General features: G+C 38.1%; 1 protein-coding gene across 1 annotated transcript; it reads left to right on the top strand.

Moving 5' to 3' along the window:
- The first annotated feature begins 38,380 nt into the window (after nucleotides 1–38,380).
- Nucleotides 38,381–136,766, top strand: LOC144252566 (dedicator of cytokinesis protein 8-like). Its single transcript, XM_077794808.1, is given in 27 exon segments — nucleotides 38,381–38,523; nucleotides 41,906–41,977; nucleotides 54,811–54,934; nucleotides 59,242–59,454; nucleotides 68,236–68,385; nucleotides 72,160–72,240; nucleotides 73,307–73,466; nucleotides 75,292–75,428; nucleotides 76,950–77,043; nucleotides 77,921–78,083; nucleotides 104,218–104,335; nucleotides 105,165–105,235; nucleotides 106,281–106,419; nucleotides 107,022–107,123; nucleotides 107,528–107,630; nucleotides 108,506–108,670; nucleotides 109,882–110,051; nucleotides 112,101–112,196; nucleotides 115,384–115,479; nucleotides 120,799–120,948; nucleotides 123,293–123,406; nucleotides 127,621–127,776; nucleotides 129,385–129,524; nucleotides 135,167–135,336; nucleotides 136,526–136,617; nucleotides 136,620–136,661; nucleotides 136,719–136,766. Coding segments are annotated over 27 exon segments (3,294 nt in total). The 5' UTR covers nucleotides 38,381–38,395.
- The last annotated feature ends 7,413 nt before the right edge of the window (nucleotides 136,767–144,179 follow it).

Below are 144,179 nucleotides of genomic sequence, written 5' to 3'. Positions count from 1 at the left end.
CTTTCTTGATCATTTTATACATTCCACATGGTTGACATAAGAGTCAATTAGCTTCTTCTCAGTTATCTGTTTGAAACATCTTTATGATAAATATAATGAAACACTATGTTCATCCTTCAGCTAAAACTGAGATAAGAGACATTCACTCTTAACTTTGAGTTAGATAAGGTAAAATAGTTTCTTTTGTTATGAGGTATTAAATACAAAATCACTTTCAGAAGCCCTATTTTACTTACACTTGCAAACCTGTATTAAGCTCAGTTGAATGTTTAAAGTGTTTAGCCACATCAAAAGTTTATACTCCAAGTACAAATATGTAATCCAGAATTCACTTGTGATTGACAACTTACAAATGTTTGTGAGGATTCAGATTTACAGACTGACCTGGATGGGAGGCAGTTTGTCTCTTCCTCTGTAGCAGTGCTTCTTGGATGCCACAGCACTAATTCATTCTTCAATTTGCACCAGTTAAGATATGTCGATATTTACTTAGTAGATTTTTTTTACAATAATCTAATTATTGAATATATATTTTCCCAAAACAACACGTCCTCTGGAGATTATGATAAATGTCTGGTAGATTTTATTTTTTAATGAAATTTTCTTTGGTACATCCTTTCAACTTACTAAAAAAGATACTGTAAGAATTGCCTGTAGGAAACTCATGAATTACACATATATTTGTTCTTACTATTGTTTATTCTGTACTAATTCTTTTATGAGCAATTACTGAACTATTTCTCTGGGATTTAAAAAGTAACCATGGCACTTTAAATGAGTGATATTATTATTATTATCATCATCATCATCATCATCTAATGAAAATTACAGGGAATGTATTTTGCCAGTTTTATTGTTTGCACTGTCTTCTCAAAAGCTCATAATCTGCTTTTTAGAATTTTGGTGATATGCATAGTATATATACAAGATATCAATATAATTGTTTTCTACATTAATCTCACCTTGGGGCTTATCTTATTTTCACAATTTGCTATCATTTTATCACATGAATATTTTATTACTAGATACAAATCCTTTTGGAATATAATAGGGTATAGTTTAAAATAAGCATTATACTTATTGTGGCACATCAAATTGTAATGCTAGAAATTATTAAGCTCATTTTATTTTGTATAAATCCAAATGCTCTACCATCCAGAGCATATTTTTTTCTTACAAAATAATCATAGATAAATGTATGTATAAGTTTACTTGACTCCTTTGAATCTGTTACTTTTATCATTGATAATTCTTCCAAACAACAGTACCTAACTAACAAAAAAAAAAAAAAACAGATTTTATGGAATCCAGGGACATTGAAAGTTATCTGACACCAAAAGTCTCCCCAGTATGAGTCTGCAATATGTAAAATTGTAGTGGATGCTATAGTAGATTTTTATCTTCTGATTCTATTTGAAAAATCTTTCTATGCTTAGGGAATTCCATTATCAAGAATGTGTGGCAGACACTCCGTTCTATCGAGATTTGCTTATGAAGGTGGCTGTGTAAGAGCATCCTCAATCATCCAGATGGTGCAGTGATCCATAAGGCACTGGTATCTTATGCTAAGTAGTTCTTTTTTAGAAAAAAAAATGAGTATTGTTTGTCCATCAAAATACACCCAATTCTCTGCTCTCTCGTGAATAACCTGAGAGTAACCTAATAATTTTTAAAACTAAATTTATTAAAGTAGATAAAGTTGATCATTAAAAAGAATCTTGATTGATACAGATAGAATATAACTAACCCAGACTTATCTTTTATAGATGTGAAAATATGACATAGAGATGGAACTCTGGTATCAGAAGAAAAATTGGAGAATTAGTGAGAATAGAAACGGAGCTAAGTGGAGGTAGTGGAGGTAGAACATTAGTAGAGAAAAGAGGATACAAATTTCTAGTACATAACCAAGAAGATTGGACCACAGGAGCTCCTATAACTACCACAGCTGTTTTAATTTTATCCTCTTGCTAAGGATCCATCTTTGTGTTGCCACCAAAACAGATACTCTTGCTTCCTCACATCCACGTATACTCTCAAAGTCCTCATAAGAAGAGTATAAGCTGTTACTATGTTTCATCTGGACAGAGACAAAAGCTCTATCTGGCTGTATCCCAAGTTTATAGCACAGAACTTGGCTCACAGCAGGCTGAAATACATGAATAAATGAATAACTTTAAATACATAACTGACACAGCAAATTACATTAACTCTAAGGAGTATTTTGATGAATTATCAATTAATCCAGTCTTATTTTGTACTACACATGCGCGCACACACACACACTCACCCTCTCTTTTTTTTTCAAACACACATTTAAAAAATATGAAAGGATAAAATGCTAGAGGTGTTTATGATGGTTAACTGAGGAACAAAAGACACATCTATTCTCAAATTTCTCTAGTTAAGGAAGTGGATATTTTTTCATCTTTCTTTACAAAAATAAAAGTCTTCTAAAAATGTGAAATTTAATGCCACCTAGTATCATTTATTATTCCATCTCTTGCTGCATTACCTCTAGGTTCTAGTGTAATATTTTTGAATATCTGTCTGTAGAGCTTAGGCTGCTTCAATAATTTTTTCCTTTCTCTGTAAGATTTTCTTTGGTTAATATACCTTGCAAGCACTTAATGTGGCATTTTGATTTGTTTTGAAGGTAGCTTGAGCAGTGCTTGACCTCGCAGACTTCTGTAGATCACTACTGATTTAAAGTGGCAGACTAAATACTCCACATTGGCCTGCATCAGATGTTTAATATACCAATAAAACAGAATTATTCCATAGGAAACAATTTTGTCAGTAGTTCTACAGCAGTAAACAGAATACAAATATCAGGGTATTTTTCTAAGTTACAGAGCAAATATATCAAAGAACCAAATTGTGGATCACTGAGAATTGCAATTTTATACAATATTTTGTGAGGAAAACAAAAAGCATTAGCTCTCAAACTCTTCAAAGTTGTCAAATATATCACCAACTATAAGGAATAACATTTGCTTAGAAAAATTTGCATATATTTTCAATCCCCTTTGACCACACTGCATGCCCTTTTCAGTATAATGCAGTCTATTTAAACCAAACAAAAATATCTCTCCATTGCGTCAAATCAGGAAACTACCAAGAAAGGTATATGACAAACAACCGGGTATCTTAATTTATTGCTCACATTGAAATTAAATTCTCTGGGGCTGGGGATTAGCTTAGTAGTAGAATGTGTATCTAGCCTGTGTGAGGCCCTGAGTTCTGTCCTTAGCACTGGGAGAAAACAAAGAATTATGTAAAGATGGTAGATGGGGACATTTCTCCTTCCAAACTTGTAATATTATTCCTTCTTCTGCTTAATGTCTTTTCTTCAAAGTTAATTCATATAATTTAACACAAAAAATGAATTCAGGTGAACAAAACATTTTAACTATATCATGAAGAAATTATGAAATGTAACTGACTATATTATAGCTTTGCGGCAGTCTGGCTGGGCACAAAAACACGAGCCACTCACAGCCTTGTAGAGTCAAACAGCAATTCTTTATTCTCGAACTGTCACCGGCACTCTACACGCATGTTCTGGGGAAAATCCACCAGCACTCTATACGCACGTTCTGGGAGAATCCACACTTCCACTGGGCTCTGCATCCCAAAATACTCTCTGAATCCCGCGAGAACTCATTGAGAACTCAAGGAGAGGCTGGGCGCCTGAGGAAGCAGGATACGCCCTATTCCCAGCAGGGTCCACCTTAAACCTGGAACCGCCCTAAACCCAAGGAGCGCCCTAAACCCTGATCCTGATCTGCCCTGGTCCTTGAGCAAGGTCAACTTTTATGCAATGTCACTGCAAATGACCTGGGTGCAAGGCAAGCCCATTTCCACAATGGAGAGTCCTCCCTCTAAGCAACATGGGGTAGGCTGACAAGGAAATTGCCATGTGTCATTCTTACTTAGCTATGGCTCTCAACATAGCTTATTCACATTAATACTTTACATTCAAAAATATTGAAATATTATTTAGCTCTTGATTATCATTCCCTTTGGTTATGCTCCTTTTTCTATCTTCTGTATCTTTTTTTCAAGTAATTCCATTTCTTGTTTTTTTTGTGATTCTAAGTTTGATAATATGTCCATTCTTACATATTTTCTTAAATTTCATTAAGTCCACTTAATTTCAGGTCAGTGTTTACCATTATAATTTTTCCTTTGTAATTATTTTATTTTATAACTTCCTTGAGATACAAAAAGCACTCTTGTTAGAAGCATAGCTCCTTTCTATTGAAATAGTTGGTAGAAACGGTACTTCTCCAGATGGGGGACCCTCTATATGTGCTCTCACTGCAGTAGCTATACAGAGTCTATGAATTTTCTCTTAGTGATACCCCTCCATCTACACCACATCCATTAATTCTACAAACATGCACTGCATTCCTGTTGACCAAATAATCTTAATTGAGATGAATACACATGCCTGGCTTTATTACTATTACTTGATTTCTTAACTGTTTTTCCTATGACTCTTAGCTCCTTGAGTCTATGGGCCATGCTTTTTTTTTCCTCTTTTCATTACCAAGGCTATAATCTAAAAAGCCATCTGAAAGAAAGTCTTTGTGCATTATAGATTTTCATGGGAGAAGTATATCACATTAGGAATTATCTGATTTCTATAATATTTATCACAATACCATAGTATACCAAGAGTTTTCTATTCAAATTTATTCCTGTAAAAATATGTGAAGGAAGGAGTCAACATATGTGGGCCTGAGGAACAGATGCAGTGATATAATGGAGATCAAATGATCACGTTTAATGTTTTTCCAAATTCTATCTTCCATCAGTATACACTTCATTTTTTTCTGTTCTTAGATTCTAATTACCTTGCCATTATTTGTGATATGCCTTTCAGTCTGTGTTCAGGTATGCATAAGTCTGTATTTGTCCTTAAATACAAACCTCATAACAGATAATTTGTGAAGCATAATTTTGTTAAATAACTTGAGCAAGCTCAAGCAGCATACTACAGAACAAAAATGACCACCATCCTCCCATCCTTGAATGCACAACTCTTTAATATCACTTTGCCATTCATCACTTCAACAAAAAAGCCTATTTCTCAACTCCTTGCATCTGGACAATTTGTGGTGCTTCATTCAATGAGACTTTAGTAATTGTGACATAAACAGTCTTGAAAAGCACTTGTGCATTGGTACTTACTTTCTTTCTGCTACTTGGAATTCTGGCATTGTTCTTATAAGGAAAAAAGTATTTTAGTTTATTAGAGCTTAGAAGACTACATATATAATCATAAAAATCACATTAATACTATAGATATACTGATCTGAGTATATAGATATATAGAGATACAAATATACAGACCTGAGTCATCCCACCTAGAGCCCTGAATGGCATGCAGTCTGTTTACAGCTGGACATGTGAGTGAGGTCATTCTCAATCCTCAAAACATATTCAAGATTAGGAAGCACTGCTTAGTAAAGTCACAAATTTCTAAGAAATTAAATGTTATTTGCCTTACACAAGTAAGAGTTGCTGTTTTAAGACATTTTCCTCATAAAAGTAAATGAATTTAGGTACTAAAGTACAAATACAAGAATTTAGCAAAAACAATCACCATTTACATTAATCAGTCTTATGCTACTGGCTCATTTACTGTATTAGAATTTTTGTGAGCATTTTCCAACACCATTTAGCTCTGAGTTGAAAGTTAAGATTTATTATGAAGTTTAGTCCAAAAAAGAAATAGATGTTATAAAAAAATGCTTTTAGTAATGTATAACCTTTGAAAGCTTTCTCTGTCTTTTAGATAAATTTTGAAATATCTTTGAAAAAGAATGGAGATAAAGGATGGTAGGTGACTTTTTTTTCCTCAGACACCAAGGATATTGCTTATTGATATTTCAATATTATTTTAACTATATAGAAACTTAAAATAAAAATTATGATTTCAAAAACACTTATTTAGTCCTTTCCACACAATAACCAAGCTCTGTACTGATATATATTCTATCTATTTAATGTTTACAGGACTTATCACATATAATGTACCCATAAAAATGCAGATTAAGTAATTTATTGAAAGCCATGCTGTCATTAGGTAGCACAGCTAGAGTTTCTATTGTTTCTACTTATTTCAAAACCTATGGTTTAACTATAATGTATCATGGCTCCTTATAACCCCAGATTCAAAACATGATTATTTATGGTATATTTGCTATTAAGTACATTCTAAGAAAAACCATGAATGCCTTTCCATCTTTTAAGACTATAATGGAAAAATTACATTTTTTAGGACAAGTTATTTTAATTATTGAGGCTCAGAAAACTAGCATAACATTTAGTATAAAATAAATTAGGCATCAAAAACACTAGAGTGAAAAGGAAAATGGATGACGAATGGAAAGTCCCCAAACCAGAGGTTGACATTTACAGTCTCTGTATCCATTCTTCCTTGCTTTGTAGACATCCTTTTTTGGCTTATTTGGGTTTCATCCAATAAGCTTTACATTAACAAATTAGCATGTCTATAGCAATGAACATGTATTAAATGTGTTAGTGTTACATTATTTTCACAACTATAGGGAAATGAGCTGGAAAAGAAGAAAAACAATACACAGATTAAAAGTTTGTCTGAGATTACTTATAAGTAAATATTAGTTCTTAAACTTAAGTAACTCCTTGGGAACAAATAAACGTTTCTCTTATTCTTTTCAGAAGGAACATTTTGGGAAGAGTTCTCAGGGTGTGTTGACTTTGAAATACCTTATATAGCCAGCAAAACATGTTTCACAACTGTTCTGTTTTCTTTATTATTAGTATGTTTTTAGTTTTATTCTGAATCTCTGAATTATACTCTCCTATGTAGTAAGAATATCAGACAATGACCTTGTAGACTTAAAATTATACATGGAATGTTTCTGATAAGATACAGCCTTTCAAAATGTAGTTATCATGATCAATAACCCACCTTTGGAAAAAAGAAAACTGTTTGTACTTAAACTTTTTTAGAATAAATGTGAGTTAACCAGCACTCCTTAGCATAGAGAAGAAACAGAGCAAGACTTTGCTTAGACAAATGTATACTTCTAGCATCTTCAGAACATATCCATTTTTATTTGCTTTATAAAATTTTCATGGACTTTATCTTTTAAAAGGAAGGTTATGATTCTGCATGTTCAAAATCACTATGGGATTTACTTGGGATGTGGGAGTGGTTATGCTCCTATAATCATAGGTTAAAATTCATTTTACAATTAGTACAAATATAGCATGACTAAATCTAATTTTTAGCTGAGGTTTTAAAGTAAATTAAGTGATTAGAATCATATTTGAAATAAATTATCCAATTTTATTAATCTAAAAAGTATTTATAAATTTGATAATTCATCTATTGTTCAAAAAATCATCTCTAAACTTTTAAGTGTTTAATTTTACTGAAAGTTTCACTGTTTTCATTAGTGTCATTTTACCCAATTTACTGACTGACTTATGCAGTCCCATGCTGATGAAATATAAAAAAACTCTTTCAATTCAATGCCATCCCATTTATTGATTCTTGGTTTTATTTCTTGTCCTTTAAGAGTCTTATGAATGTCTATGCCTGGCACCAATATGTTGGAGTGTAGACACTATTTTCTTCTAGCAATCGCACTGTTTCTGGTCTAATTCCTAGGTTTTTAATGCAGGGTGAAATATAGGTATCAAGTTTCATTTTTCTGTATATGAATATCCAGCTTTCCAAGCTCCACTTGGTTTAAAGGGCATCTTTTCTCTAATGTATGTTTTTTGGCTCCTTTGTTGAGTATATGATAGCTTCATCTATGTGGATTTGTCTCTGTATCTTCCATTGTATTCAATTAGTCTTTCATGTCTGTTTCACTGCAATTACCATGATTTGTTTGTTACTAACGTTCTGTAGTATAATTTGACGTCTCATATCGTGAACCCCCTGCATTACTCTTCTTGCTTAGGATTGCTTTGACTATTCTGGGTCTCTTCTTTGAATTAATTTTAAAACTGTTTTTTTCCAGTTCTTTGAAGAATGTCATTGATATTTTCATATGTGTTTCATTGAATCTGCATAATACTTTTGATAGTTTGACCATTTTGACAATATTAATTCTATTATCCAAGAACATGGGAGGAGGTCTTTCCATCTTCTCAAGATTTTGTCAATTTCTTTCTTGTAGTGTTCTATAATTATCATTATACTGGTCTTTTACCTCTTATGTATATTTATTCCCAGGTATTTAATCTTATTTTTTAGGCTATTGTGAATGAGATAGTTTTTCTGATTTATTTCTCAGTGATTCATTACTGCAGTATAGGAAATGAAATGATTGATGTATGTTGATCTTGTATTCAGTTACTGTGCTAAATTTGTTTATTAGCTCTAGAAGTCTTTTGATTGCATCAAATTAGAAATCTTCTGCATAGCAAAGTAAATAAAAGCATGAAGAGAGAGTCTACAGAATGGGAGAAGATCTTTGCCAGCAGCTCCTCATATATAAAAACTATAGATATAATCACATACACATGCCAAAAAACCAAGTAATACACTTAATAAATGGGCAAAAGAAATAGACACTTCTCCAAATAAGAAATATACATGGTCAAAAAATATATTAAAAGAATTTAAAACATCCCAAGTAATCAGGGAAATTCAAATTAAAACTATATTTTAAGTGCATACTTTGTTTCTCTGTGTCAGTTCTCTTGTAGTTTTCAAACACATCTCCATACTATACTTATCTTTATTTGAGTGGATTCTAGTCCTTGCAATAAAATATTTGCTGAAAAACGCTTGGGAAGACAAGAGTTTATTTAGTTAGAGTTCAATTTTGGAAATCATGTATTCACTATGCCCAATAGGAAAAGCCTTTTCTGAAATTTTTACCTGGATTCTGTTCTTCCTTATTTCTCAAAAAACTTGTGGTACTGCAAGTATGAGAGAGAAATGAAGGGTAGCTGCCAGGGTCCTCAGGAATTGCAGTCTGAGGGATAGAGATTGCTTTGATTTTTTTTCTACTTTTACCTTTTATTATAAACTGAATTTCTTTCATGCTTCATAATTTTTCTGGAAGATTTATCTTTCAGAGAATTTATTTGAATCCAAATAATATTTTTTCATCATTACTGACTTTTAAAATTTCTATGATTTTGCTCATCTAGGATTCAGTGTTGACCTAGGTGTTTCTTATAAAAGCATAGTACTCTTTGCCATCTGTGCCTGTTTTTTCAGATACATACACTCTTGAAACCATGGGTTTATTATTTGAATACTCTCCCTGTTACCAGGAATTTGTACATTTTTTCCAAAAATCTATATAGTTTAGTCCAACAACTATTCATATTCATATCCTATCTATTTTAGAAGGTTTGATATAAAAAAATCATTAGATAACTGCATGTGAAATCATATTAACAACTATGTCCGCAAAACAAAGGCAAAATATCTCTGAAAAGAGTTTTGCATGAATAAAGTTGGGTCTATCTTTTTACAAATAAAAGTTGTTATTAACTATTTGTCATTAAGAATTAGAAATCAAACTATAAAAAAATTTGCAAATGCTAGAAGTATGTTAAAGAAAAATAGTTCCGATACATAATCCAAAGTCAAGTGATGATTTTTTCCCCAAATACTCTGGTATTTCTTATTATTTTACTGTTTTGCTTTCAGTAGAAAAGTATATCATGGCAACTGGATTTTAATGGTCATAAAGGATCCTTAACTGTTTTACGTTACATTTTTTTGGTGGGGGGGGGCTTAAGATTAAATATTTCCCTTTAACCTACTTTTAATTATCTTCTGATACCCTGTAACTAATCATATAGAATATTTTCATGGTCAGAGTAAAAGGAAATGCTATATGTCTTTAAGGTATTTACCATAGTAAACCTCCTGTGGGAAGAATGTGTGTGCATACCTTCACCTGTTCATGGGTTTTAACCCATCTGGGCCCATGGGTTCAGTGATCTTCTCTATCTCTACTCTCTTTGGTACTATTTTGTTATAGTAATAATATTCAATATTAGACAACATTAGACAAAATGAATATCTCCAAAACAGTCAATAGTAGAGATTTAATGATGAAATAATTTTTGTTTTAATAAATACTAGATGCTTGAGATAAATGTAGAATACTAAAAACCCAGGTATTGAGTATTTTTTGTCTTTTTTTTGTCAAATCATCAGAAGAAAGAAATACATTTGTTCTCATACTAGTTTTAGACAAGTTGGATTTCTCTAAATAATCCAAGTGAAAGGATTTGAAGTACAAGGAATATAAAAAATATATAAAGGTGAACAAGGGAGAAATTTTGCATAAATCTTGACAAGAAGGGGATATTGCTTCAATGATGTACACAGAATTTTTGAGAAACAAACATGTTATAAGTCTGTTTTAAAAATCATTTGGCAATATTCTTTACTGGGTTAAATGACAACTAGTCTCTGTTTTTTTTTAGTGAAAACATTTATGATAGTTAAGTATTCATATAACTACTTTCTTTTGTGTCAGCAATGCTATAGTTATGAGAAATAAGGAAAAGTTAAAGTTTGTTAATGAGTCACATTTAGAAGTCATACATTAAAAAAATAAAAAAGAAAAAAAAAACAAGAAACAAAATTATGGGTAGATGAGCTTCCCCGTGCCCTATAGGCATGCCAGATTTGAAAGACTTTTACTTGGAATTAGTAAAATTATTTTTTTACTTAATTGGAATTAGTAAAATTAATTTTACTTGAAAGACTTTTACTTGGTTTCTCCCAGTCCCACCATCCCTTGAAAATAAATGAATGCTATTATTATTCACCTCTTTACTTTATGTGAATAACAGATCAAAATTCATAGAGTCATGGCTGAGTAGAGCTCTTGGTTTGGATATTTAAGGTATTTATACCCTAAGAATAAAGCACACACAGGCATGTCTAGAGGGCTCCTGGAATGTCACCATCAAGTATCACTTCACATTAGGGGACTGTGGAACATATTAATATCAAATTAAACTTTAAGATAGACAAATATTGGCTTAGGAAAATGCTTTAGAGTGTGGAAGATATGATTACTCCAAATACAGTTTACAACCCATTTCAGATTGTCCTCTGGTCTATAGTCACACAAAGAAAAGGAAGAGATGTTTACATTGACATGAATATAAAAAATTTAGTGTCAACTTATAAATTAGATTTTATGTGAGGAAGCATAGTATAACATCTGAAATATGGTAAGTGATAATGCCTAAAAAGAAAACAAAAACAAAAACAAAAATGCTGTCTAGAAAAGCCTATGAGACTGAAAACCCAAGGCAGAATCAGTTTATGTGCATCAGCACTGAATTAATAATGTCTCTGGATATGGCAGAAATAGTTCAAGGAAACTACTTTTACAAGTTTCACATTGGTTTCTGAGAGGAACTGAAACTTTGATGCAGGTCTCAGTGGCGGTAGAAATCATACTTCAGCCTGACAGTTGACACTGTGTTGGGACCCAGATCAAGGTGCAGACATTATAATAACATGTAATAGCAGAAAAAAAAATAAAGAACTTTAGTGCAAATAAGAAGGTGCTTAAGGTCTTCTAGATCTTCTGTTTTGGAAGAGCTAGAATCAATCTCTTCCCACTACTGAGTGAATATGGGATTACCTTATCAGGATGTTAACTTTACTCCTGCTTTTGCTTCAAGCAGCAAAAGTTACTTTATGTGTTTAAAGCAAAGGATTCTAAACAATATTTCTATATTGGAAGTACTATTGTGTGATTCCACCAAAGGTTTTTGGTCCATGTGTTGTTACAACACATTATGTATGTTGTGCTGACAGGTAACAGACAAGCCTACACACATCAATATGTACCTATGTTTTTTTTTTTAAAGAGAGGAGGGAGAGAGAGAGAGAGAGAGAGAGAGAGAGAGAGAGAGAGAATTTTTAATATATTTATTTATTTATTTATTTATTTTAGTTCTCCGCAGACACAACATCTTTGTTGGTATGTGGTGCTGAGGATCGAACCCGGGCCGCATGCATGCCAGGCGAGCACGCTACCGCTTGAGCCACATCCCCAGCCCTGTACCTATGTTCTATAGCCAGAATATGAAAGGATTGAAGACACTAAAATGAAACTACCTTCAAGTCCTATCAGAATACTAGAATCCTGTTTCATTTTTATTATTTTTTTTCCTTCTTTTCTTTTTTTTCTTTCTTTTTTTTTTTTCTCTTTCTGACCTGGTCTATAATTGCAAATTGGATTAAAGATTCCCAATACATTCAGAGTATTGGTGAATTATAGTAGGTTTTTTTTGTTTTTGTTAAACATGAGGGTTATCATTTAATTAGTACTTTTTAACCACTATATAAAAGAACTAACAACTCTCAAACTAATTATTAGAGTTAATAAAGAACGGGAGATTCTATATAGTAAGTTAAAAGTATATCCTTTGAAGAAAGGAAGTATACATTTCATTCTGAATGATATTTAGAGATAGATGATTTTGAGGATCATACATTTAGTGGATGAGGGCTGCTCTGGGCTTGCTAGCAATTGTGCCCTGAGGTCATAGCATTGCAGATACATCTTGGAGATCATAGCTACTAATTGAATTGTGCCGCCTTGTCAGTTACCTGTCAGCACAACATACATAATGTGTTATATAACAATACATGGACCAAAAGCCTTTGGTGGAATAGAATAATAGTACTTCAAATATAGAACAAATAGTTCAGCATTTTTTTTTTTTTTTGCTACAAACATTTAAAGAAACTTTTGTTGTTAGGAGAAAAAGTGGGGAGAAACATTAGCATCCTAAGGGCTTAATTCTGTATGAACAAAAAGATGACATAAAAAGCAGTCTTAAAATTTTATTAAAAGGGATCATACTGAGCATGGGGGAGCAAAAGGATATTCAGAGTAGGTAATAAATAATTGGGTTATCTAGGAAAGTTGAGAGCTGGTTTAAAAGGCAAAGAACTAAAATGCTAATATCTTCAGGACCCTTTCCCCACCCCCTCAACTTGTTGCCAAGGTTACCTGGTCTACAGAGAACTGTTCCTCCCAACAAGAAGTTGTTAATGAATGAATGCCTCCTGGTCTGCTCCCTTCCTGCCTGTATCCCTGGGTGGCTTCATTCTCACAGTTGGATCACTCCACCTTTTGGTCACTAGTCACATTGGCAAAATAAGGGGAAAAGGGGTAATGAGAACAAAGGAAATCTAAAACCTGTAAAAGGGGCAGGACACCCCCACTTCCTCAGACACCCAGCTCTGGGGCCCTTTCTCTTTAAAGCAGTCTATCTCCATTTTATCCTGCAAATAAAATTTGCTTTCTACTCTTGCCTTGGCATTTCTTGGATGTTCACTTTTCAAATGGGGAAATGGGACTCAGCCTGATACTCATCACTGGTAACAATAGTTCTCTGAAGGAAAAAAACATACTGATATTTTTTCTTTTTAATAAAATTGACCAGGGGAGTGTTATATTTATTATGTGGGTTGTAATTTCCTTTATTAAAATGAATAGGAAATTTTTTGCCACATTTATTATTTAACTATAGTTTTATTTCCAGTATAAACAAGAAGACATTGCATGATAGACACGTATTCTGTTTTTTTAACTTTATAGGAGACATCTAGTCTTTTTTGCCCCATGTCATGAATTACATTGCCCAAACTTATATGAGTATCGCACAGGCAAGAGAACATCCCCAGACTCCATCATTCCTTTTCTCCAGAGATCTGTCTCCTCTCATAGGGATAGATGAAAACTATAATTAAGAAGGGGCTTCTATAAACTGTCCCTGCCGTCATCAAGGCCAATACTGAGTTAGTGCTGCTACTACTGAATCTGTGGCCATTTGATTATCATTTGAACTGTGATCAGTCTCATTTGCCTACTATCTTCTTGGTAGTGTACTATATTCATCACACAGACATAATTTCTCCTATAATTTACTCAATTGGTGTGTAATTCCCTTTTCCTATATTTCAGCTACATATCTATCTTAATCTACAGACTGACTTTCCACATTAGAATACAGCAATCACTTATGCTTCAATCTAAAACTAACATCTTGCCATTGTTTTAGAACAAATTTACCCTTTTCTAATTATTCTAGCACTTTCATCCTTCTCTCTTACATCATCGTTATTCTCTCTAATGTATGATCTCCATCAATGTACAGCAATGCTATTTTGTCTACTCTCTTTAAAAAAAAATACTTTTGGAAGGTAAGGGTCAAGAGGGATGTGTAGAGAAGGTTACTTTCCAAGCTGCTCCATGATATGAGACTAGGAAAGCCTACTAACAGCTTATTTTTGGAGTCAGTGAAAAAATAAATTCTGGGCTCTCAGGGAAACCTAAGGACCAAGAAGCTTGGATAGACTAAAATTTAAAAAAAAACAAATAAAGAAAATAAAGAAAAAACTCACCTCAGCACCAGCAACCAATGCAGATCCATTGAGGGAAGATCAAAAAGAGAGACTAAGAGAGCCTGTATTTCACGTGGCATCGAAGTGTGTTTTGAAGTGAAAAGGACAGTGATCAGGGACATTGTCCAGCTGATCTGGTGGGTGAGCTGCACTTTGTTTTTGTGTGAAAAGAACTCCACACATCTTCTGGTAGGGCATAGAGAGCCTGGACAGCCACCATCTTTTCTCCCCACTGCACTACATTGGCCTACAGGTGTGGGTCCAAATCGGGCTCTTAGACCTGTGTAATTAAAGCTGCATCCAAAAATCTGACCTGGCAGAGATCCACCTTGAGACCCTGAGTGTGATTAGAAAAACAGGTGAAATTTAGGAGTGGAAAGTGTTACACCCATAGGAATTTGAGATTCTCAGACCCAAATGATCCTGGGTGTCTCTCACTCTTTGAGCCTTACAGTTCATAGGACCAGCTGGGGACAATTGGGAACTTGATGGGGCAGGGAATGGGGAGGAGTGAATGTGTGCTTTGGGATTGTGCTCAGGTGACTGAGATACAGGATCTGGGGAAGGTGGAGAGTGGCCAAGGACTGGCTCCTCTGTCACTTGAGTGGAATCTAGAGGAGATTCCAGCAGTATAGACACCCAAAGTGAACTGGATGCAGCTGGGTTCAGGAGCTATGCTGATTTAAAAGCTTCACCAAACATAATTCCACAAAGCAGTAGGGGGTCTAGCTAGACCCAAACCCTCCTATGGGAGCTTCACCTCTGGGAACACCTTTCACAGAACTCTAGAGCAACCTCTCTCTATTGGTGGAGTGTCTACACTGTAACCTGCCCCACATCATACTGCTGAGAAAGGAAGCTGAGAACTGGTAACCTGACTAGCTCCACAAAAAGAAGAAGAAGAAGAAGAAGAAGAAGAAGAAGAAGAAGAAGAAGAAGAAGAAGAAGAAGAAGAAGAAGAAGAATTGACAGCCCACAACTACTACTCTTGCATGCAATACATACCTCAAGAAAAAATGGAAAGAAAGACAATTGGGAACTGACAAACTATATATAATATGGATACCGCTGGTTACCAGTTATCTTCATGAGTCCTGCTTCCCAAATACGGAAGTACGACCAGAGAAGCATGTCAAGGCTAGAGTAGACCAGAAAGCAAGAAGCTTTATTTAAAGGATAGTAGAACAGACTTCTCCTGGGTAGAAGAAGGGGACCCAAAAGGCAGAATTCATGGGATGAGGAAGTCCCATTCCTTTTTGTAAGGTTGGCCTTAGACCTTAGCGTAAGTAACTCCATTTAGAAACTTCAGTTGGAAACCTGCGGTCTCACCAGACACACTTACAGAGCCCTTCATTATGGCCCTCAGGCACAAACAACTCATTTCTTACTCTGAAAAACTCGAGAGTGAAGCCTTTGGCATGTTGCCCTTGCCCTGATAAGAGCGAGAAGAAAAAAAAAGTGAAAAGCAAGAGAATGGGTGGGGGGGAACAGGACCACCAGACCAGATGCTTTAACTCCAAGATGAATGACATCACTGAGAAATCTGGTGGCAACTGTTCAGGATTGAAAGAGTGGTCAGAAGTCCCAAAATTTAGTATAAATGATGGAGCACATAAACAGACATTCAGCCAGCCAGCACTGATGCAAACAAGCCTGAGAGCTTGATGAGGACCTGGACTAATGTCCCAACTTTTCTCATCTGCCTGATCCTCTGCGTTGTTCTCAATGCTCTCAAACTATAGCAGCCTCTTGACTCTGGCGAGAAAAGTACTTCTCCCTATGCCCACCTCCTCAGCCAGTCATCAGCTCCACTCCAGGAGAAGCCTGCCTTGGTTCCTTATCTGATCACCATGGTCTGAATGAATATGCATCTGCTGGACTTAGAGTCTAAGCCTTGAGACTTTTGATCTGACACTTCTGGAAGACTCGTTAAAATAGATTGCTAGAACAGGCACAGTGATGCACACCTATAATTCCAGTAACCTCAGAGGACAAGGCAAGAGGATTGCAAGTTCAAGTTCAGCCTCAGTAACTTAGTGAAGCATTAGCAACTTAGCGAGAATCTGTCTTAAAAGAAAATAAAAATAAAAAGTCTTGGGGATGTAGCTTTGATAAAATGCTCCTTTGTTCAATCAACAATACCAAAAAAAATAGATAGATGGGCCCCATCTCCTTCTGGAGTAAAGTCTGATAATTTGCAGATGTTGCTGGTCCAGGTACCATGTTTTGAGAACCATTACAATTGAGAGTGTGTATGAGGATATGACAAAAATTACCTTATTGTCTTCAACTTACTGTCTTTGTCTGTCACAGGTTGGGCCTATGTTCAAGAATTTGTTTTTTCTAAAAAAAAATTCTCTTGTGGAATGTGATGGACATCATTATCCAAAGTACATGTATGAAGACACGAATTGGGTGTCAACATACTTTATATGCAACCAGAGATATGAAAAATTGTGGAATATATGTGTAATAAAAGAATTGTAATGCAAAAAAAAAACAGAGTACAGGAATGAAGATATGAATTGGCGTGAGCATACTTTATATACAAAGATATGAAAAATTGTGCTCTGTATGTGTAATGCATTATAATGCACTCTGCTGTTGTGTATTTAAAAAATAAAATCAATTAAAAAAATTCTCTCTCAGCTACCTCAGTAAGTTCCACAGTTTAACAAAGCAAACTCACAGGAAAGGAAGGACTAATTGTTCCACTTCCTCTTGAGGTAAAAAGTGTGTGTACATTACAGCTCAGTCATTTTAAATAGCAGAGTTCAGAGGGCTCTCAGGTCTTTATGAAGCCACCCAAGTCACACAGAGATGCTGCTATGTCCCTACTCTGAAAACAGTCCCATTGTAGAGTGTTTCATAAATGCAGAAGCTGAGACCTCTAAATTGGCTGGGAAGCTGGTCATGCTGAGACAAATAACTTGGGTAAAACCCAGATTAGAGTGAGAAAGAAAAAAAAAAGATGTCTTTAACCAATATCATCGAACAACATATGTTAAGTTTAATTGGTTCAGAAGTGAGTACAGGGTTCTAAATATGCAGAGAACATGTTGTATTTTGAAACTCCAGGAGAACTTAGAAACTGAACAATGATGAAAGGAACCCTCCAGAGACTCTTAAGATACTCTCATGGTAGATTAAAATGTGTGTGTGTGTGTGTGTGTGTGTGTGTGTGTGTATGTGTGTGTAATTTCTATCATAAATTATGGCAACCACAGAACAAATATTTTTGAAAGAGAAAAGAGAAGAGAAAAAACTCTCTACCTCTTTTGTGTAACTGTGAATAAGATTTCCTTCCATATGTTTTGAAGAGTGTGCTTAGATTTAAATGCAAATCTGAAGCTTGTGTAACTAGCCTAGTGAAGCAGGGTTTTTGGAGACAGGCAAACTTGGCTTCAAATCCTCAGTCTAGACATTTCCATCCCCCAGCTCTGCATCTGTTGAATGGAGATGATAAACCTGGTTTGTCTCTGGATGGATTCAGTGACATGCTCACCGTGTGCTCAACACAGGGCTCAGCATAATGTAAACACTCAGGAAACGGTAGCATCCTTTTCTGTTTTCCTTGAAAGACTTGTCAACCTTCCACAATCCGAATAATTGGAATGTTCTTTATAAAACTAGGCCAGAAGTATGCCTAGTTCTATTCTATGCAGCTGGCAGAATTTTAACCCACAAATTCATGGATGGTTCAGGAGCTGCTTTCAAGAAGATGTGTGTGACTGGCCTATCCAGAGCTTGTGTTACCTGGGTTTTCCTCAGAGATGAAACCCTTCAAAGAGGAGTCAGTCAAAGTAAATGAGTGGCCTTTCGTGCTCCTGCAAGTGAGAGGATGGTTCTGTTGTTTTTAGCTAGGCTGTGTGGGTTTGTTCTAACACCACAGATTACAACCTCACCACTGTGGGCCGCTCAAAAAGCCATTTTGGTAGTCTAGATGGAAGGTTACTAGGGAGATGGGTGACAGATTTTGACTCTTGAAGATAGTTACAGATAACAATAGGCAGAATACCAATTAGTTCATCAACTTCTTTAATCCGAGGAAATTGTTTTATACATTCTCTTATATTGTTCCTAAGGAAAATTGGTAAACTACCAAGAAGGACAAATATAAAAGCCCTTTGACCTAGCAATTCTAATTCTAGGACTTTATTCCACAGAGATATTTATGCATGTGTGAACTAACCTATGCACTTCTTTCTGAACACTATTTTTTTTAATTTGTTATTTTTAGATATACATGACAGTAGAATGTATTTTGATATATTATGATGTGGAGTTATCATGCTTCTGTATTCTTATATAAACTTAGGAATGTTATGTCCCATTCATTCTAATGTCTTTCCTATTTTCATCCCCCTCCCTTCCCTTAATTCCCCTTTGTCTAATCCAATGAACTTCATTCTTCCCTCCCTCCCTACATTATTGTGTGTTAGCATTCCCATATCGGAAAGAATGTTGGACCTTTAATTTTTTGGGATTGGCTTATTTCACTTAGCATAATAGTCTCCAGATCCATCCATTTACCAGCAAATGCCATAATTTCATTCTTCTTTATGGCTGAGTAATATTTCATTGTGTATCTATACCATGTTTTCTTTATCCATTCATCTGTTGAAAGGCACCTAAGTTGGTTCCATAGCTTAGCTATTGTGAATTGAGCTGCTGTAAACATCGATGTTGCTGTGTCATTATATTAGGCTGATTCTAAGTCCTTTGGGTATATGTCTTGGAGTAGAATAACTGGGTCAAATGGTGGTTCCATTCCAAGTTTTCTGAGGAATCTCCATACGGTTTTACAGAGTGGTTGCACCAATTTGCAGTCTCTGGACGCTATTTGTGCTGGTGGAAAGTTGCATGTAAAAAAAGACTAAAAAAGTATTGCTCACCTGTGTAACAGAACATGTAGGCAGCTGTGGAAAAAAAAAAAACGAGGCCACTGAAAGCCCTCATGAAAAAGGCAAATTGCAAGTCACTAGGAAAAGGATAAACAAATTATAGCATATAATGGAAGACTCTTCTGTAATGAAAAAGGAACTAGTGGTGACACTGCAGCATAGAATACTTTCAAATACTATGTGCCCATTCTTTTTTAAATGGGAGAAAGATTCTATAAATGTATTTGCTTGTGTACCAGCTAATTATTACCTGGATTGTTGATGGGAAGGGAACTATATAGCTGGCAGACAAGAGTAGGAGAAAAACATTTTACAGTGTTCTTAATGATACTTAATGTTCTTGTTGATACTTCTACATTTGGAAATGCAAAATGTGTTATGTACTAGAATAAAAATGGAATACCCTACAGGTTGGGGGCATAGCTTATTGATAGAGCACTTGCCTGGTAGATATGAGGTTCTGGTGTTGTGCAAAAAAAATAGCTTTTACCTATACCTATGTTTGGATATTACATACAGTTTTTCTCTCTTGGTATTTTCTTTTGATGCTTTACCCAGTTTTATAAAAGTTGATTTAGCCTATATGCATATGTAGAAGATTATATTTAAAATTTATATCTTTTTGTATATTTCAAACCCGACATTGTCATCATTTTTATATTCCTAATCATACAGCTTTTATCATTTGAGTTTACCCCTTTGGTATATTTTATTGCTTTCAGAATTTCTGTGATTCCATCTGGGATAATTCATCTTCTGTCCAAAAGTAAGACCCAGCCTTGCTAACTAATGGACTAGAACTCAAATATTCTTAATATTCTTTTAATATGGCTCTGTGAGTATTAAATTCTCTGGTTTTTGTTTGTATGACCAAGTCTTTATTTCTTCTTTACTTATGAAGGATATTTTCACTGGCTAGAAAATTCTAGATTGGTATTTTTTTCTGTCAGTGCTTTGAAAATATCATTGCATTTGTTTTTTGGATTTCACTTTTTTGATTGAAAAGTCGATGATCAGTGTTACCATTACACTTTGAGGTTAATGTCTTTTCCCTGAATGTTTTTAAATTCTTACTCTTTGACTTTCAACAATTTTACTATAATGTGTGTAGATTTGAATTCTTCTGTGTTGATTCTGATGGGGATGTAGAGCTTATGAATTTGCATCTTTGATATTTTAATTAATAATATTTCTTCAGATGTTACTTTTGTTCCTCCTTCTCTTTTGGGACTTCAGTTTACATATGTTAGATTTGCAGCTTTGTGTCTCAACATGCTTTTCTGGAAACCACCGCTGCCCCACATACACACTTTTTGTTGTTTGTTGTTGTTCTTTTGTTTTGTTTTTTTTTTTAATCAAAGCAGCTGCAAACAAAAAACACCCAACCTTTACAAGTGTTCTTTTAGGTGATTATGCTGCTTCATCAGTACGTGCAGATTAGGCCAGGAAGGAACTCACTTATATGATGCCACATACAGGCTGGGGGGAGGAAATGTCTTAAAGAGACACTGAGGACAGTGAGTCATCCTTCTGCTCTAGGATTGCTACTGGACCCCTCAGACACTTAATGCATCTTATAAATGTCTCTCTTTCTTCAGAGGAATTTTCCAGGTGAAAGGATTTGGGGACTTTCCTGTGAGGAAGAAACTGGAGTTTCACAACTTGTTCAGAAGAGGAAAACTCTAGTCATGTTTCCATTTGTTCAATCAGCTTTATAGAAGTTGTACATTTATGGTGTGTTTGTTTAAGAAGAGATGGAAACTATGAGAAAACCTGAAATAATCCATTATGAGGTTTTGGACTAAAGAACTTTGAGGAATTCATTCCAGACTCTACTTACACACACACACATACACACTACACACACACACAGATATTGATATACGTGAATTGATATGAAAACATATATATATATATATATATATATATATATATATATATATATATATATATATTTACGAAGTAGGCTCCAGGAACCACTCACTCTGGAGCCAGCCCTGTTTGTGCATACCTTACCCACACTGTGTACTATGATCCAACCCTTTGATATTGACACCCTTCAGAGCCAGTCTTTCCACATACAACACATTTTTAAACCTTGATTTTTTTTTATGCTACATTACCCTAAACTTGCAATTCAGGAGATTTGAGGTTAACATTCTTTCACTGTTTATTTGGAGCAAATCATTTCTAGTTCCCGAACAATAGCTATTTGCAAGGTTTAGTTAACTGTATATATATATATATATATATATATATATATATATATATATATATATATTCATTTATATACCACCCACAAATGTCTATCACTATTATTTATTACTATCTCTCACTTTACACTTTGTATTTGTTGGGTTTTATAGTTAGTTGTCAGTTACACGTTTGCTTTTCTTTACTTCTCTCCTTTTTACTACTTAAAGCATACCAAATTCAGGAAAAGCGTCCCCCAAACCTCTTTATAAAATACTTAGAGATATGGTTGTTCCTTGAATCACTTTAAAAATCCTTCCAATACTTGGCAGCTGAGTAAACCAACATGTAGTGAAATAACTTTCTTTCAGGGATGAAAGCCAAAGAGAAGCCCTCTGGGGCCACATGTTTTCCTAGCACAGCTGCTAGTGTGGGCTGTGGTTCTGATTGTTCCACTTGGAGATTCTTGCACATCTTTGCCAGTGACAGCTGGCAAGATGCCCAGGAGATCAGATAGTCCAACCCCTTCTGTTTACATGGGATAAAAGTAAGACCCAGCCTTGCTAACTAATGGACTAGAACTCAGACAGCTGGTGAAAGGCAAGCCTCAGCACTGTGCCCCTGACTTTTCACTCTTCTTTGCTCTTCTAGGGGCATGCATTATAAAGAAATGGGCAGCATGACAGTTAAAATACTTGAAGTAGGAATGAGGAAACCTGATGTCTAGATGTCATTGGTTAAAAAAAAAAATGTTGTTTTCTTTTCCATCAGTTCTCCTTCTACTTTTTTTTTCTTTCAAAATCTGATTGAAAAGTTTCTTGATCCCAGAAATGTCCTAAGCATTCCATGTCTGAATCTGTAACTCCCTCCTGTTTGCTCACAAGGAACTGTGCACATTCCTGTATATTAATACTATGTTATGATACTTATTGTATTATAATTAACCAATTATCTGTCTGCTGGTAGATACGAGTATCTGGTGTTGCGCAAAAAAAAAATAGCTTTTACCTATACCTATGTCTGGATATTACATACAGGTTTTTCTCTCTTCCCACCATGCATTATACTGAGCTTCATACAGGCAAGAGCAACATCTACTTCAACTTCAATCCCCAGCACTTGGTGAAGGGCCTGGCACTTTTTGTGCTCTTAATGTTTAATGAGTGTATGAATGAACCCAACCATCCTCTCACAGATTTGCAGTTTAAGTAAATACTGGGCATTTTTAGTTATAAAAAATCACCTGGGATTGTTGCCTTAAAATGCAGTTTTCCAGGCCACACTACAGGAGATGCTGATTAAGAACTGGGGTAGAGGCCAGGAATCTGCACTCTTTGTTAAGCAGCCAATGGTTTGATGCAAATGGTGCAAGCTCTAGTCTATGATTAGTTCACTGTATCTTAGTCCCAGATGAATCTCACAATTGCCTGTTGCTCTGAATAAAAACTTATAGTTTCTCTCTCTATTCACTGCCATGAATTCCTCACCACCACATTTACTTCCCATTATGGAGTAAAACAAACATGTTAAACAAACCCCAAGGCACCCTTCCAGTAAACTTTGGGAAGATAATATTTATAAACTATTTTGAGTTTTTAGAATTATGGTATCTCAGCTCATTAAGGGAATATTTTCATGGTGTAAATCTAGAATTATGAAATTTATCTTGGACATGTCAAATTCAGTTTGAGAATCAAATGAAGAGGGAAGTAAACCCTCCTTTGTGTGAGCTCTTGTTCTGGCTCTGCTCCTTTTTGTGTAGGCATATTCCCCTTCACCAGGACCAAAGGAGGAGTTAACAGTGTTGATTTGAACACTGGGATGCTACATGTTCTTTTGAGACTGAAGTTCCATATTAGTAAACTTAATAACTGACATTTATATAACTTTTTAAAATTCCAAGTAACATACCCTGCCTGGGTGCTATTTTATATCGTTGCCTTTTTGAACAAATTCTGAACTTAAACAATTTCATAAGAGGAAGAACTGCATGAGGTAGTAATATAAGCTCCCTTTTATGGGTACTGAAAGGAATTCTGATCCTTTGCTATATTTCTACATACTGAGGGACCCTGATTGTGATTTTTTTTTTTACACTATGGTAAAAAGAATGAACTTCTTGAGACTTGGTTTGTGGTTCTACATGGAGTCAATTTCGGTAAATGTTCAATATGCACATGTAACTCTTCAGTTAGGTTCCATAGAAACTATATTTTCCATTTTAAATTTTGATTCCCCCACCCTGCCAGGCTAATGCAGTGGGATGCTCTCTCCATTCTGGGCAGTGAGCTGCAGCTCAAAGCCAGTCACATGATCAGAAGGGGAACAAGTGAGACACTTTAATAGATACATACTTGGTCTGTCACCAAGCTATGGTGTACAGTAGGTTAGATGAATTAATGTGTTATGGACTTACAACATTCTCAAATTATGATGGGTTTATTGGGACATAACTCCATAGTTTGTGCAGGAGATCTGTTTATTGTAATGTGCTTGTATTCTGTTCTTCATATTTTTTTTTACCCGTAGCTAATCTTATATGCATTCTCCATAGGTCAACCTAATTCATATTTTTGTCATTTTATATGGAAAAATAGTATCTTTTGTGTTTTCCACTATTATTTGCTCTGTCAGTGGTCTCCCTAGCATTGGAATTTTGGGTTGTTTTCAGTTATTTGCTATCATATAAATAGAGTTCTTATGTTCATTTCTGCTCAAATTATATTTTTCTTTGCATTAATTCCAGAGGGTATATTCTCCAAAGTGAGCTGATTAGATTAAAAAAAGTAATGGCAGTTTTATAGTGCTTTTTGCATATTACAGTATTACCTTCCAGAGACACTGAACCAATAAACAACCCCTCTGGGGATCTGGGGCATGCTGGTTTCTCTACTACTTGACCAATGAGGAATTTTATTATTCCAGCCTACTTTTGCTAGTTTAATATCTGTGGAGGACCTCCCAAGAGAAATTTTATTTTCATGATCTTTAAGGGAGGGGTTGGGTTTGTAGCTAGATGGTAAGATGCTTGCCTAGTATGTGTGAAGCACTGGATTCAATTTTCAGCACCACATATAAATAAATAAAATAAAGATTCATTGACAACTATAAACTTGTTTTTAAAAAAGATCTTTAAGGGATATGAAACAATTTTTTTGCATGTGTGGGATGACTCACTATTTTCATTATAAGGATGATTTGCCTCCGTATTTGACAGTTTCAAAGTGACAGGCTTAACTGCCTTTTTGAATACTGATTCTGTATGGGTAGGAAATAGGATCAGTGCTCAGTGTAGAGTCAGACCTGAAGTGTCAGAGAAGATCAATCACGTAACACTGAATTAGGAAACTCTTATGTGACAGATTGGAGCAGAAATGCCAGTTGACCATAGATAAGAAGGACTAGAGAGTACAAATATTCTAATTTTATGACAGATATAAAATGATGGAGCCTTTATGTGAAACAATAGGTTTTGCTTCACAATGAAAGCAAGAATTTGTTCCTCCTGCCTCATTGATCCTCTCAGGTGTCATTTGCTTTCCTTTTCATTTTCTGACAGTCCCACTTTAGACAGACCACTCTGGTCTATTAAAGGAAGGGTTTAGGGTGGCCATGAAACAGGAACATTCTATTTGAGAGACCTTGGGGAAGAACCTGGAGGCAGAAGTCCCTGGAGAACTCATTCTTGTCTGTGGAAAAGGACATGTTGAAGGTTAGAAAAGGTCAGGCAGAGGCCTTTGCTTGGTTATCTTGGCCCTCTGTGAGGTATGTTTATCTTCTCAAGTAAATAAATTGATTGCAGAGGTGGTTTGAGTTCTGATGGTGCCAAGCCCAAGATACGATGTTTATGAGAGTCACAAATTTTGCTTTGGACAGCCATCGGATCTGATTTTTAAAAAATTGGCAGCTATCCAGCTTACAATTAGAATCAGTCTATTAAGCACTTAGTGACAAAATCTGAAATTTTCCTTCATTCCTAGTTGTCACACTTGATTTGACAATGTTTTGCTTTTTCTTGCTGAAATACTTATGCACACATGTACACACATGCAACGTATATCTATCTACTTTATGGAGATATAATTCACACTGCAGAGTTCACCCATTTAATGTGTACAGCTCAATGACTTTAATATGTTCATGGAGTTATTTATCAATCAATGTGGTCAATTTTAGAACATTTTTGGTCTAAAAAGAAATCTTATACCCATTAGAAGTCATTGTTCTTTCCTGTATAGTGGCCCCAACCCTATGCAATTACTAATCTATTGTCTACCTCTATAAATTTTCCTATCCTTGGCATATCATATAAGAAATCATACAATATGTGGTCTTTTGGCTTAGCTTGTTTCACATAGGATAATGTTTTCAGAGTTTATCCGTGTTGTGGTGTGTATGAGTACTTCATTCCTTTTTTTTTATTTTTGCATTGTTAAGTTGCACTGTAATATTACTTTTAATTTATCCATTTCTCACTTGATGGATATTATTGTTGTTTCCACTTTGGGGCTGATGTGAGTTCTGCTGACACCAACGTTCATGTTTAAGTTTTTGTGTGGAAGCACATTTTCATTTCTCTTGGGTTTTTTTTTTTTTTCATTTCACACCTGGGAGTGAAATTGATTGGATATATGGAAACTGTATGTTTAACTTTTTGAGGAACTGCCAGATTTTTTTCCAAAATACTTGTGCCATTTTACATTTGCACCAACAACGTGTAAGTACCCCAGTTTGTCACTGCCCATGTTTTTTTGTTATAGCCATCCTGGTGGTCATAAAGTGGCATGTCTTTATGATTTGATTTGCATTATCCTGATGGCTAATGGAGTACTTACTCCTAATCTTAGTATTTTTATATACACTCTGAAACTTTAATAAAGGAAATGCTATGAGAAATTAAGGAGTGCAGTTCATGCTGGCTTCTGTAACCTCCTCTGGGGTTTCAGAGTCCTCAACATCATAATGTGAGATATCACCATATGCTCCACATTCTCCCATTTTCTCCTGTTCTCGCATCCATTCATCATTCAGAACCGTGGGAAGGAGGCATGATGGCCCTGCCTTGGGTTAGGTACCCACTCTTTTCTGTTTGTGTTTTTACCTGGGAAGCACACAAAATGAGTGGGCATTTTGAAAGGAAATTGGGATGCTCTTGTGGATGGATAATGGATGCCAAAAGTAGGGCCAGAATCTGGGTTTCTTACCTTTCTCAGCCTATCACAAGACTGGGAGCAAGCAGACCATGTTAGACACCTTGCCATGCAAGTACTTAGAAATTATGCCCTACACATTATCATAGAGAAATATAATAAATTTTATTTATACCTCAGTAAATATTATATTGAAAATGTATATCTGCCTGTTTGTGATACACAGTGTGTTTCAAATATATGGCCTCATTTGATCCTTAGTAATCGGCGTCAGTTTCTTGTAATATTTAGTAGTGATATAAATATTGTATGCTTTGGCCTCATTGTATTTTTTGTGAACTAACCTGAGAATCTAACCACCAACATAATGATGTCATAAGACAATGTGGCCCTAGTTCCAAACAAATGACTGACAAACAAGTGCCCAGAAGTCAACCTGTTTGTAAACAGGGGTCACTGGCCTGTGGTCTGTGCCAGCTGGCCTAGGTAGATGATGTAGAACAACTCTCTAATATTTGTGGTTCCTGACTACCAGAGGCATTGGCTGAAGAGTCAGCAATGTCAGTATGGGTGATGCAAAGGATAGGAGCAGTTTGGAAAAAATACAGTCCTTAGGAATTACAAGTCACATTTAAAGTGCTTGCAGGGAGGTAGGAGGATTCCTAAAACAGTTCTCTGGGTTCTCTGGTACAGCAGGCAACCAACCCAACAGGTTCAGCTGCTTTAATGAGAATGTCTAGATCAAAATGGAAACCAGGGTTTAAAGGGTTTTAGTCAGAGATCAGACATCCTCATATAGAGCTAACCCCTCTGAATGGCAGGAGAGAAGGAATCAAATGCCCTGTATCTTTCACTTGGGACTCGAATTCTTCCTTTTGCAGTCAGTCCTGGGAAGTAGCCATAATTGCAGGCATCCTGGCCCCTGAGAACTTCTCAAGGGTATATATTATCAGACAAAACTACAATGTCCAAGGGTAATTTAAGACAATTCTCACTATTACCCAGCCAAGACATATTTTATAACATGATATCAGAGATTGTGCCTATAATTATCATGATTTTTATAAAATGATCACTTCATTTAGATTTTTCTATTTTAATTCAAGGTATTCTTCAGCAGAAATAAGGAAACAGTTTACCCTCCCACCAAACCTTGGCCAGTACCATCGACAGAGCATAAGTACATCTGGCTTTCCCTCTCTTCAACTAGTAAGTATGGGTTCCAGGTTTACTTAGCAAATGGTCAAGTGCATAAGTGTCCAGCCTATGTGTTTGCTTCCTGATTGGCTTTAGGTCTTCTCACTGCCACATGACATTCTCCATCCACCAGTTCATAAAGCTGCCTGCTTTTTTTTTTTTTTGTACCAGGGATTGAATCCAGGAGCACTTAACCACTGAGCCACATCCCCAATCCCCAGCCCTTTTTGTGTTTTATTTTGAGACAGAACCTTGCTAAGTTACTAACTGCTCATTAAGTTGTTGAGGGTGGCTTTGAACCTGCAATGCTATTGCCTCAGCCTCCCAAGCCCTGGGATTACAGGCATGTGCCGCTACGCCCGGCTCTGTCTGCTTTTGACATAATATTCCTCTCTCCCTGGGCCAATCGGGGCTTAGAGGGTAAATAGGACCCAGTGGGACTCTGATTCTGACACCTCTCAACTTAGAGGGCTTCCAGGCTACTCAGTTTCACCCAAATGGTAGTTCGTATTTGATCTAACCTGGAAACTTAACCATCATTAGTAGAATGCTTTTGATGGGAAAAAAAAATCTATTCAAAAATCTGAAAATTTCAGCCCAAGTAAAAAAAAATCTTTGTTTTATAAAATCATTTTCTTGGAAGTATAATTTACATACAATAAAAATTGTCCATTCTAGGTGTAAAATTTGATAAAATTGGTTAATTTATAGTCATTTAACCTCTACTTAAATCATGCCCATTCAGTCTCCTCTCTCAGCCCCCAGCCCCCAGCCCCCAGAGCCCTTAATGAAGCAACCACTGATCTGCCTCTGTGGTTCTAATGTTGCCTTACCTAGAATTTCATACAGTTAAAATCATACAGTATGTACAAAGCTTTATTTTTAAAACACATTCCCCCTTTCTAGTCGAAGATGATCTACATTTTTATATTCACACCAATTGTTGAGTATATAGATATATACATATAGATATATAAAATATTATTTGAGGACTAAAAGCCAGATATGTGCCAGGTGAGACACATCTGACTTAAATGAGATGGTTCCTAAAACCAGATTTAGACATTCACTTCCTTTGTGAGAGGTCTCCAGACCTCTCTACATTCACTTCCTCACACAGAGCACAGCAGCTCTTTCTGGCTGGTTCTAGTGGTTATCTTGAGGAGGTTAGGTTATTTTTTGTTTCTACTTATTACTTCAAAACCACTTCTGCTCTTAGAAATTTTGTAACCTTCCACTGCATTTCCTGTAGCCGCCATTTTGTCTCCCGTAACAATTTACATGCCGTGTAACTGTGTGTCCTTAAAGGTATGTTTTATTGGAGCGATTTGTGGTTATTTCAGAAGGGTAATTTGTGTGTTGATTCATTAATGAAATAGTGGTACTAAATATATATATATAGCGTCTTTTACTGTCAGAGGTAACTTGCGATGACATTTCTTTAAAAAAAATCTATTTAGGACCTCAGTGGCTTGCTAAACTACCCCTTTTATTTGTACTTTTCAGCTCTGTTTCAAAATTTAAGATTACAATAAATGCACATCAAGCATACACTGTCCAAGTGCATGTTAAGTGAACTTTGTAGCTAAATTCCATGTGCTTCTTGGTTTAATTGGTGCTAACGTATATTTAATTAAAACCCCCTTCCCAATTTTAAAGATTTGTGAGTCGGGTTGTATTCCAAACTGCAAAATTTAATGAAAAAGTGACTGAATACACTCTTAAATCTTAAACAATATAGGAAGCTTTGGCGCTTTGCCTTTTTGTAAATTGAGTCTGTGGCTTTCTGTACTAGCTGTTTTGGGAAATGGTATGAACATCACTATTAAGAGACTTTAAGGTAGTTATTTAACAAGCCTTAACCCCTTGTCTCCATGCCACTGTTAACTTCTATGCTGCAGCCTTAAATATTTGCAGGATGAATTTTTTAAAAAAATGTTAAGTTACAAGAAAAAAATTACTTAATATTTGCACATATTCTTTTAATAGTTTGCTGCATCAGACAGTTTTGACAAAAGTAAATTTTGATAATTACTTCAGTAGCTAGGAATTTTACACGTGGCTTAGCTACCTATTTTTTAAGAGAAGATCTTAAGAAAGTAGTAAAAATAAGCAAGATGGTAAAACTATTCAAGAAGCATGTGTTTCTATAGTTGTCATCATTTGATCCTGGTTCTGTTTATACATGAATATTCCTTAAACTATATTGAAATATGTTGTTCCTGGTTATTCCAATTAAGTTTTATAAGTCTCTTTGCCCAACTGTCTAGCACAGTCCATATATATATATATATATATATATATATATAGTCTGCTTAGGATAGCCCATCTCCTATGTTCACCTGCTATCGTGTTGTAATGTGAGAGTACAGTGGTTGTAGTTTTCCTCAAATCATCTTCTAGAGTGAAAGTTCCCAGAAGAAATTATCAACTTACATGGTGTTTCCTTTTACCTTAAAAACTAATTTTTTCATAGAAATATAATGTCGTATTTCAGCATAATTCATTTGTTTCAAGGCAAAGGAAGGGTTTATCATTTAAATACTCCTCCTGCAGCAGCTTCAGAAAAAATGTTCTTAAACCAGAGGCTGTAAACTATTTATTGTATTATTTTGGCCAAATGAATAACAAGATCAAGTACATTTGACCTTTGTTGGTCTTACCTTTATCTAACCACCATTTCAGCAACCTCTATGCTGATATAAATAGTTGTTTGATTTTTTTAAATATTTAATCAAAGTCAGGTTATTTAAAACTCAATCAATGACAAGTCTGTTGATGGTGTGGTACAGTTTTGCAAGAGTGAAGAGTTTGGTGTCAAGACAGTCCTGGAGTGAAAGGATTATTGCCACTTCTTTGTTATATGATTTTGGACAGGTTACTTAACTTATCTGAAGGTTTTGTATTCCTCTTTTGCTAAATTGGCATACTAATGCTGCCTACAAGAGGGTCAATATAGACTCTGAGTAAATAGTGACTAATATTGCTGTCTTATATATTTGGCACTATAGAGGCACTGTGGAAGAATTAAAAGAAATATGTAGGAAATGGTTTCAGCTCTGAAGGGCTTTTTGATATCGTTCGGGGGACAGGTTATATACAGATTCCATACTGGCTTCAAATGTGAAATATTTGCAAAGACATTCAGAAGAGAAATATTCACCATGTGAGAGGAGGCAAAGGCTTGATGGAGAAGGCTGAGACAACCTGGACCTTTAGAAGCTTTAGTGGCTTCTCTGCCACTGGATGGTTAAATCAGAATTTCAGGGAGAGGGGACAAAATATTAGTGTCTTAACATTCCCTGGGGACTTTGGCATGGGGCCATGGTTGAAAATCATTTAAAGATTCTCAGGTTGGGCATGGTGGTGAACACCTATAATCCTGGCCACTTGGGAGCCTGAGGCAGGAGGGTCACAAGTTCAGGGACAGCCTCAGTAACTTATCGAGGTCCTAAGCAACTGAGAGAGAATTTGTCTCAGAAAATAAAAAGGGCTGCAGATATCACTCAATGGTAGAGCTTTAATCCCCAGTACCCCTCTCTCACACAAAATATTCTCAGTAGATAGAAATATTTTAAAAACAAGGGAAAGAACATACAGAAAGGTAACATTTCTTTTGTTGTTTGGTATTCTCTGAATTGCAGGATGTGTGGTAAGGAAGATCACTTGCTAACCCTGTAGATACATTGTATAGAAATATACTGGCTTCTGTTATGTATCTGATAAATGAGAGAAAGGTTGTAAGTTTGATGTTGTTTTTTCTTTCTACTTTATTGTATTTTTGCTTTTAACTCTTATTGTATGCATTAACTGTGATGATTTTGTGTATATATATTTTCAAAGTGGATAAAATATTTTAAAATTTGGCATTTTTAATATGAAGAAGATCAATCATTTAGAGTTGTTTTTTTAGACATGATGATAAACTTGCCCTGGGTCTAACTGAGTCCTTTGTGACCAGGGCCAGAGAGAGAGCAGCTCTGACCAATAATAAACATCCCTAGATACAAACTCACCCATTGACGTTGGCATTCTCTGTTGCCACAGCAACGAACACAGGTTGATCAGAGACCCTCTGCTGCCAGTTATTTATGAAAGCACACAGCTCTATATTTGATGCTCCTGATAAAATGAATCTGTAAAATATGAAAACTATTTTCTGATTATTGGAAGTAGAAAGGGGAGTGAGACATCCAAGAGGAGGAAGGGTTGGGACCTATCCCTTAAGGTATTAAGGAAGATTTGAGGCACTGTGTGTGGCTAATAACTGTAAGCTACATTTTTTTATGGAGGAAAAAAATGCTATTTTAAAAAAATAAGAATAGAAATGTTTTGTTTTGAAATAGAATAAATCAGCAGGACTATAATGGCTCTGCATGAAAAGATAGAAAAGCCACATGCTGGATATGTACCAAAATACCATGGTTACGTGTTTTCGTATCTAATATTTACATTTGAAAAAACAGTTTCGTACCTTGCAAGTATTTGGTTTTGCTCTGGCATTGACTTCTGTGAAATACAGCAACCTTTTTCTAAGGATGGTAAATGGTGAATCACTTGATCAACATGGTCCTCTTTGATTCTTCTGAGTCTATTGTTCTTTTACTTCATCTTTCAAGGACTTGTGGTGTTCTTAAGTTTCATTGATTGCACTGGAAGGACATGATGGAAAAGGAAGATCTGAATATGGTCTCATGCACATTCACAGTGGGAGATAAAATGAAAGAGTGGCAGGCATCTTGCATGTAGATAGGCATTTCATTATTGTCATTGTAAAATAAGGGAATCAAATCAGACTTGTTAAAAAATAAATTGAAGCCCATGATGGCATGTTCGCATCTTCAATGGCATCAATGGAGGCAGAAAAACATACTTTGAAATCACTGAAACTCAAAAAACCTTACCTCCTTCACCTCTGTTTACTGAAAGATGGTAGAGCTGAGGGCTGTCTTTTTCATTCATTTATTAATTCCAGAAATATTTGTTGGTTCTCATTTTGTGGCAGAAGCTGTTCTAGGAGCTGAGGATACAATAGTTAATAGAGAAAAGGGCAACTTACATTTTATAATGGGAGATGGGCATCAATAGGTAAATATACACTGTGCAGGAGCCAAAAGGACTCTGCAGAATGAAACAGAAAGGGAATGGTGACACAGTAGAGTTGCTAGTTTAGATTGGTGACCTGTGAATGGCTGCATGTGGAAAGAAGATACTGGAACAGAACTGGAAATGAACTTGGCAGATCTCCAAAGGAAGGGTATTTCAGTTAGAAGGAATGGCATGTGCAAAATCCCCAGGGCAAAGAGTGGGGCACGCTACAGAAACAGCAAGGAAGCAGGGTGTGGCCTGAGCTGAGCGGGTAGCAGGAGATGAGATCTGAGATTGGAGAGAGAGCAGGGATGGGTTGGAGGCCTCCTCCGATGAAGACAGGAAGCCACTGGAAGCATTGAATACAGACCCAGAACCATTTGACTTTTTATGAGAATCATTTACACAGTTCTTATAAGGATCACTCTGTTTGGAAATAAGACTAGTGAGAAGAAGAAAGATTGGGATAAGTCACTGTGACAAAGGAAAGCAACAGATCTGCTTGGAACAAGATAGAGACAGCAGAGAATGTGAGAAGCAGTTGGAGTCTAAATATATTTCAGAAGAAACATGGAGAGGATTTCCTGATGAATTTTATGTGGAGTCTCAGAGGAAGAGAAAAATCAACATAGATTCAAAAGTCACTGGCATAGGCAACCAGTGGAGTGGAATTACCACTTGGTGATATGCAGAGGCTTGAAGGTGTGGGAAGAGCAGGTTGTCAGAAAAATTAAGCATTAGTTTTGAATTCATGATGTTTGAGAGGTCAATTAGATAACCATGTGGTGACATTGAGGTGGAATTGGAAATGTCAGCCTGGATTTCCTGGCAGAAGTTGAAGCTGCAGATATAAATTAATAATTTTTTAAAAGATAGTATTTAAAGCCTTGGGAGTCTGTAAGCATACCTGGGAGTGAATGCAGATTAAGAAGCAATGTTTTAGGACTGCATCAGTGCCCTATGAGATGGTGGGTACCCTTCATGTAGTAACCAGTCATTCCAATTTGCCCCGACTGAGGAGTTTCCTGGCACATGGCACTTGCAGTGACTGGAACACATGGGACTTGTCCTCCATGAAGAAAGTGTTTCAAGAGGGAGGGCATGGGCAGCTGTGTCCAATGCTGCTGATAAACCAGGACTGTGCAAAGACTATGGAATTCAGCAGCATGGAAGGCTTGGGTGACTTTAGCCAGACTTGTCTATTGTGAATAGCCAAGTAGATATGAAGACCACCCTCCATGGGGGTAAATACATTTGAGGACCCAAGGCCCATCCACTGGAGACATGGAGCCTTTTCCCCTGTCTCATCCAGAGGGATGTGAAGCCTCCCCAGCACTGTGACAAAGCAGTCAGGTCCGTCATGACTATGTGTGTGATTGGGTCAAGTCATTTAACCTCCCTGTTTTCAATACTTGCTAACTATTCCTCAGATTTGTCATTTAAACCAGCTATCAACCTGCTATCTGTATACTACATATAACAAATGGTACACACTGTGTGATAACTCGAGGTATAAAAGTAACATTATTGAAATTGCTTTGGATCACAGCATTTAAACTAGTCTTTGGTTTTCTGTTGACTAGGAAGACACATAGCTTAAAGCAGAGGAAACAAAACAGTTTTACTTTATGCTTGGCTTTATGCTTCTAAGAGCTGAAGTTCTTTCTTGGACTGATCTGAGAACGTCTCCCACTTGCTATCCTGCCTGATTCCCACACTGCACATCCTACTGTGATTCTTGAATTCTTGAATTCTCTTCAATATTTGTATATTTATATTCACAAGTATGTGTACACTGCTCGCCTGATGATAAAACCTACTCTTGAGATTAAAACAGCAGCTAGTCCAGAGAGCAGAAATCTTTTCTGGTGAACAACTGCTTAAAGATCTAGTTGAGAGTAGTGGGGGTCTCCATCTATTTGCCAATAGCAAGTCTAGTTCATATCACATTTGGAATGACCAATTTCTTCCTTGTTGGTTTCAGTATGGAAAGTGTAGGGGAGATAAATTACTAAAGGCCAACTCATGTAGTGTGGTGCTGGAAGTCCTGTCAGTGATAATTCTGTCATTACTATTGATGTTTAGTCTGTTTCATCTTGGAATATAGTAGACCTCAAGAGTTAATGACTATCTTGTGTATATTGTGCTTGGCACATTGCCACACAATTAGTGCTCAACGATGATACTGTGATCTTTATCAGTTCCCCCAAAGGTAGTGTTATTTATTCGGGAAAAGATTGAAAATGTCATCATTGCACTGTTGATTGGAATGCAGCTCCCTGGAAGCAGCCACCTGTTCTCTGCATCCTAAGGCCCAACTCAGTGACTTACACTCAGTAGATGCTCAGCAAATAATTCTTGAAGGAGGGAGTTGGACATCCTTTGCTCCTAGTCCTTGGACAATGTGTCCTGTAGGTAAAAAATGCTGCTATTGGCCTGTTTCCCCCCCCCATTATTTGTAGCTTTGATTTTCAAGAATGTTCAATTATCATACCTTGACTGGAACTGAACTTTCTTCTCTATGACAAGTGTTATTTCTTCATGAGGCTTCTATTTATTAATTATATAGTGCTCTTGTCATCATGCTCAAAGTCTTTTTTTGAGGGGGGGCATGGAGATTGAACTTAGGGAGGCTTTAACACTGAGCTACATCCCAAGTCCTTTTCATGTTTTTTTTTTTTTTTTGTTTTGGAACAGGTTCTCATTAAGTTGCTGAAGCCAACTTGTGATCCTCCTGCCTCAGCCTCCCTAGACACTAGGATTATAGGCATGAGCCACGGTGCTCTCTTTCCCTGCCTTTTTTAAGTTTATATTTCCTGTGCTTCTGCTTGAGTCATTAATACATTAATTATTATATTTATTTATTTGTTTACTATTATTTACTGTTATTATTATTATTTATTATTATTTTTTTGAGCAGTCAATACCATGAGAGATTCAGAGCAGAATATGTGGGTAGAGGGTAAATTTTTTTACTCACTTCCAAACATACTTATTATTGCCTTGTTTAATTATCTCAGAAAACACAGATTCCCTGAAAGGCCTGTAAAAGAAAACTATCAAAATTACAGTGATGAAGAACATAAGACTGGGGCTGGGATTGTGGCTCAGTGGTAGAGTGCTTGCCTAGCATGCATGAGGCACTGGGTTCGATCCTCAACACCACGTAAATGTAAAACAAAGATATTGTGTCCACCTAAAACAAAAAATAAATATTAAAATTTTTTTAAAAAAAGAACATGAGACTACCTAGACTAGAATCCAGAAGGAATTACACTGATACTTCCTAACTGTATCATCAAGGACATGTTGTTAAATATCTAGCCCTTCATTTCATCCTCTGTAAAATGAGGATAATAAGATTGCATGCTTCATCGGGTTCTAGTAAGGATTGAATGAGATGATGTTTGTAAGACCTATTCCAATTTCTTGGCATGTAGTGCTCAATAATTATTAGTCCATAATTATCAGGGCATAAACTTTACAGTAATTAGTTTAGATATTCAAAAAATGTAATTTTCATAATTTCCTATAGATCTCATTTCAATCCCTAACTAAGCACTCTGTTCTGTGTGGCTGATTGGGAAAAGGGAAATGAGAGTCTACCTTCTTGATTGGGGTCAATCTTATGTGGGAGTGTGTGGTAGGTTTGTTCTGTGCATAGATGAAGCCCATTGTTCCCTCTGGCAGAGTTCAACAGTGCTCCCTTGCAAATTTGGTCCACACCTGGTTCACTCAGAGGTTGGTGACTAGCTCTTTAGTCCTGCTGGTCCCTGGTGCTTCCTTTCAAGGTCCCCTTGTGAGGACAGCAGTCTTCTCAGCTGACCTCAGGTCACAGTTAGAACCACGGGAGACTTGTCTGCCCCTCTCATCCTACCTGTAATGAGCTAGGGTTTTGCGCCACTCTCCACTACTAGGGTTCACCCTGTCACCTTCTCCTCTGCATCCAGATGGGAAGTAGAGTGCATTTTGCCCAATTCACAGCTTCATCCCCACTTTCAACATAAGTCATTCACCAGGGACAACAAGGATGGGGAGGGGACGGGGCAACCACATTTACATTTTCTCCTTTTACTTCCTTTTGCCTCTTTGTTCATTTTCTCCAACATGACACCCTTTGTGGTGTGGGGCTTTAAGAGGATGAAAAACTGGTTTTGTTAGCTTTTCTTCAGAGCTGCCCTTGGATTGCATCAGGGTTGTACAAGTCAAGATCACAGTAGGACAAGTCAAGAATCCGAGGCATTTACTTTTTTGGCCCATTGCAGGTAGAGGTCAAGGAAAATAGCACCCCTGCAGGCTCATGCCTCCACATGGTCAGCCAGAAATGAGCTGTCCACAGAGCTGTCATTATTATTATTGTTGTTATACAAATGTACTTGATGTGATTCTTTTACTTCCTTCAGGTAGTGGTTCCGAAGTCTTTGGATTTCATGGACAAAAAAACATGCTTTGTTTATTGGAAGACTGACAAAGTATTGCCAAACTTTAATTTTATCAATGAAAGAAAATATATTATTTTTAAGTTACCTTCTCTCCCAGCAAATCATTTATTTATTTCTTTTTTCTTTTTGGCGCTGTTGGGCTTCAAACTCATACCTCACGTGTGCTAAGGCAAGTGCCCTTCCTCTGATCTACATCTCCAGCCCCTCTCTTCCCTCCCTCTCCCACTATGGAAGTCCAAGATGAAGAACCAAAAACAATTCTTGCAAAGTGAGCAAATTTAGCCACAAGAAAACTCAGCAGGTTGCCCTGAGATTGCTCACATAGCTGTGGTCCAGTGAAAATTTCTTCCAGACAAGTGCCAGTCAGCCAAGCTGTGCTTGGAAGTCACTGCCTAGGAGGTGTTCAGCCACCAAGGCTGACTTACGATTAGCTGTGATGATGTATGAGCATTGGCTTTTGCAAACCAACATATAGGATAACTCAGGCCAAAGGAAACACTGTGCCTAAATATTTAGCCAAAGCAGGGCTATTTGCCTAAATTTCTGGAAAATTGCCTCCTTTCCCCACCTTGCTGAATTTGGGTAAACAAAACATGGCCTCAGAGAGCTTTTGCAGGAGAAATTATAAAAATTCTGCAAAGTCTTGTGATCTCATTTTGGATCTCCTCAGGATTCCTCATCAAGATGCAATTAAGCAGAGAAAAATTCTGCCTTGTGGTGTAATTTTAATTACTCATCGTGTTACGACTTGACTTTCCATTGCTGCATTTTTTTTTCCTTTCCATATCACTGCTGCTGTGTTTGACAGCTCCTTCAAAGAGTCACTTCATTTTAGGCTAAGAGCAGAGCACTAAGTTGAAAAGGAGGGTGAGGCAAACATCATCCACTGCCTCAGTCCTTTCCCCAGGAAACCGTGCAGGAACATTCTTTTTCTTTTCCTCGCCCCTCTAGCCTCAGTTTTATGACCCGGTGGAGTCTGTGGACTTCGAAGGACTTCTGATGATCCACCTGAACAGCCTGGATGTGGAGCTGGCGCAGGAGCTGGGAGACTTCACCGATGATCACTTGGACGTGGCATTCACACCAAAGGAATGTAGGACTTTGCAGCCCTCTTTGCCGGAAGAAGGGTAAATTGTTCCCCTAAAATGTAGATGGGATTGTGATTGTTGTGACTGTTGTTGGGAAGGATGGAGATTCCCTAATTCTGAACCTCTTTTAAAAATAATCATATTTACTCAACCCATTAAAATGTGCAGGAAGAAATAAGCTTCTATCACCTACTTAGAGAAGGTTTTTAATTGGTTTAGCCAGAGGCTTTGAAGAGCTGTGAGGGGACTACTACGCCAGTCCAAGGATGCAGTGGGACACAATGGAATGCTCCAGAAAGGTTAAGATTACAGATATGGAGCAGGACTGACTGTGGCCTGCTCAATGACCTTGGACTAGTTAGTTATCAATGTCTCCACGTGTAAAAAGTCACAATAATCATGGAAATGCCTCCATTCAGAAGCATCTTAATTGTTTCTACACAAGAGATTGGATAAACTTAGAAATATAAGTTCTACCCATATTTATTGAGTATCTACTAAGTGCTGGGTACCAGAATAAAACAATGAATAAGGCAGAAACCCTTCCTTTGCAGAAAGTTTTGTCAAGGGGAAAACCAATGGGGAAAGCACAGTAGAGTGAATATGTTAGCAACTGTTTGGGGTTGAGTTCCTAAACATAGAAAATAGCCCTTGTTATCAACAACTGTGGAATTCTATTGAAATGAAACTCCTCTTCCTTCCATAAAGTGAACTTCACAGTCTCTGGAGGTTTAGGGTGAAATTTTATCTGTATTCATTTTTAAAATTCAAACTTAAATTCACATCCTGGACACTTTCCACCTTCACATTTTCCTCAAAATGTCCTAGAAAAGAGATCATAAAACACAGTTCCTGCCCTCGTGACTGAGATATTTCAGTTCTAATTTGCATTTTATTTAATCACAGTTACATAAGGTTGGATGACAGTGATGTGGTATATTAGGTCTTCTCATTTTCTTGTTCAGACAATTCTCATTCTGACAGAAGAGCCGCCCATCTACGCAGCTAATGTTTTTAAGGTTTTCCCCTTGACAAAACTTTCTGCAAATATTCCCTAATGTTTTGGGAATATTCACTTCCCACTAAACCAATAGCATTAGCATCCTTGGGAAACATTCCCCCTTTGTTAGTCCAATTATTCAGATGTGGCTTTAATATAATATTGCATATTATCTTCACATTTGGTAGAGAATCATTTAATTTTATTTCTTTGTGTAAACTTTATCTTATTTCCAAACTTGGTCTGAATCTTGGAACAACCTGTTTAAAATACTTAAAACAAATTTAGAAGAAGGAGTTTTTTTTTAATATGTTAGAAAAGGGCTGGGGTTGTAGCTCAGTGGTTGAGCACTTGCCTCACATGCATGAGGCACTGGGTTCAATCTGCAGCACCACATAAAATAAGTAAGCAAGTAAAATAAAGATATTGTGTCCATCTACAAAAAAAAAGTTTTTTTAAAAAATATGATGGACAAGGCAACTTTTCCCTACCATGATTTTTAAAGGATTTTTCTTTATTTTTAGTTGTAGATGGACACAATACCTTTATTTATTTACTTACTTATTATTTTTATGTGGTTCTGAGGATCAAACCCAGTGCCTCATACATACTAGGCAAGCACTCTACCACTGAACTACAGCCCCAGCCCCTGGCAGATTTTTTAAGTATACTATTGCCTTGTCACTAGAATTTACAGCTAGCATGTTATCTATCTAATGTCTTCAAAACAACCTCTAGTATTTCAATTTTTTCCAAAGTCTTCTGAATAAGCAAACCAAGAGAAGGCCTACCTAGAACTATATGTTGAGCTCTGATAGCTTGCTAGTCGCAGCCTGGACTCTACAAGTGAGGCCCCATTACCACTGTGACTTGGAGGGAGAGCCTGTCACCTCATTCTTCTGAAAAATGAGAACAAAAGTAGTGCCTGCTTTGTGGAGCCGATTAGGAATTAGCTGAATTAATGCATGTAAAGTGAATGCATCAGCACCTAGTCCATAATAAACTTACATAAAGTATGAATTACCACATACAAAGTGGTAATTTGTTCTTACAATGTGCTGAACACTCTTCTAGGCACTTTGCACATGAATTTATTTAGTCCTCATCGCAATTCTCTACAGGAGGCACTCTTAGTATTAATGTCACCACTCCCAGGTGAGGAAACTGAGGCAGGAAAGGGTTGAGTGGCCAAGGTCACAGAACTAGTAAGGGTTGAAGCTGGGATTTGGACAATCAGGACCCAGAAATCAACTGTCTAACTGCAGTATTTCATCTCATACTGACAGCAAGTCCATGGGTTCTGTTCTTATCTCCACTTCATAACAAATATATATATATATATATATATATATATATATATATATATATATATATATATATATATATACACACACACACACACACACACACACACCACTAATATACCTGAGATAGATCAACTTAAAAAGAAAAAAGGTGTATTTTGGCTCAGAGTGTGGGAGATTTCAGTCTGTGGTCAATTGGCCCTGTGGCTTTGGTCCTTTGGTGGAACTGCACATCATGGCAAGAGAAGGTGGCAGAGGAGGTCCATTCACATTATAGCTACGTGCAAAGCACAGAGAGGGCCAGACTGGCACCCCACAATCCCCTTTGAGGACATGTCCCCAGTGACCTAAGAGCTCCTATGACCTAAGAGCTCCTATGACCTAAGAGCTCCATGTCCTAAAAGTTTCACTGCTTCCCAATAACACCAACCTGCAGGCTACAACCTTGGTGTGTAGGCCTTAGGGGGACATTCGAGGTCAAAACTGCAGCCTCTTCTCTTTACAAATGAGAAAATTATGACCTGTACAGTTTACACTTATCTATCTCTGGTATTAACGCCTTTGTGACAACAGCAGAAAGCTTTGCTACTACTGTTATTTCTGATTTCAAGACTTTGAAACACATGTAGAGTATTTCTCAAGGCACACTTCAAGCACACATGACAGGCACCATCCAAGACTAAAGTTGGTGTCTGCAACCTTATCAGAGCCCAAGACAGCTCTCTTGGCCTTCTAAAAGGAAAATACACAAATTTGAACAAAAGGACACAGAAGCAAAAATTTACCCTGTTATTATAAATACTTATTTTTCAGGTTTTGTATTTGATTATCGCTAGTTCTACCCATTTGTGTTGTAATGCCTTCAGGGATGAGTGTAGATACCAATTCTCTATAATAAAGGAAACCCAAAAAATATAAAATGCCAACATATTTGCCTCATTAAAATAAAAATATTGCCTCGGGATTACTTCAGACAGTCAAAATGAATGGGCGAGAACATCCTTAGCATTCTCATGGATATAAATTTGAAATCATGTTGTGGCCTTTGGCTATGATAAGAGATTGCTTTGTGGGTTTTATCCAGTATATATTCTTGTCTCATTTTCTACCTTATTAGGGTTGAACTGGACCCTCATGTCAGGGATTGTGTTCAGACATATACCCGGGAATGGCTGATTGTAAACCACAAGTAAGTTACTTTTCTCCCTCTTTATATATGTTAATTTTATATTGTTAGCCTTTTCTTGATTTTTTTCTAAAGGAATAGATTTTTTGGAACAATTTTAGGTTTACAAGAAAACTGAGCAGAAAGTCCTGACAGTCCTTATATTCTCCCTTCTAATCCCCCCACCACTTAATTTCCCCTATTATTAACATCTTGTATCAGTGATACATTTGCTATGCCCTCTGAGCCAGTGTTGATGTGTTATTGTTAACTTGAAGTTTACGTTACTGTTTAGTTGTTGTTGCTGCATTTGTTTGTTTGCAGTGCTGGGGACTGAACCTAGGGCTTTGCATGTGCTAAGCAAGGGCACTATTACTGAGCTACATACATTTATGGCCCCAAGTTTCTTTTTTTTTTTTTTTCTGAACATTCTATGGGTTTTGATAAATGTATAATGACACATAATGTGCCTTGCAAAATCACACAGAATGGCTTCACTTCCCTAAAAATCCCTCGTGTTCTACCTTTGATTGCTCCTCCCTTCTTATCATCACCTCTCTTTTTTATTGTCTCTGTCATTTCATCTCATTCCTTCATGTTTCCTTCCTTCCTTCCTTCCTCAGTGTGAGCGATCAAACTCAGGGTCTTGCACATGCTAGGCAAGGAGCCTACCACTGAACTACACCCCCCAGACATCTATATCTCTTCATGACTTAATAGTTCATTGCTTTTTATTGCTGAAAAATCTTGCATTTTATGGATGCATCACAGTTTGTTAATCTACTCATTTATCAAGAAAATTACATTTTAAGCATAAAAAATAGAGCCTTTTAACCAGGGGTGGTGGGTCCCTGTGATCTTATATACTCAAGAAGGTGAAGTAGGAAGATCACCCATGTCAGGAGTTTAAGGCCACCTTGGGCAATATAGCAACCCTTGTCTCAAAAAAAATTTAAAAAAAGATTTCTGGTTTTATTTCTATTCTGATGAGTTCATGGGGGGGGGAGTAAATGAATTAAAACTTGACCTTGGATTCAAAAGTATTATTAAAATTTGTGATCCAGACATAAATTACTTGCAAACTCTCCTGTCAAAAGGGTCTTTCTCTCATGGATTATTCAAATGCTTTGTGACATTGTCCTGAACTTTTTATTTCCATACTGCTGAGCTGGACCACACTCTCATGAGAAACATCAAAGCACACTGAAATTCTCAATCTTTGTGTGTGTGTATGTGTGTGTGTGTAAGTGGGACGGGGACAGAGGGGCCCACTCCACTAGAGACAGATCATAAAACCTTGGACAAGACATAAGAATCTTGAAATTTGATGGCCTCACCTTTACTGTACCCCAGTAAAAGTTACTGTTCTGTGAGATAAATGATGAAGGATTTGGGGGGTTGGTCTTCTTCCAGCTCCTGGAAGTGTGTCATTGAATTTGTGCTGATGGTTTTTGAAATAATGTCAGTGTGAGGACTATTTCCAACAGCCAAGGAAGAGAAAGCATGGCCTATAAAAAATAATGAAGAGAAAGTTAGAACCAAATCCATTCTGTGTTCTAATGCAAGTGGAAAAGTAAGTTTTCCAGGCAGTCCAATAAGATTATACTTTGCTGGTAATAAATAGAAAATTTCAGAACAAGTTGTTCTCATTCTTTTAGATGTTATAATTAGAGATACTTTCTGGATATTAAAGTTCTAAAAAAATCTAAGAAGGAACAGTAAATAGAATAGGTCCATTTTACTAAATTTGGTTTTCAGATTTATTTTCTATTTGAGACACTGTACTTTTTCTACTCATGACCATTCAAGCTCCTTGAAATATTTTTTTCTATTTCCCACAAATGTAAAATAAAAAAGAAACTCTTCTTATAATACTTACTGAAGAAATTTTAGAAATTATAGGGAAACAAAACAAAAAAAAACTCAATTTGATTATTATAGATGATTACCTCTGACAATTGTGATTATCCAATGAGTCACATTTCATTATAGTATATGTTATATAAAAACTAAATCAGATTACAATACTGTTTTATAGCATCCATTTTCAGTTTTCATGGTAAATGGCAATTATCTCTTTACTAATTAAATATTCTTCTTCAACATGATCACTAGTGATTGGATAATAAATTTATACCAAAATTCACTTGACAGACTTTAATTGGTTTAGATGATTCCCTGTTTTTCATTTTTTATACTTAAAATGCAGCAACGTCCTTCTTCTAAAATTTTGTACAAATTTGTGATTTCCTTTTTCCTGTTGAAATAAATCTCTTAACAATTTCGTTGTCCATAGGTATAGATATATTTAGGGTCTAGGGAATAATAGATCCAAGATTTTTAATAATATATGCATAAATCATGAAGAACATTGGATATTATCATTTATTATTATTTCCATTTTTTTTGTAAAAAAGCCTGTCCTTTATTTGTATTTTCTTTCATTATTAGATTGAGCATATTTTTCCCACATGTTTATGGGCAACTTGTAAGTTTTCTTCAATGCTCTTCTTATTCATGAAATTTATTTAACTCTTTACATAAACTATTTAGTCTTATCTAACTTTAGAAGAACTTTTATTTGTAGAGATCTTAACCATTTGCCTATCAAATATTAAAAGCTTCTTTCCTGGTATGCCTTTGTCTTATAACTCTTAAGATTTAGAATTATTTATGAAATTAAATCTATATTGATATTTTCCCTTATGATTTTTATTTTGGCATTATATTTAAAATTTAACTCATAACCCTAATATTTTGTAGGATTTGGGGATTAAAGCATTAATCCAGACCACTACCCATGGTAGTTTCTTCATTTGTTTTTAATCTCTTCTGCAGAATCAATGATTATTTATACATTTATTTCTTAAAGTTCTGAAATCTTTGTGTCTCATAAAGCAAAATCTGTTTTAACCTTGTGTTTGGCAACATACTGGAGATGGAGATTACCATTGGCCTGGTTCTTTCCACAGTTGTGTAATGGGCCGATTCTGTTCTCAGAAATCAGCAAGCAGACAGGTAAAAGCACACAGCTCCAAAATTTATTGTCAGTTCCTGGTTCATTTTAGCTAGCATTTTATTGAGGAGGCATCTTTTTATATCCTATTTGATTCTCTGGTACTCAGAATCTGACACTCTGAACATAAAAACCACAATTCCTGGCACATACTCCTATCAGCAGCATTCCATCTCTGTCCATAATACTTTACTTGTGGGGAGAATCTAGTACAATATTGCCGGACACCCTTCATCTCCCAGCCCATACACATTTTCATCTCAGTTCTTTTCTGAGTGTTTCTTTGTGGTTGTGATGATGATAAAAGGCACAGGGCAGAGAGAAGAAGGCTCTGACTCGTGTGAGTGCCTTCACAGGTAGCCACTGCAGAGGAAAGACAGTCCAGCTTTGTAGCTAGTGTAGACACTGACTGTTGAGGGGTCAGTAGGAAGGAAGGAATGCAGCACCTTCCAGTCTCTCTTCAGGGAACTTCCCTTTGGGGAGACACAGAATGGCACAGCCTTCTCTTTCCAGCTCCATCTGATCAATAGAGGTTCTTTCCAGATTTAGGCTTGAAGTTCTCACTAGTTTGGATGAGTTCTCATGTTTTCTGTATCTTCATAGGTAGTTCACTGGGAAGTCAGAAAGAATGCAATAGAGGCTGCTGTCCAGTTAGTTGTTAATTGGTAATTCATTAATTAGCTCTCCTTTGAACTTTTATTTTATGTGACAAATAACGCATGCTCATTTTGAAAGAAAATGAGTAATGTGGCGGTCTCCTGCCTCCCTCCCGGCCTGCTGCCTGCCCTTCCCCTTCCACTCACTCCTCACTGCCTGAAGTTCACAGTGAGCCTTCCAGATCTTCTTTTCATTGAAGGATATATGGCTGTCTATATTTTTATAAAAATATGTGTATATGTCTTTTTATAGATTACAAATGTTAATATTTTTCCAATAATATTTTTGACATAATTTTATGTCAGAGATTTATCTTCTTCTTTTGAAATTCTGCCTTGATTTCCTCCAAGGATGAAAGAATCTACCATAAGTTATATAATTTCTCTACTAATGGGCGTTGCAGTTATCTCCCCTTTCTCTGTGATAAATCATACTACAACAAGCATATATGCAATTTGCAGCTATACCTGGGTGTGAAATTATCTGAAAGCATAAATGGACGCAGTTCACCTAATATATTATATATGTATATATTATATTTGAATTTATTATATATATATTTGAATATTATATATTATTTTAATATATTACATATATTCAAATAAGTACTGCCAGATTCTTCTCCAGAAAAGTTGTGCTAATTCACTTCTTTACCAACTTGATGTGTGAAACTACCCTTTCTCTCTATATCCTTGTCAATGTTGGATGTCATTGATTAAAAGAAAATTTAAATTACTCCAATATTATTCTAGTTATAATTTTAAACTGAAAGCTATTACTACCTATTTTCTGAATACTGTTTCATGTCACTGAGTTTTTTTCACTATTATTCTAAACTCTCAATTAAATATACCCTCACAGATGACCTGAAGCTTCACTCTGTTATAGTTTGGACATGAAGTGCCTCCCAAAGACTTATATGTAGAAGACTTGGTCCTCATTGTAGCAAGTTCAGAAGTGGGGCTTTTAGGAAATAATTGGATCTTGAGGGTTCTGACCTCATCAGTGCATTGATCAGCTAGATGAATTAATAATTCAAATGGTCTATTGGGAGGTGATAGAACCTAGAAGGTGGGACCTAGTTGGAGGAAGTAGGTGACTAGGGGCATCCCCTGGATGGGTGTTTCTTATGATTCTAATATGCATTCTGGAAAAGGCAAAGTCATAGGACAAAAAACAGTTCAGTGGTTGCCAGGGTCTGGGATTGGGGAAAGGGAGTGAGTACAAGAAGGTGTGAGAGAATTTTGAGCAATTCTGGAACTGTTCAATGTCTTGATGGCAGTGGTGGTTACATAACTGGATGCATCTGTCAAAACTCACAGAACTTTCAAAAGAATGAATTACAATTGCACCTCAAAACAATGGACAGAAATATAAGACAGTGCCTGGCCTTAAGTAATTAGTCTTTAGATGTAAGGTCTATTATTTGTTATGGTTTATGATATTATTTTAGAGAATAATGGTTTCTCTGGAGTGGGAGTAAATTAATTCAAATCCTGGTCCACCACTTACTAGCTGTGTAACCCGAGGAAAATTAATTTCATTGTACTTCAATTTCCTCATCAGGATGACAGGAATTAGAATAATAACTGACTATAGGGTCTAGGGTATGATGCGGTGGTAGAGCTCCTGCCTAACATGTGTTCAGCCTGGTTTCAATCACCAAGACTGCTAAAAAATATATAAGAAGAAAGTTGTAAGTTTTTTGTTGTTTGCAATAAATGAGTTAACATATAAAAGTACTTAGAAGGGAGGCTGGGGATATAGCTCAGTTGATAGAGTGCTTGCCTCGCATGCATAAGTTCCTGGGTTTGATCCCCAGCACCCCAAAAGAAAAAAAATGTACTTAGAAGATTTCTTAGCATAAAATAATAATTCAACAGCTATTAGCTATTTGTGCTGTTATTAAATGGTAGTATGGAATTTGGCTTAATTACTCTTGCCCAAATGACAAATAAATTAAAATCAGACCAATGAGAAAGATGTTTTATGTCAAAAACAAGAGGACAGCTCAGTGTTGTGGACGATTTCTTTTATTTTGATGATCCAGGGTAGATTCCACATTATAGATACCATAATTTATACATTCATGGAATAAAGACAAGATTTGGAAAACATGAGATTTGTACTTTAGGATTTATGTAGACACAATTTCTCTAAAATATTTCTTCCAAGTGAAATGAGGTATTCTGAAGTTCTTATTGACATAAGGTAATAATTTAATAAATAGTAGCTTCTAGTTATGATATTTATTAAATATCAGGAAAAAACCCTTACACTAGCATATCAAAGGAAAAAGCAAAAAGCTAGCCCATATATTTTCATGCAGATTTGTGGTGGGGTGACCTGTCTTCCTCTAGAGATTTGTACTTAATGAAGCTACTTTGCTTTCCACAGAGATGTCTTTGTCATCCAGAACCAGGCAGTCAAGCACTGATTTAGTTAGCTCTTTTATTCCTCAATTATCTCCTTGCTGATATTACACTTCTCAATAATATCCAGAGATGGGCTTTTACATCCTTGCTTTCCATGATAATGGCTTTGAATCCCACTTTGGGGGCAGAGGAGTAGAGTAATGACCTCAGTGCTCCCTCCCACCCTCATTGTCCTGTAGGGCAATTGCCACTCATAATTGAGATATTTAAATCAGACAAATAATGCTGCCCATAAAGGATATAAGAAAGCTTTTATCTTCTTTTTAACTTAATAGAAAAATATTAAACTATACATAAGTGTCAATACATGATCTCTTTTTGGTAAAGTTGTTTTTTCATACTAGAAATGCTAGTCCACACTAGACTGGAAAATTCCATGATCAAACACTATCCTGTCTTTCATATCTTCAGCTCCAAGTTTGGTGTCTTTGCTCTAAACAGGATAGTAATTTTCTCTCCATGGTTTTTGAAAATAGCCACTCATTTAATGAGTCCTTAAGTGCCATGTTTGTGTGTCGATCTCATCTGATTTCCATATATCTTGATGGTTTGTATGGATCGAAGTTTGATAGCATCCTTTGAGTGATATTAACTATTTTGAATGATTTTCCCCTGTCCTCTCTAAATGCATCAAGGGGTGATTAACTTCAAAATGTTGTTGATGTCTTGGGAGAGAAACAAACTCTTAAGTAAACATGCTTACACGCTATTTGTTCTTGGTGTATTATTCCCAGAGACAGTGAGACATTTTCTGAGAGTTACAGGCAGCATCATAAAAGCCCTTTAGACTTTGTTTTTCATCCTGGGTGATTAAGGCAATTCTGTAGGAAGGTCAGGCTCTAGGAGAATGGGGATATCAAGGAATGGGGTATCATCTGTTTTATTACTCCATATTTTACTCCCAGTGTACTGGTAAACAATTAAAATTCAAATACATCAGTGCATATAATTCAGTTACTCCCAAAACACCATAAAAATGTCTCCCTGATCAATAATTGCTTATTATGACATGCTGGCTGGCAAGGTGCTTAGCTGTCTGCTTTCTTAAAGCCAGCCAGCCTCATCAGTCTATGTGTTAACACAGAGCAGGCGCAGCTGCGAGTTATCACTGAGCCGCTCTCCACCTGCCGAGTGGAGACTCTAGTTCCAACAAACCCACTGAGGCCCTGTTCAAAGATTAAGGTTTTCCTGAAGCTTCTGCTGACCTGGTCAGAAGTAATCACTCTCATCTGTGACTTTTCAGTATATGTCATTTGTATTTTTCTAGCAAGTTTTGCCATTTGCTACACTAAATTCTTATTACCTAAGTTTTTATCTCCCTAAATGTGAGGTCTTTCTTATTAGACTACAACTTTGTTAAGGACAGGAATTCCTTTATAGCTCTCTACCTCCTCATCAGTGCCTTATTCTCAGGAGGTATTTATTAAACATTGGTTGAATGGAAATATTGATGAAGCTTGAGCAAGCAAATACCCATATCATATTCAAAGCCATCATTGTGGTGGCAGATCTGAGAAAGGAACTTAACAAAGACTGCCTGAAAGGGATGGAATTGAACAAGCTTAAAGCAGGATTACAGACTCATTCAGGTGTTGATTTTGGGGGGAGAGGGGAATAGTATAGCTAAAATCCGAAAATGTGCTCTTTTCAGAACTCTACCCTTGTTCTTAGTAACTAAGTACCTTTCCCATATAAAAATAACATGGTTCCACAAAAATATGGGTGTTAGGAGACTTTAAATTCAACACATCCATGAAATAGGCATATATAGCCTTAAAATACATTCATTACAGCTTTATTTAATGGTGTTGTCCTTGATGGTAATAATGATAGCTGCCATTTATGAGATGCTCTGATTTATGTTATTGGGAAATGGTACTTAGGAGCCAAGATGTAAATGTTGGTGTGCTCATTGTTATTAAGGTGTTGCTTCTCCTATGTTCTCTCAGTGAACAGATTTAAGGAATGTGTGGGGGTGGGGTAGGGTGTAGTTGTGTGTGCAAAAAGCTAAGAGTTCATGTCAATATAATTCCAACCCAACATCTAGTTGTCTTTTTTTATTCTATTCATTCTAGTTTTCTTCTTTCCATATTTTATAGCCACTTTTCCATACAAAATCTGTCTCCCTTTTTCCTTAGTATGTTGACTTGTTGATTAATCCCCCTGTATTTAGCCATCACCCATGCCCTCTGCCCATTCCCACAGAGCTGCTCTCTCCTCCCACTCTGTCCCTGACACCCTACACTGGCTTCCCCCTGCTGCATGGATACTCTCTTCAGCTTGCTAGTGCCAGGACAACGCTCCTCATGATACCCTCATCACCATACCTGGGCTCTGACACCTAGTTTCAGGCTTCCCTTCCATGTGGTTGTCCTCCTCACACCAGTTGGATTGATTCTCCATGCCAGGCAGTTCTTTCTAAATGGATGCCCTCTGCACCCTTCTTTGAGCTTTAACTGCCCATTCTAAACTTGCTCAGCTGCTCCCTTCTCTCAAACACAGACTACAGACAGCTGCATTGTCCTGATGACTTTATGGGGCAGGAAACCAAGAAAGCAGATAGGCAGCTTCTCAGCAAGGCATGTGAGCAAAAAAAAAAAAAAAAGCATGGGGTGCTTTACTGGAATTTAATACTGGACATTTAAAGAAGATCAGAGACTCAGGAGATTGAGTAGAATAAAATAAAGAAAAAAACCCCAGCACCACAGTCATGGCCGGAGGCACCAGCTAGAGCAGTCCCTCTACAAGTAAAATGGAGGGATAGGGGAATTAAAGGAAACCACATTTTTAGATGGCCTGAAGTGTGTCTGGGTACCGACAGTTTAGAAATCAAAGATACTGCCAGACTAAACTGAAAGGTGCACTCCACAATATCCTTGCCTGGGAAAGAAGCCCCATCTCTCCCTGCTTTGGCTACAAGTGGAGGACAGCGGAAGGAACCATTTTGCAGCTGCATCTGAGAGAGGGACTGACAGCTGAGAGAGCTGAATCCTGGCAAATGTGAGTTTGGCCCAAAATACAGGCCTAGAAAACACACATTGATGATTTTATGTTTTTTGGGGTTTTTTTGCACCAAATTATATGGAAAGTAGAAGAAAGGAAATTGAAGGAAAAGGAGGAGCCTGCATTATTTTCTAAACTTCACAACAGGCCCTCAAAGTGTGCATAAGTTTTCTTCTTTCCTCGCTGGAGGTCACTGCCTGAGGCCTGTCTCTTAGCCAGCATCTGAACCCAGGTCCTTTTGACTATAGAACCTGGATCCTGCATGCTCCACCACCCTGCCTCTAAATAAAATACTACCACATATGTTTGGTCTTTCAACTGTCATGGGATGTGTAAGACTAGTGTTTAAAGAAAGGGCGTGCAGTTATTTTGGGGGAAAATAGTTTGTGTTCACTTCACAAGAATAGTTTTTCCTACCATTTGGTCTACTTCCCCATCCTTCTCCTGTCTGCAGAGAGGCTCAACAGAAACCCTCTTTTTTGACTTAGTTGCCAGTGTGGGGTAATGGCTGGGGTGCTTTGTAGCCAGGGGCACTGAACCAGCGGTCTCAATACCTGCCCTGGTGGTTCCTTCTGTGCTGGCACTTCTGGAATGAGTCATCCTACATTCTGCCAACCCTCGTGCTCTCCTCCCTAGCCAGGGTTACCCTTGCTGTCATAAGGGAGTTTTGTGATTTTCTGAGATTTTAAAAATGAGGAAGGAGATGATAAATTCTAGTATGAGTAAAAGGAGAAAAGTTTTTTTCTGATTTCAAACATACTGTCATGGGAGACACTAGTCTTAACACTTTCCATAGCAAAAATCCTACAGACTGGAATAAACATCAGGTTAAAGCTAATATATTTTGAAATGAGCTTTTAACACTTTCATGTAGTTAATTTTTAATGCTATTGGTCAATGGCTTTGGGGTCCATGTAAGAACTCCAGGTGATGCTGTAATTCAATGGAAGACAGAAAAGAAAGCAAGCCCCTATTTACATGAAGTAGCCAAAGAACAAAAGTTGAATATACTTCGTGTTCCCCTAAATTAAGTATTTTTGAAAAAGAAAAATTGAATGTTAATTTTTTCAGATAGAGTATATGATTTTTTAACCATAAAATTGGGGAAGACATTCTAGAATTCATCTCATGTCCATTTCTCACCCTTTGAAGAAATAGGCAGAGAGATGTGACCCAAGGGCAATGGAGGCAGGAACACATCTGTAATGTGTGTGTGTGTGTGTGTGTGTGTGTGTGTGTGTGAGAGAGAGAGAGAGAGAGAGAGAGAGAGAGAGAGAGAGAGAGATAAAGAGAGAGAGATTCATTTGTAAATGAACACTCTTAGAAATAGGTTAAAAGATTTTTAAAGCTAAGGCAGGTGTTGTTCTGGTTGCTATAGTTGCTACACAAAAGGACTTTAGCTCAGCTACTCCCTGAGTTCCCTCCTGTGGCTCAGGGTTTTTTTCTAAGGGGCCTGTCATACTGAACCTCTGACTTCAGTACCCTTTGGAGTAGACCGGTCCTAAAAAAGGCAAAGGACAAATACCAAAGTGGAAAATGTGTATTTTAATTCACCATTTGCTTTGATCTTAGAATGAATTAACATTAACTTATTTGGTCATTTTTCTCCTTAAATTGAATTGTTTTGGAAAAATAATCAGGTATCATTTGGGGGAGTATAGTCATGGGACTTAGATTACTTAGATTTACCACTACTTTGAGTTGAATTATCCTCCCCCTCTCCTTCCCCAGCTCACACACACTTTTTTTTCCTTTGAACCCTTAGGGAAACCCAGGCAGTCCTGCACATACCTGACACCCCCGACAGCACATACACATACATGTTGCCACCTAAATTCACATGGGTGAGAATAATTTTTAAGAAGCTAGCAGATTTGTGAAATTCCACTAGAAGCTTTTGCTCAAAAGAATTTTGTTAGGAGAAAATAAATCTTATAAAATAAAATCTGCTCATATGTATCTCTACTGCTTTTTACCAGTGTAATTGTGCACACTTAGAGCAACTGGAACCGAAGTAGTTTTCATAAATATTTCAAATAGTTATTACTTCTGGAGAATTGTTTGAAAGGATCTCCAAAATACTTTTTGTTCAGTGATGTTTCTGAACAACATGATTTATATTTTTAATTATTGTTTTTCTGGGGTTTAGGAATCCCAAATCAGGAATTACTCTGGATACATCTTTTTTCTAAATGTTTGGGTTTTTTTTTATTTGTTCTAATTAGCTATGACAGCAGAATGCATTTTGGTTCATATACACAAATGGAGCACAACTTTTCATTTCTCTGGTTGTACACACAGGGATTAGAGTCACACCTTACATGCGGTCATATGTGTACCTAGGATAATGATGTCCATCTCATTCCACCATCTTTCTTGACCTCAATCCCCCTCCCCTCGTCTCCTTCCCCTTTGCCCACTCTTCCCTCCATTCTTTCCATGCCTCCTCCCATTAAATGTTTGGTCTTATTTCTTTATTTAGAGTATACCATATTTGCTTACTTGGCTTTTTTTTTTGTTTGTTCTCAGTTCCCTAATTTGGCCTGTTTTTCACCCACGCTTGTCCATACAGGTTGCCAGGTGAAGTGTCAGGAAACATTGAAGATGGCCATTGAAGTAACCCTGACTTGAATTAGTCACCAGCTATCTTGTCCCTGTTCTAGACTATTTCTATCTCCTTTTGCTCAAAACAAATTATTTGTCTTCAAAGCACAATGAAATCCAGGGAGAGAGTCCTGTTCTCCCTACAGATGACACTGGGACATCACGTTCTGTAATTAGTGCAGTGAACTAAAATTTATTAACTACCTGCTGAGTGCCTTGCTCCTTCCTCCAACACCCCTCCCTCCCAGGGAGTTATAAACTGTATTTGGATCATTGCTAGCAGCTCTCCTACATTTCTTGCTTTATCTGTCTACCATTCGATTTGCCTGATAAATTCTAACCTCGTTGCTCTTCCCTTTAACAACCTGCTCAGTGGTTTTTCTAATAGTGTAAAAATCAAACAAAATGGGTGTGCATGCATGCACTTCGTAGCATGTTTTCCAAGAAGCCTGTGAGTCATAAAAATGGGGAATACACACATTGGTTTCTGTAATTATGATTGACGACGTTCATGGGTTGCCTTTTTCAGGATGGTTTCATTTCTCTACTGACGGTGCTACAATTCTATTTTAAATCCTCTCCTTTTTGTAAACACTACACATTTCTTAAACGCTATCTTGGTGGAGTTCAGAGTGGCGTTTGAGAATGTCCACCATGAATTTCGACAGATCGATCACTTATGTCTATTTTTTTCTTGACCAAGGCTTGCCTCTTTTATTCATTAAGAACATTGATGTGGAGATGAAATGGTTTCCTCTATTTTTATCTTCAAACAATCTCTGCAGCTTCTGCACATTGCTAGATTTCTTCTAGCTTCTTACACTAGGGTCATAGTTTAGTGTCAGCTTGAAGCCAAGTGCCCCACAGCTGAAATTACCGCCCTTCTGCAGTGGCATTTTCCCAGGCCATTCCACCTTTAATAATGAGTCAGCCAGGAGGCAAGTTTGTGTCTCATTACAAGGGAGCCTTGTCTTGGGCCTGTGCATAATTAGATGCCAGGAATTACAATTGGTTCTCTCTTTGAAAGCTTTTTCAGCACCATGTCTACACTTAGGCCATTACTTTTATTTTTGATCTAATGGCTTTGCCTCTTTCTCCCTCTGTCTCTCTCTCTCCATATTCAATAATATCAACCATAAATGAAACCAAGGAAGTTCAGAGATTTTCAGCTTTAAAAAGACGGGATCTTGCAAAGATTTTCAAAAGACGCTTCAGAAACAGACCTTTGAGTCAGAAACCTTGGAGAACAGTGAACACGCCACTCAGGTATTTCCTATCAAAAAACATGGTTACCCAGTTACGGGGCTGTTCTGCCCAAGGCATGCACAGTTTTTTAAACCAGAATAAAAGTAAGACTCACAGAATATGTGAGTAGGAGGAACTCCCCATCTGAGTCAGTGATATATTGTTTTCAAGCTTGTTCATAGCTATAGAAATGGGGATGCACATGAAAACCCAAAAGGTCCATGATTAAAATAGAAAATAGTGGAGGTACTCTAACTTGGGGAGAGGAACCTCTTGAGCCTGTCCCTGTAGCAATTCCTGCAGAAACTGGGTGGTGCTTCGAAGGAGGATGGCAGTGTGACAAAAAGCTTCACACTGAGGCCAGACATGCCAGATTCTCTTCCTGATTCTATGATTTTTTTTAAGGTGTAGCCTCCAGCAGGATAATTAAACTCTCTGGGCTTCAATTTCCTCCCCTGGAAAGATACTACTAACTAACTCATGAGGTCTTTTTTTTTAAGAGAGAGTGAGAGAGGAGAGAGAGAGAGAGAGAGAGAGAGAGAGAGAGAGAGAGAGAGAGAGAGAGAATTTTTAATATTTATTTTTTAGTTCTCGGTGGACACAACATCTTTGTTGGTATGTGGTGCTGAGGATCGAACCCGGGCCGCACGCATGCCAGGCAAGCGCACTACCGCTTGAGCCACATCCCCAGCCCCTCATGAGGTCTTTTGAGCATTGAGTTAATATGTGAAAAGTTTTAAAACAATGCCAAATATGCTCATTGCCCAGCAAATGCTTGTTACTCTTATTATTGATGTCATTATCATATTATTATAAAGTGATTACACTTTAAAAATCAGTGCTCTGTACACCCATGTTTACAGCATCATTATTCACAATATCCAAAAGGTGGAAGCAATCCAAGTGAACATCAGTGGATGAATGGATATTCAGAATGTGGTTGTCAGGGGCACAGGAAGGAATGGGGACTTATTGTTTATGGGGTACAGAGTTTCATTTTTGCAAGATGAAAAGAGTTATGGAGATGTATGGTGATAATGGTTGTGCTACAATATGAATGTACTGAACAGTACTGAAAAATGTTTAGAGTGATAAATTTTATGTTATTTATATTATACCACGATTCATCTTCTAAAACTACCTGCTGTAGTCAACCCACTTATTTTTTGGTGAGAAAAATAAACAGATGAGAAGTAATTTGTACAAATTTGCACAGGACTTCTTTGTAACTTGTATAGTTTTCATCTTCCAAATATCCTTCATAACACAGGCATGTTTCAAGGCTGAGGACCAGAGTCCTTAAAATAATACCTATTTTTTCAAACAACATGGTCCCTAAAGCCAAGCCAGTTAATTAATATGAGCTCCACAGAGAAACCAGCCATCATTCCAGTGCTGAATACACAGGCTTACAGAAGGATGGAATGAATACCTGAATGCTGTATTCTGTGGGGGACTTAGGGGGGTTTCATTGGTTATTTTGACTATGTGATAAACAACTACATTGTGCCTTGTATTAGTTAGAGGCTACATTCCATTTTTCAACAAAAGAAATTTAACATTGGGAAGTGTGTACTGGGTCTTGGAGGATGGAAAAGGGGAAAGTTGAGGTTATACTGCAGGCAACAGTATACCATCCTGAGCTGGGGTCTAGGGCAGTGATTCTCTACCCTGATCTTCATCAGAATCCCCTGGAGGGCTTGTTCAAGCAGAGTACTGGGCTGGGGCCTGGCTCTGGCCTGGCTGGGGCCTGAGGATTTGCATTATCTAATGAACATTTTCCAATTGATGCTGCCAGTCCCAGGACTATAGTCTGAGGAACTTAGATCTAAGGAAGAGCTTGTAGCTATTAAAACCTAGAAGCTCATATGTGGATTCTAACCACAACAAGGGAGGTTGAGGAGGAAAAGAAGAAAAGTCCATTGGAATAGACAAAAGAGAATGAAGGGAAGGGAGAGGAAATGGATTAGAAAGGACAGTGGAATTAACTGGATGTAACTTTCCTAGTCTTGTATTTGAATATACCACCAAGGTAACCCCGCATCATGTACAACCCCAAGAATAGGATCCTAATTAGAATAAGTTATACTCCATGTATGTATAATATGCCAAATGCATCTGCTATCATGTATATCAAAAAGAACAAATAATTTTTAAAAAAAATTAAAAAGAAAATCCTAGAAGCTCAGAAAATGGGCCTCAGAGTAAGTACTCAGATCTCCGAGAAGCAGCACTGGCCAGCTGGAGGTGTTATCTCAGGATCTTGGAGGAAGGACCTCATGGAGTCTGGACTCAGTGATCCATCCAGGAGGTGTGGTCCAGCTGGTGCTGGTACCTCCAAGGACTTGAGATGAGGATGGTTCTGGAAGGGCCAAAACCAGCTGGAAGGCAGAACCAACTGTCTCTATCAAGATGAGAGGAACTGCAAGCAAAGGGGAAAGACAGGACTCACTCCCTTCTCCCTCCTCCAGCCATCCAGGCCCCCTCTTGTGCCCTGAAGGGAGCAGCAGACAAAGCAGAGTATCCTGTGCTGAGATCCCAGGTCCAGCATTATAGGGCCCAGTACAAAAGGGTGAATCTGGAGCTGAGAGACAGTGGAACCTGCACACATAAAGCATGCTCTTTCTTATGGCATACCGTCAGAGCACTCAAGTGAGTCAGCTGGCTGGGTTTAAAAGCCAAGTAGGTTTTTTGTTTGTTTGTTTGTTTTTGGTTTTTAACATTTATTTTTTTAGGTGTAGAAGGACACAACACAATGCCTTTATTTTTAGGTGGTGCTGAGGATCAAATCCGGGTCCCACCCACCTAGGTCAGCGTTCTACTGCTGAGCCACAATCCCAGCCCAAGAGCTGCGTGTTTTGAAGAATTAGAATAGCACTCTTTATGGAGAGATGCTCAGACTGTGAGACAATGAGCAACATTTTCTGTCTCAGTCTCATTCTGCTGCACCTTTGTATCAAATGGAACAGTGAGGCCACACACTTGAATGGAATGGGGAGGCCACAATTTATTTAAGTTAAATACATATACGTGACTCCTCATGTATTTCACAAAGTTAGATCATGTTACACATAATATTGTATGACTTCCTTTTTTACTCTATTAATATGAGAGCATGAGTCACATAACCAGGGGATCTGTTCTGAGAAATGTATCCTGGTGCAAACACTGGAGGGTACTTACACAGACCAAAACAGCTATAACCTCACTAGGCCAAAGACTGCTGTCACATATGTGATGCTTTGTTGACCAGAATGCTGTTATGTGACCCATGGCTGGACCATGATTACCTTTAACTTCTAATGACTACATGGTTTTTGTGTTTTTTTAAATGGCTGCATGATAACATTCCATATTATGAAACTCAGAAATTTCTTAATGCTTCTTCTTTTGGGGAACATTTAGTTTGTTTCCATTATTTTGCTTTTACAAACAGTGGATCAGAGATTCTCGTGTCCTCACATCCTGCACATTTGTCTAGTTATATCCTTAGGATAAATTCTTAGAAGTGAAATTTCTGAATTAAAGGGTATGAGCATTTTAAAAACTTTGGGTGTATATAAAGGTTGAGATCCTTTTGAAGAAACTTGTGAAATCAAATTCATTTTCTACAAATTCATGTAAATTCTAAGACATAATAATAAAAGTAGTAAGTGTGCATTTTGATTATTGCTAACACATTAGCATATGTAAAATGTATGATTTAGTAGAGTAGCACTTATTATTTTAATGAGGTAGATGGATGTTACAAAAATGTTCAATATAGAGAAATTATAGCACTCTATGTTCATTTTGTAGAACTGAAAATAACATTTTACCATAAAATTTAGAGATTTTACCATTGATCCATCTGTAGTTTTATAAAATATTGTTGATTTCAATCATTTTTTCTTTTCTTTTTTTAGAGGAGATATTGCTATGTGTTTTGCCCAGGCTGGTCTCAAATAATCCTCCTGCCTTAGCCTCCCAAGTAGCTGGGATTATAGGCATACCACCCACCTGGCCACAGTGATTTATTCTTTGTTGATTTCTATGAACAAGCCAAAAACTTATAGCAGTCCAACATATCTTTCAACCCCTTGCTTATGTCTGGTTTATTTACCTCCAGTGAGACACTACCTGTTTCCATATGGGAAGGATGAATTTGCATTTTAGGAGGGTCCAGTCTAGAAGCTAAGACATCATTCATGTCAAGTTCTTGGTTTGTTCCAGAAACTCCATGAGGCTGAGATTCTGTAGACTCGAGTTCAAGCCGTCTTGAGACATTCGGAGTCTAGTTCTATTGGTGCCCACTCTCTCTCACTAAGGCCTACCGTCTTCTCTTGCAGACAGGCCCCCACCGTGTGAACGTGCTGTGTGATGTGTCTGGGAAAGGCCCCCTCACTGCCTGTGATTTTGACCTCTGCAGTCTGCAGCCTGACCAGCGGCTAGAAAACCTGCTGCAATATGTGAGTTCCGAGGACTTTGAGAAGCAGAACTAGGAGACCCGCAGGACCAATCGGCAGGCTGAGCTCTTTGCCCTGTACCCATCAGTGGACGAGGTAAGTGCAATAGTCTCCAAACTGTACAATTTAACTGAGGACTCAGGGTCCATAGGAATATTCTATCCTTCATTATCACTGTAGAGCAGCACCTGATGTTGAGATGGTATGATTCCTGGGGATGTTTTTTGTTTTGTTTTGTTTTCACTTAGGCAAGTCTGCATCACAGCAGAGCCAATTATTGATCATAATACAGATGGGATTCTGATAATAATAACTAGTATTTTCATAGCACTTTACAAAACATGTTTACTGAGATTAACTTATTTAGTCCTCAAAACATTTTAAAGGTCTATATGGAGCAACCCTACTCAGAGTCAAATCATCCAGTTTTTTAAGGATACATATTATTAAATATTGATGTTCTTTAGTGTTTCCTTAACATTATTTTATTGGTCCTTTTGTACAACTGGAGAGACCTGCTTTGAAATAATTTCAGGCTAAGATAATCACAGCCATGTGCCCAGTATATGGAATTTTAGGATCTTGCTTGTCCACCTCTTTCTTTATTGAAGCTGACCTGTGACAACTGGATAATTTAGACCTTGCCTGAAGTTACTTGTTGGGATACTTTGGAAGGGATGAAAGTGGCCATTATTCAAACCTTGTGTCTGCTTGGGCTCTTTGTATTATAGAGGGCTTTTGGCCTTCCCTTCTGTGTATCAGCTTATCTACACTGTTGGGTCTTTGCAGAATAGATTCCTGCTATATCTTTGCTATTCAAATTTTATTAAAATTTCAGTTGCAAGAAGTAAGATTTGAAGAGATTTTTTCATTAAAAAAAGATATGCCATATACTTATATTTGAAATTTGGACTTCAGGTAAAGCAAGAATATCAGGAAGCCTAATTCTCACCCCCTGTGATGCCCCCCCCACCCTGGGAATTGTTTGCTGACTCACCTTTTGATGTCCTTACCATTGGTCAGCAAAAAGGACAGTTCAGGAAACAGCAGTCATTAGGTACAACATTGTAATATGGAAATATTATTGAGGACATTGACCATCCAGCACCTCTCCTCAAGGAGCTAGGGAGAGGGAATAGGCCTCAAGCCCTCAGGCAAAGATTTGTGCATCCTGAGACAGTGTGCATGATCAGTGGGGTGTGCATCTCCCGAGTTCGTCACTAAGAGTTCCTCACTGAGAGTTCCTGTTCACCTCTACCAACCATGACAGCTTCGTTATTGGAGTCCTGAAGTTCCTTTACCTTTATTTTCTTGTTCTTATTTTCTAACCACTTCGTTTTCTCATCTAATTATTTTATTTGCAGTTTTATCTGCAGCCTCAAATCCTCTTCTGAATGAGGCAGATTAGAAAAATAAATTAACATACCTATAGTCCCAACCACTCAGGAGGCTGAGGCAGGAGGTCACTTGAGGCTAACCTGGACACCATAGTGAGACCCTTTCTCAAAGAATTAAAATGAAGTTAAATACCTCACCTATATGTGGAATCCAAAAATGTCTACTTCATAGAAACAGAGAGTAGAAAGGTACTAATCAGTGGGCAGTGGGTAGGAGTAAAAATGTTTATGGAAAGGTACAAACTTTCAGTTAGACTAGAGGACTAAGTTTTAGTGATCTGTTACACTATAGTGACCACATTTAATGATAATATATTGTGTATCTTTAAATTGCCAAAAGAATAATTTAAACATTTCTCAAAAAAAGAAAAGACTAATTGGTAAGGGAATTGATATGTAATTAACTTGGTTTAATCTTCCTAGAGTATATACATAAATCAAACTTCACATGAATATACACAATTATTATCAACTTAAAAAGCAAGTACATATGGGTTGAGAATGTAACTTAGTGATAGAATATTTTTCTAGCATGCATGAGACCCCTGGGTTCAATCCCCAGCATTGCAAAAGTGAAAAAACAAAAAGTACACTAATAGGAATAATATGTTTAATATTATCATCTCCATTTAGATTAGAAAGTGAGAATCAAAGAGGTTGAACAATTTATTCAAGATTCAGCAAGTCAGGCTGGGATTATAGCCCAGTGGTAGAGTGCTTGTCTTGCATGTGTGAGGCACTGAGTTCGACCCTCAGCACCACGTATAAATAAAATAAAGATATTGTGACCATCTACAACTAAAAATATATATATGTTTTAAAAAAAAGATTCAGCAAGTCAACTAAATTATAAAACAGGGACCTCACATGCTGCCTCCACATCACAGGTTTGTGTGCTTGCATATGCTACCTATTATATTAGCACATATAACTGAAATTTAAAGATGGCATTTTAAAAATCATATCTTCCAACTTTTTAGTTTCTGTCTACATTAAAATTCTTTGCCATATTTGTCAAGAAATAGTAAATCTGACTGATTTGACCTCTACTTCTTTCTTTTTCCTCCCATTTCCGTGGAGATGCTAACATGTAATAAAGAAAGCTAAAGTGGACACCAAAAGAGAGAAAGGAAACCAAAGGATTAAAACAGGGACAGTAGGACATTAGCTAATTCAAGTCCCCCTGGTGGACTAAATGGGGGGATGCCCAGTCTGAACTGACCAAAACAATGAAACATAAATTGCCTCTGAAGGAACTTTGTTTTATGGTCCGGAAACTCAGATGCTACTGAAAGTTATAATCTAGCCAAGTTCCTAAATGGCTGCTTTTCTTGAGTAAATAGGAATGCTTTATAATTAGCCGACCAACTATTTGTAAATTTGTAGGGCTAAAATGCTTGATGGCCTCTGTACCAGCACTTTTAAAATTTTGAAGCTGTTCTTACAGAAATCGCCTTTGTACTTATAATTTGTACTTTATACAAAGAAAGTCCTGTGGAATTGAGGTGAGTCTCTGCCTAATCTGAAAGGATTATAAATGTTGATTTTTTAAAAATAATACATTAATGACATTATTCTATATCATCATTATTTTATTTCCTGGAAATAAAAGTTAGAAGAGGTGAAGTATTAGATCCAAATTTTGACTAAGTCAGTAGGAGAAACCAAAGTAGAATTCAGCCACCAAACTTTGCCATGTGAGTTCTGTCCCTGATTCACAGACCCTAGGAAAAGCATCTTATGGGTTGATTTTTAAGGAAGACACCACCACACTCCAAATAACAGAAAAAGAGTTTGCTTAGGAAGGACTCTTGGTTACAAGTGCCACTCTTTTGGTTCCCAACTAAAACCCAATTTGGGGGTTAAAAAGTGTGGGGGGAGAAATACTCATTGACTCACATAACAAGATCAAAGGTCAGCAACTGTGGAGTTGGCCTCAGGGTTCACTGAGTCTGTAAGGGAAAGAATATCATCTCTCTCATACTTTCTCCCCTGAATCCTCTCTTTATTTGTATGTATTTCCTAAGATAATAAAAACAACAAGTATTCACTAGAGCTTCCTATTTCCTCTTTCTTCTTCCTCCTCCTCTCCTCCTCCTCCTCCTCCTCCTCCTCCTCCTCCTCCTCCTCCTCCTCCTCCTCCTCCTCCTCCTTCTTCTTGTATGTGTGTGTGTGTGAATTAACTCCTATTTCAGACAACTGGGAAGGCTCAAGAAATTCATAAAGAAGAAATTTGGGAAATATATCACCCAAATGTTATAAGGAGCCTTGTTTGGATCCTAATTTAACAAATTGAGATGGAGAATTTTAAACTGACAAAATATTTAGTGGCAGTAAGAAATTATTGTTAATTTTTTAGGAGTAATAATGGTATTACTGTTATGTTTTCAAAAGTCCTTACTTTTTAGAGATATTTACTGAAATACTGACAGGTGAAATCATGTGATGTTTGGGAACTTTCTTCTAGTATTGAGTGGGGGAGTATAGATGAAACCAGGCTAACTATTCATTGAAATTGTTGAATCCATATGAGGTAAATGATGATTCATTGTATTAGTCTCTTAACTTTTGTATATATTTAAAATTTTCCAAACCAGGCACAGTGGCACACGCCTATAATCCCAGGAGCTCAGGAGGCTGAGGCAGGAGGATCGCAAGTTCAAAGCCAGCCTCAGCAACAGCGAGGTGCTTAGCAACTCAGTGAGACCCTGTCTCTAAATAAAATACAAAATAGGGCTGGGGAGGTGGCTTAGTGGTTGAGTGCCCCTGAGTTCAATCCCTGGTGCCAAAACTTGTAGATGGACACGATACCTTTATTTATTTATTTATTTTGTAATATATGACAGCAGAATACATTACAATTCATATTACACATGTAGAGCACAATTTTTCATATCTCTAGTTGTACACAAAGTAGAGTCCACCATTCATTCATGTCTTCATACATGTACTTAAGGTAATGATGTCCATGTCATTCCACGTCTTTCCTACCTCTGTGCCCCTTCCCTTTCTCTGCCTCCCCTTCATCCTACCTAGAGTTCATCTAATCCTCCCATGCCCGCACCAACCACATCATAAATCAGCATCCTTAAATCAGAAAAAAAAAACATTTGACACTTGGCTTTTGGGGATTAGATAACCTCACTTAGCATTATATTCTCCAACTCTATCCATTTACCTGCAAATGCCATAATTTTGTTCTCTTTTAATTCTGACTAGTATTCCATTGTGTACATATACCACATTTTCTTTATCCATTCATCTACTGAAGGGCATCTAGATTAGTTCCACAGTTTAGTTATTGTGAATTTGGAGGCTATAGTTATTGATGTGGCTGTGTCCCTGTAGGATGCTGTTTTTAAATCCTTTGGGTATAGATCAAGGAGGGGACAGCTGGGTCAAATGGTGGTTCTATTCCCAGTTTTCCAAGGATTCTCCATACTGCTTTCCATATTGGCTGTACCAATTTGCAGTACCACCAGCAGTGTATGAGTGTGCCTTTTTCCCCACATCCTCGACAACACTTATTGTTGTTTGTATTCTTAATAGCTGCCATTCTGACTGGAGTGAGATGAAATCTTAGAGTAGTTTTGATTTCCATTTCTCTAATTGCTAGAGATGTTGAACATTTTTTCATATATCTGTTTATCAATTGTACATCTTATTTTGAGAAGTATCTGTTCAGTTCCTTGGCCCATTTATTGATTGGGTTTTTTTTTGGTGTTAATATATTTGAGTTATTTATATATCCTAGAGATTAGTGCTCTATCTAATAGTGCATATGGTAAAAATTTTCTCCCATTCTGTAAGCTGTCTATTCACTTCACTGATTATTTCTTTTGCTGAGAAGAAACTTTTTAGTTTGAATCCATCCCATTTATTTATTTTTGTATTAATTCTTGCACTATAGGAGTCTTATTAAGGAAGTCGGGGCCTCATCCAACATGATGGAGATTTGGACCTACTTTTTCTTCTGGTTTAATTCCTAGGTCCTAGATTCATTTTGAGTTTTGCATGGTGAGAGATAGGGGTTTAATTTCATTTTGTTGCATATGGATTTCCAGTTTTCCCAGCAACATTTGTTGAAGAGGCTGTCTTTCCTCCAATGTATGTTTTTGGCATCTTTGTCTAATATAAGGCAACTCTAATTATGTGCGTTAGTCTCTGTGTCCTCTCTTCTGTACCATTGTTCTACAAGTCTATTTTGGTGCCAATACCATGCTTTTTTTGTTACTATTGCTCTGTAGTATAATTTAAGGTCCAGGATAGTGATGCCACCTGCTTCACTCTTCTTGCCAAGGATTGCTTTATTTATTCTGGGTCTCCTATTTTTCCAGATGAATTTCATGACTTTTTTTTTCTATTACTATGAGAAATGTCATTGGGATTTTGTTTGGAATTGCATTAAATCTATATAGTGCTTTTGGTAGTATAGTCATTTTGACAATATTAATTCTGCCTATCCAAGAACAAGGTTGATCTTTCCATCTTCTAAGGTCTTCTTTAATTTCTTTCTTTAGTGTTCTATAGTTTTTCTTGTAGAAGCCTTTCACCTCTTTCATTAAGTTGATTCCCAAGTATTTTATTTATTTTGAGGCTATTGTAAATCCTCATTTCCCTTTCAGAGAATTTGTCACTGATATACAAAAATGCCTTTGATTTATGGCTGTTGATTTTGTATCCTGCTACTTTGCTGAATTCATTTACTAGTTCTAGAAGTTTTCTGGTGGAATCATATTGTCAGCAAATAGTGCTAATTTGAGTTCTTCTTTACCTATCCATATCCCTTTAATTTCTTTCATCTATCTAACTGTTCTGGCCAGTGTTTCAAGAACTATAATAACTAGAAGTGGTTAAAGAGGGCATCCCTGTCTTGTTTCAGTTTTTAGAGGGAATGCTTTCAACTTTTCTCTGTTTACAATGATGTTGGCCTGGGGCTTGGCATAGTTAGCTTTTATGATGTTGAGATATGTTCCTGTTATCCCTAGTCTTTCTAGTGTTCTGAACATGAAACGGTGTTGTATTTTGTCAAATGCCTTTTCTGCATCTATTGAGACGGTCATGTGGTTTTTATCTTTAAGTTTATAGATGTGATGAATTTCATTTATTGATTTCTATATGTTGAACAAAACTTGCATCTCTGGGATGAACCCCACTTGATCATAGTGCATTATCTTTTTGATGTGTTTTTGTATTCAATTTGCCAGAATTTTATTGAGAATTTTTGCATCTATGTTCATTAAAGATATTGGTCTAAAGTTTTCTTTCTTGGATGTGTCTTTGCCTGGTTTTGGAATCAGGGTGATATTGGCCTCATAGACTGAGTTTAGAAGTGTTCCCTCTTTCTCTGTTTCCTGAAATAAATTGAAGAGTATTGGTATTAGTTCTTCCTTAAAGGTCCTGTAGAACTCGGCTGTGTATCCATCCAGTCCTGGGCTTTTCTTGCTTGGTAGGCTTCTGATGACATCTTCTATTTCATCACTTGAAATTGATCTATTTAAATTGTGTATATCATCCTGATTCAATTTGGGCAAATCATGACTCTAGAAACTTGTTGATGCCTTTGATATTTCCTATTTTATTGGAATACAAGTTTTCAAAATAATTTCTAATTATCTTCCGTATTTCTGTAGTATTTTTGTTATATTTCCTTTTTCATCATGTATGTTAGTAATTTGAGTTTTCTTTCTCCTTCTCTTCATTAGCATGGCTAAGGGTCTGTCAATTATATTTATTTTTTCAAAGAACCAACTTTTCATTCTGTCAAATTTTTTAATTGTTTATTTTGTTTCAATTTCATTGATTTTAGCTCTGTTTATAATTATTTCTTGTCTTCTACTGCTTTTGGTGTTGATTTGTTCTTCATTTTCAAGAGCTTTGAGATGTAATGTTAAGTCATTTATTTGTTGACTTTTTATTCTTTTAAGGACTTAACTCCATACAATAAACTTTCCTCTTAGTACTGCCTTCATAGTGTCCCAGAGATTTCAATATGTTGTATCTGTGTTCTCATCACCTCTAAGAATTTTTTAATCTCCTCCTTGATGTCTTTTGCAACGCATTGTTCATTCAGTAGCATATTATTTCATCTCCTTGTGTTGGAGTAGCTTTTAATTTTTATTTTATCATTGATTTCTAATTTCATTCCATTATGATCTGATAGAATGAAGGATAGTATATCTATTTTTATATTTGCTAAGAGTTGCTTTATGGTCTATTTTATAGAAGGATCCATGTGCTGCTGAGAAGAAAGTATATTATCTCATTGAAGGATGAAATAGTCTATATATGTCAGTTAAGTCTAAGTTGTTGATTGTATTACAATTGTAATTGTATTGTTCAGTTTTTATTTGGAAGCTCTATTAATTGGTGAAAGATGTGTGTTAAAGTCACCCAGAATTATTGTGTTGTGATCTATTTGACTCTTGAACTTGAGAAGAGTTTGTGTGATGAACATAGACACTCCATTGTTTAGGTCATATGTATTCATTATTGCTATGTCTTGTTGATGAATGGTTCCCTTAAGCAGTATGAAATATCCTTCTTTATCTCTTTTGATTAACTTTGGCTTGAAGTCTACTTTATTTGATATGAGGATGGAAACCCCTGCTTGCTTCCACAGTTCATGTGAGTAGTATGATTTTTTCCAACCTTTCATCTTCAGTCTGTGGATGTCTTTTCCTATGAGATGAGTCTCTTGAAGGCAGCATATTGTTGGGTCTTTTTTTTTAAATCCAGTCTTCTACTCTATGTCTTTCAATTGATGAGTTTAAGCCATTAACATTCAGGAATATTATTGAGACATGATTTGTATTTCTAGCCATTTTTGTTTATTTTTGGTATTTAATTTGACTTGGTTTCTTCTTTGATTAGTTTTTTCCTTTAGTGTAATACCTCCTCTTGCTGACTTTCATTGTTGTTTTTCAATTAGTCTTCATGAAATATTTTATCAAAGATGTTCTGTAGTGCAGGCTTTCTAATTTAAAATTTTAACTTTTATCATGTAAGGTTTTTATTTCATCATCAAATCCAAAGCTTAATTTTGCTGGATATAAGCTTCTTGGTTGGAATCCATTTTCTTTCAGAGTTTGGTATATACTGTTCTGGGATCTCCTGACTTTGAGGGTCTGGGTTGAAAAATCTGCTGAGGTATGAATTGGTCTCCCCCGTATGTGATCTGATTCCTCTCTCTTGTGGCTTTAAGACTCTATCCTTAGCCTGTATGCTAGGTATTTTCATTATAATGTGTTTTGGTGTGGATCTCTTGTTATTTTGTGTTTATTTATTTTTTATATGGTGCTGAGGATTGAACCCAGTGCCTCATCTGTGCAAGGCAAGCACTCTACCACAAAGCCACAACCCCAGCCCTTACCCTTCCCTTTTTAGTGAAATTCCCCTGTGACTTTTTCACTGTTTTAACATGTTTAGATAAGGAATCCAGCAGGTCTAACTTGTTTTTCTCTCTACTGCTTATTTACAGATCTCAGAAAATTTCCACTGTGACCTGAACTCTGACCAGTTTAGAGGATTTCTGCGAGCTCATACACCCTCAGTTGACCCATCGAGTCAGGCAAGATCTGCAGTCTTCTCAGTCACCTACCCATCCTCAGACATCTACCTGGTAGTCAAGGTAGTTAAGCACAATGTGATATGCACATGCTAATGTTCCCATTATTGCTTTATTCCCAGCCTGTGTGTGGGGTGAAATGACAGAATATGTCTACATGTCCTTCATGGGATTTGAATTGTTTCCTTCTCAACTTGCTCCTTTTGCCTTATCAGTAAAGTCTGTTTGGCTGTTTTGTTTTCACAGTACTAGGGATTGAACCCAGGGCCTTGTACATGCTAAGCAAGTTATCTACCAACTGAGCTACATTCCAGCCCATAAATTCTGTTTTGAATACTAGAAAGTCTTGGGTTTTTTGGAGTCCTACAGTCATGTAGATACATGACTGACAAATACCTAAACTTTCTGAGATACATCTGCCAAGTGGAAATGATCACAGTGACCTCAGTGAGTAGTTGTAACTTCATATTAAAGCCTTGTCCTTCCTCCTAACTAAAGAATGTGAACTTTGCTGTGGGAGAAAGGAACAACATCTTTCTTGTAGTTTCCTCACAATGTTCATGTTTTCTCAGAAACCATCAGCTAAATGTTTCCAAGTTCAATCTCTGACAGACTGAGGTAAGGGACTGTGATTTTCAACTTTCACTCTCCATTTCTATCACCATCCCACATACTGTGCCTATGGAGAGTCAAAATCTGTGGGGCCATTGCAGCTAGAACCTTCCATTCTATGCTGTACTCTTGGCTGATGTAAGAAAACCATAGACTTTTGCCACATACCAACACAATTGGATAGAATTCAACAGCAGTGGGTATTTAACTAACCTCAAGCCAAACAATTGGACTTATTGACTCTACACCAAGACTGTAAAATAAATAAAAACAGCAAATCCCGGTATCTGATTTCGTATACATTCAGCCTTCTGCGTTTAGAACATTTTCAATTTAGCTCAGTATCTTATGTCCATAATCCCAACGATTTGCCCAGGATCTTGTGGTAGTAGCATATAGATTCCAAATAATTCAGATAACTTAGAAGTTACTTTCTTGACACCATTTTACAAAAACTATGAAAGATGGGAATAATCTAAAGTTTGAAGGGAACCTGATTAAGCTTGTGGAAAGTATGGTTAAAAAATTGTTGCTAAAAAGACACATCTATAGTTGTCAAACATGTCCTTTCCATTGTAGTATTACTTAGAGATTCAGAACATTTAGCTTAAATTACACTGTGGCTGTCCTACAAATTCACAGTTGTCTCTTGATCTAGGAAACCAATAAAACCAACACCAGTTTTATGGAGTAAAATTGTATTTCAAACTTACTTCTTAACAGATGACTTTATTTTGATTGATCCATAGTAGGTTACCAAATAACTGTGGTAATATCTTTTGATTACTATCAATAACAAAATGTGTTCCCAAACTTTGAAATGTATAAATGTATTCATTTGGCAATAACAAACATACTTTAAATTATCTGGATATAATTGTGAAATTTAAATATATATAGCAAGACAATGCCTAGTTTGCTTTCTATTTATCTTTAGCATTTATCATTGCTGCTTTTCTCCTAAATATGTAGTAAATGCTGTTGTAATACTTAGCTCATACAGGTAGGCATCATTTGATAAAGAGGGGCTTCTTTCTATCGTATTTTTAGTCTCAAGATGAATAACAGGATTTTAACCATATTTTAGGTACAGTCACCTTGTTCAAGTATTAATATGCTATGACTTTAGGAGGTCATTTCACATATAAAGATTAACCTTAAGCTTTCTAAGAATTGTTTTAAAATATACAAATCAGACTGAACAGAGATGAAGGAAGCCTCTCTACTTTAAAAGTCCCAGATGGGTCTGAGGTTGTGACTCAGAGGGAGAGTGCTAATCTAACATGCATATGGCCCTGGGTTTGATCTCCAACACTGAAAAAAACAGCCCCTCATTATTCTAATATGCTCCTTTGCCCTAGCTCCCATGGTTGTGAGGACTCATGCATTTCACGACATATACTTTTACACATCAATCATAAAGGACCGTACCATGGGTATTGTATCACCTTGTGGTTCCTTCTCATGAAGTACTTGGAGTCTCCCTTGCCCAGTATTGTCAAGGGATAGTACCTCCTGCTCTGGTTGAATCTGGACTTTTCTGCTTCCAGATTCTGGTGATCCTTTGCCATGGGTTTCAAATAAAGCCAGGGCATTCCCCATCCTTGCCTCAGGATCCTGATTAAAATATTCATAATCTTATGTTCAAAGTTTATTTTAAAGAGCATGTTTTTAATCATTGACTTCATGGAAAAGATTAGCTTCCTTCTCATTTATTGTACAAGTTCCTGTCTATGAGCTTCAAGAGAATGAGGACCATATTTATTATGTTCACCACTTAATCTCCCCAGTAGCTATCACCATAAATGTTTTTTGAATGAATGAAGGAATTTGGATAAACAGGAACACAAGTCAGTTTCTAGCTCAATTACTATTTGTGTTTCCAATGTGGTACATCCCTCATCGGACCAACCTTTCCTTCAAGCTGTGAGAATAAGAAAGGTTTTTACATTCTTCTATGCTTCCTGAAACAGGTGTCTATTGAGCTGCATTATGCCACTTCCTTTGAGACCCCATTAATGCTCTCTCCATCAGTAGGGTATGCTGGTTTAAATACTTTGTGCTTAACTGAGCTTGCCTATTAAAATCATGTGTCTATGGAATATGTTGACCTAAATTTCTTCTTCAAGGACATCTCAACTAATGGCTCAAGTTAATGGGCCTAAATCCACTTGTTTTTCTCATCAACATCAAAGTTAAATTTTCTTTGCACAGAGAATTAGAAAATTTCAAATTTCTCCTTTTCCTTTTCCTAAACATAGTGCCCAGATTTATGGCACCTCCCACTAGTTCCTTCACCTGAAACAAAATGGAAGGTGCTGGACAGTTATAGCATTCATTCATCTCCCATCCAGCTAGCAAATTGAGAAGCTGCACATCTACAGTTTTTGACTTTCTTTACAAGTCTGCTAAATCCAAAGAAGTAGCCCTAATAGGAAACACAAGGGACACAATTACAGATAATTTATTCTGTTCATTTATTCATTTTGTGGAAGGTGATAGTCCCCAACTTGACTTTTATGGAAACCATATTTCTTTTTTACTTTGTTAGCCATAATAAAGAAAATGAGCTTTTCACTTCCTACATATGTCTCATGGGTTTTGTTTTATAAATAACTTTTATTGCATTTTTATTATGGATATAATACATGTTTATGGTTTAAAAATAGAAACTACATATCAGCAATAGGAAGAAAATAAGAATCACACATAATCCCACCATACAAAGATAACCACTGTTAACATTTGCTGTATTCCTACTATCATCCTTTTAACATGTCTTCTTGACTTTTTTACAAAACTGTGTGGTATACTTCACATTAGTTTTTTTAAATCAGAAAACATATATTATGGGCACCCTATGCCATTGAACATGTTTTCATTTTGGTTTTTGGTTTGGGGGTTTTGGGGGGGTTGTGGGGTTTTTGTTTTGTTTTGGTTTGGTTTTGGTACAAAGGATTTAACCCAGGGACACTTAACCACTGAGTCACATCTCCAGACATTTTTGTATATTTTATTTAGAGACAGGGTCTCACTGAATTGCTTAGGGCCTTACTAAGTTGCTAAGGCTGGCTTTGAATTTGCAATCCTGCCTCAACCTCTGGAGCCACTGGGATTACAGGCGTGTGCCACTTTGCCCAGCTTGAGCATGATTTTGATGGCTGCAGAGATTCCACTATGTGGATATAATTCACTCACTTGTTTTAATATTATTCTTATTGGTAGGTTGAAAAAGTCCTTCAACAGGGAGAGATTGCTGACTGTGCAGAACCCTACATGGTTATAAAAGAAAGTGATGGAGGAAAGGTATGATGATTTGATTATTGGTAAATGATTAAATCTTAGGATTAGAAGATATTTACAGAGGTGTTCCACAAAATAGTTCATGTGGTCTAGCCTATAATATGTCCCCATATGAAACACTAATAAATTGTATTTAAACAAAAGAAGAAAGAGAATCTATTATTGATGATAATCTTTAAAAGTAATAAATTATTGAACTCACAAAAAATGACATGCACCATCCCATCGTAAGACTGTAAAATTTGGCCAGGGCAAAAACCATATCCAATCATCTTGCTTCTGAGGCTCTGACACAGATGATTGGGAGGGCTCTGGAGACCCCATAAAATTAAACAGTACTAGAGATCTCCTGACCTTTCTCAACACCATGGATCATTGTCCTTTCCAGTATCAATAACTGGTAATTGGCTGTGACTACTGTGCATCATAAATTAAATAGTAAATTACAGGTCCCAGGCCATTAAGCACCAACTTACAAAAGTTCTCCAAATGATTTTTTAAACCTGACCTTTCTAGAAGAAAACTTCCCTAATCAGACTAATACCTTTGAAATAAATTGATTGAACTCAAAACACTTCTTTTTTTTTCCATTTATCATTCAATCTGAACTTGAAAAGAACACACTGGAAGTCTTGTCAACTTAATGAAGAAGTTGTTGGCAATATTTATTCTTATTGAAGTTTTCCAAGGCAACTTTTGTTTAAAAAAAATCTTTGGGGGATCTTGGTAGATGATGGATTAAATTTTTATCCCAATTTTCTCTCATGAGAACTAGGTCATACAACTAGATCTGAAAGAAGCGCTTGTGGATTCACTGGTATATTAATCCTTGGACATTTCTTTTATAGTAGAAGTTACAGTTTACTTATAGCCTGCTTCAACCTCCTCCTATAATCATTGTTTTCTGATCAGCTAGACTTCTGGTGCAAGTTGATATTTTCTGCTGATTCACTCTCTAGTCAGTGGAGTTGGGGTTTGCAGATGGGTGGCATATTCATGTTAGAAGTAGTTGACTTGCTGCTGGTGCCATACTGTTTGTTTCAGCTCATCTCTTTCCATTTTCCTCTAGAGTAAAGATAAAATTGAAAAACTGAAACTGCAAGCTGAATCCTTCTGCCAACGTTTAGGGAAATACCGGATGCCGTTTGCCTGGGCTCCTGTGAACTTAGCCAGCATCTTCAATGTCTCCACCCTTGATAGGGAGGTAACTGATGTGGAGCCCACAGTTGGTAAGATTTTCATCTGTTGTAAGATGGGAAGGGATCCCCAGTGTACTGACTCTGAGGTCAATGCTTAATAGTGAGGCTTAAGAGAGCAGGAAGGTGTCCGAGACAGGAAGGAGGAAAGAAATAAATAGAATGTAAAACTAGCCTGCTGGAATTGCATATGTTTGATTGGACAGGGATCCTCAAAACAATTGCCATGAACAAATTTATGGAGCTTAGGTATACTCTCACATTAAGAATTTTGGTTGGAATTTTCTGGATTTTTTTAACATTTCAAAAGATTAATTTTTAGTAGTCACTCCCTCTCAAACAATAAAAATTGTGAAAAATAACAAAAAATATAGTAATAATCCATAGTGTGTTAAAGACACCACACGTGGCTCCTGGATATAGAAACAGCCACTATTACAAAGGCTTTGCTTTGAAAAGCAAAACTCAGGTTTCACAGCAAAATTTCCAGTTTTTTAGTTTATTTTGCCAAGTGCAATGAAAGAATGGACGCTAAAAGAATATCTAGTTACTGTTCCAATTCACTTTATTAATTTCTCTCTTTTTCATCACTTCCCCTTTGATGAACAATTAATGTCCTACAGTTTATACATGGAGCTGTCCAAGTGATTTTAAAATTTTCAAGTGGGCACCACCACCCTGCCCCCCACCACCTGTGTCAGGGTTTCTGTTTTCCTAAATGCCTTTGAATTCAGCAAATATTTAAGTCTACCTTCAAATTCTTTATGCATTCCTTAGCTCTGCTGTTTACCAGGGAGTGGAAGAAAGGGTATTTGTTATTGATGCTTTTCTTCTGAAGTTGCTGTTGCATAAATTCTAGTTAACTCCTGGTTTACTTCTAATTTGTTGATAATAAACCTCATTTGACTACATTCTGATCCCACACCACAATTTTTAACACCAACTTCTATGTATACCCTTTTTTAAGTATAAAGGATAGCCTTATTTGAAAGTGTTACATGGGGAGCTTAGAGGGCTCCATCAGGTAGTTTAGCCCAGGGCTTGTTGAGACCTCAGTGATCAAAGGTCAAGGGTAAATTAACCTGACTACCAGGCAACCCAAGATGCAGTGTATTGTATGGAATTTACATGGATAGTGCTAGCAAGAAACTGTACTTCAGCAAGAGAGTTGGAAATAGATAAGAAAATATTCAAAGGCAAGAATTGGAACTATTAGAATTCTAAGTAATTTGACTGTATACAACAGAACCCCTGAGTTTTGCATTGTAAAAGCCACAAGATTATTTCCAACTGAATTCACAAAGGAGAGAGAAAACTAGACAGAATTCCAGGATCTTGACCCTGTCTCATCCTCATCACAAAGGTCAACAACGGAGGCAGAAACTGAGTTCTCTTGCCTAGTCCACATGAGAGAGGCAAGCTGGATCCAGAATGTACTCAGGCTGACCCCAGCATGTTTGGGTCACAGTCCCAAATGCATTCAGGGATATTTAAGTACTTGCCTTCCCCAGTGGAATGCAAATGTAAAAATAAAACAAAAGCAAACTGTGTCCTGACTAAATAAAGCTTACCAGGAGATCCTGTTCTGGTTGCAGCTCTGGATTTTTGCTGGTGGCATCTGGCCTACCCAGTCTCATGTGAGAGGGGCCCAGGGCTGCTCATGGCCTCTCCATTCTTATCCAACATGAGGACTAAGAAAAGTGGGGGCCCACAGAGGGAAAATTTTATTCAAAACAAGAATGGCCATGTTCAAAGGCTTTCAACCTATCTTAAGATGTTAAGATATGGGAGAATTCATGACTGCTGTGTATGGAAACAGAAAGGTACACTTTCAAATGACAGTTGTTTTGCTTTAAAGGGAGAAGCTCTGCAGGTGATTGGAGGAATTTGTCCCAATCTAGGAGGCTTTCTGAACCAGCCCTCTCCTTGGAGGAAAATGGAGTTGGACCCAACTTCAAAACCAGCCCCATGACCATTAACAGCTTTTTCAAGCAGGTATCTTTGTTACAGTGGATCTGGATTTGTCCAGGCAGTGGTATGAGTGCTGGTGCCCTAAGGAGGAATCCAGGTAGTGATTAAGAGAGCCACCATTTAACCTCACCAAGCCTCAGTTTCATTATGTACAGAACAGAGACGATGGTGCTTGCTTCACCCAGTGGTTGGGACAGTTCTATGACACAAGGGATGTGAAAGCTAGATTATGGTACATGCTCTGAGTGCTAGCTATGTCAATTGAGAGATAGATTTGTTTCTGTTCATACAAACTATCCTATTTGAACTGTCTTGGTCGGTGCAGTTAATAGGCTTTGAAGAAAGTCTGGCCAACATGTCATTTCCCCACTGGTGTCCAGGTCTCCTGGCTTAGCTGTCCTCTTCATCTCTGTTCCATGTGCAAACTTGCCAGGACTCCTTCTTGCTTATAGAGAGTGACCATTCCAGATGATGCTCTTGGTTAGTTCAATAAACATTAAGACTATCTAAAAAATAAAAACCTTCCCAGAGTTCTCAAATGCAGAGACAGAAGGTAAAATGATGGTTGCCAGAGACTGAGAAAAGGGGACAGGGTGTGGTTGTTTGAGGAATATAGGGTTCTAGGGGTTTTGTTTGTTTTGTTTCATTTTGTGGGTTTTTTGTTTTGTTTTGTTTTGTTTTGTTTTTGCAAGATGAAAGGGGTCTGGAGATTGCATGATAATTTAAATGTACTTACCACAACTGAACTGAACTGTGCCTTAGAAATGCTTACGATGATAAATTTTATGTTATTTATATTTTGCCCTGGGGAGGCAGGGCAACTTGATTTAGACTTGGTTTGACTGTTTGACTATTCTGGAAAAATCTTACACAGCTCAAGCGGTTTTCATAGGGCATTTAAAAGTATTGTATTAACAAACCAAAATGCAGAAGGAATGCTTAGGGGGTCCATGTGTAGAAATAAATAGAAAAGGACTGAAAGGGTTTCTATCCAGGATACTGTCCTTCCTGATTGCAGTACCTTGGGTGACAAGGTATTTGACTCAATTAAGTCTGAGTGTTCTCCAATGGACTGACATAGCTACGGGTTGTAGTAAGGATTAGACATCATGCACATGAGTATCCTTTAGCAGAGTGCCAGCCCCAGGGTGTGCACGTAGAGGGTAGGTAGCACTTACGCTTAAACTTTTTCAAGGTAAATGTGAAAAGAATGAAAGAGGGAAAGACACCTTCTCCATCTTCACATCTCTGAAGAAGAAAGTAAACTAGGGAGTAAAACTCTCATCCATGGATTGAAGGTGTGGAGAGAAGCTCATGGCTGGGATTCCGAAGGGTCAAATAGGCTTCCTTAGAATGCAGTAGAAGCCCCCCATCCTCAGCAGGGCTGATAAGAGGCTGGTTGATTTCCTGTTGCCTGTTATCCTAATTTCCATGAAAGACCTGTTAAAATAAAACTTAAAGGTAAAAATCTTCCCCAGCAGTCAGATATCCTGAGTCCAGGAGTCCACAGCACATCTCCACTAACCCCACCTTCTCTCTCGGCAGGAGGGAGGTCGCCTCAGTGATGAAGACTTATTCAAGTTTCTAGCTGACTACAAGAGATCTTCATCCTTACAGAGAAGAGTCAAGTCAATTCCAGGTGTGGATGGATTGTCTTTTTCCTCTTAAACTGTCCCCAAACTACTTGTGATTAGATTCATTCTTTGTCCGATACTATGATTTATAAAAACCATCTTCCACTTGTGATGTGGGAGGCTTGCATTCGAAATTAAGAATCTGGGGGCTGGGGATGTAGCTCAGTTGGTAGAGTACTTGCCTCCCATACAAAAGGCCCTGGGTTCAATCCCTAGTACCACAAAGAAAAAAAAAGAATCTGAATTGGTCTGCATTTTTGGCAGACCAAATTTTTGTTAATGTTTTCTATTTATTAAAGAATTGATTCTGTAAATAATATATTCTAGATCTGGTTTCTCAGATAATTTTTTGAACAGAGAAGCCTCTTTTATCTTATGTAATATTATAAGGAAACCTAGTATTTAAAAAAATAAATGTGAACTGCTTTGGGGAAGGTAAAGACGCTTTCCTTATTGTCAGCACAGTATTCCATAAGATATTTCTACAGCACCCTGGGGTACCAAGGAACTCACTTTGAAAACCACCAATTGTTGCTAGCAATACAGGAAAGTTACTTAGCTGTGAATTACTATAGTGTGATAGTTATGGAAGGAACTTTAAAGATCCTCTGATCCATTCTCAGTCATATCACAATTTCTTGCCTTTTATTTTATAGAAACCTCATCTCAAAAGTTGTCATGACATGCTTTTTCTCAAACTATGGGAAACTATCTAGGAACTCCAAAACTCTCACACTCTCACAAATTACCCTTATATTCATAAAAGAAATACAGTACAATGTGGGGTGCATGCATTTGAAGTTAAGAATCTGAGTTGGTCTGCAGGTTTGGGTCTTTCTAGATCCCTCTTACATGACTATTTCTGTGCTGAACTCTCTCTAGGCTTGCTCAAACTGGAGATATCTCCAGCTCCAGAGATCATCAACTGCTGTCTGACTCCTGAAATGCTGCCTGTGAAACTCTTTCCTGAAAACCGAACATGTCCACACAAAGAGATTTTGGAATTTCCAATCCGAGAAGTGTATGTCCCTCATACCATGTACAGGTAAGAAACACAGGCTCTTGGAAAACCGTGACACCCACCTCTGGAGTTGTGTTTGGATAATGCTTTTCTCATCCTCCAACATATCTTCCTAGGTTTGGGGGGAAGCAAATGTGATGGTTATGTAACTATAGATAATTGGTAGATCTCTTTCTAAAAATGGTTTATGTAATTCTCCTTAACAAGAAACTGTTTCTAAAGTGCAATTTAGATTATAGTGGCTAATTTAGATTCATATTATAGAAATGAAATGGCTCTACTAATCAATAACTTGGTTTTCTTCTGTGCACAAGGACATAAAATAAAAAAAAAAAACAGTATGACTTCAATGTCTGACTTGTCTAAAAGATGGGTCTTCAGCTCAAGGCCAGCTCTACCCAAGAGAATTTACAGCACTGACAGAAATGTTCTGTATGTGTGCTGGTTGATACAGTAGCTGCTAAACTATTCAGTATTTGTCTGTTCTGTATTTGAAATGTGGTTAGTGCAGTGTCAGAACTAAAAATCTAATCTTATTTTGTCTGAATTTAAATTTATGTAGCAACATGTGGTGACTACCTTATTGGAGAGCAAGGAACTGGACTCTGAGTTCCTGAAAGACCAGGCTGCTTTGGGATCTGAGAGTCACATGTGGTGCCACCTGATCCTTCATGTGGGATTTGGGAAGGATCTCTTGTCAAGACACATCTGCCAAAAGCATTGCTGCTCATGTACTTTTTTAAAATATTATATATTTATTTTTTAGGTTAGATGGACACAACACAATACCTTTTAATTTTATGTGGTGCTGAGGATTGAACCCGGGCACCGCCCGTGCTAGGCGAGCGCTCTACTGCTGAGCCACAATCCCAGCCCCTGTTCATGTACTTTTATTGTTTGTTTTGAGAAGATTTTTTTGAATTAAACACACACACACAAAAGTTTTTCCATCTTTTCTCCACCATCCAGAAATGAGATTTTATTGTTTATGAGTTATTAATTTTTAAATAGAACATAAAATTAAATCATAGTGATTAAATGAAGCATCTTTATCCCCAGTATCTGACTGCAGACTTCTACCGTACCTCCCAGTCTTCACTAGCATTATGAACACTTGTGTGTTCTTCCATTTTCTCTGGTTTACACATGTGCATGCATGCACACACACGCATATGTATCTGTGACTACTGAAGGGTTTTTACTTATTGTTTTTGTTTGTTTTTTGTTTTGTTTTGTTTTCTGGCACTGGGGATTGAACCCAGGGGTACTTAACCACAGAGCCATATCTCCAACCCTCTTTTATGAGACAGAGTCTTACTAAGTTGCTTAGCACCTTGCTAAATTGCTAAGTCTGGCTTTGAACTTGTGATCTTCCTGCCTCAGCCTCCTGAGTTGCTGGGATTACAAGTGTGTATCCCCTCACCTGGTGTGAATGATATTATTTTTATATTCTCTTAAAATTTACATAATGACCTCATACTCCACATGCACTTTTTTTTACTTAACAATATTTTTTCTTCTCCCTTTTTTATTACTATGTACTCATGAATTTTATTGACTCAATGCCTTACATTCAGTTAGTCTTCTTTCTTTTAAGTTAGTTGGATTGCCATGAATTTAAACAGTGCGAACTCCTAAACATCTTGCATTTTAGAATTTCAGAGTATGTCACTCCTTTTAACTGCTGAATGGTATTCCTTTGTTTGAAGAAGCCATGTCTTATTTGTCCATTTCACTCTTGATAGACATTTGCGTTTTTTTCCAATGCTTGATTCTCATCAACACTGTCAGTGAGTTTTTGTCCTTATCTGTGCACGTTTCAAAGTTTGAATATGCCTAAAAGTGAAATCGCTGAGTCACTGCTAGCATGCATTTTCGGATTTATTTATACTGCTTGTTTCCAAAATTGCACCAGTTTGCTATCCTGCCATCAGTGTAAGAGAATTCCTGTTTCCCCAGTTCCTCATCTGCACTTTGTATTCCATATGTGGGACTCAGATGCAAAAAGCTTCAGAGCTCACCTCATCCAAAGGCCCCTGCACTTTTCCTGATTCACAGAATTGAGACGCAGAAAGAGAAGGTGAATGGTTCATTGGGATCAAAACTCACAGTGAGAGAGACAAACAACACTTACAAAGAATCAGAGCTCTTCCTTACACATGTGTGTGCCCCAGTTAATCCATCCTAACACAGCTCTTCATTCTCTATCCTCATTCTTTAAATGCCAATTCAGCCCCCAAGACCTCCTCCTAGATAAGATAAGCATTCTTAGCATGCAGTCCTTTCAATTCCCACTCCCTAGAGGGAGATGAAGGATAGAAAATGTTTGCTTGGTAGATGCTATGTTTGTGTCTTTTATAAACCTTATCCTATAATTGGAAAATAACACTTGTAGCATTGGAATAAACTTGTACCAAATGAATTCTACCGGTTATCCAGCTTCCCCTCAGCATTTAATCACCCATGGGAGTCATTTATAACTCTCTTTGCTCTGTGCTGCAGACATTATCCCTTAATTACATCACAGCAGGATTGGAATGCATTTGTACACTGAAAGACTCAGAAATGTAGGAGTGCTAAGGAGGACACGTCTGGACAGATTGCTGCAGACCAACGAGGCGTCATGAGAAGCAGACCCAGAAACACACAGTGATGTTCTTGAGCTGTTCTGAACACTGTAGAAAGGCCAAGGCCTCTGCACTGGGAACCAGGCCTTTATTCTTGGGGTGATAGAAAATACTTCCCTCAAGTTTGGCAGTCTCCCCTTCCCTTGGCTTCCAGGCCACCATATTTTATAACTTATTTAAGGACTTGGTTTTCTTCTTCATGTCGTAAGAGAATCTTACTATGTGAAAACTTCAAGGAATTTAGAGATCATCTTGTTCTAACCTCTTATGTTGTTAAACTTTTAATTTCTTCTCCAGTCCTCCTGTGCTTGATAGTGGGCGATTAGGTTGGGTTTTTTCTTTTTGGTACCTGGGATTGAACTCAGGGACACTCAACCACTGAGCCACATCCCCAGCCCTATTTTGTATTTTATTTAGAGATAGGGTCTCAATCAATTGCTTAGTGCCTCACCCTTGCTGAGTCTGGCTTTGAACTCATGATCCTCCTGCCTCAGCCTCCCGAGCCACTGGGATTACAGGCATGGCCACCACACCTGGCCTGATTAGGTTGGTTTTGACAGAAAGTCAGGACCAGACTAAGACTCCCCTTTCATACACCTACACCTCTCCCCAGGAAAAAGTGGTCTGTTAACAAAGTTTGCCTTGGGAAACCTCACCTTCCTATTTCTGTTCATTTTGCTTTCTTTTTATTCCTTACCATCTCCCCATGACTCAAAAAACCTGAAACTTTGTGGCTTTTCTATTCCCTCCCCCAAAATAAAGGTCTCTTTTAAGCATCTACTCTCTAAACTCATTCCCCTATGAGAACAGGTATGACTTGAAGTCTTCTCTCTGCTGAGAGTACTATTCAAAAATTCCCGTTTCTGTTAGAAAAGCTTTCATTTGACTTGCCTGAGGAATTCTGGACATGATGCTAAGGGCCCGGCATGTAGGGCAACATCCACTGTGAACATTGCTATGTCTGCACCATTCAGTCTGGTCATAGGAAATCAAATACGTGAAAATGAAGATTTAGGAGCCAGTGAATTCAGGGATGGTTCTATGTTTCATAGAGGAGTCACCTCATGAATGTGAAATATGGTCTAACTTATAAAAAGTTGATCTACCAGAGCTTATAGAAAACAGATATATCTGTTGAACCAATGACTCCTAGGATTCAAGTATTAAAGAATATACTTTTAACAAACAGAATTCCCTAGACGGGGGTAGGGATGGAAGGTAGACTATCACATGGTTGTAATGGAAGACATTGCCTGGCCTCCAGTGGGAAGGGTGACCAGAGTCACACAGTGCAGGAATCTTAACATTGATGAGGTTTCTGTTGAACACCACATAAGTAAATTCAGGTTACCTCTATCTCCCTTAAAGGAGCATCTGCCATGGACCCTCGAGGAGAATGGCTCAGGATCAGCTGAAATTGCTTTTGAGCCCTCAGCTTCACCTTCCTTCCACTTCTTTAGGTGCTTCCTTTCTTCGCCTGCCCCCTCAGGTGGCCTTGGTCAAGGTCACCATGTTGTACTGCAGAGAACACGACTCAAGTGGCATCCTGTGTGACCCTTGACCCTGCCTCTACCCTCGCCAAGCTGCTTAAGGAGAGGTCCCAGCTCAGTTACAGACTGCCAGGACTCCCAAGAGTTGGGCATTCAGAAAACAAACACTTGCTCACACAGGAAAAGATCAACTCCCAAAGGCAAAAGTGCTAATCCCAGGAATAACCAGGTCTCGAATCAGGGACTCTGGTCCTCTGCAGGGACATATCCACCGGCCCCACCCCACCATGAGCTGAGGCATGGGGTCAGACTAGTCTCCTGAGACAGACTCAGGCAAGTGGCTTTGAGAAATCACATACAAAAAGACAGCGATTCTGAAAGTAGCTGCAAAAAATTAGGTTGATAAAGAGGATTATCCAAGCCTGAGTTTGGCCTTCCTGTCTCTACACACAGATTTTTTTAAATACCAGTTGTTCGTTTACAAACACATTTGAACTAACTTCTGGCTTATTTTCCGTGTGATCAACAGCTGGTAATGGAGATGCCAGCTGCCTTCTGGTGGGAGCAGAATGAAGACTGAGTGGGGGCCAAGGCCCAGCGAGGTCTTCAAGGGCATTTTATCCTGTGGCTGCCATGGGGGTATATGCGAGATCACAGGCACCTAGGTTGTAATGAGCTTGTTAAGCTCCTCGCCATCCCTTTAACTGGTGATTACATTAAAGAAAGCCACATAAAGTGCATTTCATCACTCATCCCAGCCCTCGAGATTCTCTGAGGTCTTGTTTATCCAATTACCAGACTCACTGTGGAGGACTGTGCTTGCTGGGAACAGACGGATCAGTCAGAACATGATTTCTTTGATGAATAATTAGCTGTTTTCAGGCCTCCTCCCATATGACTGAACGTTCTCAGACCAGAGAGGTCTGCTCTGGCCTAACATGGAGGTGCCTCCTGTTTCACAGTGGGATTTTAAGGAACATTACCAGACTTATAGTTTACATGTGAAAAAGAATGGTATAGGATGGATGTAAGAGTTGATCTTGAATGAGTGGCAGGCAGTTATGATTAGTGAATAAAATTCCTAAGGGAAGGAATGAACCCAAAATAACTCTGGATGAAGTGGTTAGGCAGGAGTTGGGGTATAGGGAGTATCCTTGAATAGGATTCTATTTTATCCAAGGAAATGGATACCCAGTTTAAGGCCAGCTAACTCTATATCCAGAATAGATCTTCTCAATGCTGGAGACAGAGTGATTGTGACTTCCAGTGTTCAGTCTTACCCTAAAGACTCCAATTCAGGAGGTGGCACTCTGGTGATCTCAGACTCTCCTTTGTTAAAAATCAAAGTTTCCCTCTCTGCGTGAAAGAGAAGTTTTCATTCTCCCAGAAAGAGGTAAAGGTCCTGCATAGCATCATCCAAAGGTCCACAGCCAAAGGTGACTTAGGCCTCTGGAAACTCATTGGAAAGGAGCTGCTGCTTCACTTGCCTGGTTTGGGAAGCAATCCCAATGTACACCTGGACATGAGTTAAAGTGGATTTGGCAAAGAGTAAGTATGTGTCTATTGAGAACCTACAACACCACAGCATACCTCTCCATGTGAGGATGGTGGTTTTATGGCATAATATTCATTAGATGCTATAAGCACTCAAGTGTTATTGCTAATTAATGGTTAGAAGTTTATGATATGTTTGGCGCTGTCTCTTTAAATCACCATCAAAATTATGCCTGGGTTACCAGGCGCAATAGCACATGCCTGTAATCCATTCCAGCAGGTCCAGAGGCTGAGGCAGAAGGATGGCGAGTTCAAAGCTAGCCTCAGCAACTTAGTGAGGCCCTCAGCAACTCAGTGAGATCCTGTTTCTAAATAAAATATTTAAAAGGATGGGGTATGTGGCCCAGCAGTTAAGCATCCCTTAGTTCAATACCCAGTACCAAATATATATATATATATATATATATATATATATATATATATATATATATATATATATATATATCATATGTATATGGCATCCATTATTTATTGTTTCTTTGAATTTTATTCATTCTGGAATAGACAGCCTGTTGTTATAGTAGTTCAGGATTTGAAAGGTGCAAAAGTGCACAGAGGAAAAATTCTCTCTACCACTTCTGATTTCCAACTATTCAATTCTCCTCTTTAGAAAAAACCCACATATGTGTATAAATGGTTTGTTTATAAAAACTTCTTTTCCACAAACAAATGCTTATTAACATAATAAAACCAAGGGGTTTGGGGCTTCTGGATATAGATGTAGAGAAAGAGGTTGATGTTATACCTTCATTTATTTTACAACTGTTGAGTGCCTGTATTGTGCCAGACCCTGTTATAGACACTGTGGAAATAATAGTGACCCAAACAGATGGAAACAGTGCACCTTTTATACCTCGAGCCTAACTTTGACCATTGGAGACAGCCTTTTTGTTTCAATTTCTTAATCATCCTTTCAGATATGGACTATGCATATATAAGCCAATATATTCATGCACTTTTCCCTGTCCATATAAATGTGTCATGATCTTCACACTGTTCTGTATCTTGATTTCTTCACTGAGTACTATATTGTGTGAGCACTTTGATGTGAATACATGAAACTACGTTTTTATAGCTGCATTCAATTGTATTATATGAACAGTTGTGATTTTTTAAGTCCTGTATTGATGGGCTCTTAAGACCTTTCTGCTCTTTTTCTATTATGAATGTTATAATGAAATAACTTATGGCACACTTATTTATTGGAAAAATTCCTAACTCTTTAAAGAAGTGTTTTAAGAACTCTACCTTAAGTATAAGACAATCCAGAAGCCCAGTCCTTGTTCTTAGAACTTTCATCCATCAAAATTTTATAATCAAGCCATTTACTTAGGAAGAGCAATGACTGCTCAGATCAAATCTAGCCATTTGAATTAGCCAGGGACTGAACACAAAGACAAGGGAATTCCTGGTGCCAGTAGCAACTTGGTCTCAGTAATAAGGCGGGGACACAATCCCCATATTTATGATGTCTTGCTTCAAAATTCAGCACTTCTTTTTATAAGAATGAAAAAATTCAGGAGGGGAGGCCAATGACCCAGGATTATTATGCTGAGGCTTTGCAGAGCTACAGCTTCAGTACACCATTCAGCCACTGGGAGGCACAATTAGCTTACTTTCTGGATTCAGACAGTTCCCTACCTTTCTCATTAGAAAACAGGAGTGGTGATTTATTAAAGAAGAAAATGCACTTCATCTTTTGCCTTTGAAGCCAAAGACCAAGAAAAACTAAAAAGTATTCCAGTGTTTCAAGAGATGGCAGTTGTCATATTTTGCGAAAGATTTTATTCTCATCTGCAGCTTCTGCCTTCTTTCATTAGTAAGTCCAACACTGTTTTTGAAAAAAAATTACTAATTTTTTAATGACTAATTGCTTAGATTTCATGTATCTTTACTAATTAAAAAATCAATGTAAGTTTCCCACTGTTTTTCAAAGATGCAGTGGGGAAGGGGACAAAGAAATACATCCCATTGTGCTGACAGTGAGATCTCCTATGAGAGCTGTTTTTCAGTGTACATATTTACACATTCACCATGGCTGCCTCATATACAAAACTAAAAGAATGTGAAAAATTTTGCTGGAATCCAGGGGCACAGCAATAGTGAAATATGTTAGAGGGAGGTGCTGTGTACACTTATTTTGCTGGTCCCTCAACTCACAGCCCTTATCAGTCTGCTTATTTATATCTACTCCATCTGAATCCACAGTGTGTTAGTGCTGCTGCTTATTCATGACTATTTTAACTAAAACCCCTGCAGCCCATTAAGCAGGGATGAGCATCGTTTTCTTCATGGATCCTTTACATAGCATTTGGCGGGAAAATTCATGAGGCATCTTGTTTTCACATGGCTAAGGGTTAAGATCAGTGGGGGCAGAGACAATGGATAAGTAATGAAATTAAGGCAACTCCAGGCTTGTGTTTTACTGTGATGACAAATGGTTTGTCCAGACTAGAAGGAGCACTCTCAAATTCAAGATGCCTTCTTTCCTTGATTTTAGTTCTTTTGTTAGTTTTTTGTGGCTTTTGTTTGTTTGATTTTGAAAATGGGCTTCACTCATGTTGCCAAAGTCTATCTTGAACTTTTGGCCAGCTTTTTCTCTTCTGATGAAATAGCCTTCAAAGAAGTGTTGCTGTTTGCTGGAGGGGACCTTCTGTGCTTTTGGGCTTTTTCACCCTTAGTTCTAACGTTCCCGTGTTCTTCACAGAGGCCCCCAAAGGTCGGCACTCAAACACTCCTCTGAAGCAGAGGTGTTTTAACAGCTCTCCATTAATGGATGACCCATGATCTGAGGCCTCAGACAGGCTGCCCTTGGCCCCTCTCAGCAGAAGTTGGGTGAAATATGAGATGCTGTGTCAGGGTTTTCTGAGCGGAAAAAGTGGATGTGAGTGGGAGGTGTAGGCAAACACCACAGCACAAAATAAAGAGAACCATGAGTAGCTGGAAGGACTGAGTTTTGACAGCATAAGATAATTTTTACTTGTTTTTGCTTTATTTCTGGTGCTGAGGGTTGAACCCCAAGCCTCATATATAACAAGCATGCTCTCTACCACTGAGCAGCACACGAGCCCCAAAATAAGATAGTTTTCTTTAAAAAAAAAGAAGAAAGAAAAGAAAGAAAGAAAGAAAGAAAGAAAGAAAGAAAGAAAGAAAGAAAGAAAGAAAGAAATGACTAATTGCTTACATTTCATGGATCTCTACTAATTAAAAAAAAATCGATTTAATTTTCCCACTGGCTTAAAACACCTGAAAGGTTATACAAATTCCAAAAATGGCCCAGTCTTACCTCCTGGGCTTCATACTGCTTTTTTGATAACTTTCAAGTATAAACTGAGATCTATGTAACTATTTGTTGAAATATAAGTATTATGACTCAATTAGGACAAAATTAGAGGAATTCAACTTCATGATGTATTGGTTTCTAAGGGATTCCCAGGCCCAAAGTAATAATTATGCAATTTAGCATTGGGAAAATCTCAAAGCCCACTGTTCATTTTTTTGTAGTTAGAGTTAAAAAAGTAAGCAGTTGGTTCCTTTTTTTTTTGTTTTTTAATCCTTCCCCTTTTTCAACGGAAGTGACCTGAGCTAGCCTTTCTCTCTTATCCAAGTTCAAAGACTAGTTCAGCTGCTTTTCTGAAATTCCTTCAATCAGTTCACAGGTGGGCAGGAGATACACTTCTTCATGTTATTAATAGATTTGTATTTCTGTTATCTCAAGGCACCAGTTGATATCCTCAAGGATGACACATATGAATACACCCAAAGTCACTATTTACATTTTGAGGAGGTGAATATAAAGGAATTCTGACTTGTTCTCTGTAGCTCAGGCTTATAGGATTTTACCTCCCTGTGTAGGGACATGGGACTATTCTTCAATTAATGTCTCCAATCACCTCATTGGACTCTTTTGAGTTTTCTCATCCTTCCCTTCTCCTATCATTGTCTGGTGAGCACTTGGCTCCCCCTTAGCCCCATCTGTCTGGAAACTTCCCCATGCTCCTCAAGCTTGGCTCATCTTGATCTGAAGTTCTATCCTCCTGTGCCTTTCTTGCACCCTTGACCTTCACATTCCCTGACTGCAATGCTTTTTACTTCATGACTTTTGAGCTGGATGCTGCCAATATATGCCTCCCAGGATACTTACATGTGATTATAATTCTTCTATAACATCCACAAGATAGTCTTAATGGGGAGACATAGAGGGGAGGGAGATGACTTATTCTGCTCCAGCAGGTTTTCTTTCACTTTAATAACCAGCCATCCCAGGGGTGAAGACTTGATTGATGGCTGCTTCCTCTTTTGTTAAAAACATACATCACATTAGTGGTCTGTCCTCATTTTGTGGATAAGCAAAATGATGGTACTTATGCTCCCTAGCCCCTCTGGCTGAATTATTTGGAAGCCAGTGAAATTCTGTTTAGACAGAACATAAAGATCAACCTTCTTGGAGAAGAACTGGGTGGTGTTAAAAGTCCTATTGTATTCAACCTGATGGGAGGCCAAAGGAGACTCGGAATCAGAGCCAGGAGGTTGAGACTCATTTTCTTTATGTCTAGAGTGGGATAACCTTGTGATGCTGATCTCAGGGGCTTTGAGAGAAGAGTAATAAAGACTTTACACATCAAAGTCTTTTGATAAATACAAGATACTTCACAGTGCACATTTTATTTGTGGTTTTTATTTGTGTTATGTGAATATATGCTGCAGACCCCCATCTGCTTGTCAACTCCTTGGATGATAGCAGAGGCTCATACTGTTTCTCCCTTCAGGACCTGAAACAGGGTTTGGAGTCTCACTCAGGAAATGCTCTTTGCGATTGGCATGTGGAAGGGGATGAGGTGGGTTGATAACTAGCTTAGTTTGCAGGTGCTTTGTTCTGGGAAGGGTTTAGTTGCCACGTGGCCATGAGAGGGCACTAGCCACATCCCTGATTTCTCAAGCTTCCTGATAAGCCATCTCTTCTGCAAGGTGCTGATAGGGCCTGGGTGGCCACCTTGATTTTTGTTGCATGGTCTATCACTCACTGAGAGTAAATTCTGAGTTGGTGCCTAGGGAAAGCTTTTCTCAAGTGAGAATGTTTGGATGTGATCTCTACTTTGACTTTGCACCTGGAAACATACGTTTTTCTATAGTCTTGAATTGAGAGTGCAGTTGTGGTCTTGTGCAGGTCAGGAGGACAGGCAATTGGTGACCATCTACAACACCAATCATTGCTGGAAATGAGATCCTGCTGCTCCTCTGATGCCTCACAGAGGGTGCCTTCACTCACTGATCACCAAGAAGAGACAATTATCTACACTTGTAACCAATGCCACAAAGCTACCATTATAACTACCTGTTGCCAAATCATGTAATTTTTTATTATCTCATTGATGTCTTTGCTTTTATTTACAGGAGATTTTCATTAAAACTTTGTGGGAGAGGGAAGGATATTAGTGGCAGGTACTTTTTAGTATTCTTCTTATCTTTAGTGTAACCTGACATAGCCTCTTTAGGGCACATTAGTTAGTAAAATCAGAAACTAGAGCTAAAGAAAAAATATATTTTTAGAAATTCTCAAGTTTTTTAAAACTAACATGGAGATTGAATTGACTCCCAGGAGGTTCTTTTGAGATTAACAATATTTTCCCATAGGTAGTTATTGCATTATGTTCCACAGACCATGAGGATAACTCTGTGACTAATTCAAGGCAGAAATTTTACAAGGTAAAGCCATTTTTTTTCAAGGAAACATATGATTAAGTATCAGAGGATAACCCAATGTATACCTTAAGCAATATACACACTTGTATTAGTTACCCATTGCTGCCTCCCCAAAACTTTGCCATTTAGACAACAGTTAGAATTCAGCTTGTGTGAATTATCCAGGTGCTCCTGCTCAGGCCCTTCAGAGAGCTGTGGTCATTTCAGGGGCTCCCTGGAGGAGGGTCTACTTCAAAGCTCACTTGTGTGGTTGTAGGAAGAATTGCTTGTTCCTGGGTTGTTGGACTGAGGGCCTCAGTCCCCCACTAGTTATCAGACAGAGACTTCATTGAGACTCTGCTGCACTGGTCTTTTCCAAGGACAGCTCACAACATGGAAACTGGCTTTATCAGAACACGCAAGCAAGAGGACAAGCAATGTGGAAGCCAGAGCCTTTTTGTAATCTAACCTCAAAAGTCATATCCCATCACTTTTGTCCTATTCTCCTCATTCAGTGCAAGTCACTAGGTCTAATCCATACTCACAGGAGGAGCATTACCCAGGGCTGGACCACCAGGAGGCAAGGATGACTGGTAGTTATCTTAGAAGCTGCTAGGACAGTTCTTAACCAAACTGTTTTAGTCAACTTTTTTTTTTCTGCTGTGACTAAAAGACCTAACAGGAACAATTGTAAAGGAGGAAAGTTTATTTGGGGGTTCATGGTTTCAGAGATCTCAGTTCATAGGCAGCTGGCTCCATTCCTCAGGGCTCAAGGTGAGGCTTAACATCATGGTGGAAGAGTATGGCAGAGGGAAGTAGCCCACATGATGATCCAGAAGCAGAGAGAGAGAGAGAGAGAGAGAGAGAGACCCTAACTCACTAGATACAAAATATAAACCCCAAAGCCACACCCCCAGTTGCCACCTCCTGTAGCCACACCCTGTCTTCAGTTACCACTTAGTTAATCCTCATTGGATGGTTTATTCACTGATTGGGTTAAGAGCATCATAACCCAATCATTTTTTTCTTTCAAGCTTCTTTCATTGTCTCAACGTGAGCTTCTAGGGGACATCTCACATCCAAGCCATAACACTACCAAAAATGAAGAGAGCTCCAGTTGGATTGGAAGAAACATGGAGGGTGGAGGGCAAGCAATGGAGCTTGCTGTGTGAACTCTGTGAATGACATGAGAAGGCTGTCTAGGGAACGCATCCCCCCAGTCTAGTGTATTTCCAGCACATCTGCAAGGAATCCCTTCCTAACAAAAGAAAAATAACCAGTTTTTGACAGATCTTCAAAATCAAGAAATGTCCTTTCCCCCACCCTCTTACTAAGGCTCACTCCAAAGAAATAAGCCTGCAAAGTAGGGAGGATTTTTATTTATATATACCTCAGTTAAAGCAGATTTCCCATGCTTTCTTATATTTAGTAGTTGGGGGCTGGGAGAAGCCCTAAACTGTATATACTAAAGAATATGGTCATTTCTCTTTTTGTCCAGCACCCCAGCACCTTGTTCACCCCACTCCTGTCTAATCCCCCTCTACATATTCCCCAAGTATCTGAAGATCCGTGTGTGTGTGTGTGTGTGTGTGTGTGTGTGTGTGTGTGTGTTAGTACACTGAGCAAAAGGAAAACTAGCGATGAAGGGTAAATTTTGCAGGATGTCTGAAATGTATTCTGCTAAAGCTGTTACCATCCCACCCCATTTAGGAAAAAAAATACATTCTTTTGTAGACACTCAAAAAGTAACTGAAATGGAGTTCTAATAAACCAAGTGGGGGCTCAATCTGTAGAACAAATTTCTAAGCCCTTCCTGTATGGAAAAAAAAGTGCAAGGACAATCAGATAAAGATTATCCAAATCACTTAGACCCTTTAAACCACATCACAGGTGCCATGGGGAATAGCCAGAAGTTGAGAGAGATACATTTGCCCAGTGAACCTTTGGAATATTTTGTTAGTCTCAAATTTAAGGGAAAAAATGTAGAATAAAAAAATTGATTCGGGTACCTTTCCATCTTCCCTTTCTTTGTAATTCTCCTCAGCTCCTCCTGCCCCCTCCTCCCAGCCCAAGCATCCAGATCTCACTAAGAACAATGCCTCCTGGTAACTACCCCATCCTCTTTCATCTTTCTCCATTCACACTTTCAGTTCCTATGTCTAGCCTCTTTGTAAGAAAAAAATGCTGAGTAAACTAATTCCTAATAAAATGAGAGCAAATGATACATAAACTTCTTAATACCTTAAACCTGCTAAGTAGGATTTCAAAAGAAGATTGGGGGGCATGGGTACCTTAATTAGTAAAATTTTAGTTAGTTCAGTATGTTTAAAAAAATATTTTCAAGCAGGGTTAAGGGAGATTTATTTTTTGTTTATTAAAGTAGTCAGGTTTCCCCCAGTGGGTTTCAAATGCTTGAATATTTGTGATTCTTTTCAGTAGAAACTGACCTGAGATTCTGCTTTATATAGCAAAAGGAATGTGAGTTCTGATTGCACACTTAAAAGGAATTTTTAACCTACCTCCTATGAAGGGGTGGGATGGGGATTGATGTAATAGAAAAATTACTCTGCAAATATCATAGTAGCTGTGAGTGTTCAAATAATTTTAAAGACAAATTACTGGGTTCAGACCCCAGCACTGCAAAACAAAAAGACAATTTATTAGTAGTAATGATAGTTGTTTTATATTATGCAAAATCACCATGTCTGATATTCAAGATTCAGTTCATTGATTGAGGAAGTATGAATATCCTCAAAAAATATTTTAAAGAGAGTAATAAGAGGTATTAGGCTGGCTGTTGTTTGGTTTTGAGGACTTTTTTTTTAACATAAAAGATTTTAGAAAGAGAATATTAGGTCACTTCTTATAGAGTTTCTAAACAATTTGGTGATGTTTTCTCTCTGGCTTCTTAACTGCACTTGCTTTGGCAGGGTAGAGCAGAGGCCCCTGATTTTCAGAGAACAGCACCAGCCTTGATACAGAACGTGTCAGCCTTGCCCACAGAGCCCAAGGTTACTTGGGGGCACGCTACTGCTGGAACCCACACCCCAGTGCCTCCTAGCAATCCCATCTCCTGGCCCAGTTCAGGCAGCCTCCTGCCCTCTGGCTGTGCCCTGGAACAGATTTCACACTCTGTTTTTCTCACTCTGAATTCTGAAAATGGCCCTTTCTCTTCATTCTATATGTCAGGGATTTTCTTCCCATTTTCATTTTTTACTGATTCTTTTGTGAGTTTGCATTTTTATCTGACCTGAAACATCAGATACTGGAATAAACAAAAAAAAATGGCATGAGTCTGTGGTCATGGAATGATAGGAGGGGACATAGCCGGTGTTCTATTTTTATGGACTTATTTACAAACCTTCCCACTTTAAAAAAGCGATGGAGACAGCTTATAGAGATTGTATAACACGGTGTGAAAATTTTCTGGGTGAAAATAAAATAAGGAGAGGAAATCAGTCAAAATCTAGGTAAGGTTATTACACAAAATATATCTTAATATATAAAAGTATCTCTAAAAGTCACCTGCAAATTTGACTTTGAGCTTCCTAGGAGCCAAGGAAGTGAGGAGGATAGACTCACAATGATCTATAAGATTTATGTCTGCCAAATTAAAAACAGACCAGCTCTCTTGAATTAATGCTTCTCAAACTTGAATATGCATTTGAATCATCCATGCGGGTTCTGATCCAGCAGGTCTGTGCTGTACTTTTAACTGGCCTGGAGTGAAGGTGATCATGTTAATTACTGCCCCTGCACCCCTAGAATATCCTTTGAGTAACAGGGTTTTAGCTCACTTATAAGCACATATTTACAAAGTATGCTTCCACTTTTACAAAAAAAAAAAAAAGTAGCCACATTAGGTTTGTAAGTTTCCTAAGTGATTCCAGGATATATAATATATTGAGTTTTAAGATTTCTAACTTTGATTTGCTCTCGATGAATTTAAAGCATCCAAACCTCTAACATGAGGGGACAACACTCTCATCTTAGTGCTATGCAATTTCAAATCTTTTTTAAAAATCTTGTAGTTGGTTAGTCACTGTAAATATTTTAAAATCACATTAGAATAAATTTGTGGTGAGTCTGATTGTTGAACAAAGACACTGTTTACTATTGTTCTTAGAAGTAGCCGTGGGTCTAGCTCAGAGCACCTGGATTTGAGTTGCACTGTACCATTTGCTAGCTGTGTTACTTGGGCAGGTTATGTAGCCTCTCTGTGACTTTTCTTCTTTTGGACCCAGTAAGGTCAGGTATCTATCATAGATATTTAGAAACAGTGCCTGCAAATAGTGAGAATAATGTAGGCTATGTTTATTACTGTATCTAAAATAGATTTTCCTGGCAGTGAAATATGTGTGCTAAATTAAAATTACCTCCTCAGCTGATTGCCCTCAAATACTTTGAAAAATGTATGTACAGATGTGCAACTTTCTTTTGAATACTGAAGTAAAAGACATCATATAACTCTAAGATATTACTGCTATTAGTAGCCATTTGAGGTTCACTCTGATAGAATCAGTCTGATGCCAACAAACTGCTGAAGAAAGGGCACTGACCTTTTTCGGTGGTTTTCCATTGAGAGCATCTTGTTTGTTGGTGCACTTGGTTTTGCTGCATTTCCACTGCAGCAAATAATTCATCAGTTCCTTCACTCTGTCTTTGCAAAAAAAAAAAAAAAAAAAGATATAGAGGGAGTTTTAAAACACAAGTAAAGAAAAAGGAACCACTTTGAAATTGCCAAAATTGTTAGGCTGAGAAAAATAGAAAGCTTTTTCTGTTTAGGACTGTTGCAGTGGTGGTGCGTCAGGAGAGCCAGGTGCCCATTTACCAGCCCATCTTCTTTAATCCAGTGCATATCACTAGTCGTTTGCTACTAAACGAACACAAATGTCTCAGGCTCTAAGAAAACTAATAAAGCCAGGCGTAGAGGTGCATGCCTGTAATCCCTGTGGCTTGAGAGGTTGAGGCAGGACGATGGCAAGGTCCAAAGCCAGTCTCAGCAACTTAGCAAGGTCCTCAGCAACTTGGTGATACCCTGTCTCAAAATAAAAAATAAAATGGGCTGGGGACGTGACTCAGTGGTTAAATGTCCCTGAGTTCAATCCCCAATACCAAAAAGAAAACTAATAAAATAGAAAAACTATTTTTTATGGTATTGTATTCTCTCCTGCAATTCCAATATCCATATCTAAGGGTGGTTTTTTTTTTAAGATTTCTCTAAGTTGGAAGCACCTGACTACATATTTAAACATGTTAAATATGTACCCACTTCCTCATTTATTAAATGTACTTTACATATAATTATGTATCAGGCTACAAACTAGGGGGATTTTTTTTTAACTGCAAGTTAACTTCAGTAGTCTTACCATTGGCTGATGAAATTTTACATAAAATAAGCATTTAATTAAATATTAATTCTGATTTTGAGGTTTTTTTCACATTTTTGTAGATTATAACCCCCCAGGGGTCTCAGACTTTTTTATGGAATCCTAAGATGTCCATAGATCCTAGGCTCTGTGCTTGTCATTCTGAGAGTTAAAGTCCCACAAACAACCCAAACCCAGCTCAGAGAAGAAAATTATCTACCACTTGCTAACTAACTGATAAGAAATGAACCTCAGTGACAAATGGAAGTAGACTTCTAGATGCTCCCTTTAAAAGAGTATTTCAGGGGCTGGGGTTGTGGCTCAGCAGTAGAGCATTCGCCTAGCACGTGCAAGGCCCTGGGTTCAATCCTCACCACACTACATAAATATAAATAAATAAAATAAAGGTATTGTATCCAACTACAATGAAAAAATAATTTTCTTTTTTTAAAGAGCATTTCAGGGGCTGTGGCTCAGTGGTAGAATGCTTGCCTAGCATGCATGAGGCACTGGGTTCCATCCTCAGCACCACACAAATATAAAATAAAGATATTGTGTCCACCTAAAACTAAAAAATATTTTTTTAAAGAGCATTTTACCATTTTCTGGGATGATGCATGGTAACCTGATGGGCTGGTGAACAGAAAGACACAGAGACCGGGGAGACTGAGAGAGAGAGAGAGACAGAGAAGAGAAAATGCACATAAATAAAAGACAGAGAAAGCAGCAGACACTGAGAGAAACTGAAAAATAGAGAGGGAAATCCAGGCAGATTGTTGGTTCTCTAAGTTATATACATTAATATCTCACAGTCTGGCAGAATGTTTGAAGTTGTGTTTTAAAATTTACTCAGATGTTTTACATAGTCCTCATGAGACACCTAAAGCTATATATTTTGCAGTTTACAAAGTAGTTCTCAGGTATCCTTGCATTGAGACTGGACCCAAACCATTTTATTACAGGTGAGGAAATTGATTCATTCAGCTCTTGGGGAAGGGTGCATTTTACAGGTTTTCAAAGGACCCATTGTCTTATTTGGTTAGGGCCACTAATGACATACAAACCCATACAAATCCATTTCTTCTGATATAAAAGCAGCTTCCATTTACATGTACTACTGATATTCAAAATCAACATTTTTTTCTTTTTCTAGTTTGTATTTGATAGTATGACTTTGCTGCAAACCATTCATTGAAATTACGGGAAGAAGAAATTGACACCAATTCCATTTCAAAATCAAACCCACTCTTTTATTTCCCCCCACAGTCTTCTAACCTTTACCTTTCATGCATATTCAGTGTTTGTATATTGACAGCCCTGACAGATATAAAAATTTTATTTTCCAAGTTTGCACTGAACTTTATATAAAGAGTAAAAGCCATTTCTCCCTGTGCCTCATCCCTGCACCCAGCTGATTCTGGGAGCTTGACTATTGCTGGTAGAGGCCTTTATTCCTCCTGTTGATCTGCTCAGCTCTCCTCTTAAGGCATTATGCTCTTTCTCACCTTCTGCTGACTGTGCTAGATGCTCAGCTGTAGAGCAGTCCCAAGTGTCCAGTTGCTTAAACTGGGGACTTGTGTGGCTTTTTGCTATAGCTCACTTGCTGCAAGCTGTAGAAGTCCCTGGGAAAACACATGGTTGTCATATTGTGAATAAGGAACTGGGCTAGGTTTTTCTCTGCTTCTGTGCACTGAACGAGGCTAAACTTAGGATAAGCCAAACTAATATTTTGTGCATTGTGATTTTTAATAGCATGAGACATTTTCTTTTTTTTTCCTTTTTTCCTTTTTTTTTAGTTGTAGTTGGACACAATACCTTCATTTATTTATTTTTATGTGGTGCTGAGGTTCGAACCCAGGGCATTGCATGTGCTAGGTGAGCACTCTACCACTGAACCACAACCCCAGCCCGACTTTGAATGATTTTAAAGTCTGTTTGGGTTAACATGTTCTCAGCAAAGGAAATAAAAGAGGGTCCCCAAGTGGTAAGAACAGATAGATTTGGTCCACAATTTAAGTAAAACCAAATTCCACAGTTATCCCCAAGGCCTGCTACATTACAGCAGTTTAAAAATAAGTTGAGGACTGGAGGTACAGCTGAGTGCAGAGCACTTGTCTAGCATCCGGGAGGACCTGGGTTCCATTCCCCACATGCTGGCAAATCAATCAAAAACACAAAATAAGTTAATGGTGTTTTGCTGAATCTGCGTGAGAAAAAAAAGTTCAGGGGAGTTTCCCAAAACAGTTTCTAACCAAAAGAAGCCATCTAAAGTATTCTGGAAAGGAGATGACTACTGATGACTACTAACTGTCCCATTCTGTATGTACAATGCATAATGCTGAAGAAAACCATTTTGGGCCACATTTGGGGAAAGGTAAGAGTATCCTAAATGTCTTGTGCATGGACTCGACCTGTAGTTACTAAATACTCATTCAAAATAACTTTGTCCTAACAAGCAATTCATCTTTAAGGTATGGGCTACACCTCACAAATCCTTAGATAATCTTATTCTTAGGATTTTTCTGTGGCACTTCATTTATCAAACATAAAACATTAAGAGCCTGTTTATCAGGTTGTTAATAACTACTCTTATCTGTGGATTATATACCATGCAGGCAGATCTTCCATCTCAAGATAATTATTTTAAAAGATGCTAGTTTAACAAAACCTATTACTTAGCATTCTTTTTGAGGTGGGAAGGTACTGGGCATTGAATTCAGGGAAACTCAACCCCTGAGCCACATCCCCAGCCCTATTTGTATTTTTATTTATTTATTTATTTTTATGTGGTGCAGAGGTTTGAACTCAGGGCCTTGCACGTGTGAGGTGAGCACTCTACTGCTGAGCCATAACCCCAGCCCCCGTATTTTATTTAAAGACAGGATCTCACTGAATTGCTCAGCACTTCACCATTGCTGAGGCTGGCTTTGAACTCTGGATCCTCCAGTCTCAGCTTTCTGAGCCTCTGGAATTACAGGCATGCACCACCATATGCGGCTACTTAGTATTCTACATTTCAGAAAAAGCATTTTCTCAAAAAATTTTTAGGCAAAGTTATTCAACTTTTCTGAGAAATCAGTTTCCTGACTTGCAAAAAGAGATGTGGGGCTAGACTCTCTTGAAGTTTCCTTCCAGCTGTGTGCTCCACAGAAACTACACAGAGCATGGGCAAAGCAGACTACCTGTGCTGAGGTTTGAAAACAAGAGTGAGCAGCCCCTTCCAAATGAATGTGCAAAATTGTTGACTGTGTTGGCTGTTGTGTGGGACAGGGTCGTGGGTCCCACTGTATGGGGCCTAGGACAAGTGTGGTAACAGCAAACCTGATTATCCAGTCTGACACAGCTACTTCTGTTGTGATTTACACAGCCCCTTTCATCTAGCTACTTCAAAGCATTTTTACAAACTTTGGCTCATTATTCCTCCAACCACAGCATTGAAGCAAGTTTGATTGGTGTCTTTTCAATTAACTCAAAGATTAAGAAACTGAGCAAAAACAGAATTTAGAAGTATTATTTCAAAAGTATGCTGCATTGAAAAAAAATTTTTTTAAAGTATGCTGCATTGAAGAGGAGCAAAACATGTAAAGTGTTCATCAAAGTTTTATCATTGAAAAAAAGGAAAAACTCTAAATGCTTATTTTTGGAGGTAGTATAAATTATGACACATTCATATTATGGAATATCATGCAGCTGTTAAAATAATTTCTATTGGCTTTTTTTAGTTAGCTTTTGCATTGCTGTGGCCAAAATACCTGACAAGAACAATTTATAGAAGGGAAAGTTTACTTGGGGGCTCACAGTTACAGAGGTTTCAAGCCATATATGGCTGGTTCCATTGCTCTGGGCCGAGGTTCGAGATAGCACTTCATGACCCACTTCATCCAGCCATGCTCCACCTGCCTATAGTTAACACCCAGTCAGTCCCTTCCAACTAGGATGGGCCAGTTAGGTCACAGTTCTCACACCCAATCATTTCACCTTTGAATATCCCTACATTTACACAGGAGATTCTGCGGAATACCTCATACCCAAACAATAATAAGACTATTTAGTCATATTGGGGAAAATACCATAACTGAACAATGTTAAGTCACACAAAAATAAAATAAAGCTTTGTACACACCGTTTGAGAAGCAGATTTAATGTATAGAGGAAACGACTAAGTGACAATATGCTAAAGTTTTAACAGTGACTTTTCTCAGTGTAGGGGGATAATGAGTGGTGGCCATTTTCTTGTTTATACTTTTTTGTTCCTTTCGGTTATTCAGGATTGAAAAACAATGGGCACACAGTACTTTCATATACTGCTTTCACAATTATATGTGTATATAGGATAATTACATAATTGTGAAAGACAGAAGAGAGAAGGTGGAGCGCCAATTAAATAGAACAGTAGGAGAGACCTGTGAGGATGTGTCTTGTGGGCTGAAAACCAAGAGATGAGAAACAGCCTGTCATTTAGAAACCTGGGGAGAGCTCTGGGAACTGCAGGTATAAAAACCTTGGGGTGGGAGTAATTGGAAATGACCTTGGCCTTGAAGAAAGGCCAGTGTGTGAAAGTGATACGAGAGAAGATCCAACAATTTTCCAAGAGATGGATGATGTAGGATCTGTAATACTGAGTTTAAGAAACCCTTTTAAGTTCCTGACACCTGTTTTACATTTTGAAAGATCCTTCTCACCAGTATAAAAAGAGTAGATTATAAGGGGCAAGGGTAGAAGTCATGATCAATTGAGAAAGCATTGCATCAGTCTCAGGTGGTCTGGGCGCAGACACTGTGGGCACAGTGGAGTGTACCTAACTTATCAGCTCTGCAGAGGAAATGATCATCACAGTCATACCTTGTTAAGTTCTTGCTCGCTAGTGCCTCCATAGTCTATAGGTTGGTGCTATTATTAGTCCCACTGGGGCTTCATAAAGGCTAAGTAACTTGCCCAAGTCCACACAGCTAAAAGGCAAAGGAGGAATGCTACAGGTCCTCTGATAAACATTAGCTCTCTTATTTGAGCGGCAGCAGTGGAGATTAAGAAGAGCGAGCAATGGGTAGAGAGGGGTCTGTACCCCACATGCATCCCATATCCCAACTGTAAACTGTCTTCTGCCATCCATCACTACCCCCACATCCACTCCTGACAGTAACTGTGGTTCTCCTCTGTCTCCTACCATCAAGGTTGGGCTGCCTCAGATGGACAGAGCAAGATCTGGGGGTGCTGCTGAGTTAACAATGTGGTACAGTGGAACCAGCGCTGCACTGAATTCTGTGGCTGGCTGTGGCTAACCCAGAGTGAGCTGGCACTTAACCTCTAGGGCTCAGTTTACTCATCTTAAAAAGTTGGGGCTTGCCAAGTGCAGTGGTGTACATCTGTAATCCCAGCAGTTCGGGAGGCTGATGCTGGAGAATTGAGAATTCAAAGCCAGCCTCAGCAATGGTAGGTACTAAGCAATTCAGTGAGACCTTGTCTCTAATAAAATACAAAATGGGGCTGGGGACGTGGCTCAGTGGTTGAGTGCCCTGAGGTCAATCCCCAGTACATTAAAAACAAACAAACAAACAAACAAACAAACAAACGCTGGTGCTCAAGCCTGAGCATCATGTCATTGCCTGTCACCTACTTTTCTGGGTAGGCCATGTATATTTAACTGATAGTTGATGCTTTCTGTGTATTCTGCCATCTAAATTAAATTCACTTCCCTTTGTTAAAAATTGTTGCCTCGCATTTGTCTTCTTTTTTCACTTGAATGTAAGTGGTTAATGCAGCCAGTAATGGACCTGTTAAAAGAGTCCAATGAGAGGATAAGATGGAAACTAGAAAGAGCCAGGAGCAAAGGCTAGAAATCAAGGGGGAATGCATGTGCCAGTTTCCTCCATTGTACAAAGAGCCCAGAAAGGCCACAAGAGACAGCAACTCTAATCTGTTCCCAACACGGTCACCCCATTCTGCCTCCACTGGGTCTCCCAATTTAGAGACACTGGGGTAAATAAAAATAGGAACTGCTACTTATTTGTCTTTTTACTTACTTTTTTTTGAGAAAGAGTCTCACTAAGTTGTTAAAGCTGGCCTTGAACTCAAGATCCTCTTGCTTCAGCTTCCCAATTAGCTGGGACGACAGGAGTGCACACCATGCCCAGCTCCTGTGTGTTCTTGACAGTCCCAAATACTGTTTTTGTTCTTGAACATCTGGGGACATTCATTACTGAGCAAGATATTTGAGTAGAGAATCTTTATGCTATTGCTTTTTCTTCCCTGATGTGGGATGTTCTTCCATAGCCAGATAAGTTTATTTCAATGTTTTCCCAAATCATTTCTAAGAATATTACACCTGTGAAAGAATAAACAAATGAATTGAGTTCTGAAGCCAAAACACTTGGGGAACCAGGCATGGTGGTGTATACCTCTAATCCCAGCAACTCGGGGGATTAGAAGGATCAGCAGTTCAACCAACCTGGGCAACTTAATGAAACCCTGTCTCAAAATAAAAAAATAAAAAGGATTGAGGATGCAGCTCAGTGGTAGAGCACCCCTGGTTCCATCCCCAGTACAACAAAAATAAGAAGCAGTCCTAAAAAGAAGCTGTCCTTCCCCACCTCTAAGGCATTCACGGTACACACTTTTATCTTGATTCACCCCAGTCTTTCCCAGTAGTGTTTGATCACACTGTTGTGTGATCACCACTCCCTACCTCTTCCCCATATACTTGATAACACTTTGCAGAGCACTGAGGGGTCCCTGGAACTAATTTGGAAATGCAAGTTTGGGATGCAATTTTCAATGACCATCAGTCTAATGGAATCAAATTAATACCTAGTAGGAGACTAGATGAGGTTTTGAGGATCCTTGGTGAAATAAGTGTCATTGCTTTCAGTAATGATAAGTTGCCCATGAAATATAGTATGTAGAGGTGCTTGTGGCTCAGTGGGAAAGCACTTGACTGGCATGTGTGAGGTACATAAAAATAAATAAAATAACACCACATAAAAATAAATAAAATAAATTTACTGTGTCCATCAACAACTAAAAAGAAAAAAGAAAAAAAAAGAAATATAGTATGCAATACAAATTTCAAAGTTGCTCTGAAAATAGAATATGGAATAGGAAAAGAAAAGATAGGTCTGGTTCCCAATTCTAGGCTTCCTCACCTAGCATATACTTAGTTCTGAAGACTGACCCATTTCAAAATAGATATTCTCTCATATCCTTTTACCAAACCAGAACACAGAGATTTTGAGCATAAACTAGCTCTCCCAGTGCTTCACAGGGCTATCACAATGACCATTAGTGTTGGAACGTGGCAGACCCAATAGGTGACATTGGTTATTTAATTTAACCATATGTATTAAAGGGAAGCAATCTGCTGTTTATTTGTGTAGATCTGTCCTGTAGAAATTCACACGTATAGAGCTATAGTCCTCAGATGTGGGGATTTTGACTGCCTGGGGATATATGATAACATCTGAAGACATTTCTGGGTGCCAAAGTTGAGGGGGGGTCAAGATCTCAGTAGAACCCTGTAGGTGAGGACTAGGGATGCTGCTGAGCATCCTACAGTGCAGAGGGAAGCTCCCTACAACAAAGAATTATCTAGTCCAAAAAGTCAATAGCCGCCAGGTTGAGAAACTCTGTTGTCTATTAATATACAAATCCTTGTAAAGTCTTGTGAGACCCTGCATTCATTGATGGAATGTCTGGTGACCTGGACTTCGTTCTTGGGCACTTCTCTCCTAGTATTCAATCCATACAAAGGTGGTTTTGGTATCTTGGAAGCCCTTGGGGCAAGAATGTATCTGTTTGGGGAGCACATATGGCCTGGAAGTTAAAAGAGAGACAGATCATGAGCAAAGAAGACAAACATTTCCCAAAGGACATGATACCAATTGAACCAGTCTTTAATTTACTGTTGACACTCAAATAATGAGACCAGAGATTGAAGGTAGACATGAAAAGCCATTCCTAGTATTTCAGTTGGAGCTACGCAGGGGGAGTATAGCTTGGTTAAGAGCACAGGGCTGCCTGGCTCAAGTCCTGACTCTGCCCTTTCCTAGCCATATAGTTTGGCACATGTTATTCATTTTTTCCTCAGTTCTAACATGGGGATGATAATGTGGGTATGATGACAATGATATTGGTACCTACCTAAAGGATAATTATGAAACTTAAACAAAGTAGTGAATAGGAAGTATTTGGGTCTGTGGAGGTTGTTTCTTTTTTTTTTTTTTTTTTTTGGTAATGGTGAACCCAGGGCCTCCCCATGCTAGGCTACATCCCCAACCCTAAATATGTACACTGAGCTACATCCCCAACCCTAAATATTAAGTATTTAAAATATCACCTGACTCAGGATAAATCCTGCATAAATGTTAACATTATTACTGTTTCTTTGAATCAGGACTATTCTTCATCAAAAACAAATTTTCCTTTATTCACAAAATATTTACTTAGCACCTATTATGTTCCAGGCACTAGTCTAGCTGCTGAAGATATATCAGTGAATTGAAAAGCATCAGATAAGGGCTGGGGCTGGGGCTCAGTGGCAGAGTCCTTGCCTAGCATGTGTGAGGCACTGGGATCGATCCTTGGCACTGCATACAAAAATAAATAAAATAAAGGTATGCTATCTATCTACAATTACAAAAAAGAATTCTAAAAAAAAGCATAAGATAAAGATAGTTATCCTGACACTGGGGTTATGGCTCAGTGGTAGAGTGCTCACCTAGCATGGGTGAGGCACTGGATTTGATCTAAACACCACATAAAAATAAAATAAAGATATTGTGTCCACCTAAAACTAAAAAATAAAATATTAAAAAAATACCTATCCTATGGAGCTTACATTCAGTGGAATATACTAGAAATAATGCAAATAGAAAAAAAATATATGCAAATTATTCTTAGCCTAATATCTGTTACATACTTGTCAAATGAATGAATATATTTCTCAAATTATTGTCATTATATAACAACCAGGCTTGGAAGTTTGATCTGTCCTCTTAAACAAGAGGGAAAGTTAAATTAATACAGAGTACCATGCCAATAGGAAATAAAATTACCACATATGGATTAGAAAGAAAAAAAAAAGAGAAAGAGAAGGAATGAAGTCAGGTCATGAATTGGGTTTAAAATGAGCTGAGCCTTTTTTGCCTTCTTATCTGTGTATCAGACCTACAGTCACCTTCTTGCAGATTTCAACATTCCAAGACATTAAGACTTGCTAAGCATCAGCAGTCACACTACATAGAAAAACAGAGAAAAGTGTTGTTTTTTATCACATGGCTGCAGCTGATGCGGAAGAATCAACAGAAACTTCATCCTCCAACAATAATTGACTTCTAAAGGGAAAAACTCCATTAAAATAATCACTCTCTAGGTACTCAATGAAGAACTTGGTTAAAATCAACTCTAGACCTTATGCTTTAGTTCTTTTTCTTTTCTTTTCCAGAAATCTACTCTATGTCTACCCACAGAGGCTGAACTTTGCTAACAAACTAGCATCTGCCGGGAACATTACAATAAAAATCCAGTTTATGTGTGGAGAAGACCCTAGCCACGCTATGCCGGTAAAGAGGGGGTAACATTGACCTTACAGCAGGGTGGGAGGTATTTCCCCTGTGAGTCCTCATGAGCAGAATTCAGGGCTCCTCCATGTACAGAGTATTGTCTTCGGGGCAGCTGTACTCACCGTGTCCAGGCGCCTTTCCAGCTAGTCCAGTATGGTTCCACAAATGATAGGAAAACAGCCTCAATCTAAATTGAAAGCCTCTTTCCTTACTCCATAATGAGTTATGAAGTGTTGGACATGCAAATCATTTTTGAGGAGTGAAAATGTACTGCAGTACATACCTACCAAAACAGACCGCATCTACAGATAAATATTAAGTACTGCCTAGTAATAGTAAACACACACCACTTCAACACCTTTTAGGGATGGTTCTTCATCCTGAGGCAAAATATAAGTCAAATAATAAACATATAATACAATGTGCTCTAAGAAGACAAAATGCCAGAATCTGTACTTTTTAACTATCTATTACTAAATGAGATGGGTGGTTATTGAAACTGTTTTTCATAAGTTGTAGAATACAGTTACTATACCTTTCTCTGGACTAGGATCTCTCTAAGTTGCTTAGGACCTCACTAAGTTCCTGAGGCTGGCTTTGAACTTGTGATCCTCCTGCCTCAGCCTCCTGAGTCACTGGGATTTCAGGCATAGGCCACCATACCCAGTCATAGTCAGTTCTTTTGCCCGTTTGGTTGGACCACTTGTAGGATCTTGCACCCTTAATTTATAAAATTATGAGACTACAGCATCCTACTGGCCCCCTGGTAGTTGATTTGAATATATCCAAAAGTCACTATTAATTTTGTTCATTCTGTATTGGTGAACAGGTCATCTTTGGAAAGTCCAATGGGCCTGAATTTCTGCAGGAAGTGTACACAGCCATTACATACCATAATAAGTAAGTATATTTCAGAATCCAAACTTATGGCAAGATTGTTTCAGTGTCTTCTAGTTTTTCTGGCTTTTCCAAGTGACTTTTGCCAACAGTTTTTACAATTTAGGGCCTAAAGGACACAGTACATTTTTACCAGTTCCTTAATTCTGTGTTGACTATGCAAATTTTTCACCATCAACTAAGAAAGGAAGAAGAAAATATGGTTAAAAATCTAATATGATTTTGACTTTTTTTTTAAATCTCCAATCCTTGTATGATGCAGAGAGATTCTATAGTGTTAAGTAAGGAAGTACATTTTCTATCTTGCTTTGAGATTCCAGATGTGACCAGAAGCAAAATCCAATTTTGGTCATCTTATCTTCTGTACATGACTCCTCTCCTGCCCTACAGCCTGCTTTTAAGTTGACCACAGCAGAAATAGAACTCTCATAATTATGTCAGTAAAATGAACCATGGAATAGTTTTAAAATGTTATTTGCATTTAGTAGGATGGGGAGTTGGGTTTGATCCTGGCCTGACAACCCAGGCCCATTTACATGCTTCCAGTAAACACTGGCCAGGCTTGACATAAGGGTTAAATGGGGTAATGTGCATGAAGCCCTTAGCCAAGTGTCTGAGGCTTCATAATTCACTAAAACCGACTTCCTTTTATCTCCTGCATCATCCATTTTTCCTCCGGTCCTTTAATGAGAGCAGCCTCATACCAGGCCCTGGTCTTTGGGTAGAGATGAAAAAAGAGGTCACAGCAGGACTCTGAACCTTACCCCTTTTTCAGATTATATTGTTGAGTTTTTCCATTGTATGTGGGAATTTCTTTTTCCTTGGCAAAGCCTTTCATTTGTGAGCAGTTGTATGTAAGTGAAGTGTATCCAGTAACAAGCATGGTTTCAAGGACATCTCACTCAGGAACAGAATAATGTCAAATGACAAGCCTTCACACCATGCAGGCTAACTCAAGAGCAAAAGGGCCCCTGCCATTGCAATTTATAGTCAGAGAAGTCATCCTTCTTGCTAAAAGTTATTTGTGTATAATGTGCTTTTGAAACAGGTCTCCTGACTTTTATGAAGAAGTGAAAATTAAGCTCCCTGCTAAGCTCACAGAAAATCACCACCTCCTATTCACCTTCTATCATATCAGCTGTCAGCAGAAGCAAGGAGCCTCCGTAGAAAGTCTCCTGGGATATTCAGTGAGTTGTTTCCAACTTGCTAATTCACACTGCAGTGCTGGGCAGCCAAGGTCCCTGCAGAGATAAACAACTAAAATCCATTCACTTGCTTTTTTCCTGTCAGAAGTAGCAAAATGTCCTAAAGCAGATTATAGGAAGAAGCTGAAATGAGTTGACTTAGTAAATGATGGATTTTACAAATGGAAAGTTACTAGGTGATAGATACTGAAAGAATATTCATTTTTTAAAGAAAAGCATTGCAATGTCTGTTCTTTCCAAATTTAATATATGTGCTTCACATATAGAAGTAGCTTTTTTTCTTTTTTTATTCCTTTAAAAATATAAAAGGTAAAATGAACATTGATGTTCAACACACACAAACATTGGTTATAAAGAAAAATGCTACTACTTGGGCTTTAAAGGCAGTAAATCATTGATATGACCATCTCAGGGACTCTCAGGGAATTTAAAATGCAAAGAACTGGACAGAAACGACTGCCAAAAAGAGACCTGGTCAATATCTCATCATTGTTTAGTTGCATTTAATTATTGGGAGCCAGATAAATTACCCAAATTATATGCTATAATAAATACCACTTTATTCTTTGCATCATCTGTTTCAGTGGCTGCCAATTCTCCTAAATGAACGTCTTCAAACTGGATCTTACTGTCTCCCAGTTGCCTTGGAAAAACTGCCTCCCAACTACTCCATGCATTCTGCAGAGGTAACCAACAAGGGGCCATCAGCTAGTTCTTGGCTATCAGGGTCTTGGATCACTTCCCCTTCCCTTAAATGTGACCAAGGATGCTCATTATGTTTTTTGGAGTGCTTATCTCTCAACACACAGTATTTTCTGAGAATTTATGGCTCTGATGGGAGAAATATCTGACTGTGAAAGAAACCTCATTCAGTTAGACGCCACCAAATCAGAATGTTGAGTAGATGCAGCCTGTGCCCTACATAACCTTACGTTTGGTAATCTGCAACAAAGGAGTCCACAGAATAATACATTCTAGATTAAGAGACAAGTGAAGCCCACTATTGATGAAAACTGCTCCCAGAAAGGATCCTTAGAAAAGGTTTCCAGGACACAGTCTGTCAGCTTCTCCTGTGGGTCGCGGTCCCCAGGTGGACACTGAAGTTTTTACTCCTCTAAAGAACCCTTCAAGTACCATCAAGCTTTTCCCCTTCCTGCCTCCTGTAACCCCCTTACCCATACATTCTGCCTGGGGTGAGCCCATTTAAAGGCATCCCCACAAACTCTCCATCCCAGCCACATCAGTTCCAACTCCAGTTCCCATGCTTCTCAGTCCCTTTGGTTTAGGTCTACATCAGTATATTATGTACATCAGAGTATTATTGTGAAGCAAGTTGCAAATATTATTTCACTTGTACATATTTAAATATGTACCTTGAAAACAAGAGCTTTTTTAACCTTCACAACACCATTTTCATACTTTGAAAAATGAACACTAACTCCCTGATCTCAACAATAGCCAGTCAGTGGTTGGGGCCCCCATCATCCCATTAAGGCCATTTATTTATTACACTTGTTGGTTTGCCTCCAGATCTAAATGGAGTCCACAAATTACTGTTGGTTGATGTGTTTCTTTTGAAGATCCTTTATTCTAGAGACCCTCCTTTCGCTCTTATGTTTTCCTTTGGGTTTTTACGTTAAAAAAAAATTCCCAAGGCTTTGAATTTAGATCTGACCTTTACAGTCAAGTGTCTTCCCAACTCTTTTGCTCCTTACCCCTCTCTCCAGGCTGTCTTCTTCCTCTTATTGTCTTTTTCCCCTGGAAAGAGAGGTATCTTTTGAAATGCAGATTCTGATTCAGCAGGGCTGGTGTGGCCTGAGAATCTGTATTTCCCAGGTAATATTGACAATGCCAGCCTGCAAGTCTTGCAGCAGTGTTTAGAGAGGAAAGACAGAAGAAAGTGAAAGGAGGGAACGTGAATGGCTGTGGTGAACAGAGCCAGGGCTAGAACTCCCCTGGCCCAGGCTCACCCCACATGCAGCCTGGCTAAGGTGATCAGTGGTCAGGACTCATGGTTGCTGGCTGGAAGAACATTCACTTCAGGTTCACGTTTCGCTTGGTTCCTTAGCTAACTTCTCCCAGTTTGCCTTTGAGTCCATGGTGGCCATCGCCAACAGTCTGCACAACAGCAAGGACCTGAGCAAGGACCAGCACGGGAGGAACTGCCTGCTGGCTTCCTATGTACACTACATCTTCCGCCTGCCCGAGCTGCACAGAGACTCGCCCAAGCAAGGTAGTGTTGCCCAATAGGGTATCTGGCGCCCCACCCATTCCATTGCCTTGTAATTCAAAATAAATTCAATCTTATTTTTCAGAATTAACAATTTATGTAAGTCCTGAAATTGAAAGTTTCTTTCTACATTTTCTTCCTCCCTTCCTTTTTAGGCTCTAAGTACCTATTTTGTTTGCTTATTTGATAATATTTCTGTGCTCCTTACCCAGTTCTAATTTATGATTCAGCTAAGGATCTCTTTTTAAAAATATGTCATATTCACTTATGAATATGTCAAAATAAATCCCATTGATACATATAACTATAATGCACTAAATTTTTTTTAAGTAAAAAAAAAAAAAAGGATTAAACACTTTGATCAAGTGTGGCTTACATACTGGGAAAATAAAGATTGAAAAATGGAGAAGTGTTGACTAATGTCTCGAAGCCTGGGATAATGACAAAGAAAATAATGTCTATCCAATGGCAGTGGTATCAGAGGTTCTTAAACTTTTCATTACTAAAAAGTTAATTAATAAATTCCTTTTCTCATTTCCCCAAACTAAATTTTTAAAATAATAATGATAATTTAGTTTGCTAATTTTCTCAATTATTTATATAGATAATATAAATAACTTTGGTTCAGCATGATATAATAAATAGCATAAGTTTACCAAATTCCATGCCTAAATAAACGTGGTACTTTATTAGTCCATGCAGCCTCATTTCACATAAATCTGTAGTTTCACCCAGGCTGGCCTTGAACTTATAATCCTCCTGTCTCAGCCTCCCAATTTGCCAGGATGGCAGGTGTACACCACCATGTTCAGCTCAACTCTATGGATTTTTGAATCTCAGAAAACCTTACTCCAGGAATTATAAAGTTATCATCATTTAAATATTGATAAATTTAAAAATAACCACATTTAGAACTTCTCTTGAGAAATCAGAAGTTCTGGCAACCCTGGGTTCTGTTTCTTCTGGCAATAGGAGGCTGGAAATGAGGTGTGTGTCTCCAGTTCACCACAATCCTCACCACTTCTCCTGCCTCCTATCCCATCTACTTCCCTAAAAAACAGTGCCCACCCCCAAGTTTTGATGAAAAGACTAAGTTTAAGGCTTGATCTGGTAGGTTTTCATTCCTCTACCTGCCCTATCCCTCTTCAGTTCCTTATCAAGGTCTGTAAGTGACTCTGGTCCTCTGTTGGCATGTCTCTGCTGGTGGGACACAAGTGGCACCACTGCCCTCCCCGACCCTCGATACCACACCTATGGACGCACGTCTGCTGCTGCTGTGAACTCAAAGCTGCTGCAGACCTGGGTGATGAGCAGCAGCAACCCAGACCTGGCAGGGACACACTCTGCAGCTGACGAGGAAGTTAAGAACATCATGTCTTCAAAGGTAGGGAAGATGGTAAACTCTGTTTCTTTTAATGTATATAATGCCTTGTGCGGTATGGTTCATGTGAAAAACTAAGACATTAATACTAGTACATTATTATTAACTAAAACTGACCTTCAACAGTTTTTCTGTTAATGTCATGTGTATATTCTAAGATAAATCCAGGATATCACATTGTACAGATTTACCTTTGCTTTTCATATAACTTATTTAAATGTAAGCTTATATAATTTAATTTTAAAATAATGTCCTTTCGCAAGTGGCTCAAAAAAATCCAAAAATTTATTAATCACCTCTCAGAAACTGCTGAGCCAACTTCAGCACATCCCTGTGTTGATTTTGTAAGTCTAAAGGATAGAATATCAATAAATTGGTTCAACCTATCGATCATCAGAATCTCTGGGAGTGCAATGTTTTAAAAGAGCCATAAATGATTCTTAAGTTCAGCCAGAGGTTAAGACCTCTGCAGGGGGAGGACAGAGGCCAAGGGCAGGTGACTTGCATAGGACCACACTGCAGGGTATGTCAGCACCAAGACCCAATGCTGGAAAATAAAATTCATATTATTCACTGTTTCTGTGTGGCTAAACCAGCTAATGCTCTGACAGTCTCCTACCACTGCTAACTGATTCTGAGCAGAACTTTAAGTGACAGTCTTGCTGCTACATCTTTCAAAATGGAATCCATCAGTTCAAAAGAAATGAAGGTTAATCACTCAAGTCGAGCATTAAGTATCTGACCGACACAATGGGCCTTAGTAATAGCTGCTTTTATGTTATTTCTCCAAATTTTAGTTTAAAAAAGTTTTTAAAGGCATTTAAAGGGCTGGGAATAGAGTTTAGTTGGTAGAGTACTTGCCTTGCATGCACAAAGCCCTGGGCTCAATCCCTAGTAAAACACACACATACATACACACACACACACACACACACACACACACACACACAAAGGCATTTGCAAAGCTACAGATAGAAAGCAGAAGTTCTAGGGTTCCAGAGAGTGCCATGGTTAACGACATTGTATTGAATATTTCAAAATAGCTAGAAGAGAGAATTCTGAGAGTTCTCTTTTTTTTAAAAAAAATATTTTTATTAGTTATTGATGGACCATTATTTATTTGTTTATATGAGGTGCTGAGGATTGAACCCAGAGCCTCATACATGCTAGGCAAGCCCTCTACTACTGAGCCACAACCCCAGCCCTCTGAGAGTTCTTACCACACAGAAATGATAAATATATGAGGTGATGAATATCCTGACTTGATTACCATACCTGTATAGAAACTTCATACTGAACCTCATAAACATGGATATTTATTATGCATCAATTAAAAACAAACAAAAGAAAAATTTTTGTCTAACCAAAAGAATAAAGCATGACCCTTTCAGAAGTGGTTTTTGACAATTTATTAGTGCTTAGGGGACTAAGTACAGTACCATGCTAAACCGCAGAGGGGCACTGTTCTCACATTCTTTCTGTTTTCCCAATAAAGTCACAGAATGTTAAAGGAACTATTCAGCCTATAAAAAAAATAAAAAAATAAAAGCTATTAAAAAAAAAGGAACTATTCAGTATCTGATTCTAACTAGTTTTTAGCCATAGGATGCTAAACACCAAATTATTAATGGTGATTAACTTAGGAACAAGTGAAATTAGGTGTGAATTTACCTTCTTTGCTTTGTTTTGACAAAGTATTTTATCTTTGTAAGAATAAAAAAGTAAGAAATATCTTTAAAATCAATTCTGAGCCTAGTGTAGTGGCGCACACCTGTAATCCCTGACACTTGGGAGGCTGAGGCAAGAAGATCACAAGTTTGAGGCCAGCCTCAGCAACTTAGTGAGATCCTGCCTGTCTCAAAATAAAAATAAAAAGGGCTATGGGTGTGGTTCAGTGGTTAAACACCTCTGGATTCAATCTCCAGTAGGGAAGGAAGGGAGGGAGGGAGAGGGAGGGAGGGAGGGAGAATTCTGAGATTGTGATTTCCAGGCTTACTTTCTCAGGGTGTCAGTGTAATTTAGCTGACTGTTGAGACATGGTTTGTGTTTCAGATTGCTGATCACAACTGCAGCAGGATGTCTTATTATTGCTCTGGCAATAATGATGTTCCAGGTTCAACTGCAGCCCCAAGGCCAGCCAGCAAAAAGGTACTGAGCAATTTGGAGATAATTCCAGGAAAAGGAAGGACTGGTCTGGACCCTGCATTATGATTGGAAATAGATACTATCAAAGTACTCTCCAGTCTTGTCCCTGCCCAGCTAACATACAACACACACACACACACACACACACACACACACACACACACACTCACACTTACAACTCTATCCCTTACCCTTCATTTTTTAATCACCTAAATGTCCATGAACAACATAATAATTCTCAAATTTAACCAGGCATTAGAATTACCTGGAATGCTTCTTAAAACAGATTACTAGATCCTACCCCCTGAGTTTCTGATCAATAGATCCAATCTAGGGCTAAAGAATTTGCATTTCTAACAAGTTCACAGCTAATGCTATTTCTGGGACAACACTTTGAGACTCATTGCATTAGCCTCTTTTTTAGTGGAAGATGAGCTAGGGATAATTCATCCATGACAAAAATGAATGGCAGTAATTAAATACAATTATTTCAATACTATTTAAAGTGATATGAAATGCTTCCGCCTAATTCTCTATAATCAGCCTTATCTCTGAGTTCAGAAACTTTACAAGATGTAGAATTTCTTAAACCAAAAGAATTCTTTAATCATAGCCAAAGCCAGGGTAGTTTAAGAGAGGTGTGGGGGGTGGGGGGTGTTCAAAAGCTTTCTGTCAAGCCAGCCTTCAGACAAGTTTTCCCCTGAGCTAGGCACCCAAGAGTCTCACCATTATGGTAACTTCTTAAGGTCTATAGTGTCTTTCAAGACTCTAATTAAAATGTGAATGTGCAAATTGCAAAGAAAGCCTCTTGCAACAGCTAATGCCACAGGGGAAAGTTTGTTAAACGGGCAAGGAGGAAATGAGCCTCAGCATAGCTTTCTTTGGACTGGAGGAAAGATGAATCAGAGACACTGTAGGGCCTAATGCTGAAAACTTTGCAGTAGTCCAGGCCCTATATGTTAGGGAGATGTACCAGGAGTTAATTATAAAAGGAAAGTGAAAGATGTTCTTAGACTAAAAATTTGTCATCTACCCTAAACGTTAGCATTAGCTGCCATAGCCCCTTCTCAGTGACTGGTTACAAATACCATCTCCCTTCTTAAAAAAAAAAAAAAAAAAAAAAAAAAAAAAACAACAACAACAAAAAACATTTGCCTACACCCTGACTTCCTTGTAGCATGTCCTGTTTGGTTTTGCAGTTGCCTTCTTTTGACCTGAAATGACCAGAAGAGAATTGTTTCATTGCAGGGAGAAGTTTAGCCAATGTGTTTCCTTAATAGCTCAGCAAACAGGGTTTTGCGACTTGGTTATTTCATCTAATGTCTAAAGCAAGGTGTTCTTGTGAGAATGCCGCCCAGTAAGCAGCAAGCTGCATAAATTACTTTAAAAAGCAGCTTATCCTTGTCTAATCTCTTCCTGCCATAAGACTCTGGTAGCCAAACTGACCTATTTACATAGGCTAATTCTGACATTGGTGGAAAGTCTCTTTCCCACCATGGGAAGATCGAGGTGTGGCCAAGTTATATTGCGCACAGTTGACCACCTGCTAGACCTATCACTCAACCCCACACCTCTCCCAGATGGCAGAGCCTCACTTAAGACCCTAAACAGCAAACAAATGTGTTCACATGTATGAAGATTATTAAACTCTGACTAACCTGCAAAATGAAGTGAGACCAGCTGATGAGCTGAACCAAACGGGGATGGAATCAGTTAGATCACACAAACATCCACACTGGAAATTTCCATTTGTCTCCTTTTAGTTTAGCTCTCAAAATTTTAATATTCATAAGAATTAGTAAATTGCTTGCATGCATACTGTATCCTATGGGTGATTTAAAGGATTGTTGAATGTGATCTTATATGATCAATTTTTGCTTTAGGCTGATTTTAAAACTTAACTCCACATCAGGATGTGATATTAGGGTCTTCAAATAGTTTTAACTTTCTAAACCACTAAACAATACAAAAAAAAAAATGAGCTAGTTCGTCTGTATTTATTCTAGGTTCTGTAGGTATAAGATGAATGGAAGCCACAGAAAATTCCCAGATACTGCTTTTGCCTTTAGTTAGGGTTTTCTCAGAACTAATGGGGTCTCCAAGATGCAGGACTTTCCAATGTGAGACTAAGTCAGCTACGATTTGTTTGTAGTTCAACCTTGAGTCCTAAACTGCTTCCCCATCAAAACTACTGTCAAGTATATTATTAAGGGGTTGGGGTTGTGGCTCAGTGGTAGAGCGCTTGCCTAGTCTGTGTGAGGCACTGGGTTTGATCCTCAATAAAAATAAATAAAATAAAGATATTGTGTCTATCCACAATGAAAAATAAAAAAAAACAAAAGAATATTATTAAATATCCAGAGAAGTTGAAGAATGGGAAAGATGGGAAAGGTAAAATTCTGCTCCATTTGCTATGGAGCAGACAGGGCTTGAAGGGAAATGAAGACATAAAGTGGAGCTGAGGGATGTTCCAAGCTTCTGACTCTGGGAAGGAATGTCAAGTTGCAGGTTCCGGCTACCACCATGTCCCTCTTCTCATCACCCATCCAATCACATTTCCCACATAAAGCCGTCATGGGAGTATGCAAAGGAAAATTATCCAATCAGGAAGGGAGTTTACATACCCTCTAAATCGTGGTCCCCAAACTGTGACTGGACCAGCAGCATCAGTGTCCCCTGGAAACTTGGTAGAAATGCAAATTCTCAGACCCTGCCCAGACCTAGCATCTCTAAGAGTGATGTCCAGCCATCTGTGTGTTTTATTTATCAAAGTCACCAGTGTATGCTATTATCTATCCAAATTTGACAACTATTGCTACCTATCAGCTGATTTTATAGATGAGAAGATTGAATACAAAGAGAAGAATGGTTTGCACATGGTCAAACTCTCCCCAGGCAAACCACTCATCTCTTTGTACTCCATGCCTCCAATTTCAGCTGCTACCTTGGAGTGCTTCCCCTGTAGGACAGTTTCACTCGCAGGCTGAGTCTGTTCTTTCAAACCTAGCTCTCCTGCACAGTATCGACCTCACCTCGGGTTATGTCAGCACTGTCTTTGCAGTTCACTGCCTATGGCCTAGGACATCTAGGATATATGCTTCAGGAACTAACAGGCTATTAAATTGGGAAAGAAGAAGAGGGGTGTTGGTGAGTCCTGTCATCACAGCTTGGTTTTCCTAACTGTTGTCAGCATTTCCACGAGGAGCTTGCCCTGCAGATGGTGGTCAGCACTGGGGTGGTGAGAGAAACTGTCTTCAAGTATGCTTGGTTCTTCTTTCAGCTTCTGGTGAGTCTCGCATGTTCATATCTATGTTCTACAGGGCAAGAAGAGAACATGGCATAAAGGCAGTGATGTTTTCCATATCAGGAACTGACACCTTGTTCACCTAGTTGTTCCTACTGAAAACCCAGGGTTATTCCTTAAAGTATGACTCCTCTCACCTCTTCATCCATCTTCCATAGAATCACATGGATTCTACCTTGAAAATCTGCCTCTAACCCATAGCATCTCATCCTGTTCCCCACCTGCCAAGCCACTCTCCTTGTTCACGTGCCTCTTGAAGGAACTTCCTCTTTCTCCCCCCTCTATCCACCTTTGCCCTCAGCCCATCCATCCTACACAGGACAGCCAACATTAAACAGTGTCACTCCTCTCTTCAAATCCCTTTAGCCAGTTGCAATGTATTGGCAAAAAAAAAAGCATAAATACTTATCATGACTAAAAAGCCCTTGTATGACTCTGCTCTTTTCCTCCATTTCTCACTTCATCTCATTCCATATTCCCCCCTCATCCAGCCACATGGTTACTCTTGTAGTTCTTGGAAGGTATTAAGCTCTTTTTCAGCCTCAAAGTTTCAAGTTATCTCACTAGTTCCTACCTTTCACTCCCTTCCCGATCCCCACCAGACACACACTGTGTTTTCTTTAGGCTTCAGCATAAATGTCACCACCTCCAGTAGCCCTTTTCTGACCACCTTATATTATAATGTAATTCTTCTATTTCATCATTCTCCTTTTAAACACCCTATTTATCTCTACTTATCACCTAACCCAATTTGTAATTTCTTTTCTTTCTTTTTTTTTTTTTTGGCTCACCTACTAGATTTCTAGAATTGGGGTCTGTCTTCTTCATTCTCCTATCTCTTGTGCCAGCACTACCCCAGATCCCTGCCAACAGGATCACTTGGGGGGGGGGGGGCTTGGTTAAAATAAAGCAGATTCTTGAGCTTTTTTCTAGGACTACTAAATAAAATCAGGAGGCAGTGGTGTTCAGTTGCCTGTCCTACCAAGTGGCTTCTAAGCACACCTATAATCCACAGATTCACATCACCTCTGCTCTGTAAGTCCTAAATAAAACTGAAGTCTTTGAAATGTGTACCCAGCCAGTGGAAGCATTTTACATTCTCCAAGCTAAGCTGGTTAAAGTGAGTGGCTGCAGCTCACAAGTCCTGGGACAAGACTGCCAGCAGTGGGACATAAGTTCTGGCAGAAATGGATGGTCACAAACTGCTCCCCTCTTTTTTCTTGAGGCATGAGAAGTATTAAAATCAACACTCTATGATCTGTATATCCTGCTCCTACTTACCTACCTCACCCACCAACAAGCTTCTCCATAAAGAGGATTCACGTGGGTTATGATCTATCTAAACAGTTTATACAAATTATCCTGAGTTTGACTGTCAAAATTGCAGTTAAAAAAAAGCATGAAGCAAAAACTAAATTTGATATCTTGGAGAGTCTCATAGAAAAAAGTCTCGAACAAAACAGCATTCCAACATAAAGATGGTTGGTATTACTCCTACACTTGGAGCACACTTCACCTAATCCATTTTTAGATATTATCTAATACTTACATGCTACAAAGCACTATAGTTGTTTGATCAGGTAACCAAGTCCCTTGGGCAGTGTATCTCAAGCTCTGCTATGTAAGCATTCTAATAGCAGCTCTAGGGACTCTTTAACTCATCCTCGAAACCTTATTAAAACCCTGTGAGAAGGCTGGGGGTGTAGCTCAGTGTTAGAGTACTTGTCTAGCATGCTTGAGGCCCTGGGTTTGATCCCCAGCACCATAAAATAAATAAATAAATAAAAATAAAATTTGGGTGAGAGAGTAGTGGTTATCCCCATAGCACATACCAAGGCTGAGTAGGGAATTGCTAGCTGCTCTGCCAGTGAGGTATAGAGCCTCAATTCTCCAACTATGAAGTCCAGATTCCTTTCTTCTACCACTTTGCCCCTTTGGGAAGCCCAACCTTACAAACCATCTTCTTAGGTTAATGTATTGATAACATGGAAACCCTTTGCCTTTAGGAGTCAGTCAACTTTAATGTAGAGCTACATTGTTATTTCCATACCTAGTAATCACGAACTCAGTATTGCTAAGCCTGAGTGATTCCACAAGGCACCTTAGAGCTCTGTTTTGAAGGCCAATTTGCATTCTCTTCAGGTGTAATGATATCTCCTTCATATAATCCCAGTAACAGCTGACATCCCGAGGAACAAAAAATAATAGCATCCAAAGTATACTAATCATCTTACTATATATATAATGTACCAGGTGCTGTTTTAAGCATTTTGAAGCATTATCTCATTAAATCCTCAAGCAATCTTTGAGGCAGGGGTTTTTACTATTCCCAAAATACAGACATGGTTGGAGGAAGGATGGTAGCCATAAAGAGAGTCTCCAGAGGCTTCAGCAGTACTGCTTCACTGCCCCTAAGTGCAGGGAGCTAAGAACCATTGAAAAGTTGAAAACTGCACTTGATCTTGCACATCTATTTACTAGGACTTGGTGGACCTCAAAGGGAGAGCAAAAAGTAAAGCGAATAGCCCTCCTTGCCTCCAGCGAGCCCCTGATGCTAAACAGATGAAGTAGTTGGGAACAAAAGTGCAAGTTTAAGCACTCTAATGGGGTTGGTCAACTTGGAGATCAACCAAGGCAGCAGTTCCACGGGGCTCTGCAGGCTGTACCCTGTCAGGGTTCTAGCAGGACAGAATTGAATAGGACTCAACAGGATTAACTGAAAAGCATTTATCCAAAGGTCTCTGCCTGAGGTATACACATGGTTACAGGAGTCAATAAGGATTGGTGAGGCATATGGGAGCAGCAGCTGCTGGAAGACTTTATCTATCCTAGCTGTAAAGCATGAAGAGTAGGAAACAATGTAACTGGGGTCTAGAGACAGCTGGAGGCAGAGAAGAAGGTCCATACAACAGGAAGTGGAACCTTAGGAAAATGTCGCCACTGCCAGAACCACACTGTGGCAGGGATTAGGGCAGGAGGAATGGATAACCACCCAAACCCCTCTGTTCTTCCACCTCCTGGTCCCCTGCTAGTACTTCCCATTGCCAACTCCAACCAGCAGCCAGAGAAAGGATTGGGGGCCCAAATAATGCAATATATAGGGACATCTTCCCAGCACTCAGAGGTAGAAATTTAAGGTAAGAAATTTAGCTGAGGACTGTGACAGAGGCAAATGGAAACTCTTAGTGTCCAAAGAAGACTTTGCAAGAAAATTAATCTCAGGGCACCCAGTGCTCCATGTGTTGTTATGGATTTACCTGACCAATGTCTGGGAAGTTACTAAAATCCCAGTTTTTTACTGAAGGATCTTGATGAGAAATAAACAACAGCTTCCTTGGGCTTAGCCAACAACCTGGGCAGTTTAACATCCTTCAGTTTGTGTTGATGGCCAAGCACTAATGAACAACCACTTTGTCAAGAGAGCTGTTGAGCACAACCCTTGGGTGAATTTCACACTTGGCTAATGAATAAGCCCCTGTGCTTCTGGGAACTGCTGAGCCAGACCTTGGAGACCCAGAGGTAAATAGGTGACCTAGTTTACTCACTGAGGACATGAAGTCCTACATTAAGGAGTTCTTGAAAGCTACCCCTACTTTGAATGGGCTGCAGAGGCCAATATGAGAGAAAAGATTTTGCTGTTTTACCTTACCCTACAAATAATGAGCCACACATCCACTAGTATTTCTGCTGCGTGTTCTCCTCTGAAGACCAGGGACACAGTAGCTTGCAAGTGTCGACAGCCTGGAAATAGGCCATTATTTGGAAGCACAGTATTGTGAGAATTATTTATTTGGTTGTAGGATGGCCAAACTCAGCAGGAAGGAGCCAAATGCAGTAGTGAGCTCTAAAAGCCTGGTGCTGGGGTGGGTTAGTCAGCAGGGAATCTGGATCGGGGTCACTTGAACAAAAAGGCATTGTTTTCCTAGGTCCTTGGTTGGGAGGGCAGTGAGAGAGGTGCTTTAATCAGACAAAAATGGCATCCAGTTCCCACCATCATTCAAGTCCCTCACCAACTACGTATGTGGGGCTTCCTCGGATATGGACATGTCTATGGGTCCTAGACCAAACAGACCCCTGTGGTGAGGAGAAACCATAATTCTTACACTCAATTTTATATGCTTAGTTCTTCCCCAAACTGGTCTTAGCATTATCTGAAAACATGCAATATATGAAGACTACCTTTCTGTTTTTCTCTTCTTCTTTTGCCTTCTCTCTGTCTTTGTCTCAGTGCTAGCAAAAATCAAGCATCCTGCTTTCTGAGAGACAGAAATCTACTGTTTGTGCATAAAATTTCTCCCATCCAGTTCTCAGGAAGGGAAGTTCAACTTCTAGGGCAATTTCCTTTTGCAGTGACTCTTAGACTAACACAGACAAAGTCATGAAAATGACTTCAGAGTATAAGCACTCATCCACAAGGTCTCCCAGTCTTTCCCATCAGACTGTTCCTAATGGCTTCAACAACTTCCAACAAGGATAATACTCAACCTCTGATGATGTTAAAGGAGGGTATATTGACCCATGAATCTCTTGGCCTCAAGAAATCTAAAAAATAAGTCTGGATTTTAAGTTATGGTAGGCACTGAGTGTGTGTTACACCAGTCACCAATTGATGCACGGACTAGATAGATAGAACTAAAAGTTAGACTTATAGAACTCAAAAGGTGATTCTAGAATTATCATCAGAAGCGATATTCTAAATAGAGGTTAAGTTTCCAGCTAGCCAACAAACTCCCATTCAACCCATAACATGGCTTTAATTTATAGAAGCACAAAGGAGCCTGATTGTAAACTATGAAATTGTTTTTGGAAAAACTGTGTTCCCCATTTCATCTTGAAACTTAGGATGGGAGGAACATTTCTCCTTTGTTCTCCTTACCACGATTGCAGGAGCAGAAAAGATCTCAGGATTTGCCTGTCCTATGAAATGCACTGTAATTGTCCTGCCTATGTGGTCATGGGAGCCCAGACACACCCTGCCTTCCAGGATGAAGGCTACGGAGGAGGCAGGTCCTATGACACTGGAGCTAAAGAAGGAAGCTCCTAACTTTGTCAGCAGCAAGAAGGGAGCCCCTGACTTGGGGTCAAGGAGAGGACACCCTTCTTACCTCCTGCCACCATGGCAACCATTCGCCTGTCAGAAGCATCTATAGTCCAGAGCCAGCCTGGGCAGCACCGGCACCAATACAGTGTCAAAAAGTCCATTGTGTAAAAGCTTTTCTTCAAGTCACTCCACCTTTTGCACATTTTTCCAATCAGCAGGTCACCAGTCTCCATGTTGACATTTCCCCCATCCCTCTGTAGGTGAAAAGCATGGTCCAGTATGTACATAACCTGGACAAATGGGACAGTTTTCGGAGGACATGGTTTTCTGACCGCTTCAAAGATGACATAACTACTATTGTTAATGTGGTCACCTCGGAGATTGCAGCCCTGCTAGTGAAACCTCCGAAGGTAATTGTGTTTCTTAACTTTCTAAATTGTTTACCTTAAACATGTTACTTTCATAAGCAGAGAAAAGTAAGGGTCATTTTGAAATGGTAGTTAAAATGCAACTGTACACTATCATTAAATGCAGCATGTTATGCTGGACTGGACCCTGGGGTGGGGCTGGGGGATTGCTGTAAGGAGATTACAATATATACAGTCATTTAAATCATTGCATCAATGTAGCTATGGAAGAAAAGACTCTTGTGCTCAGAAAATACACCCTGAAGTATTGTGGAGCAAATGGGCATGATGTTTGCAACCAAGTCTCAAATGGCTCAGGGGAAAAAATGTACAAAAGAGAATAAGATGTCAAGTATTAATGAATCAGGTTAAAGAATATACAGTTCTTTGTGCTATTTTTGTACCTTTTCTGTAAGTTTGAAATCAATTCAAAATAAGTTAAAATATATAAAATGAACCAGATGTGGTGGCACATACTTATAATCCCAGAAACTTGGGAGGCTAAAGCAGGGATATCACAAGTTCAAGGCCTGCCTTAGCAAGTTAGCAAGGCCCTAAGCAACTTAGCAAGATCCTTCCTCAAAATAAAAAAAATAAAAAGGTCTGAACTTGTAGCTTAGTGGTAAAGTGCCCCTGAATTCAATCTTTAATATATAATAAAAACTTAAAAGTAACTATAATATGTTAAGAAGCAATATTTATTATTAATTCCTATATTAAATTAAGAATTTGGGGGCTGGGGATGTGGCTCAAGCGGTAGCACGCTCACCTGGCATGCGTGCGGCCCGGGTTCGATCCTCAGCACCACATACCAACGAAGATGTTGTGTCCGCCGAGAACTAAAAAAAAAAAAAAAAAAATATTAAAAATTCTCTCTCTCTCTCTCTCTCTCTCTCTCTCTCTCTCTCTCCTCTCTCACTCTCTCTTTAAAAACTAAAATTAAGAATTTGTATGGTACCAAGTGCTCAGGAAATTTCATTTGCTTATTTTTCATTGAAAACTTTATTAGAACAACAATAGTATCTCCATATTGGTAGGCTTGGAAATGAGGCACAGTGGGTTGATACATTTTCTAAGTCACACAGCTTGCAGAAAAGTTCAGACTAGAAATTATATCCCTAGGTATTCAGACAGTCATATAAACTACTCAAAAGGAATGGCCATGTGGGGAATGGCAGGAAAGCTCAAGGATTTCTCACTGTTGCTCTGGGAACCTGTTTATTAGTTCTCTATACATCCCAGTGATTGGTCAGGTTGGCCTGAATTTTCAAACTGTAAATCATAAAAAAGAGGAAAATATTTTAAAATTATATTTTCAATAGTATCAGAGAAAATTGGTTTATCATTCTGAGAATGAATAACATAAACATGAGAAGGTGCATCACTGAGGACTCTGAAGTACTGTAAAATTTCTCATTTATTACTGAGAAGTGATTAAAAAATGAAAATGAAAACTAAGAAAAAAAACTGGCCCCAATTTATATAAGAATTCACTTTACCAAGTATGACTTGAACCTCTCTTGTGCTAGGAATGCTGCCTAACTGGGAAAACAGAAAAGTTTCTGGGCATGATGGTATGTGCCTGTAATCCCAGTGGTTCAAGAAACTGAGGCAGAAAGATCATGAGTTCAAAGCCAGCCTTAGCAATTTAGTGAGGCGCTAAGCAACTCAGTGAGACCCTATCTCTAAATAAAAATTCAAAAAAGAGCTGGATCAGTAGTTAAGTACCCCTGAGTTCAATCCCCAGTACCAAAAAGAAAAAAAAAATAGGTAAAAACTGATTCTTGGGCCTGGGGTTGTGGCTCAGCGCCAGTGCACTTGCCTGGCATGTGTAAGGCACTGGGTTCGATTCTCAGTACCACATATAAGTAAATAAAATAAAGGTCTATCAACAACTAAAAAATTACTTTTAAAAAACTGATTCTTTTATCCTGACTGGATTTTCTGCAATAATCCTTACAAATTAAGAATGTGTGTCTCATTGAAGATAGTGATACATTTCCAGATGGCTTGGGGAGAAAAAAAAAGTCAGATCACAGCCTTGTAAACAGAGAAGGAGCTCATTTATAAATATACAAATACATATGTAGGGAAAAGGGTGGCTAGAAGGAAATGCACCAAAATATTAACAGCACAGAAAAAAAAATCACCTGAGTCAACCCAACAGTCATAGCATCAGATAAGAGCTAAGTTATATTAGCTACAATTTTTTCATACTTAATCTGGTTTACCCAATGCACCCAGAGGGACAATGGCTAATATATTAGGATTTGCCTCTCCCAGTGTTCCCAACCAGGGACCTGATGTTCAGGGCTTACATGAAATTATTTGTATGTTTGTTTTTAAGGAAAATGAACAGGCAGAAAAGATCAACATTAGCCTGGCGTTCTTCTTGTATGATCTTCTCTCACTCATGTACCGCGGCTTTGTGTTTAACCTGATCAAACATTACTGCAACCAGGTGAGAGTTTCTGGGAGCTATTTCATGCCTTCTGTCTCCGATGTGCTGCTTGTTATGTTCATGACCACGTTAGAGAGTGTGGCAATGTGGAACGTTTCTGGAGTCTATGCCGTGAACACTTCTCCATCACACTAGTTTACTTGGAGTGTTTCCAATTCAGTCAGCAAGTTCCTCTGTGGCAACCAAAATTTGTTAGTGATATGATTTGATTTCTCCAATTTAATATTTAATAGAAATTATATGACTGCATTTTTTTCTTTAATCAGGCCTAGTTCAAATTTGGAGGTCTCTTTGTACCTATTAGGGTAATTAATTAAATTGCTGTTTTGACATTTTGATGAAATCATATAGATTGAATTTCATTGAGCCTCAAAGCAAATATTTTATAATCCAAATACAGTTTTTCCATGTCATCCCTCAAGTTTTTTTTTTTTTTTTCAGTGATTTCCATGTATGACACATCATACATGAATGGATATAATGTCTCATTCTTCTGGTTGTACAAGTTGTAGAGTTACACAAATTGTGTAATCATATATGCACTTAGGGTAATGATGTTCCCCCCATCTCCTTGCCCTCTCCCCCCAATGTTTAATGTAATTCTTCCTTCTTTCACTGTCCCCTGTAAAATGCCCTAAAATGGTAATATAAATAATAGTTATCATTGCTACTCATCTCTTAACATATTCCTACTCTAGCAACCGCTACCACCATTATTGCTGTCATCACAACTGCCACCATTGTCATATCCTGCATACCCACCATCTTCACCATCACCACTTCCACCAATATCATCATATCCACCAACATCACCACCTCCACCAACATCACCATGTCCACCAACATCATCACCCCCAACATCACCTCCACCAGCACCACCATTGCCACTTGGTGCTTTTTCTTTTAATTGGTCCTTTTTAGTTATACATGATGGTAGATTCCATTTTGACATAATTATGCAAGAATGGAGTACATCTTGTTCTAATTCAAACCCCAGTACCTCTCTTTCCTCTTCCCCCTGCCCACTCCCTGCTCCCTTCCCTCTATTGATCTTTCTGCCTTTATCCATAGTTATTTTTTAAATTAATTTCTTATGGATGTACACAATGGTGAGATTCAATGTGGCATATTCATACATCTACATAGGAAAGTTATGTCAGATTTATTCCACCATCATTCCTTTTCCCTTTCCCCTGCCACCTGGATCTTTGCAATTAGTAACTTAGTTCCTTTAAGTCCTTCAAATTACATGAATCTTCAACTTCCTAATTTTTTAGATAAAAGAATTCTCCCGTGTAGCAGTTCAAGAGATGTCAGGGTGACGATCGAGTAAAAAGATAAAATGACAAGAAACAGTAGCACTCAAGCTTCATTGGGTGGCATGTGGACAGGGTTGCATGAGAGAAAAGGTCTTTCCCAGGACAAGACTGCCCAGAAGCTTACAAGGGGAACCAACCACTCCAAGGACTAGGAAACTTCCAGGGGCGAGAGTGGGGCGAGGAGGCATGCCTGTCTAGTTGGTGTGGCTCTGCAGCACAGTGGGGGGTCTTTGAGTCAGAGGAGGTCCAAAGGACTGTAGCCACTTGGTGCCTTGTAACTATAAGCCTCTACCTTATCAATAGGAAACAGCTGTCCAGTGAGGTTTCCTGGGATCTACAAAGCAGTCAGGTGCTGAAAGGCTAAAAATCTTCTTGTTAGATCTATTTTTCACATAATGGAATATGTAAAAATTCAAGTTTGGTGTGAGCTAATGTGTTGGGTGTCAGTCAGGATAGAAAACTCAGGAGCCAGTCCAGAGGGACTATCTTTGGCTTGTTTACTTAACATCCTTCTCCAAACAAAACAAAGGTCATGATTTTCTTTTTTTTTAAGATTTTATTTATTTATTTACTTTTTAGTTCTCAGCAGACACAACATCTTTGTTGGTATGTGGTGCTGAGGATCGAACCCGGGCTGCACGCATGCCAGGTGAGCGCGCTACCGCTAGAGCCACATCCCCAGCCCCAAAGCTCATGATTTTCTAAAGGACATCCGAATAGTGAAGCAGAATGATAGAAGACAATACTAAGGCAATGTTAGAGTCCCAGAGCTTCGCCTGCCCTGCCAAGATCCACCAGAGTTGATCACAGAGGAAATCCTTCATTCCTCTCTGTCCTCCTGTTCAGATTTTCAGGATTCCAGGTCACTGGATACAGATTAATCCGTTTTCAAAACTTAAAGTCTGAGGTTTAGAAAAGAGACCCTAGAACACAGCCGCAGGCCCTGTGCACACATTGCTGTACAAGCGTTGGTGGTTTTCCTTTCAAAAAGACAAAAGAAAATCCACAGTAGACATCCACCTACCCTGAAAAATGTATGTTTTAATTTCTTTTTACTCTCTTTTCTTTTCTTTTCTCTTCACTCTCTTTCTCTTTAAAATTCTTCTATTTTATCTTAGCTGCCTTCTATCTCTTTTTTTCCTCTCCTATTTCAATTTCCTAAGAGCCTTAGATTGGGGTTCTAGAGACCTGTGTTCTAATTCCAGAGGTGCCATTTGCCGCTTCTGTGATTTGGAACCACCAATCTTCATTGAGGCTTCCTCAGTGTAAAAAAGTCAGGCTGAATTGGACTTATCCAAGCTCTGACACTACGGTTCAGTGCTCTGTTTGCTAGTGACATCCATAGATATTGACTAGCATCATTGTGGCACACAGGTCTCAAAAGGTTATGGTCTCAGTCACAGTCAATGGTATACTTCCAGTCGTTCTTTTTCAGACATGGTCTTACTAAATTGCCCAGGCTGGCCTCAAACTTGCAATCCTCTTGCCTCAGAAGTCACTGATATTACCAGTATGTACCACAACACTTGGCTTCAGTCTCTTACTAATAGTCATTAACAACAGATAAATGTGCTTCTTCAATTATTTGTCTCTTACAATGTGCCACTAGGTTAACACTCATCCCTCAAGAGAGTCACTGACACTTTGCTGTGGGTCCCCCAACCTCTGGAGAGAACGTGTCAGGAACTGCACCCCCCTCCTCGTTTCTAAATAGCACTTGTTCTTTCAAGTTCTGATCACCCAACAGCTCTTTTTGAGTGACCCTAAGTGAGAAGAGTGTGACCAAATTCTAATTAGTTCCATTTGCTGGAGGCCCTATTGGTCCAAAATCAGGCAGGAGTGTTTATGGAAGGGAGACAGATTCTACTCACTATCCTTACACAGAAGTTTTATTTTTTAAAGAAAAAAATATTATAATGGCATTAATTGGTTTTAAGAAAATATCTGTGGCTTGAGTCTATAGGCAAAATGCCCCCACAACACGATGACTTCTCTTAAATTGGCTGAAGATTTAAATTACATAGCTCAGAAAATTGCCCTTAAAGTGAATGAAGACCATCCTTGTCTATTTGCAAGGCTGAGATGCCCTGTGTGACTCTACTGGGGCAAGAAGGTGTTCATGATGAAATACTGGGGGTGCAAGGCCCATCAGCCTCCACACCCTGCTTTGACTATGGGGAGCTGCCTCTGAGTGTGGGTGCTTCTGCTGTTCAGCTCATTGGCGGGGAGGGAGGCATCTTCCAAACTGTCCCCATCAGCTACTTTCATTTTTTGTTTCATGATTTACTTTTTAAGCAAAGGTTTACTCTAAAAACCCTTGCAGCTCTCTTTCTTTCTCCCCAATTTCCTTTTCTCCCACTTTGGAGCAAACTCCTTGACTTTTTTTGTAGTTAGTTGATACTTTCCTAGGCACCTCAACACCTCTTCTAAGGAGCTGGTTTGATGACTTTCCAATGGGGCTTTTAATCAGAAACTACAAGAGAACACTTGGGGCCTTAAGGTCACCCAGTCATATTCCGTTCATTTCCCATGGCCCTGTGGAAAGTCAACTCCTCTCATTTAGCTTCTCAGACACAGTTGGGTTTTAGTAAAATTACTTCTGTTACATGGAGACATACCTCAAGCTTAGGTTCAATATGGGCTTGCCAAATCAACAAAGTGGGTATCAGGGATGGGTGCCTCATTTGGGGCAGCTTGTAGGCTAGAATCATTAAGGGAAAGTCATGAATAAAAACTTACTTATTGGACCTTCCTGTAATGCAGAATTTGCCATCTGTTGCCCCATAAGATTAATTTTTATTAAATTGATTATCTTCACCTGTGGAGGAACAAGGCTACTGTCTGTTACGCTCAACTCCATTTAAACTTCTTTCTTCTTTTCATTTTCCTTTCCAGCTCTCAGCCAAGCTTAATAACCTTCCAACACTCATTTCCATGAGGCTGGAGTTCCTGAGAATCCTCTGTAGCCACGAACACTACCTCAACCTGAATCTCTTCTTTATGAATGCTGATACTGCACCAACATCTCCTTGTCCCTCCATATCTTCCCAGGTAAGCAGTCAACTGAAGGATTTATTCAAGCTGTTTCATTTAATTAACTAAATTCAATCATGTGTTTTCTACAAATGTTGGTCTTATTAATTAGAAGTAAAATCAAGCTATTCAAACCAGATCAGTTGATACAGATATGGAAGGTGTGCTACTCAGAAGATGTCCTATCTTAACTAATAATTTATAAGCTAAATAATATGTTTTCTTCCTAGGCTCAAGGGTTCCTGATAAGGCTAAGTACAGCAAGGAATCCATAAGCTTATGAAAATTAAGAAACTTTCAGAAGAGTCTCAAATCTTTCTTTGTCTGATTTTAACTGGTTATTACATTATGCATATACAGGATTCCAAAGTCAAATAAGTTTGTGAAATCTTGTGTTAACCAGGTGTTGTTGCTGTTTTGTTTGTTTGTTTGTTTGGCAGTAGACCATCCAAGAGCCTTTAGCATGTTAGTATAAATTGTTGATGTTCAAGGAAGTATGTATAATGCACAGTGATTCCCAAAATTAGTTTGACTGTGGAAAGCATTGTTCCCTATAGATTTCTGAAGGGACTAATGTCCTCTAGAAAAATCTTAAGGAAATGCTGTTTTATAGTCACATTTCATTTACAGGAAACAAACTAATAGCTCAAGGCAGCTGACAAGATTTCTTAATCTTAGGTTCTTTTTCTGCTGCATATTCCTTTATACTAACACAAATTTGAAAACAAAACCTGAGTCCTCCATAATAGATGGCATGCTGCATCTTGAATACCCACCATATTAATGTGAACGGAGATAGATCTGACTGACAAGGAGCGATTTCAAATGTCTCCTCTTTATGCTACAGCTGCACTGCAGGCTAGGTCCCAAGACTACCCTAGGCTCACCTTGCCCTTGGTCCACTCCCTCAGCATTCCTCTTCTGACTTCTCACCAGAGCTGGAAGGAGTTCTCTTTAGATGCTCTTACTGAAGTGTAACTGGGCTCTCTGGATAAGAACACAAAACAGGCATTGTCTTGGACTGGGGTAAATCTGACATTTTCCTGCCTCACACTTCTTCTGGTTCCAGGCCCCTCAAATTCAGAGAGTGTGCCTGAGCCATCTTCAGAAGTGTTGCTGAATGAACAGGCCACAGCCACACAGGCCTGAATGCAGTTCAAATTTCTCTATACACATTTTATCCTGCGATTTTAATCCTCAGCTTGGATTTCAGGTGGGAAGGGGCATTGTCCATTTTTCAACAGACCCTGAGAGCTTCGTCTTCATCTTTCCCAGTTGGCAATCCTCCATCTGTGGGAACAGGAAAGCAAAGTAACCATGCTATATCTCTGTTTCCTCACCTGTCATGTGAGACCTGTTCACCGGGAAGTGCTCACAAGGCCAGGCCGGAGCAAGTGCTCCGTACATACTAGCCATGGCTATTTTAATTACAGTTCTTTCTTTAAAAAAAATATTTATTTTTTAGTTGTGGTTGGACACAATACCTTTATTTATTTATTTTTATGTAGTGGCGAGGATTGAACCCAGGGCCTTGTATGTGCTAAGCGAGTGCTCTACCGCTGAGCCAACCCCAGCCCCTAATTACAGTTTGTATTACTCATAAAATTGTCATTTGCTCTTCTGTAGAACTCAAGCTCCTGCTCCAGTTTCCAGGACCAGAAGATCACCAGCATGTTCGACCTGACTCCAGAGTACCGCCAGCAGCACTTTCTCACTGGGCTCCTCTTTACAGAACTGGCTGCCGCACTGGATGCTGAAGGGAAAGGGTATGTTTCTGACACTTAAAATGGAACATGATGCAGAAGGGGAAAAAGCATACTCCATAATAAAGTTTACAGTCCAACTTCTTTTTTAAAAAATATTTTTATAATTGTAGATGGATATAATACCTTTATTTTATTTATTTGTGTGGTGCAGAGGATGGAACCCAGGGCCTCTCACATGCTAGGCAAGTGCTCTACCACTGAGCCACAACCCCAGCCCCAACAGTTCAACTTCTTGTCCTTAGTGAAAAACTCTACCATTCAACAGCATCCTTGTTTTGAATAAAATGGCACTCATGGGAATGTAGAGAGGCATGGACAGGGAGGAGAACCACAGAGTGACTTTTCTTTGGTACTGGGGATTGAACTCAGAGGCACTTGATCAGCCCTATTTTGTATTTTATTTAGAGACAGGGTCTCACTGAGTTGCTTAGCCCCTCGCTTTTGCTGAGGCTGACTTTAAACTTGCCATCCTCCTGCCTCAGCCTCCCACGCCGGCTGGGATCACAGGTGTGCACCACGGCGCCCGGCAACAAAGTGACTTCCTAAAAGTCACTTGTTAATTCATTCAGTGGAATTTACCAAGGAAGCTCTGCTTAATGAGCTCCCAGTGAATGAAGTTGGGTGGGGGTTTGGGGATTGACCCAGGGCCTTATGCACGCTAAACATGTGCTCTACCACTGAGCTACACACCCAGCCCAAACAAAGCCATTTCAACAAAGGTGTGAGCAAGATGCTGCTTAGTTCAGTGCTGACAAAGGAAGTAACTGCTGAGAAGGCAGTTGCCCTGTGTCTCTAGTAGGCTTCTCGTGGTCAGGCCTCACCAGGCTAAGGAAGATGCCATAGGATCAGGACTTACTATTCTTTCACCTCCTCTATGTCTCAGCACCCAGGAGGTATATGGCAGTATCTGGCCTTGATATCGGTCCATGGCTTCAATTCCATATTGGATTGACTGTAATTAAATTACTCCCAATTTTTTTTTCACTAGAAATTTTTACCCTATAACTATAGCAACAAAAAATACCCTGACACATGTGCTGATAAGGTGCTGATAAGAAAGTTGGAACACAAAGGATATTGCTTTCCTATACAAACATGCCCAATTTCCTAATTGTCCTTTGATACATTTCTTTAAGTGGTTTCTGAAAGTAATCTTTTGTATTTACTTTAGCACTAGGTGTTATACTCCATTCTGTCTTGTTGGAAATAGCTCTGACATCTGTTTTTGATTCCTTGTAAAATTGTAGCTGTGATATTACTAGCAACAGGGTAGAGTATGTTCAGAGACCATCTTGTAATTATGCTTAATCAGGTAGATACATTCTTCAAACACACAAACCAAGTACCTTTTCCACCCCCTAGAGAGAAACTAATTAACAGTGCCACTCTTTGGCAACACAATAATCCCTGACTGCTGAGTTCTCAGTTACACTCCTGGAAAGTTATTAGAAATACTGTCAGGACTCTACCATTTGGGCTAAAACCTCAGAAAAGTTTTTTTCCTTTTACAGAACTTCCTATTGATCAGTGTTTTCTTTTGCTGCCAAAACAATTAATAGACCTACCCACCTGTGGGGCAAGAGCCGATGGGACACATCTCAGTCACTGGATCCCTATAAGCAGCCTCAGCTTATTTTCAGTGGGTTTCCCTGGAAATCTTGTGCCTGGGTGTATCCACAAGTGTCCATGCATCATTAATGCCGTGGTGTTTTTCAAGCATTTGGAAACTGCTTAGCATCTTTTTGTTAAGCTAGCAAACTGTAGTGCCTTATTCAGAACACAACCTACTGCCAGGACCACAGACTGAGATGGTAGTCAGAACAAGAACACCTTCTCAAAGGCAGGTTTTAAGAATCTGAGTCATTTGAAAATTCAGTTAATATTTTCTATCTAACCCTAGATTCTGAAATAGCATATTTAAAAATTTTTAAAAAGCATATTTTAAAAATGGAACTTCAAAGGTTAGCTCCCACATATTAGGTTTTTTTATCTCATTTACTTTTTATTAGGGTATAATTCATATGCATTAAAAAGCTGCAATCTGAAGTGTAATTAACTTTCACGTATGAACACTCTTGGGTAACTACCAGCCAGACAAAGATATAGGGTGTTTCTAGCACCCCAGGAAATTCCCTGTTGCCCCCTCTCAGCATTAGTCCGTATAGACATCCACTGTTCTGATCTGATCTGTTCTACCAGAGACTGGTACTTACTGAACTTCACCTTCTTTTACTGAACATTATACCTGTAGTAGCCTTCAGTGTATGGTTGTATATATCAGGAGTTCTTTTTTGTTTTAGTATTCCTTTACATTAGTATACAACAATTTTTCTACTATACACAGAAGCATCCACTTGGGGCTATTGTGAGAAAAGTTGATTTGAACATTCTTCTGTGTGGTTTTTGGTGGACATTAGAGCACATTTCTTTGGGGATAAATACAACCTACTTTTTTATTATAATTTTAGTTTTTACTATTCCTAAATAGGTAAATATCTATACATGATTTTAATAAAATGTCAAAAGAATATATACCAAACTATGAAAAGAAGGGCAAATGAAATCCAAAGCAAGCAGATGGTAGGAAATAATCAAGATTACAGCCAAAGTAATGAAATAAAGAAGAGAAAAACAAGAGAGGAAAAATCAGCCTAACTAAAAGCTCACAAAATTGACAAACAAGTTTAGACAGGCAAACCAAGAAAAAAGTAAGAAAACTCAAATTACTAAAATTGAGACTGAAAGGACCTGGGGAGATGGCACACACCTGAAATCCCCAGCAACCCTGGAGGAGGCTGAGGCAGAAGGATCACACTTTCAAGGCCAGGCTGAGCAACTTTGTGAAACCCTAATTCAAAATAAAAATTTAAAAGAGTTGGGGATGTAGTTCAGTGGTAGGGCACCCCAGGGCTCAATCCCCAGAATAGAAAGAAAAGAGAGAATAAAGGAGAGAGAGAGAGAGAGAGAGAGAGAGAGAGAGAGAGAGAAGAGAGAGAGATCACTATTTTAGAGAAATAAAAAGGATTTTAACAAATACTTTGAAGAATTATACACCAACAAATCAGAAAATCAGATAGCCTAGTTTAAATGTACAAAATCCTAAAAAGACAAACTGCTAAAACTGACTCCAAGAAGAAACAGAAAGTCTGATAGATCTACAACAAGTAGAGCTTGAGCTAGCTAGTGAATGAATAAATAAATAAATAAATATGTTCTAGGAAAAAATGCCCAGAACCAGGGAGTTTTACTAGAGAATTCTACCAAATATTTAAAGAAGAATTAACCCCAATCCCTTTTTAGACTCTTCCAAAGAATAGAAGAGAAGGGAACATTTCGCAACCCTTCCTATGAAGTCAGCATTACCCTGTAACTAAAACCAGGCAAAGACATCACAGGAAAAAAATTTCACACCATGGAAAATTAGGAGTTATCCAGGAGTGGGAGATAAGTTTATCTTCTGAACGCCAATTGATCTAATGCATCACATCAATAGAAGAAAAGAACAACAACCCCCACACACACAAAAAAAACCCAATTATTTTGATAGATGCAAAAAATGTATCTGATAAAACCTCATATCCTTTCCTGATAAATACACTCGGCAGACACTTAACAAATAAAGACAAACAAACAAATAAACCTCCCCATCTTGACTAAGGGCCTCCTTGAAAAACCCTCAGCTAACCTGATATTTATCAGTGAAAGTCTGAATGCCTTTCTCCTAAGATCAGGAACAAGACAGAAATGTCCACTTTTGTCATTTCTAATCAACATTGTGCTAGAAGTTATATCCAGGGCAAAAAAGGCAAGGAAGTATAATAAAAGACATTGGTATTAGAAAGGAATATTGATATTAGAAAGGAAGACGTGAAACTCTTTATTCCCAGGTAGCGTAATCTTATTTATAGAAAGTCCTAAAAGAATTCACTAAAAAGCTATTAGAACGAATGAGTTCACTAAGGTTGGAGAGTATAAGATCAATATACAGAGATCAATTGTATTTCTATATACTTACAGTAAACAATCTGAAAATGAAATTAAGAAAACAATTCCATTTAAAATAACACCAAAAAGAAGAAAGTACTTAGGAATAAATTAAGCTAAAGATGTACAAGACTTGAACCCTGAAAATGACAAAACAGTGTTAAATAAGTAAAGATCTTTAAAAATGGAGGCATATCACATATTTATGAATAGGAAAACTTAAGATTGTTCAGATGGCACTGTTCCCCAAGTCCATCTACAGAGTCAATGCATTCCTCCCGAAATCTCAGCTGGCTTCCTTGCAGAAATTAATAAGCTGATCCTAAAATTTGTGAGGAATTTCAAGTAACCCAGCATAGCCAAAACAACTTTTAAAAGGAATTTTAAAATTGGAAGACTCACACTTCCCAATAATCAAAACTTACTGCAAAGCAAAAGTACTCAAGACTGTGCAGTTTGAAATAAAGGTAGACATAGGGCAACTTGAGTCCAGAAATAAATCCTTACATTTATAGTCAATAGGGTTGGTTTTTTGTTGTTGTTGTTGTTGTTGTTGTTTTTGTTGTTGTTGTTGTTGTTTTTTGGAGCAGGGGCCGTACCAGGGATTGAACTCAGGGGCACTCAAACACTGAGCCACATCCCCAGCTGTATTTTGTATTTTATTTAGAGACAGGGTTTCTCTGAGTTGCTTAGCTTCTCACTTTTTGCTGAGACTGGCTTTGAACTCTCGATCCTCCTATTTTAGCCTCCCCAGCCACTGGGATTACAGGCATGCACCACCACACCCTGCACTAGTCTTTATTTTAAGACAGGGTCTTGCTAAGTTGATCTTTTGTGATCCTCCTGTCTCAGCACCCTGAGTCGCTGGAATTGCAGGCATGTGAGCTTATAGTCAATTGATTTTTGAAAGGGTGCTTAAAACAATTAAGGGGCAGAGAAGAGTGTTTTTAACAAATGTTGTGGAGACAACTAGATATCCACATTTAGAATAATGAAGTTGAATGTCTACCTCACACTATATACAAAAATTAATAGTGGTAATAATTTTTATCTAATAGATCAAAGACGTCAGTGTGAGAATTAAACTATAAAATATTTAGATAAAATCATAGTGGTAATTTTCATAAACTTTGATTAGTCAATAGTTTCTTGGATTTGACACCAGAAGTGTACCACCACACCTGACAAGAAACATCATTATTTCAAAACTAAAAAGAAATGAAGTTCTGGGGCTGGGGCTGTGGCTCAGTGGTAGAACGCTCGCCTCACATATGCGAGACCCTGGGTTCTATCCTCAGTACCACATAAAAATAAATAAGTGAAATAAAGGTATTGTGTCCAACTACAACTAAAAAATAAATATTAAAAAAAGAAATGAAGTTCTCATGCAACAACATGAGAAACTTGAAAACATCATGATAAACAATGGATTCAGGATTAGAACAGTCTGCCACTGGGTTCTAGACACTTCTACCCACAGATTCAGGATTAGAACAGACTGCTACTGGATTCTAAATACAACTACCCTATTTTGCTTAGTTTTCACATTGTCACCTCATTGCTCAGGAGTGTCTTGATCACTTTTTTTTTTTTTGTTTAGAGCATGTTGCTCAGTTTTCCTTCGCTGTAATCTGTAGCTCTCCGCATTGTGCCAACAGAATCAGCAAAGTGCAAAGGAAAGCTGTCAGTGCCATCCACAGCCTGCTAAGTTCACATGACCTGGACCCACGGTGTGTCAAACCTGAAATGAAGGTCAAAATCGCTGCCCTTTACCTACCTTTGGTTGGCATCATTTTGGATGCTTTGCCACAGCTCTACGACTTCACAGGTAAGGACCCCTTGTGTTTCCTTCCTGGACTGATGAAGGGCCCTGCCAAATGCCCACTCCCCACCCAGAATAAGTCTCTGTTGTTAGCTCTAGTGCTGGTACTCTTATATGAGTGAGGCTTTGCAGCTGTGGCCTCCAAACCTTCTTAACTCAGGTCCCTATTAGTTTAAAAAAAAAGACACATAACCATATGTATGTTTTGTTCAGAAAGTACTTGTCCATTCATTCATGTACTCCTTGATCTGCTAGTGTATGATGAACTCTATAACTACACAGCACAAAGCATGATATATAATAACAGAACTATTGCCTTTGGAGATCACTGCTGTAATGCCTTGTATGAATTAGAGAACATAATTTTTTGGTTTTGATAATGTTACCAGGTCTTACATACTTTCTATGTGCTATTTACTTCATTATTTGTTTAAAAACCCAGTTGCCTTAAAACACAACAGTGAATTGTTATTTCTAAAATTTGAGTCTGCTTTTAGAATTTAGCAAAAGAAATGTTGTCTACTCTTAAATTTCTCTGAAAAACTGAACATCCAAATTGCTGTGGTGTTGACAGGTCCAATTGGTTTTTAGTGAACCAGTTGATGTCAGGTGCTTTAACATACTTTTCCAAAAATCAAAGGAATGGTCTCTGTGACTGGTAGCGTTCTTTAAAAGCAGCCTTTTAAATGGTTGGCCCCTTTTCATTTGTGCACATCTAGTCCTATGTGTAAATATGGATATGTCAATATTATATAGGGGCAATAAGTTAACATTCACTGCAAACACTTGAAATTTAATGAATTATTGCTGAATTTATGAAAATAACATTATTCGGGTACTTTTGGATATCTTTGAGATCTATTATAGGATACTTGCTTCATTATATAATCATAGATTCTTTTCAATCATTTAAAATAAGTTAAAAAATTATGTTGCAGAAAGCAATTATGAAAGCTTTTATTTTTGCAATTTGAAAAAATCGTTTCCAGCCTATTCTTGTGCTCAGCAACATTTTTTCTGCTTTTTGCTACATTTGGTAACATTATTAATAAAATAATAAATAATTTAAACATCAAGTTTAAAATGACTGCTGATTTTAGTGACTAGGAAGGTCCCAGTCACTGACTGGACATTGGGTGATATCACAGGGAATGCCATCTTTGGCTTGACATCTCCTGTGATATTTTGACTGCAGCTGTTAGTGGGAAAAGCTGAACCAGTGGATCTGATGAAGAACAAGACGGGCCCAGTGCAATTAACCAGAACGTCGCCCTGGCCAAGCAGGGAGTCATTTTAATCTGAAGACAAGTGGAACAATGCTATCTTCCTTGGTATGTAGTGCACATTTCTCTGGCTTAATTTTTGCTTGTGTCTTCTCCCCGCTTCAGATGAGGGAGCCCAGCTTACAGCTAGCAGTGATGGTTACTCTGTGCTGAAAGCAATCACAGTGAGGTTGGCTCTAGGAAAACAGATCAGAGAAGGTTCCTACAACAGTGAGAGACCTTCAGCTCAGATCTAGGCAGCCCCAATGGCCTGAGTTCAAGTTTCAGGAAACTTGGAAAGAGGTGAACTTGGGAACTCTGAGATCTTTACAAAAAAGATCAAACCAAGGCTTTCTTATGTTGGTGTCCTGGGCTGTGCTTAGTTATACTGAGTCTGCCTCCAAAAAAAGATTGAAGTGGCCAGAAGCTTGGAATATATGCTTCTCAGGCAAAAGACTTCAGCTTTCCTGGGTCCCACATATTCCCTGTGAAGGTAAATCTAAGGATTCCATTACTTCTTGTCAATACACCAAGGGTAATTCAAGTTGAAGTAACTTCATCATCTCTCTATTTCCATCCAAAACTAACATTTCCTTCACATAATTCACAAATACCTCATTGCAATTTCACCACTACATTCGACTGGATATTAGCTACGCCACATAAACCAAGGGTGCAGCAGCATATTGTTGTTGACTTGATGAGTAACAGAAAGTGTGCTTAGCACTGGAAAATGAACACTTGTGGCCAGAGTAGAATAATAAATGGTTTGAGCATCCACACCCCACCCACTTTGAAAAAGGAATTACTGTTAAATTCATATTACAGAAGCCTCCAATAATTTATGGATTTGACTAATTTATCAGGCAGTTCGTGACCCTCATGTTATATTTCAGACTATGTAACAAAGAAGCTAAAATCTTAAACAGTTATTCATGGTGCCTAGCCAAACTAGTTCTCTTCTGTAAGTCCAACCTTATGTCTGTCTGGCTTCAAGAAGTAATATTCAAAGATCTTAGCAGCAAGAAAACCCCTTTGGGGGCTGAGGTTGTGGCTCAGCAGTAGAGTGCTCACCTAGCACATGCAAGACACTGGGTTCGATCCTCAAAAAACAACCTAACAGAAGCAATGAACAAATTCTATTTACACCTAACTTAATCTTCCTTATCATAATTTAAAGACACAATAATTCCAAAGGAACTACTACTTCTTTAAATTTATTCTTCTTGGCTTTGTTCCAGGTAATACCTCTCTTGGGGATCAGCTGAACTTTTGTAATAGGGACTAAAAAGCTGTTATGGCTTAAACGCACTAATTTCACCAAAGCCTGCAGAAGTCCAGGGAGGTAACTAAAAGCAGAATAAAATCTCAGCATCTTTGCCTTGGTTTTGTATCTGTCTCCTTTCTGCCTCAAACTTTGGGTCAGATTCTGGCTCAGCTGTGTATGCAGACATGGTAAACATTTGAGGAGTGTCCATCTGACACTGGTAATCCTCCCCGTTCAAGGCTAAAGACATCAAGATAGGAGGAACTAAGATATTTTCAAGATTCTCGAAACAGTGGGCCTTGCAGGAAGACCATCCAATGGTGATGAGAATGGCCCCCATCCTCAGCAGGAGGAATAATCTAATGATGTGAACTGAGGCTGCCTTCCAGAACCAGAAGCAATCATATCAGAATGAGACCTGAGGTGCCCCTTCTAGTGTTAATGGGTTCCCCGGGGCCAGTGGACCTTCCCTGAACTAGACCTGGCACAACTATCAACCAGACCACAGGTTGACTGAGACTGGTTTACTATGCAGATTTGTATTCCCTCCACTTTAGTTTCTTCCCCTATTTAATCCTAAAACTCTGGTCAGTGTCCAGGAAGACAGGGCTGAGGACATTTACAGGCTTGCCTTCTCATTATAGCTATATTAAGTAACGTTCTTTCCTGCTTTCCAACATCATTTTTCCCATTGATTTTTGGAGCAAGTGGCTACAGCTGGTCTATTTTGACTCCCCAGAGTCAGGCCCTCCTCTGGCCTAGGACTTTAGTAGCCCTTGGGCTGCTATCTTGGCCTTTTTTGCCTTCAAAATCTATTCTGATGATTTAACATTTGTAAAGTTGCATAGTTAACTTTCTCCTCCTCCTCCTCTTCCTCATCCTCCTCATCCTCCTCCTCCTCCTCCTTCTTCCCCCACTTCTTCTTCTTTATCTTCAACCTTGATATTTCAAGTGTGCTCTATAGATCAGCAGCAGCAGCTGCAGCTGGGAGCTTCTTGGAAATGCACACCTGCTTCCCATTACCATTTCCCATATGAAGGCTACACCAGGCTGAGAGCTGCTTCCAGGCAGGGATGACTGAATAGGTAAATTTTAGAATAAGGATGAAGAGTATAAGGCAGATGTGATCCTAGTTTTCTCTGTTGCAACCTAAGGTAAATGAACATGGCATTTTTTTCTTCTTCTTCTTGATCCCAGACTTTGCCTGCATCAAATTCTCAACCCAGTATTTCAAGAATCCCCTAATATTGATTAGATTAAATCTGTTCATTATAGCTTATCTAAGTCATTGAATCACAGGCTGTCAATTTTGTTTGGTCTTAGAGAAATCAAAGACAGGTTATTTTATAAATAACAGCTTATAGGGTATTGAAATGTAAATTCATAGTAAGTTTGGTAAAATGAGCCACAAGGGCTACATATAGATGAACAGAAGAGCTACATATAGATAGTAAGTGAAGGAGGATTACTCATTCCCAGAACTAGAAAGAAGATTTTGGACAAAATTCCTACAGAAAAAAAAAAGATTTTATTTTTTCTTAAAGAGAGAATCAGAATGTCAGAGATTTCAGGGATGAAAGAAACTATTCAACTTCCACCTTTTAAAATTGTAAAAAGAAAAGAGAAAGAGAAGGAGGGAGAAGAGGGAGGGAGAAGGGGAGAGACCAAAGGTACTTATTTGTCTTGTTAATAGTTGGTAATTGATATTATATTACATTGATGTTAAATCATTAGACTTGAGAATTTTTTTTTAAACTTAATTGAGAGTAATAAAAAATGGCAAATTTTACAGTAAATGCTATCAATACAACTATAAACTCATATCAGGGTTTTAATCAGGTTGATTCATGTTCCAGGTGTGTTCTGCTTTTACAATTTGTGGTAAAGGACAGATGTTAAGTGGTAGAGAATTCTAATTGTTTCTTTCTGTCTTCCAGTGCAATCAGCACCTAATATCAATACATTATGATAAGATAGACTTAATTACTTCTGAGAAGATGAGAAATTGAATAATATGTATCATACTTATTAATTAAAAAATTTAATTTTCTACAGAAAATAGATAACTTTTCTTGCAAATAAATGAAGAGATTGATTTTTCTCACGATGGAGTTGCCTATTCCCTAGGCTTTTCAAAGAGAAAAGTTTTTCCTACTTCAAACACCTAATGTTTAGGGGCTGGGTTTTTGTCTCAGTGGTAGAGTGCTTGGCTAGTCCATCTGAGGCACTGGGTTTGATTCTCAGCACCACATTAAATAAATAAATAAATAAATAAATAAATAAATAAATAAATAAATAAATAAAGAAAGATATTTTAAAAATAAATACCCAATGTCTAGAACAGGTTTGGAACCTATTGTGGCAAGTATATTACTTAAAGTTAAGTTCCAAAAAAACCTAGCTATTTCAAGTGCAAAGTGATTTAATACAGGAAAGTAAGTGTAAAGGGGAGAAAAAAGATTTTCCTCACCCCTCTTAGAGACTCTTGCTGGATTTGAAAGGAAAGCTGACAAAGACAGATGAACGTGAAAAAAGCAAACTAATTTAAGTTCTATGTGACATAAGGAATTTCATAAAGAAATGAAAAAAAACCTAAAGAAAATAATAAACTTATATAATTCCTATACAAGGTTTGAGGAAGTATATAATGTGGAGAAGTATTACTCTGTTAAAAAGTATGGGGGGAAAAAAGGAAAGAGTAAAACTGAGGGGGACTTATCAAGGTGTTTTTGTTCAGATTCATCTCTGTGACCCTGTGTCTTCAGAAATAATGATACTCCTTTCCTGAGTGGGGGGAGAACCTCTAGAAACAGTATCTGATGACCTGCTTTACAGCAAAGTCAGAAAATATTTCCTAGGTGTTATGGTCAGCAACAGGGGGAAAAAAAAAAGTGAGAGGTAAGTGAGAGTGTCCTTCCTGCTTCTGTTGTTTCCTGAAATGCCAAGGTGCTGCATTTTGAGTCAGGATGGCCTAACTCCATCAGATACTAACAAAGAACTGGAAAAGATGAGGGGGAAGTCAAGATTTCAAATTTTCATGTTTTCATTTACATTGCTATAATGCAGAGTTCTGGAAGGTACTACTGACCCTTCAGAGATCAGGAAGCTTCACGAAACACTGCTACTCAGCAGAATGGTCCAGCAGACCCAAAGCTGGTGGCTGGCAGTGAGGTGCATCAGTGGAGGCCACATAGTGAAAGTTCACATTTCTGAAGCCTATTTTCACTGCTAGAGGCCAAATGGCCTTTACCAGTTTTATACCTTCCAAATTTCTTGCCAGTCCAGCTCATTGGCAGAAATAAATTCCATACAGAATCTCAGCTGCTACGATAATAGTTTGAACAACAATGATCTGTGTTCACAAATCAATAAAGTATTTTCCTGTCTTCCAATTCTTAAAAGCACAAGAAAAGATAAGAGTGAGTACCAAGCAGCGTAGAGAAGGAAAATACCATTTTTTTCTCCACCCTTGTAAGTTCTCTCATGGGGCTTCCATTAGAGAATAAAATGGGACCCCCCTCACACACAGAGAAGCTTATTAACATGCATTATGTATGTGTGTGTGTATATATATATATATATATATATATATATATATATATATATCACCCAGGGAAATGGGTATATATCAAAGAAGTGGCTTAGAAACCTGCCTTAAGTAGCACCTTTTGTTACATCATGATACCAAACTATGAAGAGGCAAGTTATAGGGAGATGATCAGGAAAAGCAGAATAAACAAGAGTAAGTAATGTTTGTTATTCAGGTTCAAATTAGTGCTTTCTCCTTCAATGTCCCTAGTAATTTAGTCAGCCTTCTCTTCCTGATACAGAGGAAGAGGTACACACACAAGTGGAAATTTCCTCTATAGATGTAAATTTCCCTTAAAAAAGGTAACTTACGCTGTTTTCAGAGCTTTTCTGTGTGTGTCTGCTATTTCTCAAAATAATCAGCTCCAAGTCATTCCTATGCCAAAGAGCCATATTGAAGGTAGGATATTTTGGTCTCCTACTGTCCTATATTGGAGTAGCATAATTATCTTCTATAGCAGAAATAGGCAATTATCACAACGTAAGGGGAAAAATCAAGGATTTGCAGGAAGACAAATGGTACATAAAGTTGTCCCTCAGTATCCACAGGGAATTGGTTCTAGAGACCCAGGGATATCAAAATTCACAAAGGCTGGAGTCCCTCAATACAAAATGGTGTTGTATGTGCACATAACCTGTGCACATCCTCCTGAATACTTTAAATCACTTCTAGCCACTTATAATTCCTAAAATAATATAAAAAATCCTTATACAAAATGTTGTTATACTGTATTATTTAGGAATAATGCCAAGCGGAAGATCTGTAAGTGTTCAGTATAGATGTAGCTTCTTCCCCAAAATATTTTCAATCAGCAATTGGTTGAATTGACAAGGAGAGATGACTTGATATCTGATGTGAGAGAAACTCCAGACTTTTACATGATTACTTAATTTAGTATTTCTAGCTACTTGAAAATTATTATCCCTACTTACACTAAAGCTTAGAGGATGTAGGTAATTTGTTCAACTCCATATAACTAGAAGTATTTGAACCCTGTTCTCTCTGAATCTAAGACATTTTCTTTATTCACTATATGGTGCTGAACTCAATGAATTCCTCAGTAAGTAATGACCCAGATGCCTATTTAAATTAATATCTATTTCCAAATTCTCACAGTGATATTTTTCAATATGTCATTTGAATTCCATTTCTTTCACAGTCAACAAGTCACGTGTAGTTAAATAGTTCTCACTAAAGATGTAAATATATTATACTTGTACATCTCTATAGCTATGAGGACTTTTGTAATTTGTAATTACAAATATTGAAAAATATAAGTTATGCCTAGTTTCAACTTGAAACAAATGCAAAGTTTTCCAAAAAACATTATCATTACTTTATCTTATTTTCATTCAATTTGCATTCTTGAGAGGAAGAGGGGAAAGGGGCATGCCATGTGGCCTAACCCTCTGGCATCTACTTAACCAATTCCATGATCATTGTAAGTTACTTTTACAAATCATGATGAATCATAAAGTGTGTTACATAACCTCAAAATTAAAAAAAAATTCTGGATATACCGATATCTATCATGTAATGATGATAAAACTGCTGAGATAGAATATTGAGGAATACTTATTTCTGACTGTGTATTCACAGATTATAATTTGGTGCATCAATTCTTTTTGTGGTTTAACAAATATTTATTCTGTTGTGCTTACTGTTTGTAATATACAGCATAGATAGAATTACAAGCTCTGTCCCTAACCCTTAAATGTTACCTTCAGACTAAAACTCTGTCCCCTAAACTCAATTGAAATTATTGCAACAAAGCTTCTGTCCTGATCTAATTTGGAGAAAAAAAGTTGGACGGAACCTGATCAAACAATGAGAGGTGAGCAAAATAGAATATCCACTCTTTTCAGTAGGTGAACTGTTTTTTTCCCACCACTGATATGGATAGCTTTCTGTAGAAATCCTAACTACATGCATATAAACAGGCATTTCCATATGTGTATTTGGAATATCTACACATGTACATGTCCCTACCATCGATGTCCTGTCTCATCAGTACCAAATGCACAGAAAAAAAAAAGTGCACCATAAGGAGAACAGCTGGGAGTCATTTCTCATAATTATAGCCAGGATTAAGGGGGAGAAACACCCGGCAGATGGAGTGTTCCCTCTGACAAAATTGTACAGAAATCTGGAAAGGGAAATATTGTTTAAAACATGGATCTTAAAATAAATCATGATTATAACTTCCTCTAGTCTTGGTGTTCTTTTCTTTTTTTCTTTTTTAAACTCGATTCTTATTGTTGAAAAATGGAATATTTGGCATGATAAAATAATAAGCAGAAATTAAGTTGTGATGAGACTTAGAGGATTCCATAATGAACATGGTTATATCCATTTTCTCCTCTGCCTGTGCAGCCTATTAACTGTCATGCCAACATTATTTTGTTGTGGTCGCTTTAAAGTGGAGATGTGGAAATGGGACTATGTGGAGAAAGAGAAATCCTGAGAACCATTTCAAGCCCATCTCTGTTTGGGAAATTTGCTTATTTTCTCTAGACCCAAATACTAAGATTGATGAACAAAGATCATCATTGTTCAAACTTATCATTGATCTTAATGATCACTGTAGGGGCAGAGCAGAGGGTAATCCCTTTCTTGTTCATAATAAAAGTTAGGGCCAACACCCCTATAACACAAGACAGGTGAGCAAGAGAACATCCTAATAAATTTGTTTGGTCATAGTTTTACACAACACAGGAGACTTCAAATTGAA

The sequence above is a fragment of the Urocitellus parryii genome, unplaced genomic scaffold (genome assembly GCF_045843805.1).
Source record: "Urocitellus parryii isolate mUroPar1 unplaced genomic scaffold, mUroPar1.hap1 Scaffold_48, whole genome shotgun sequence".
Lineage (NCBI taxonomy): Eukaryota > Metazoa > Chordata > Mammalia > Rodentia > Sciuridae > Urocitellus > Urocitellus parryii.
The sequence above is the reverse complement of the archived record's forward strand: the minus strand, read 5'-3'. Positions and strand labels throughout refer to the sequence as shown.